Below are 139,817 nucleotides of genomic sequence, written 5' to 3' on the forward strand. Positions count from 1 at the left end.
TTTGGTTAAAAAACAAAACAAACAAAAAAAGGTCTCGGGGAACCGGTCCGGGGGAGGAAACGGTCCCACCCCCCAGTGCAGGACGAGGGCGTCTGCCTCTCGCCCCGGGGCACCCCTGCTTTGGACATCCGGCCACCCCCCGCCCCCGCCAAGAGGTTGGCGAGGGCCGGCGGACTCCGGGGGGCCCTGCTGGGCGACACCGAGCGAGCGGAAAGAGGTCGCGTGGCGTTGCCCATCTCCCCCGGCCGGGGACAGTCCTCTCTGCACAATTAAAACCCTGAGAACGACGACACGATGGTTAGTCCGAACGAGCTGAACGAGGCGGGCCCGCGCGACGGGTCGACCTCTCTCCCTCCTCGCGGTGCTGCTTTCCAGAGTGACCGCCAGCCCCCCGTTCCCGCCAGTGGCTCGGCTAGTTGGGGGGCGGGGGGCGAGACGGGATACGAGGCATCTCGCTAGCCAAATCCAGTGGCCCGTGCCCGTCTCGGCTACGGACCGGCCCCTAGCTCTTTGTGGCTAGAGCGTGGAGGGAAAGTTCATTCTGGGGCAGAGATGCAGCTTATCTGACTGAGGTATCTATTTTGCATTCACACATTTTTTCTTCCTTTCTTGGGTTGGACAGAAACAGTGTTGGGGGGGGGGGAGGGTGCGGGTGGGGAGGGGATGGGCGGCCATCCCAGGCCAGCGGGTCTTGGCCCTGGCAGACCCGTGGAGGGTCCGGTCTTGGTTTTCTTAGTGGAGTTCAGCCTTCTGTGCGACAAATGGCTTTTCCCCACCACCCCCCACCCCGGCGCCCGAGGGAGGAGGTGGGGCGGAAGAAGACCCCCCTCCACCCCCCGCCATCGCCCTGAGCTCCGCTCCCCGCCTCGGCGGCATCGTGTCCGATTCTTCCGGCCAAAGCCGGCCAGTGTTTCGCTCAACCCTGTCCGAGTCGGCGGGACATGGTAGCTTTGGGAGAGGAGGCGTGTTGGGGGACTTCCCGCTGTGGCGGGGAACCGGTGCGAGACCCCGCTCCCGCGGGATTTTGCGGGGGGGCGGGGGGCGGGCTCCTGACCCCCGCCTCCCCCCAATCTCCTCCCCCATCCCTGAGTTGTCTCCTCCTCCTCCTGCCTTCTCTGCCCCTCCTTGGTACCCGTGCTGTGGTCCTGGGGAGGGCCACTGTGGACGGGGCAGTAAAGCCACACGCTCCATTCGCTCGGCTAGCGGGGTTGGTGCTTTTTTTTTTGTAGTTTTTTTTGTCTTTGGTGCTACGATAATATAATAATTAAAAAAAAAAATCAAAAAACAGGTCAGCAAAACACATATAAAAAGATTTCGGAGATGCAAATACTTCCTGAAGAATCAAACATCAACAATTACAAATCTGAGGTATTTCATCTGCTCAAAGAATCCCAGAAGGGCATGGGGATGGGTGTGAGGGGGGAAGAGGACCATCTCGGGTTGGGGGGGGGGGTCTGGGTGGAAAGGTGGGAGTGGGGGAAGGGGGCCTGAAGCCCCTGGGTCTGCGGGGAGTGCCGGGGGAGCGGCTCTACAGGAGGGGAAGGGTTTGAGGCCGCCCACGGACTGCTCTTCCCCTGCCCCGGGAACTCGCCGTCTTGCCTCCTATCCGCCAGCTGTCCATTTGGAGGCTTGAGGCCGGCTGGGAGGGGAGTTCCTCGCTCGGTTTCTTGGGCCCTCCGGGAATGGGGCTGAAGGGGCCGGGGTCTGGGTTCTAAGGGGGTGGCTGACCCCGGAGGTCTTGCTGGTCACGGGGGATTCGTGGACGGGGGGGGGGCGGGGGGGGGCGGTGTGGAAACCGTGGGAGCGGCTGCATGTGGCCGGGGCGAGCCGGTGACCCCGGCACCACGGGGGAAGGAGGGGGCCGGGGGGAATGAGAGGAGAAATAAATTAAAGGGGAGGGGCCTGCGGAGGGGAGCCAACCCCCTGACTCTCGGATTGTCAATACACTGTGCCCTGGGTTAGGAGGCTGCCCACGGGAGCCTGGAGGAGACCCTCCCCCGCCACCGCCCTCCTGGGCCGCCGCGTACTCCCACCCGTCCCGACGGCCCGTTGATCCCTTCCAGACCCATTCCCGCCACCACCTGGGATGATCCCTGATTGGACAACGCTGCCCGCCCACCGGCCCGGGGAGGGTGGCCGCATGGAAGACGGGAGGGTGCCGGGGGGGGGGGGGGGGGGGGGGGAGGAGGAGAGGGGGGAGCGGGTTCTGGGACAGGGAGGGCGGGTTCTGTGAGATGAGGTAATAATTCTGTGCGACCCCTCCCGCGGCAGGCCCTCCCGGCCCGAGAGGTGGGCGGCGGGGGGTGGAGGGGAGGGACGGGCCCCCAGGGGCCCCCGCGGCGGTCCGTCAGAGGGACCAGCTGGTGGAGGGCTCTGCACCGGGGGTGCCGCGGGACGAGGTAGGGCTGGGCGAGCAGTGGGAACTGCTGCTGCTGCTGCTCCCGCTGCCGGCGCTCTGCGGGCCGGAGCCGGCCATCAGGTGGACCGCGGGCTTCTGGGCAAACAGCACACCTAGAGGGAAGGGAGACCAGTGGGGGCGGGGTGAGCGGCTGGAGCGGGGGGTGGGGGAACGGAGGCAGGAAGGAAGTGAGCTACTTCGGCCCCAAAGCACACAGCTGACCCATTTTCTCCTCTGGGTTAGCCCGGGGAGGGCTGGGCGGGGAGGAGTGCCACGGGGCGGCGGGAGGACTAGCCCAGAGTTAGATTGCTAGCCAGGCCGTGCCCTCCACTCGCCAGCCGATCCTTGCGCGGGACGCATTTCTGCCGCCGGCTTGAGGTGAGCGTCTCCCTGTCGCCTACCCCAGGGTGTAAACATCCCGGGTTCAGCCACACAGAGCAGCAGAGGTTTTCTGCTTGTTGTGGGCAAGGAAAGTGTCTGCCAACTCTCTCCCACGCGCTCAGTTCAGTGTTCTGCACAGAGTAAGGGCCCAATAAATACCATCGACTCATTGAGAGGGGAGGACGAAGGCGTCCACCAGCCCTGGAAATCCATGCTGAAAGAACACCTTCTCCTCCGGCCCTTCCCTTTGCCAGCCCCGACTCATATTTAGAGAGGCATAATGGTGAAGCTGCACGGCTCATTGGAAAGAGCCCGGGCTTGGGAGTCAGAGCTCGTGGGCTCTACTCCCGGCTCCGCCGCTTGTCAGCTGGGTGACTTTTCTGTGCCTCAGCTGCCTCCTCTGTAAAATGGGGATTAAGACCAGGAGCCCCATGTGGGACAACCTGGTTTCCTTGTATCTCCCCCTGCGCTTTGAACAGTGCTTGGCACACAGTAAACGATTACTAAATACCATCATCATTATTACTATTACAAACCCCAAGGGGATCTGACAGAGGAAGCCCGTTTCGCTGCAGTTCCCGGAAGGCCCGCTCGCTGCTCGCCTTCCTTGCTGCTGACCTGGGTAGGGGTCGGTCCGACCAACCGGGTTCTGTCGGCCGCCGCAGCTGCGCCCAGGGCGGTGGCTTTGGGTTCTCGATTTGGGCCGTGGGAGGACTTGGGGAGGGAGGTGGAACCGGCAAAGGAGGGAAGGGGCTCCGGGGCCCCCGGGCTCCTCACCTGCATAGATGGTGCCATTGATCTCCATGGACATGTTAATGCTTCCGATCCCATTGGTGGACAAGTTTAGTGCCGCCGCCGCTGCCGCCTCCGATTTATCTTCTGCTGGGGGGTCGGGGGAAGGGGGGAGGGGACACATGGAAAAATCGGGGCTCTGTGACGCTGGAATCCTCTCCCTCCGCAAGTGCCTCCCCTTGACATTTTCTTCCATTCACGTCCGTCCTCCCCTCTGGACTGTAAGCTCACTGTGGGCGGGGAACGTATCGACCCACTCTGCCGCATTCTCCCTAGCGCTCAGGAGAGCGTTCCACGTACAGTGAGCGCTCGATAAACACTGCTGACTGATTGACTCAGCCCCCCAGGTAGGGGCCGAAAACGATAATCGTGGTATTTGTTGACGCTATTTATAACGTGCCGAGCAGAGGTAATAATAATGGTATCTGTTAAGCGCTTACTCTGTGCCAAGCACTGTTCTAAGCCCTGGGGTAGGTACAAGGTCATCAGATTGTCCCACGTGAGGCTCACAGTCTTCCCCATTTTGCAGATGAGCTACCTGAGGCCCAGAGAAGTGAAGTGACTTGCCCGAGGTCATGCAGCAGATGAGCGGCGGGGATGAGAAGCCACGGCCTCTGACTCCCAAGCCCGGGCTCTTGCCACTGAGCCATGCTGCTTCTGGGATCATCTGATAATGGGTAGATCTGAGGTGATCATGACAGCCACCGTTCCCTGTCCCATGTGACAACAGCGAGGCCTAGTGAAGAGAGCATGGGGCCGGGCAGCCGGACGCCTGGGTTCTGAGTCCAGCTGGGTCGCTTGCTTGCTATGTGCGTGGTTTGGGTTTTTTTTTCCTCTCCCCACCCTCCTACCTTTTATTAAAAGTGGGCAGGATTGGGTTCAACCTGATTATCTTGCATCCCCTCACTGGCACCTCCTCAAACACTTAAACAGCGCGCACTGATTAAGTATGGTGGAAACGGAAGCTGTCACTTCTTTGCCGCGTGACCTCAGCCGAGTCACTTCATTGCGCCTAAGTTATCTCATCCGATAAATGGAAATCAAATACTTCTCCAGACTGTACGCCCTCCGTGGGAGGGGACGTGTCTACCGGCTCGGGTGTACTGTATCCTCCCTCCTGTTTAAGATCGTGAGCCCCAAGATGGGGTCGGCGGCCGACCTGGTTAGCTTGCGGTCACCTCGGCACTTTGCGCGGTGCCCGGCACATAGTAAGTGCTTGACGAGTACCAAGAAAAAAATGCCCCAGAAAGATGGAATAAGAAAAAAGGCAAATCCCTGAATCTTTGGACGGAGCTCATGAGGGTGGGTACGGTCCCAATGAGAGCCAGCAGGGGGAACCACTCCCTGATTGGGAGGCAAGAACAGACCGGTGTTTGTTTCCCGGGATTCGTTAGGCACCCACTTTGTGTCGAACACTATTCTCAGGGCCGGGGTGGGTACCGGAGAATTACATCAGACCTGGTCCCTGTCCCGCATGGGGCTCACAGTGTGAGTAGGAGGAAGAACAGGAATTAACCCCCGTTTTTACACTTTGAGGGAGCTGAGGCCCAGAGAAGTGATGTGACTCGCCCAAGGTCATACAGGAAGTGATGGGCAGAGGTGGGAAGAGAACCCAGGTCCTCCGACTCCCATGCCCATGCTCTTTCCATTAGGCCTCGCTGCTTCTCTGATGATCCCCAAGTCTGGGAGTGGTCGGGGAATCTGCTATCCGCTATTCACCTGCCCCCCCTGGGCTCCGGGACTGCCGGTGGTTCTCCGTCCTGAATGGGCCGAGGGAGCTCCGTCAGCCTCCCGGAGCCAGAACGGGTCTCAAAATGAGCTCCACCAGATAGGGTCCCTTCAGAGATTGCCTCTCAAGGGCCCACGAGTCAGAAGACCTGGGTTCTAAGGCTGCCACCACCACTTTTCTGCTCTGCGACCTTGAGCAAGTCACTTCACATCTCTATGCTTTGGTTACCTCAACTGGAAAATGGGGATTACGACTGTTAGCCCCATTTGGGACATGGACTGTGTCCAACATGATCGCCTTGTCTCTACCCCAGCTCTTAGAACAGTACCCTGCACATAATAAGTGCTTAACAAATACAATTCAAAACAAAAAACAAACAAAAAAACCTGATTACCTTATATCTACCTCAGCGCTTAGTACAGAGCCTGGCACATAGTAAGCGCTTAAAGAAATACACTTTTTTTTTTTTTTTACAAAAAAGAGGAGTCCATCAATTAATAGTATTTACTGAGTGCTACTGTGTGCAGAGCACTGTATTCATTGGGGGAGGGGAAGACTTCAGCCTTCAAGAAGCTTGCCGTCAAGGGAGGGAGGCAGACACTAAAAGGGACAGCTGATCTTGTGGCAAACATCCTCACCTGCTCTAACTCTGCCCCCTCCTGCTGCCCGGTGGTTTCTCTGGTGACCTCCCACCTCCTCTCAAAATCTAGCCCCTCTACCCGCACCTCTGACCCCAACCCTCTGCACCTTATTGAAAGACTCGCCCTTTCCTTCCTGACCATCATCTTCAACGGCCTACTCTCCGACGGCTCCGTCTCCTCTGTTTTCGCACATGTCCTATCATGAAGACCACTCACCTAGCCCTATCTCCCTTCTCATCAGTGGTATTTATTGAACGCTTAGGGTTTGCAGGGCGCTGGACTGGGTCTTGGGAGAACTACAACAGAACTGGTCAACATGTTCCCTGCTCACAATAAGCTTACAGTCTAGAGGAGGAGACAGACTTTAGTATAAATTCCTAATACATAATTTACAGATATGCATGTAGGTGCCATGGGGCCGAGGAGGGGACGGATATCAGATGTCCAAGGGCCTAGAGGACTCAGAAGAGAGAGAGAGAGCTGGGGAGGGGTGGGCTCAATGGGGGAGGGCCTCTTGGAGAGAATGTGACCTTAATAAGGCTTTAAAGGGGAGAGGGGTGGTCTGGCCTATATGGAAGGGGAGGGACTTTCAGGCTAGAGGGAAGACCCGGGAAAGGGGTGAGCGGCAAGGTGGATGAGATCGGGACACAGTGAATAAACTGGCGCTGGAGGAGGAGGGTGAGAGAGTTGAGGTAGCAGGGGCCAGGGTGATTGAGTGCTTTAAAGCTGATGGTAAGGAGTTTCTGTTCGATGTGGAGGGAGGCAGATGCGGCAGTGGAGGAGGGACTTTTCTACCACTCCTCTCCAAACTCAAGTGAATTGTCTCCACTTTCTTCCCTTGCAATTCCTCTTTAATCATCCCCTCCAATCTGGCTTCCACCCCTTCGCTCCATGGAAACAGCCCCCTCAGAGGTCACCGACAATCTCCATCTCGACAGTTTCCATGGCCTTTACTTTACTCCATCTAATCCTCCTCGACCCCTCAGCTGCCTTCGGCACTGTGGACCAGCCCTTTCTCCTGGAGACACTAGTTAACCTGGATTTCAGCGCCGCAGTCCTTTCCTGGTTCCCCTCCCCTTTTCTGGCCACTCATCCTCAGTTTCTTTCACAGGCTTCTCCTCTGCTTCCTGTCTCCTAAGTGAGGGAGACCCTCGAGGTTCACTTCTGGGTCCCCTTCTACTCTCCATCTACATCCACTCCCTTCAGAGTGCTCGTTTGCTCCCACGACTTCAACTGCCATTTCTTCATGGACGATTCCCACTGCTTCCTCTCCGGCTCTGACCTCTCTCGGCAGTCCTGCGTTTCTGCCGGACCTTCAGGACATCCCTACTTGGATGTCTCGCCGACTCCACAAACTTAACATATCTAAAACATGTCTTCCCGCAGTACTTCTTCCCATCGTTGTGGAAGACACTACCATCCCCCACCTTGCAAGCCCATAACTCTGGCATTATCCTCTTCTCATCTCTCTCGTTCAACCAGTACGATCAGTCCGTCACCCAAACCAATTGGTGCTCCCTTGGCTTCTTTGGAATCTGCCCCCTCCACTAATTATAATAATGATGATGGTATTTGTTAAGCGCTTACTATGTGCAGAGCACTGTTCTAAGCGCTGGGGAAGATACAGGGTAATCAGGTTGTCCCACGTGAGGCTCACAGTTAATCCCCATTTTACAGATGAGGTAACAGGCACAGAGAAGTTAAGTGACTTGCCCACAGTCACACAGCTGACAAGTGGCAGATTCGAACCCATGACCTCTGACTCCCAAGCCCAGGCTGTTTCCACTGAGCCACGCTGCTTCTCAATAATAACAGCGATAATGATAACTGCGCTGTCAAGCGCTTACTATGTGCCGGGCACTGTTCTAAGCGCTGGGGTAGATACAAGATAATCAGGTTGCATATAGTCCCTGTCCCACACAGGGCTCAGAGTCTTAATTCCCATTTTACAGATGAGGGAACCGAGGCACAGAGAAGTGAAGTGACTTGGTCCCGGTCACCCAGCGGACAAGCGGCCGAGCCGGGATTAGAACCCAAGTCTTTCTCCCAGGTCCGTTCTTCATCCACTATCCATGCTGCTTCTCCTCTCCATCCAGGTTGCTAGTTTGCTGAGCCAAGCAGTAATGTCTCACCTCGACTACTGCATGGGCCTTGTCGCTGACCTCCCTGCCTCTTGCCTCTCCTCTCTCCAGCCCATACTTCACCCTGCTGCCTGGATCGTTTTTCTCAAAAAACATTCAGTCCGCAACTCCCCAAGCCTCAGAAACTTCCAATGGCTGCCCATCCACCTCTGCCTCCAAAACCAACTCCTTACCATCGGCCCTAAAGGCCGTCGATCGGTTCTCCCCCTCCTGCCTATCCTGGCTCCTCTCCTGCCACAACCCAGCCCACGCACTTCACTCCTCTCACACTGACCCGCCCACTGGGCCTCGATCTCGTCTCCCTAGCCATCGACCCCTCGCTCACCTTCCCACTCCTGCCTGGAACTCCTTTCCCCCTCACAGCCACAGAAGCAGAGTGGCCTACTGGCTAGAGCAGGGGCCCGGGAGTCACAAGGACCTGGGTTATAAACCCAGCTCTGCCTTTTGTCTGCTGCTATGGGACCCTGGGCAAATCAGTTAGCTTCTGCCTCAGTTATTTCATCTGCAAAATGGGGATTAAGACTGCGATCTCCACGTGGAACATGGGCTGGGCCCAACCTGATCAGCTTGTATCTTCCCCTGCGCTTAACAGATACTTTAAACAAAGAAAAGACCACCACTCGCCCCATTTTCAAAGCCCTCTTGAAACCATCTCCCCTCCAAGAATTCTTCCATGATTAACCTCTCTTCTCCCCAGCCCGTTCTCCCTCCCTTCTGCAACATCTACACACTTGAACCTGTAGCCTTTAAGCACTTGCTATTCATCCCGCCCTCAGCCCCACAGCACGCACCTAAATATTCACTATTTATTTGTTTAAGTATGCATGTATTTATATTAAGGTTTGTCTCCCCGCTCTGGATTGGAAGCTTCTCATGGCATGGAACACGTCTACCAGACTCTGTTGTACTGTACTCGCCCAACTACTTGGGACGGTGTTCTCTGCATACAGCGAATGCTCAATTAATTCCATTTACTGACTGGGTCTAGCCACCTGTCAAACAGGTTGGACGCCGTCTCTGTCCCACACAGAGCTCCCAGTCTTAATCCCCATTTTACAGATGAGGTAACTGAGGCTCGGGGAAGTGAAGTGACTTCCCCAGGGTCACAGGGCAGACAAGTGGCGGAGCTGGGATCAGAACTCAGGTCTGGCTTGTGAAGCAACGTGGCCTAGTGGAAACAGCATGAGCCTGGGAGGTAGAAGGACGTGGACTCTAAACCTGGCTGTCTGCTGCTGTGTGACCTTGGGCAAGTCACTTCACTTCTCTCTGCCTCAGTTACTTCATCTGTAAAATGGGGTTTAAGACTGTGAGCCCCACGCGGGACAGGGACTATGTCCAACCTCCTTAACTTGTACCTCAGCTGGTGCTTAGTACAGTTCCTGGCACAGAGTAAGTGCTTAACAAATACTATTATAAAAACCACCCAAAAACCCCAAGGTTCTCCGACTCCCAGGCCCATGCCTTTTCCACTAGGCCATGTTGCTTCCTAAACTGTAATTTATTTTCATGTCTGCCTTCTCCAGTTGCTAAACTCTCTGAGGGAGGGGATCATATCTACAGTACTGTACTCTCCCAAGCGTTCAGTCCAGTGCTCTGCACACAGTGAGCACTCGATAAACTCCACTGACTGAGAACAGATTTTAGAAAAGCGATCCAAGTAATGGAGTCAAGCGTGGACGGGCGTGGGGAGAGGCTGGATGGAGGGAGTCAGCGAGGAGGCTGATGGAGTTGTCCAAGTGTGATGCTACAAGTGGCTGGAGTGATGCCATGGCCCTTTGGATGGAGAGGAAGGGGTGGATTCTGGAAATGTTGTGGAGGGGGAACCGACAGGATTTGGAGGCTAAGGACTGGAAAAGGGGGCGGATTGGGGATTAATGCCAAGGCCACCTGGTCAGACTCCAGTACCTGGGGCCGGGTGGGGCCAAGGGAAGAGAATGGGCAAGCAGCCTCAGCACGCTGGAAGGAAGGGAGCAAAGGACATTTGGGACGGGGGGGCGGGGAGACAATGAGGGAGGCTGAGAAAGAAACGGGGGCAGGGAAAAGCGGCCCATTATGCCACCAAACATGCCGCTCCTTTTTCTTGGTCACCCCGGAGGCCTCGTGACCTTCACAGAGGTCAGAGGATCCTCCACGCCACCCTTCCCCTATCCTGGCAGGGCTCCGATCGGGGCGGCTGCCTCGTCCTCCGACCTGCAACCGGCCCCCTCCCCGGCCTGGCCTACATCTGGAGGCGAGAGCGGCTGAAGGCAGAGCTCTCTCACTTAAGTGGCTGGAAAGGATTGGTGCAGGGGGGAGAGGAGAAAACAGCCTTGCCCCTGAAGACCCCTTTCCACGGTTCCTACAAAGAGGGGGCGGGCAAGAGCCAGTCTGAGGGGGGTTCTCTCTGTGGAACCTGTAAAGGAGGAGAGGGCCTCCCCTTGCCCTGCCCCCGGCAGGACCCCCACTCTGGGCACCGCCAGGCGGCCCAGGGACTCACCCCTGCCGTTGATCTTGATCTTCATGGGGAGCTGCCGGGCCACGCTGAAGAGATTGCGCTGGAAGGCCTGCTGCACCAGCCGCTGCTCCTCCTCCGACATGCGCCCCGCCGCCTTCTTCTCCGGCGGCTCCCCGCCCTCCAGCCGCTCCCGCAGCTGTTCCAGGGTGGCCGTCCGGGCGCCCGCCTGCTGGCTCGCCAAGGGCCCGGGCACGGCCAGGCGGTTGGGCACGGACACCGTCAGGGGGACCCCGTCGCCTTGGAAAGGAAGCGAGCTGTGCCGGCGCGCACGCTTCCCTTCCCAGACCCACCCGGGGCCGATCCCGGGGCCAGGGACCGGGGTGTCTCATGCCCGCCTTGACCAGGGCCTTCCTCGAGCCTCCTTGGGCCACGCCACTGAGATTTCACCCAGGTTGGGGACCTCCCGCAGGGGCCACCGTGGGGCCCCCCAATGAGCCCAGAAGCCCCCCGGGGTGCCAGGCAACCGAGCTGACCAGAGACCGACGCCCAGGGGGCCGGCCCAGACCCTCCGCTTGGCCACCCTGCGAGTGGCCGGGACCGACCGGGAAGGAGAAGTGAGTCGCCGGCTGGATCCAGGGGCCCTGAAGGTTTGACCGAGTCCCCGGCCCCCGCCTCGCCCCCCGGGGAAACCCGAGCCTCGCTGACCTTTCCTGAGGGTGGCCGCCGAAGATGCGGCCCGGGGGCTGCTGGTGCCGCTCGAGGCGAGGCCCAAGATGGGGAAGCGGATCTTGGGCGGGGAGAGGAGAGAAGGGGGCCCGCTGGGGGCGGTGGGCGAGTAGCTGAAGAGTGACGAGCTGTAGCTGGGTCGCCGGCCCTCCCGCCGGTTGCCGTCGATGGCGGCCTGGAGCTCGGCCGGCGAGCTCAGGGCCTTCTTCTCGCACTCGTAGGCGTACAGGTACTTCATGTACCTGGGGGGGGGGGAGGCGGACGAGGAGGGGGAAAGATGCTCAGAAGAGGGGGCTGCACGCAGACCCCGAGGGAACCGGACCCTCTTTGGGCTGGTGGTGATGGGTGACACCTCCCCCGCCACCCCCCCAGCCCGAGGCTGCCAGGAAGAGGAGGCTGTGGATCCCAAGAGCTGGTCATCTCGGTCCCGCCTGGGCCGGTGCCCTCTGCTGCCGGAGGCCTTGGGAAACCGCCTTCCCCCTTCGGGCCACTGGGTCTCCCAGGACCTGCTTTTGACTCCCGAACCCAACTCCAGGGCCGACAGTCCCTGACTTGCAAACGAAACTCTAAACTCCCCGGGGACGGGGAAATCAGAGGAGCAGTGGATAGAACCTAGGCCTGGCAGTCGGGAAGACCTGGCTTCCAATACCGGCTACATCACTTGTCCGCTGGGAGACCTCGGGCAAGTCGCTTCTCTGGAAAATGGGGATGAAAACTGTGACCCCCTCCATATGGGACAGGGACTTTGTCCAACCCGATTTGCTTGTATCCACCCCGGCGCCTAGTGTACACCGCCCGGCACACAGTAAGCGTTTAACAAATAGCACAATTATAATTATTATTATCCTGGCTCCTGATTCTGACCCTGGGAGGGTCAGTGGGAGGACAGACTGGGGGAAAAGGGAGTTTGGGAACGGCAGAAACCCACCTCTGCACCGTAATCTCTCCCTCCCCTCCTGCCCGGTCTTGGCGTGAATGACTTTCCCGCCTCCTCTGTGAACCAAGACTGCAGTTGGGGATGGCCCCAAGCCCCCGTCCCGCTTTCCCAGGGGACTCACTGGGTCCGTAGGGTGAATGCGGCGCTGGTGATGGATGTGGGCAGGTGGAGGCCTTTGGTGATCTCCCGCCAGATTTTCTTGTTGATGATCTCCACCAGGCCCCCTTTCTCCGTCACCAGCTTGTACAGCATGTACAGGTCCAGGATCTGCTTGGCCATGATGGGGATCCGGTTGATGGGGGTACCTGCCAAAAAATCCCATGGGGAGGAGAGGGAGAGAAGGTGAGGGGGGACGAGAGAGGGGTTTTGCCGGGGGGAGATGGGGACTTCAACCACTGGGAAAAGAGGACATTTCGAGGGGGCAGGAGGGGCCTTTTGGTCTTTCCCTCTTCCGGGGCTAGGTTCGGGTGCCCAGGGATCGGCCCACTGGCTGGTTGGACCAAAATCAAGGTCCCAGCCTGAAGGGATGGGCAGGAAGCTCTCTCCAGGCACCAGTCCAGACAACCCAGGCCGGACGCCCTGGCAAACACTCATCCTGTCTCAAGCGAGACTGGGAAGACGTCTTACAGGGGCTGAGCGGCCTAGTGAAAAGAGCTCGGGCCTGGGAGTTCGAGGACCTGGGTTCTAACCCCAGCTCTGCTGTTTACCCGCTGTGTGACCTTGAACAACTCACTTGACTTTTCCAGGCCTCGGGTTCCTCGTCCGTAAAATGAGGATCCAATCCCTGTTCTCCTTCCTACTTAAACAGTGAGTCTCATGTGGGACAGAGACCTCATCCGCCATGATCACCTTGTACCAGTGCTTAGAAGAGGGCTTGATACGTAGTAAGCGTTTAGAGAAATACCATTATTATTGCTACTATTATTATTTATAGGGTGTTCAGAGGCTGGGCTGCAACCGGGACTCCCGATGTCCAGACCAGATCTGATGGGAACCGACAAGAAAGGGGAAGTGTAAGGGCCCTACGCCATCTGCTGGTGATCTGGTATTAAAGAACTCCCTGGGAATCGGGAGACCTGGGTTCGAGTCCTGGCTCGGCCTGGCCTCCTGGTGCTGAGCCACCAGAGCTGAAGGTGTCTGCCTGAAGACCCGTCTCGGGTGTCCTGGCCGGTGGGCAGGCCCAGAGGGAAGCCTGAAAGATCGATGGCTGAAGCCTTAGTGGCCGTCAACACAACCATCTCCTGGAACGCGGCACTGCGGCCCGGCACTGGCATGTGCGCCCCTTCCCCAACTTTTAAAGGTATTTGTTAAGCGCTTACTATGGGCCAGGCACTGTTCTCTAAGCGCTGGGGAGGATACAAGCTAACAGGTGGGACGCAGTCCCCATCCCACATGAGATTCACAGTCATCTTCATTCTACAAATTAGGTAACTGAGGCCCAGAAAAGTCAAGCGACTTGCCCGGGGTCACACCAGAGACATGTGGCAAAACCGGGATTAGAACCCAGGTCCTTCTGACTCCCAGGTCCATGCTCTAACCATTAGACCACGCTGCTTCTCAGGTCCACCCATTCTGGCCATGGTGGGCATGTGCTGCGCACCTGCCCGATGACTTGCTCGTGGTGCTCCAGCGCCTGGTGCGACGCGGACAACCAGCACTGTGTGCAGTTCCTTGCCCAGCTTCTCGATCCCAGAGCCTAGGGGCGTCCCGGCTCGTCCTCCGTTCCTGAGAGGAAACCCCACCATCACCACCCAAGAGCTGGAATGGGGCCGGAGGACGCCCTGACTTAGAACACTAGCTCCGGAGCGAAGCCTAGTTGAGGCTCTTGGTCCACCCCGCAGCCTATTAAATAATGAATAATGATTTCAGACAATAAGTTACCCATTAAATAAGAACCATAGATGGGGCAGCTGATAAACCAACCAAGCTCTGCCCATTCCAGGGACCCCATGGGGGTCTCTGAGGCCATGAGGTAAGGCACGAAACCAGCGTTTGGAAATCATAATCACCCCTGGGCTTCCCCAAACTGGTTCTGCAGCAGGTCTATTCCCCGTACGCTGTGGTATTTCTGCCGTTAGCGCTTCGCCGGGTCAGGGAGTCGCTGGACGAACGGGTCTCGATGGGACTGGAAGGCAGCAAGCTCTGCGGGATCCCCGCCCCCTCCCCCCGGGAGCTGGTCTTCTGAAAGGGAGGTGTGGGGGGGCCAAGACCGCTTCCGCCAAGTGGTCCTGATGGGAAGAGCCGAGAGCCGGGGACTTTATTAGGAAACCGGGCACCGGGCAGGAAGAGCTGCTAACGAGCATCGGGGGACGGGGCTGGGGAGGGGGTTGGGGCCCGGTCCGACCCTTTCACAGCCGCTTGTCAGGGGCCGTGATGGATTACTGTCATTTGGCAGCTTCGGGATTAATGATCCGGAGGTCAGAGGGGAGAATTCCAGAGGGAGGGGTCAGCGGCCGGGGGCAGGGTACGAGACTTGTTGCCTTTTGATGGCAAACTCGTTTGACTGTACGTTCCCCCGCTTCCCCCCCCCCACCCCCCATGCCCCCTGGCTTGAGGAGATCTCTTATTCAGCTGCCGTGTGGACTGAAGGCCTCAGTCCGATCAGATACGGGTGGTTTGTCTCCTCTCCACACGTTTCCCCTCATCTGGCTCTTTTAAAGAAGGGAACGATCTTTTCCTGCCCAGCTTCCCAATCGCAGCCCACCACCCAGGGCTGCCCCCGTGACAGGATAATCAAACTCAGACGGAGCCCCCTCCCAAGGCCCCTCCGTAGATGGCATAATGGGGTGTATGTCTGTAGAGGGGGACAGGACGGGTATTTGGCTGATGTCCTGGGAAGCGACGGGTCCCGCTCAGCACGTCGGGGAGCGCCCCCCCGGGCCCCCCAAACACACATCTGTCATCTCCTGAAGGTCACGGCCAAAGGAGAGGCTGAGCCGCTTTGATTTGGAAACTCTCTAGCATGTTGGCCCGTCCATTCGGGACCTATGGGGAATAGGTTCCCATTCTAGTTGTCAAGCCACATCATCGAGTGGTTCTTCTCTCCTTAAATTTTCCCAAGAGGGTGAAACACTGGAGAAAATGACAATGCCCCTTTTCCAGAAGAGAAAGACCAACGTCCCGCTCCCCACCGCCTGTCCCCGGCTTCGGAGACAGCTCACTTAGGACGCCTGGGGACGGCGGAGGCGAGTCCTGAATCCGAGCACGGTCCCACTGCCCAGGTTTCTAAGGCATCATCACCATTTCTCAAAAGGGGAAAAGGAGGCATGGGATGTGGCCTACAGCCAACAAAAGAGCCTGTGGTGGGTCACCAAACCGAACCGGGCCTCCTGCCTTCTACTTCCTGATGCCCCATAAGCCCCTGGAACGGGCATAGGCTGCCAGCCTAGCCCAGGAGTGCCTACTCCTTTGGGCTACTCAATCGACTGAATCGACTTTTCTCTTGTCTTTTTGGGAGACTCCCACTCCCCTCCTTCAAACTCTGGGAGGTGGGGGCCGCGGAGCGCTGCAACAGGAGGAGCACGCTTAGGCGGGTGCCTGGACGATTCACGCCCAAGCAGGTACTTGGCAAATCGTAGCCGTGTACACTTATGGGTGGGGAGCGCGGCCAATACTGAGCGGTGGAAATGCAAACGAAGCAGAGGCGATGCAGGGTGGAAGTTGGTTAAGAGCGTTTTCATTTTTTTCCCAGAGGATCTGGCCATTCCATCTCCTCACTGGCTTCATTCAAGCGTCCGGCCTGCGTATTCTTGTGAACACGACAGGGGAGTTCCACTTAGGTCTAGCGGGTCCTATCGAGGTAACCGGGGGAGAACGGGGGGTTCCAGATTGAGAAATCGAGGCCTCGACGCTATTGACTCCGGGTTGCTTGTCCTTGACCCCCTGCCACCCCCGGCTTCGGGGTCTGCGCCGCTATTTGACTGACCGTGCCGGGGCAAAGACGAGCAGAGGGGAAGTGGGGTGAAGGCTGGCCGATGGGAGGTGGGAGGTGAGGCTCTGAGACACAGAGTCACGGGGAGGAAGCAGGGGCTTAAATAGAAAAGGGTGGCAAAGCAGAGAATGCTGTAAGAGGTTGGTGGGACGAGTTGGGGGACAACTTAGAGCTGGTGCAGATTTCAAAAGGGGAGTTAGTCTTAATAAACGTTTTAAGTGCTTATCTTTAAATTATACGTTATAAATGACTTATTTATTTATTTATTCACATCAATGTCTGTCTCCTCCTCTAGACTGCGAGCTCGTTATGGGCAGGAAAGGCATCCGCTAATTCTTCTACACGGTCCTCCACCGTACAACACACAGTAAGCGTAGTAAGCGCTCGATAAATACCACTTGATCGATGGATGTTGATTGACTGATTCATTCAATAATACTTTTGAGCGCTTACTGTGTGCAGAGCACTGTACTACGCACTGGACTGGGAACCCATGGCTTGGAACGTTCCCTGCCAGGTGACTGCCCCAAACCAGAGCAGAAGAAATGCTTCTTCCAATCAGACACTGCTCCAAAGGTGGAGGTTTCCGGGGAATCAGAAGGGTGAGAGGCCACCCAAAACCCCCACCATGGGGTGAGGATTACTGAAACAGTTTCAAAGGGGCGTTTCAGACGGGGAAGCCCCGAGACTTTAGGGTTGAGATATCCGGTCATTCAGTTTGGGATTGCACTTCCTCTCCGAAACACCTTTAGGCTCGGGATCTAGAAACTTGGACTGCTCTGTTGGGGGGGGGGGGGAGCCCCCAGGCCCACGAAACCAGGTGCCCTAGCTCTCGGGCTAGGGGAGGGGCCTCTCTCCCAGAAGCCCTCATGTCACCTTGCCTCGAGCCCTCTGGGTCTCAGGCAGACGGTCCACCCGAGACCTGAGAGCACTGGCAGAAGAATCCCCACCCCACTGCCCCCGGGCACTATCTGCACCCCCAGGGGGGTTACAGGCGGGGGGGGGCACGGGGGGAAAGGCCCTGATGGGTAAGCCTGTGGACCTTCAGTCACTGCTATCTATCGAAGCGGAAGCTGGGATTGAAGGCGATTAATCATGCTCTCTGACAGCAGTCCTGAGTCTTATCTGCGCCCCGAGAAATGCCACTGGGCTCGGGTTCCCTTCTCAATAAAGGAGACTGACAGTTCCAACAAAGAGACTCCTTATCAGATGGCCAAGCGGTGCCCAGAGGCGACCAGAGGGGCAGCCGGCAAAAAGCTGTGTAGGGGAGCCGGGACTCCCGGGGCTTTAACCCTTGAAGGTGGGAGGCTGCCGGGCCCTGGCATTGACTGGGGACAGCAGAGGTGACCTGACCACCAGCTAGACAGGAGTGATCACCCGAGACCAGGGAGTGTCTCTACCAACTCTATGGTACTCTCCCGAGTGCTCAGCACTCTGCGAAAGGTGAATACTCAATAGATTCCGCTGACTGACCGACTGATTGTGCCGTTCTTTCGATCGGAGATAAGTCCTGAGCCCAAACGGGATGCTCGGCCAGATCCAGGAAGAGGGGAGGGAGGGGAAGGTCCTTTCGATCCCCACCCCTACCTTGCCCGGGGAAATTCAGTTCCAGCGGGAGGCGGTGTTGAATATGGGCCAGGTCGGTTTAGCTTGGCACGGCATCCAGGAAGTCCTTGATGTGAGAAGCTTCCAGACAAGCTCCTTGGCACTTAGGATAGTTCTGTACTGGCACTAGGTTTCGGACTTACAAGGCGCCGGTTTCAATTTTACAACACTCGCCTCCTCAATGGCACTGGCACCGGCATCGGGGGTAGGCGGGAAACGGGGAACTCATTTTACAAGCAGCGAAGGGGTGAGAAAAGGGAGAGGAAAGTTTCAAGGTGGGGTGGGCTGAGAGGCAGAGGGGAGAGAGGTCGAGAGAGGCGGGGCAGGTTGGTTAATGGCGGACAGAGGGGCCAGGGAGGGTCAACCTGTTCATTTTACTTCTGATGAACAAAAAGTCAAATCACCCTAGCCCAGAGACTCTCTGACTCACTCGTGCTTCTATGTCACTAGTTTGCCAGGTCCCCCATTCTGCTGAATTTTGATCCAGACGAGTTATCTGACTTTGGGTGAGACACCACCCCGCCCTGTTTGCAAGATTGTTCCTTACGCTGCGGTTGAAGATGCAGCTTTTGGGAACCAACTGTGACATAAGTCCAAGGACTTCCCGTACTGCTTCGCCCCCCGCCCTCGACACATGTTTTTTCAATTTTTTTTCTTTAAGCCACCTCCGTCTAGTGACGAAAGCTACGAGGGAGTGTGGGGGCTGCCTGGGTCCCGGCTGAACCTGGAGTGGAGATCTCGGGGAGCTGAAGAGAGCTTTCTCTAAACTCTAAGCTCACTGTAGGCAGGGAACGTATCTGTTTATTGTTGCACGTTCTCTCCCAAGCACTTAGTACAGTGGTTTGCACACAGTAAGTGCTTAATAAATACGGCTGAATGAATGAACGAATGCATAAAGACCAGAGACGTAGGCAAGGAGGAGACCCTAGGCTGTACACTCTTGAGACATCTCTCCTATTTGCCCTCCCCCCTACCCTGCCTAGGCATTTAGATCCGTGCCCCTTGATCACTTGAAACTCACTCTGCCCCCAGCCCCGGAGCATTTAAGCATACATCCTTATACTCTTCCGTTTTTTTAACACCCGTCTCCCCCTCTAGACTCGGCACTCCCTGTGAATTGACAGTGCTATTTACTGAGTATACTGTGTGCACAGCACAGAACTAAGTCCTTGGGAGAGGACGACAGTGGAGTTGGTAGGCCCGGGCAGCCGGAGGCCGACATCCTGGGTCCGCCCTCCCTTCCGGGGGAATGTGGCCCGCTATTCCAAGGCCGGGCCCAGGCCCATCTGGGGCTTCCAGAGGGCAGAGTGCGGTGGGGTGTGTGTGAGCCGGGCCAGCGAGAAGCTGTATAATAATTACGGTATTTGTTAGCTCCAACTCCAACTCCCTGGACTCTAACATGTCTGTTTGTGTCTCTTTGGAGGCGGGGCCTTCATCATTTTGGCAGAGAGGACTGTCAAATCAGTTGGGGCGCTGAGGGGAATCCAGAGCCACACTTTGGCACGCTAACACTTCACCAGCCCTCTCCAGGACTGGGGAGGGAAACGACTGTGAATTCCTCCAAGGCTGTTTAGGCGGGAGATACCTTCCAGGAGGAAAGGGGAGCAGGCCTGGCTTTTGCAGAACAGACAGATGGCCATCTGGCCGCTCCCCAAGACCGAGCAGAGGAAAAAGGAGGAAGCAGAACCCAACGAGCACCCTGGAGCTGTCGACACGCCTTGGGTGAATCAGCCCCTGAGCAAACGGGTGTGCTCCCCCTCCCCCAACCTCTGCAGCCTTCCTACACCAGGCCACAGGCTACCACTGCTCCGTCATGACTAGGGGCAGGTGGCTCGTTGACCCCAACAAAAAGCAGCGGGAGCAGTGGCACCTGGGATGTGGGCAAGCCACCTTGGTGTTTTCACAGCGCTCAAGTGCACATCCCTAACTAATTTCCATTTAACGATTGCCCTGCCCGCGCCCCCTTCCCCCCCTCCGCACACAGTAAGCTCTTGGTGGGCAGTGAACATGTCTACCAGTTCTGTTGTACTTTCCCAAGTGGTTAGTACAGTGCTCTGCACACAGCAAGTGCTCTATAAAAACCACTGATAAAGCTGACTGATTGATTTCAGGGCAGCCAGGGAGGGACACTGGTCAGGATAATGATAAGGATGGGGAATGGGGCATGACTGGGGCTTAAGGAAAAATGCACCCCAAAGGTCTAGTAGGAAGTCAGAGCAGAGAGAGAGAATGCCAAACTCCCAATTGGAAGAGTGTCCAAAATGTTCAAAACTGAACTCCGTATCTTCCCTCCCCAGCCCTGTCCTCCCCGCCTTTCCCATTTCTGTAGACAACACCACCATCCTCTCTTCAAGAGTCTCTGACCTTGGCGTTGTCCTCGACTCATCTCTCTCATTCCATCCACATACTTCATCTGTGTCCAAATCCCATCAGTTCTATCTTCTCATCATCACTAAAATCTGCCCTTTCCTCACCATTCAAACTGCTACCACGTCGAACCAATCGCTTAACCCCTTCTTGCCTCAATGACCGCACCTGCCTCCTCGCTGACTGCCAGGCCTCGGTCTCTCCCCACTCCAGTCCACACTTCATTCTGTTGCATGGATCGTTTTTCAAAAGAAACTTTCGGTCCGTGTCTCCCCACTCCTCGAGAACTCCCAAAGGCTGCCCATCCACCTCCGGGTTGGACGGAAACTCCTTTATCATCAGTTTTAAAGCAATCAGCTCACCCCATCCTACCTCACCTATCTGATCTACTACAGCTCAGCCCGTACACTCCGCTCCTCTAGCAGCAGCACTGTGACCCAATCTCGTCCATCTCGCCGCTGACCCCTTTCCCAGCCTGGAACTCCCTCCCCCTTCTATATACTCCAGACCATCACTCTCTCTACCTTCAAAGCTTCACGAAGGGCACATCTCCTCCAAGAGATGATTAAGCCCTCTTTTCCCCAGCCCACTCCCCCTTCTGCGTCATCTGTACACTTTGGACATGCGATTTAAATTATATAATTACTTATTTATACTAATATGTCTTCCCTGTTACGGACAGGGATCGTGTCCGCTATTTCTGTTGCACTCTACTCCCGAGCGCTTGCAGAGCAAGTGCTCAATAAAATACCATTGATTGGTCGAGTCCTCGAATTTTAAGATGAACTTTAAGCTTTCCGGCGAGGAACATTTTCCCTTCCCAGTGACAATACACTGCAGCCTCTCCAGGAAGGGTGTCTGGAAGTCCGGGACTTTTATGGCAGGATGAAAAGAATACACTAGAAAGTGCTTTACCAGCAGCAGGCCAAGCAATATACATATGTCACGAGGGTTTCCTCGCCTGAGATGTACAGATAAGCACACAACAGAAGGAAAAACACTCCAATTGCACTTTGGGGCTACCCGAGCTCCTTTCCCACAGGCAACTCTTTGTATATCCACATCGAAAACAGAGCCAACAATCCACCTGGGAAAACCAAGGTCAGCTCTCAACCTTGAGGGGAAATAGGAAGACCGTCCAATCAGGGTGGTCTAATGAGGTGGCCACGAAGCCAGCATTTAAAAGTCGACAAAACGGCTTCCTAGCTTATCACGTCAGCATACTTTAATTGGGGGGAGGGGAGGGAAGAAGACTGTTGGCGATGGGGAGAGAGAAATGTTAGAGAACGGGAGTTCTACTGGCCATTTAAGTGGGCAGTCGAGACCGCTCCACTTGACTTCATCTTTCTGTGCCTTTGAAGTTTCCTTCCAGGTCTTTAAGCAGAAGAGGAGCCTCTTCTGCAAAAGCATCACATCAACCCACCACCTCCGGCACAAGGCCCTTTACAAGGGGCCGCTGTTGTCTAGCCACTCACCTCGAGGTGACCCGTGGTGGGGGGAGGCCTGTCATCAGCAGGACCATCGTGGCAGCAAGAGGAAAATGAGGGGTTTTTGCCTGCCCCTTATGGGGAGAAACTGCCCGGGCTGGGACTTCCAGATGCTTCTCTTTCAGGAGATGATAAAGTGCGGAGAACCTCTGTGGCCCGGACCTCTAAAAAGGACCACCGGAGGTGGGAAAATTAGACAATTCGTTTGAGACTCTTGCCTGGAGAAGAGATTTTTGAAGCCCAGTGAGTCATTTGAGGAAGAAGCAGCTTAGCATAGTGGACAGAGCACAGGCCTGGGTGTCAGAAGGCTGTTTTCCAACCCTCTAGACTATGAGCTCATTGTGGGCAGGGAATGTCTCTATTGCTGTACTGTACTTTCCTAAGTGCTTAGTACAGTCCACTGCACACAGTAAGTCCTCAATAAATACGATCGAATGCATGGATGAACTGTAATCAAGCCACTTCTCTGCCGTGTGACCTTGGGCCAGTCACTTCGTTTTTCTGGGCCTCAGATATCTCATTTGTAAAATGGAGATTAAGACTGGGACCTCCATTTGGTTGTATCCAACCAGATTAGCTTGTATCTACTCCAGCACTTAGAACAGTGCCTGGCACAAAATAAATGCTTAACAAATACCATGTACAAAAAAAGAGAAAAGGAGAGGAGAGGAGAGAAAAGGGAAAAGGAAAGGGAAAAGGAAAAGAAAGTGTTTGCCAAACAGATGGAGAAGAAGGCAGGGCAATTTCATTAACCGAGAAGAGAGCCGGATCAAACACATTTTGGAAAGATTTGAAACTCCCAACAATTTCGCTTCTAGAGTGGCCCCTTGGCTGAACCCTTCCTCCCCACCCAGAAAACTAGCACGCGGCTCGGGAACGGTTTCTTTGACTCCTACAAGACTGTCAGTAAGAGCAGAGAGGGTGTGTGGGTCATTAGGGATACTGGGAAGGTAATCTCTAAATAATAATGATAACGAATAATGATGGCATTTGTTAAGCACTTACTAACGTGCCAAGGACGGTACTTAGGCGCTGGGGGAGATGGGATAATCAGGTCCGGCATAATCCCTATCCAAAGTAGGGCTTCATGGTTTACATGTGAGGGAGAACTGGTATTAAGCAGCGTGACCTGGTGGAAAGAGAAAAGGCCTGAGAGTCAGAGGATCTGGGTTCCAATCCCTGTCCTGCCAATTCCTTGCTGTGTGACCATGGGCAAATCACTTCACTTCTCTGGGCCTCAGTTTCCTCAACTGTAAAATGGGGAGTAAGTCCTACTCCCTCCTACTTAGATTGTGAGTCCCATGTGGGACTCAACCTGATAAACTTGTATCGACCTCAGGGCTTGGAACAGCACTGGACACTTAGTAAGCACTTAACAGATACCATTAAAAAAAAAAGTCCCCATCTTCCAGCTGAGGACCTGAGGCAGAGAGAAGTCGAGTGACTTGCCGAAGGTCACACAGCAGACAAATGGCAGAGCTGGTCCTCTTTGTCAGGTCCTCTGGCTCCAAGGCCCGGGCTCTTTCCAACTAAGCCACAATGTTTTTCCAAAGAAAGATTCTTTCAGAAAAATGGGATCTGGTTGCAGCACGGCCTCTTTTCTCCACCTTGGGCTTCAAAAGCGGGGTGGCAACTGACATGAGGGAAATTTGCCTCATCGGTGCCTGGAATTGGAGGAAAAATGTTTTCCTGCCGAGATTATAAGGAGAGGCTGTAACGAGGTGTGGCTGAGTGGAAAGAGCCTGGGGTTGTGAGTCAGAGGTCATGTGTTCTAATTCCAGCACCGCAGTTTATCAGCTGTGACTTTGGGCAAGTCACTTCACTTCTCTGGGCCTCAATTACCTCATCTGTAAAATGGGGATTATGACTGAACCCCACATGGGACAACCTGATCACCTTGTATCCCTCCCACCTCCACCCCTGGTGCTTAGAACAGTGCTTTGCACATAGTAATCACTTAACAAATACCGTCATTGTTATTATTATTATCATCAGTACTCAGGGGTTCTTGGGACCTGAACAGAGATGAAGAATGGTCAGATGCCTGGAGGCCCAGCTGCACCAAACAAACCTTTGAATGCCAGAGGCTGAGGGCAACCAATGACAATTACCATTAGTGCCGAGGTGCCCTTAGTTAGGCCTCTGCTCTCCGAGCGAGCGGTGACTTTGCCTACTGGGGCTTAGGCTGACCTTGAGGGTGGGGAGAGATGGAGGAGCGGGATGGAGGGCGGGAGACATTAAGGGAGGGAGCCAATACACACTGCTGAACAAAAAAGGGGGAACAAGTCGGTCCTGGAAAGCAAAGGTGCCGGCCGGCTGGAGCGCCCATCTGTCCAATTGTGGATAGATCAATTCAGCCAAACACGGAGGGTGGGGAAGAGAAGGAACGTGGCCTGGTTAATAGAGCGTGGGCCTGGGAGTCTGAAGGAGCTGGGTTCTAATCCTGGATCTGCAACATGTCTCCTCTGTGATTTCGGGCAAGTTGTTTCACTTTTCTGGGCCTCAGTTCCCTCATCTGTAAAATGGGGATGCAGACTGTGAGCCCCATGTGGGACAGGGACCGTGTTCAACCTAACTTGTATCTACCCCACTGTTTAGTACAGTGCCTGGCACATAGTAAGCGCTTAGCAAATACCATAAAAAAAGAGGGCAGTAAAGGAGAGGGGTCCACATAAATGTAGAGTCACAGCCTGCCCCCTCCTCTGCCTTGCTCCACCTGACAGTTGCTGAAAGGCCATGTCATCCCATGCAGCTGTGGGTGGCCGATGGCTGGGGCCGGGCTCCTTCCTGCACGCTGTCTCTGGAGAGCCCGGCGCCTTAGTCCAGCAGCCAGCCCGTTTCCCAGCTCTCGGCCGGCCCGCCTTTCTCGGGAGCATTCCCAGTGGCAGGCAGGACCGAGGGCTATGGCCTCGTCAGCTCAGGGTTGTTTTGGGGAGCCCCGGTGAAATCTGCGTCTTTTACCTTTTGCACCAACCCCGGAAGGCCTTCTCCCAGCCTCCGGCCTAGGGGACCAACCACCACCTCTGACCGGTCCTGAGGAGCCGGACCAGCCGGCTGGCCGGCAGGCTGCTGGACGCAGGGTCCGGCAGCTTCCGCTCTCACCCGTGTGAAACGCCAAGAGGATGGGGCTTTGCACGCCAAAAAACATAACCATGGGTGAAAGTCTAAAGAAAAAAACAAACTTTAACCTGGGGGTGACAAGGGAGAGTGGGCTGTGTGTGCACACGTGCACGGAAGAGGGAGGGGAGGGAAGGTCCAGGTTCAACCCCACACCAGGGCGGACCCGGTTGTCCCCACAAGTTCCTGGGCCGGGGGGCCACGACCCGTGAGCAGAGAGCAAGAAGGGGAGCCGCCACCTGACTGCCCCTCCTGACTGCAAGAAGATGCAGAATACACCCCAGGGCCTTGGGGATAAGCACGAATCAAGTGGCGGCGGGGATGGGGGAGAAGCCGCGGCTGCTGGCTACCAAGAGAGGCAGGGCCAGGCCCCACAGCCCCTCACTGGCCCGGCCCTCCTTTTCCCCTCCTGCAGCCGAGGCCCGGCCCGTTCCAGGTTCCTCTCGGCTCCGTTTTGAAGCCAGTTCCCAAAGAACCTCCGGCTTCGGGGTGTTATCAGAATGCCATGGGGCCTAGGGGAGAGGGAGGAGAGTTCTGGACAAAGTCCGGCCTTCCGGCTTTATTCTCGATCAGCGATAATGGGCTTTCCGGTGGGACGGGGGCAATCCTCGCGGCCATCTCCGGCCCTAGGAGGGCTAGGGGAGAAGGTGAGCCATTCCGGGCGGCTCGGGAGAAAAATTATCTTTCAGCCCAGGGGCATTCCATTTCAATTCGCGTGGCAAAAAGTGCTTCAGGGAAGAGAAGAGAGGAGGTCGAAAGCGGAAGAGACGCCGGGCTAGAATGAGAAGCATCCCCTAAAGAGAAATATTTCAACTGGGGCCAGGGCCAGACCGGATACTCCCCACCCTCGGTGATCCGAGACAGGGATGGCCTGAATAAGTGAAATCCACGGATAACCTAACATTCCATTCAGACACCGGTTTCGACCTCTTCTCCCATAAAGTCGGATGGCCATGAGAAGAGACAAGAAGCAAAATGGGCTCCTGGGCGCTTCACGTCTTCTCCTTTCCCCTGCCCACTGTCGGGCCCAGACACTAGCCAGGAGGGAAGTCCCCAAAAGGTGGGCAGTTGAAGAGGAAAGGAGGAGAAAGATGCCAAGTGACCAGGATCGGTCATCACCTGATTGACTGAGAGCGGGCTGGACCGAAAAACTCTCGCCAACCGTTCCTCTGGGGCAAGATGGCGCTGATAGAAGAGCAGAATGGGGAGACCCTCTTGCTGCGTGGCACCCCGTCTCCCCGCCCCACGTCCCTCCCAACCCCCCCTGGACAGCGATGGGCTTCCCTGGCAGGAGCATGGGATGGTACCCCCCCCGCCCAACGGGGCTCTATTTGGAAAATCTCTCCACCCTCCCACCTGGGACAACGGCAAGTCCCAGAGGCTGTATTAAGCACCTGGTTTTTCGGCCTTCTTATTTTCATTTTTTCTCTCCCCCTGCTGGTTAACCTTTCAGAGGATTTGTCTCCCCCGCCCACGTCCACGAACAAGTTAGTTTCCCCCAAGATGGTGATGTGTCTTAGCTCTCTCCCCCTCCTTAAGGCCCAACAGAGAGCTCACCTCCTCCAGACCACCTTCCCAGACTGAGCTCCCCTTTTCCTCTGCTCCTCCTCCCCTCCCCGTCGCCCCCGCTCCCTCCCTCTGCTCTACCCCCTTCCCCTCCCCACAGCACTTGTGTATATTTGTACATACTTACTATTCTATTATGATGCGTATACATCTATAATTCTATTTATCTGTTTTGATGCAATTGATGCCTGTCTACTTGTTTTGTTTTGTTGTCTTTCTCCCCCTTCAAGACTGTGAGCCCTTCGGTGGGTAGGGACTGTCTCTATCTGTTGCCAAATTGTACTTTCCAAGTGTTTAGTACAGTGCTCTGCACCCAGTAAGCGCTCAATAAATATGATCAAATGAACGAACCAATTGGGCCTGGGGCCCCATCCAGAGCCAGTGCTTAGTAAACACTGGCGGACGAGGGCGATGAGACGGCATCATGAGACGGTGGCTACGGAGCGGCTGGAAATCTGGACCGATCCAGCCGCTTCCTGACTTTTGACCAAGGGCTAGGGGAGTCAGAAGTAGGAGAATCGCCTGATGGTCCCGTGACCTTCGGTTCAACTTTTCGGCGGCCCGGGGAGCCTAAGCGGGCCAGACGGAAACACCACTGTTTCATTTCCACGGGATTGTTGGGGCTCTTCCATTTCCCTTGAAAAATCCTTCAGGGAAACGAGCACGGCAATAAAGTGGAAAATAAACCGGTGGAAATACACCACTGATTAAAATCTATATTGCTATGGCAGCCCCTCTGAGACGGGATCGGCTCCTCCACTGCACCAGCTGGGCCTGTGGAGCTTGTAAATAATTAAAAGGTAATTGGAAGGAGAGACCAAAGTATTAAGTGGATTTTTCCCTCTCAGGGCAACCGGGAGGTTTTCATTGCTGCCAATCACATCCTCTTTCGGGACTATATTCTCGTTTCTTTGCTCACGCTGTCGTGAGGAGCCACGGATAACAGTTATACGTGTAAACTAATTAGGCCTGCTTGGGCCCTGTCCACCGAGAAGCTGAATGCTTGGGTTGGGGTGGGGACGCGAGGGTGGGTTGGGGGACTCGGACCTTTCAGCTGCCCCCGTAGGGAGCAAAGCTTGAATTACCGACCCTCCGGCAAGTCTTGGCTAGGGGCCTCTAAGGACTGGCCCAGTGGAGGAAAGGACCTGAGGTGGCCGGTGGGAGACGGACATTAACCGGTGAGCCTCGGGGGAACCAGGAGAGCTATAACCTCAAGAAGTCCCCCGCTCCACAGATCTTCCTGCCTGGATCAGCCTGCCAGGAGGACCGGGAGACCAACCCAGTGATGGAATTCAAGTACTCGGCAGCGAGGAGGCCAAAGGGCACTCCTCTCCCCTCCCGCCCGCCACGGCTCTCCATTGCCGAGGGCGGTGGGAACCGGAGTGGAGGGACCTGCTGGGGACCTTGGGGAAGGGAGCTGGGGATTCCTTCCTGGGCTTCCTGAGAGGTGACCTGGCTAGTGACCCGGTTCCTACAACAGGATGTCAGGCAGGAAGGTGGCTTTCTGAGTCCTGAGGGCTCAGGCACGCCACGGCCCCGAGGGGTGGGGAGGGCAGGCAGGGGTGGAGGGCTGTGCGGTAGGAAGCAGAAGCTAACAGTGCCGCTAACGCCCAGGGACTAACTGGGGCGATGTCTCACCCGAGACAATAAAAATCAAGATCAAGGAGTCAATCGAGAACAAAGAAGAGTCAGCCCCGCCTCCCGGAAGATTATTTCAGATTACTCCCGACGAATCACAAGGAGCCCTCTTCTTCCGTTTCCCTTTCTCGCTCTCCTGCTCTCCAAGAAGGGAGAGTGACCCCGCTGGGGGCCCAAGTACTGGTTGGGGGCCCAAGGCAGGGAGGCTAGAAGGCAGAAAATGGCCGTGGAGCTAAAATGGAGGCAGGGGTCCCTGCTTTTGGTAGCCCATTAAATGCAGGGAGAAGGGCAAAAACGGCATAGCAAGGGCTGACTCTCCATTTTAGACAGCGTCCCCGCTCCCCCGGCCCCCAACCTAGGTCTTCTCCGTTTAGACGGGATGCCAGTCTCCAGCTCACTCCTGCCATGACCGGTGACCTTCCCTTCCGGTCGTTCTAAGTCGGCGCTCTGGGGCGGGTTGGCCGGAGAGAGAGCAAAGCATATACACTCACCCCTCTTCTGCATGAAGATGAAGAGGTCGTCCAAGAATTCCTTGCGCTCGGGGTCCCCATCCAGTTCGTACAGCTGCAAGAGGCCGCAGAACGATGACGACATCACAATCCCATCCTCCAACCCGGCCCACGCCGCTGATACTAAGAGGTGACGTAATGGGGCTGGGGGGCAGGGGGAGCGGGGAAGGGGTTGGTTCTAGTGCTCATAACCCTCTCTGCTTGCCCTCTGAATAAACTCTCCCCAGTTACTCTCCTCCTCGTACCCTGCAGTAACCTTCACAAACCTTGGCAAAATCTCGAGAGATCTCTCTTCCTCGGCCTCCGTCGGCATCATCGCTCCAGGTCAGACCGCCGTTCTACGAGAGACACAAAATGACAGGGGGGGGGGGGTTACCTGGAAAAGAGAAGAGGAAGCGTAGAAAGAGAATTGGCTAATACACTGAACCTCTGATCTAACACCACCATTGACTGCAGCAGAGCCGAAACGGTAGGATTTCCCCATTTCGGAGGGAGGCATATCGGCTGCCTCGGTGTCCCTCGGGTTTCTCGTGGCATTAGCGGGGCGGCCTTCCTGGTCCAGAAGGTCAACAGCCTCCCTCTGCTACGGTCCTGGGCTGGAGGCGGCGGGGCCTAGTGGGAAGAGCTCAGGCGTGGGAGTCAAAGGACTCAGCTTCTTGTCCCGGTTCTGCCGGGAGCTTGCTGCGTGACTGGGAAACGTTTCCACTGAATCTGTTCTATTAGACTCTCCCAAGCTCTTAGTACAGTGCTCTGCAAACCTCCCGTGGTTGCCTATCAACCTACGCACAAAACAAAAACTTCTCACTCTAGGCTTCAAGGCTCTCCATCACCTTGCCCCTTCCTACCTCTCCTCCCTCTCTCTTTCTACTGCCTACCCCGCATGCTCCACTCCTCTGCCGCCCACCTCCTCATCGTCCCCCGTTCTCGCCTATCCCGCTGTCGACCCCTGGGCCACGTCCTCCCAAGGTCCTGGAACGCCCTCCCTCACCTCTGCCAAACTCTCTTCCCCTCTTCAAAACCCTACCTAAAGCTCACCTCCTCCAAGAGGCCTTCCCAGACTGAGCTCCCCCTTTTCCCTCTGCTCCCTCTACCCCCCTTCCCCTCTCCGCAGCTAAACCCTCTTCTCCTCCCCCTCTCCCATCCCATCCCCTCAGCACTGTACTCATCAGCTCAACTGTATATATCTTCATTACCCTATTTATTTTATTAATGAGATGTACATCACCCTAATTCTATTTATTTGCTATTGTTTTAATGAGACGCTCTTCCCCTCGATTCCATTTATTGCCATTGTTCTTGTCTGTCTGTCTCCCCCAATTAGACTGTAAGCCCTTCAAAGGGCAGGGACTGTCTCTATCTGTTACCAATTTGTACGTTACAAGGGCTTAGTACAGTGCTCTGCACATAGTAAGCGCTCAATAAATACTATTGAATGAGTAAGCACTCAATAAGTACCTTTAACCGGGGCCAATTACATACTTCTCTGTATCTCAGTTTCCTCATCTGCAAGACAGGGGTTTTCTCTCCTGCTTAGACTGCGGGCCCCGCGTGGGACAGGGACTCTGTCCGACCGGACGATCTCGGATCTACCCCAGCGTTTAGTGCAGCGCTTAGCCCATGGTAAGCACTTAACATAAGGCCACTGTTATTACTCTCATCGTTATTAACCACCTACAGCTTGGTGTCTGCATTGCAGGGTCTCCCCCGCCCCCACCAGGTCTCTGCCGGTCAATCGCACCCTGGTGTCAGAAGTGGCTTTCAGACGGCCCTGTCCACCTGAGAAAAGTTTCCCCTACTTCACAGAACATCACTACGGGAAAGATTGAGCCTCTGGACCCCACTCTAAGACCAGAAACTGAAGCCAGGCTTTCCTAGTTACCCTGCAGAAAACCCTGAGCTCCAGGTAGCGCCCCCTCTCCTTTTCTTTCTTTTGCGTTTTGTTAAGCACTGCGCTAAGTGCTGGAGTAGATGCAAGCTAATCGGGTTGGATTCGGTCCACGTCCCACATGAAGCTCACAGTGTCAATCCCCATTTTACAGATGAGGTAAATGAGGCCCTGAGAATTCATTCATTCAATAGTATTTATTGAGCACTTCCTGTATGTAAGCACTGTATTAAGCACTTCGGAGAGTACAGGGGACATTCCCTGCCCACAGTGAGCTTATGGGGGGGGTGGGAGTTGGGGGTAGAGAATGTCATCAGTACCAATAAATAAAATGACAGATATGTACGTAAGTACTGTGGAGCCAAGAGGGGGAAAGGGCAAAGGGAGCAGGATGGGATGACACAGAAGGGAGTGGGAAATGAGGAAAAGTGGGGCTTAGCCTGGTAAGGCCTCTTGGAGGAGATGTGTCTTCAATAAGGCTTTGAAAGGGGCGAGAGTAACTGTCTGTCCGATCCGAGGAGGAAGGGTGTTCTGGGCCAGAGCGGGGACACAGGCTAGGGGTCGACAGCGAGAAAGGTGAGATCGAGGCCCAGTGGAAAGGTTAGCACTAGAGGAGTGGAATGTGTGGGCTGGGTTGGAGAAGGAGAGAAGCGAGGTGAAGTGGGAAGGGACAGACAAATTGGTGGACTGCTTTAAAGCCAATGGCGAGGAGTGACGTGACTCTCCCCAGGTCACACACACAAGAAGTGAGGGAGCCGGAATGAGAATCCCGGTCTCTCCCTTCAGCTCAGATCCTGGACTTCCGGATTCTGTCTCAAGATCTGCAGTTGGGGAGCAGGAGCAGGCCCGGGATGGCTTGGGTGGTCCTCTCACGGCACGGTTCCCTTTCTCATTCCATGATACGAGGTGGTGAGAGACGTCCCTCCACCCCAACACACACATCTCACTTTACTGGGGAGGACGCTGTCAATTAGGGTGAGGATAAAAAAGGCCTTTGAGCTGACTGCCACGGTGAAATCTTTCAGTCACACAATTCTACGTTTCGGCATCTTCACCGGCCAAGAAAATCCAAGGAGGCGGGGGCGGAGCACAGTTTCCCACTTGGACAGTTAAAACACGGTCACTTCTGGGCTTCGGAGACCCCACGGACCAAGGCCAGAAGGGCCCGGACTCTGGATCCGAGAAGACCCACTCGCTCCGCCGTGTCAGTCCCGTTACCCCTCCGCCTCCCTCAGTCAGAGCTGCGTTCCTTGACTGCAGGCCCCAACTCGAGGGATGGATAGAAGGACACTACCCTGGGAAGCAGTGTGGCCTAAGAACCTGGGCCTGGATGTCAGAGGACCTGGCTTCTAAGCCCAGCTGTGCCAACTGCCCTACGTGTTCAGTATACAGCGCTCTGCATACAGTAAACGCTCAAGAAATACGATCCATCAACTGACAGACCATCACTTCCCCGCCTTCAAAGTTTTATTAAACTGTTTGCCACGTGACCTCGGACACGACCTGCAACTTCTCTTCACTTCAATGTCCTCATCAGCAAAATGGGGATGAAATTCCTGTTCTCCTTCCCACTTAGCCTGTGAGCCCCAGGTAGGATAGGGATTATTCTGTAACCATCCCAGTGCTTAATACAGTGCCTGGCACGTAGGCAGCACCTAACACATACCCGGATTATCATTAGTCAGGCCGTTGCCTAGCTAACCCAGCAACCAGAAGCCCCCGCCTGGGAATGGGAAGTGCCAGGGAATCTGGATCTTGCCCAAGGGAATGGTGAGCCACTGTTCCACAGAGGTGAAAAGTTCATTTTCATTAGGGGAACTAAAATACCCGAGTCAATTTAGCTAAGCAAATGACTGCACAACAGATGAAACGGCACAGTCTGGAGGACGACTGAAGGCCCAAGGGGGAAAGAGTAGAAAGTCACTGACTTCAGATTTCATTGAAGCAGCAGAGTGGCCTAGAAAAAAGGGCACAGGGCTGGGAGTCAGGGGACCTGGGTTCTCATGCCGGCTCCGCCACGTACTCGCTGTGTGACTGGTCAACTCACTTCACTTCTCTGGGTCTCAGTTCCCCCTCCTGCAAGGTGGGCATTCAAAACCTGTTCTCCCTCCTACTAATACCATGAGTTCCACGTGGGACCCGATGATCTTGAATCTATCTCGGTGCTTAGTAGAGTGCCTACCACATAGTAAGGGCTTAACAAATGCCAGTTATTATTAACATGCTCTGGATGTCTGGGGTGACCAAGGGACTGTGAAGAACACACAAGAGGCTGGGTCTCCGGTCTTCCGCGACAGACGGGTGGACGACACGGGGTCCGCCACGGAAACCCGGGGGCGGTCACTCAGCCCAACCCGGAGCTGTTAGCCACTGCCCACCGGTTCGGATTTACCCGGGAGGAAGTGGTAAGCTTTGGAGACATGTCCTAATTCTTCTGGCAGCGGCAGGTTAGCTGGCCGACGGGTCGGTGGCAGGTAGAAGGCAAGGAAAATGGCCCAGTTGGGGGCACAAACCGTGCCCCGGTGGCTCCTTGACTTGCTCACGGGGAGGCCAGCGGAACGTGTCCACCGACTCCATTGTGGTGTGCCCTCCCAAATGCTTAGTCCTTGCACGCAGTAAGTGTTCAATCAATACCACTGGCTGATTGATCCACCGGGCCTGCTCATTTGGCCCCGGACCCCCACCTCAGGAGAGTTAACGACCCAATGGGGGAGGAGGGAGAGGGGGAGAAGAGGAGCATCGACACCAACCGCATCTTAGGTAGAATCGCTTTCAGATCCAGAACCCCGGAGTCACCTGGTTGTAGCCAACCCACTGAATTATAAAGATAAATAGCGCCCGTCAGCAAAACCAGGTGGCGTTTCATCCTCCCTTTCAAATAGAGCCGCGGGCCGACCTAATGCCCGGTGATTTCGTTTCGGCCAGTAATTCCTGCTGGAAAGTCAATTTCCCAGGGAGCCCCCATCAGCGGAAAGACGTCTAATGGGGGATTATCGCCGCTTCTGTTATGTCAGCTGTTTATTGCGGCAGGTCGATTCCCGACTCTCCCAAGCCAGAGAGCTGAACCCGGGGTTTTGTTCGTGGGGGGATTCATCTGTGGATTCCTCCCTGAGAGAGAGATTAAAAGGCCGCTTTTGGCTAATTACAGTAACCTCCAGCTGCTCCAGGAAGTTCAATCTGAAGCCAGTTAACACTCAGCTGGGTTTGACAGAGCAGGATACATACGCTGAACTCTTCCAGCAGAAGGCAAGGGGGGAGAGAGGCACAACAGAGTGTGTGGTGTGTGAGCTGGAAGTAAACAACAAACATGCACGTGTGAGAACGGTGAGCATGCATGTGAAAAGCAGCATGTATGTGTGAACGCTCAGCCAGGAAGGGTCAAAAAGAGCAGCAGGAAACAGATGAAACCACCCGGGGTGGCTTCATCTGGGACTGAAGGTTCAGAGGCTCTTCCCCACCTCCGCCTCATGTCCCCCACCCAAGGTAGGTCCGGCCTGGAGAGCCCCAGAGTGCAAACTTCTTAGGGAGCTTAGATAGGATTTTAACTTGCAATGCCATTAGCCAGCTTCCTAATCACAGTGACTATCAAGCCCCGGGAGATCAGCAGGAACTAAATGGAACCTTTAAATGATCCCATTGTTTAACCCATCTCCCTAGACAAGTCAGAACATTCCCTGCTTGTCTATGGCAGGAGGAGTAAATGCTTTCCTCAGGGCTAAAACACAGTTGGGGGGGGGGGGTCGGGGGTTGGGGGGGAGAGAGAGAGAAGAAAGAGCGGGGTGAAGGAGTAGTAACCGTATTTATTAAGCCATACTAAGGGCAGGTTTGTTATATTTGTTAGGCGCTTACTATACGTTGAGCACTGTTCTAAGCACCGTGGTGGATGCAACTTTTCCAGGTTGAACACACAGTTCCCGTCCCACATGGAGTTCACAATGTAAGAGGGAGGGAGGAGGATTTAATCCCCATTTTCCGGGAGATAACCGCAACCGGGAGAAGGGAGTGATTTGTCCAAGGACATACAGCAGGCAAATGGCAGAGCTGGGACGAAAACCCAGGTTCTCAGCCTCCCAGGCCCATGCGCTAGCCACTAGACCCTGCTGCTTCACGGTTCTCCTCCGGGACCTTAACCGAGCTCCTCGTCGGGACCTCACGCCTGACCTGGCTCTCCTCTTGGGCCAGTGGGCCTACTGATCGCAGCACCCAGATCACCGCGTGCCAGGTACTCTACTAAGTCCCAGTCTACGTGAGCCGAGGAGGCACCGCTCGGGAACTCGGGAGAGGGACTCGGGGGGCCAGGGACCCCACTCTTGGCTGCTCTCCGGGGATACAGTGTGGACATCGAGAGGAGGGTCTGGCTCACTTGGCCCTCAGACAAAGCACAACCTCGGGAATGTGGGAGGCACCGGCTTCGATGCCTTGCTGTTGGGAGCAGGAGATGTGTCTGTATTGTACCCTCCCAAGCGCTTAGTACAGTGCTCTGCACACGGTAAGCCCTCAATACGACTGAAAGGAGGACCGGACACCCCTGAGAGGGTAGGAGGAGGCGGCCGGTGACAGCCCAACCCCCAAAAGGTCCCTCGGGGCTAGTTTCGCTTCCTGTGGGCTTTCTGCTCTCCTAGCCCTCTTCATAAATCTTGGACCTCACCGGGAGGCCCCTGACACAAACACTCTCCGAATCCTAAGCGGTAGCCGACTGCTTGTAGCTACTGTGGCTCCCTGGGCCCCTGCCCCCACTCAGGAGAATGTTTTGATTAGCTAAAAATCCCCCAGATAATGGTACTCGAGGTGAAGAAAGGAGCCGGGAGGTAAAGGCCGCCGTCTGCTCAGAACCGGTCCGTTCTCCAGTTCTCCACGAGTGGCGTTTTTTTGGGGAAGGTCACATCGTAGTGATCGACGTTTCCCTGGGGATCGACGGGTTGGGGCAGGGGGTGCTGGGCAATCTAACACGCCTGCCGGGTTGCCTTCCAGGTTTCTAGTCAGGAAGCCATAGCCAGTTTGGATCAACGGTGCTCCCAAATCCGCCTCTCGTTCCCGCTTGGCGACACGTCAGTTCTGACTGATCGGCGGCGGCATTAACATTGGAGGGTGGGTGGGTGCATGGGGGGCTGCGGGGAAATGGAGAGACTGTTTTGAAATTGGCGGGGTGTGTGTGGGGCGGGGAGGAGGGGGGAGATAAAAGGGGGAAGTTTAAAGAGCGTATGGGGGGGGGAGGCGCTGACAGCTGGAGGGAGGGAGGGAGTCACTGGGGAGAGGAGATCCATCCATTTTAGGAGTTGGCTACCTCTCATTCTGAATCACTCTGACTGGAGAGCAACAGGCTAATGTAACTACATGGCTCCGCTAGAACTGATCTGAGAACCCAATTCTGGGTCATTTGGGTCTAGATGGGGAACCGGTCCCTCCTTCAAAATACTGTTTCCATGGGGAAGTTGACCGCAACATCCATTGAGGCTTTGGGTGCCATTTTTCAGGAGCCAGTCATGTTATAAGTCTGAGGGGTGCCTGGACTCTTACGTCCTCCACAACCAGAATGCTTTATCTCCTTGTCGTGCCATATTTACTTTAGTAATATCTGTGGTGTCTGTTAAGCATTTACTCTGTTTCAGGCACTATATTAAGCACTGGGGCAGACACAGTCCCTGTCCCACATGGGACTCACTATCTTAATCCCTGATTTACAGATGAAGGAACTGAGGCCCAGAGAAGTGAAGTTAGTCGCCCAAGGTCACACAGCAGACAAATGGCGGGGCCGGGACTGGCCCTTCTGACGTCCAGGCCCACTCTGTTTCCACTAGGCCACCCTGCCTCTCGGTATTACCGCACTATATTTAGAGCACTGTAAATCCTGGGGACTTGCAGAAAGAGTCACCATCATCGGACATCAGTGGTATTTACTTACTGGGTGCGGAGCACTGTAGTAAGCCTGGGCCCACGAACCGAACGGCCCAGGAAGGCTGGGGCCGAGCCCGGGAACCTCAGCGGCCTATCAGGGCCTCGGCTGACGCCGGGTCCCGATGTGCAACTGGCTCTTCCGCCCCCGGACTGGAGCCAACTCGTGGACTGTAAACGGAACAGACTGGAGCTGGCGGAGGATAGTTTCCTAATCCTTCCACCGGGTCCCTAGACCGTCAGCTCTTTGAGGGCCGGGACCGTATCGACCCACTCGATCGTATAATCTTCTCCCAAGGGCTCAGTCCAGCGCTCTGCACATGGTAAGCGCTAGAAAAATACTATGGAATGACTCCAGTGGTTGCCCAACCACTTCTGTATCAAACAAAAACTCCTCACCGTTGGCTTTAAAGTACTCGATCCCCTTGCCCCCTCCTACCTCACCTCGCTTCTCTCCTGCTACAACCCAGCCGGCATACTTGGCTACTTTGGTGCTAAACTTCTCACTGGGCCTCGCTCTCACCTGTGTCACCGCAGACCCCTGGTCCGCACCCTGCCTTTGGCCTGGAACACCCTCCCCCCTCTCAAATCCAACAGACAATGACTCTCCCCCCGACTTTCAAAGCCTTACTGAAGGCACATCTCCTCCAAGAGGCCTTCCCAGACTAAGCCCCACTTTTCCTCATCTCCCGCTCTCTTCTGCATCACCCTGACTTGCTCCCTTTGCTCTTCCCCGGTCCCAGCCCCACAACACTTATGTATAGATCTGTCTTTTTGTGTATTTGTATTGATGTCTTGTCTCCGCACATATTAAGCGCTCAATAAGTGTGACTGAATGAATGAATGTCCAAATTGTGTGATGGCAACCCGTGTCATAGCGGGACCGTCCACGGAATGCCCCCTCCACCTAGGGAGCCTGGAGGTTATGAATGGAAGGAAGCCACTTTCTAGCCTCAGTCCAGAAGATCCAGTTTCTAGTTTCCCAGGCCTCTCCGGCTCCAGACCCGGAGGGCTCGCTCATTCATTCTGCAAGCTACCCGACAACCACCAGGTCTCTGCTCAAGTGATATCACCACCATCATCGGCGGCATTTATTGAGCATTTACCTCGCATGGGAGGGTATGATACGGAGTCTATAGACACATTTCCTGTCCACGACGAGCTTACAGACTAGAGGGGGAGACAGACACGGTACCGGAGGAAGATCTCATTCCTCCCCTCCCTCGTCTTCCTGCTACGGGCCAGGACCCTCCGGCCTGGAACCAGTGAAATAATAACACGGGCCTCTTGATTTTATAAATGACCTGACCTGGAGGTCAAAGGGGCCAGCGCCCCTCCAAACTCTCCTTTGCAGGGGAGAAAGACCAATTGCCCCAAGCACGGCAGCTGGGAGAAGCTCGCACTTGCATTAGCAGCAAGGCTTGGAGAAATCAATACCTTTCCCACCGGGCAATGGGATTGCTGGTAGAGGAAATAGCACCGAGCCCCGGCGAAAGCTCTCTGAATAAGGAATGCTTTGGAAAACAGTTAGTCTCATTAGTGCTTTACCCTAAAATAAGCATCTCAAAGAAATCACCGGGCCTCTCTCTTTATCATTTAAGTGCTCTTTTTTGGGTGTGGTGGGGGGGAAGGGCAGTAAATTCAGTGATTATTTATTCCTCAAGACATCCCAACATTGAGGATTTCCCCCATTTTCCAGATGGGGAAACTGAGGCTGAAAGAGTCTACAGTTCCCAATTCTAAAGCCCCCAATGAGTAACTGGGATAGCTGAAAACAGAACTCCTGGACTTCCAGGCCACAACCTTTTTTTTATATGGCATCTATTAAGCGCTTATTAAGTGCCAGGTACTGTACTAAGCCCTAGGATAGACACAAGCCAATCAGGTTGGACAGAGTCCATGTCTCACGTGGGACTCACAGTCTTCTAGAGGAGGTACCTGAAGCCCATAGAATTGAAGTGACTTGCTCGAGGTCACATGGCAGACAAGAGGCAGATCCAGGATTAGAACCCAGGTCCCTGTGCCGCCCAGACCAGTGCTCTATCCACTAGGCTGTGTGTCTTCGTGGTGGGGGAGCCCCACCAGAGGGGTGACCTCAAATGTTTGCTGGGAAAAAGGCAGCAGGAGAAGAAGTCAGAGGCTGGGGTCGGCTTGCCATTGGTGTGAAGGAGCCGGAAATCTGAGGGCTCTGTCAATAGCTCCCCATTCAAGGAAGAAATCTGGGTGGGGGTTGGGGGTGTGTGTGTGTGTTCAGTGCCTGCCTCTTATTGTGTTAGAAAAACAAACCTAACACACACACACAAACCCCCCCCAACGCCTCATACCCCAACTTCCAAAGGCCCCGGTAGCCAGGGCGAAGTTCCTTAGGGCTGCCCCTCCCCGGAGGCCAGAAGCCTGACTTTAAAAGCAATTAAGGGTCCAGGCTATTTTAGGATTACTCCCTGACCACCTGGAATATCTTATTAAAGCACAGATCAGATGTCCAGAGCAATTTCAGTCTCTCATTCTCCACTCCTCCCCCCAAACCATTAACCCTTTCCTTCAAGGTCTACGGTATAAGAAGATTCGATGTCATTCACTAAAGCCACTTGCTTCAGTGCTCCCCCTGTTAATCTCTAGAAGTCTCTCAACTTCTGGGCAAATGTAGCCCGATTTGCCTGCCTCATCTACCCCAGGGCTTAGAACGGTGCCTGGCACACAGCAAGTGCTTATCGATCAATCGACAGTATTTACTGAGTCGCTTATGCTTGGGAGAGGACACTGTAACAGACACATTCCCTGCTCACAACGAGCTTACAGTCAAGTACCACTATTATCTTTTTCTTATGGAGGCAAATTCCTGCTGATTCCTTTAGTCTCTGGACGTGGGGAGTTGGGGGAGGAGAGATATTCAAGCTGGTTTTCTTCCTACTGTCTAAAATTTAACAGCCTCCAAACTCCAAGGTCCATGACTTTGGGACCTGGTTCTAACAGCTGACCATGCTACCTCTCCCAGAGCATTTAACACACAGAGGAACAACACTGTGGCTTACACGTGGTGGAAGGGCTCGGCTTTAATAATAGTTGTAATAATGGCACGTAAGCACACGCCAGACGCTGTACTAAGCGACAGGGTGGATACAAGCAAATCGGGTTGGACCCCCTCCCTGTCCCACATGGGGCTCCCAGCCTTCATCCCCGTTTAATAGATGACAGAACTGTGAAGCACAGAGAAGTGAAGTGACTTGCCCAAAGTCACACAGCAGACAAGTGGCAGATCCGGGTTTAGAACCCAGGTCCTTCTGACTCCCAGGCCCGTGCTCTAGCCGCCAGGCCACACTGCTTCTCTTCAACAGAGCTCAGTTGTCACTACGTTCTGAAAGCAGTTTGGGACTCCTGGGGGCTCGATCAATTGGATGGCTTTTACGTCGGCCTGTGGTGTTTCAGGTTGTGCCACAGTCCGCCCCAGGTTTTGCATTTTGAGGTTTAAAAAAAAAAACAAACCCGAAACAAAATCCAACGGATAAAACCCCCACTCTCAATGTAGTCATGCCGTCCGATGTCTGTTGACCAGATCTTTGGCCGCGAAGCCCCTCCTGGCCCCCACCGGCTTTAACCACCGCCCAGAGTTAATGAGACATGCACAGGGCGATGGCAGGATTAGAGGGGAATCAGCAGAAATTCCTCCTGTGGGTGGAGAGGAGCCTCGCGAAGTGAAACAGATGCTGTTATAAGGCACTGTTGTACTACAAAACCCTCCCGATAAGATCGGGATTACCGCTCTGTGCTGCAGGCCCTCAAACACCAGGAGGACTAGAGTTATAATTACCAGATCCACACCTTCCGCTGTCTGTAACCTCAGGAGGGACCAATGAAAACCCCAGGCCGCTTCTTATGAGGGCAAGAGAGATCGATTCCAAGTCCCGGGCTTGGAAAAATACCTGGAGACACACCTCTAAGTGGCGGGAAATGGGGAGGAGGGGGAGAGTCAGGCAGCCAGGGTGCCTCGTATTTTGATTTCATCCATGGTCCCCTTCCCCAAACATCTTTAGAACTCCCTGGCCAGGCAAGAAAATGGCTGCCATCACTCCAAAGGTTCTGCGGACAGAGGTGGCTCCTGGCAGAAGACTGAAGGGAGATTTCGATCCCGTCTCAGTGTCGGGAGCATCGAAACCGTTGGGGGGGGACTGTTGTGAACGGGGGCATGAGGACGTATGGGAAAAACGCTTATTCCCCAGGGTGACCCGTCTGGGAGGCACCTGATGCCCGCGTGGCTCGTACGGGGCCTTGGCCCTCACCGGGCCCGCCGCGTTTCCACTGGCACAGGGCTCTGCTGAAAGGGAAGTGGTCCGGCCCGTTCCTCGCTGAGCACCCCAGCCCCGTGGTGGCAGCTGAGAGCACTCTCCGCACGCCTCTTCGGGGAGGGAGCCGGCCCGCGCTTTACCCCGGCCAGAGAATGAACCGGGGGCCCAACTGGAAATGGACTCTCTCTCTCAGTTTCTCCTGGACCCAGGTTCTCGGCAGGAGGAGCCCGGAGCCCCGAAGGGCGACAGACAGAAGGAAAAGAGGGGGCTGGAGGGGAACCTCAAATGAGTCTCCTTCCCAGAACTGATTCTACTGACACGGCCCCGCAGGACCTACTAGCTGTGGGTCTTTGGAAACCATAAGGAGAGTGCAGAGACCTTCCCCCTCCACCCCTGGCTCCAGGAGGGGAGGTCTTGTAACCTAATAGCTGGGTGAAGGGGGTATTTGTTAAGCACTTACTATGTGTCAAACACTGGTCTAAGCATTGGGGTAGGTACAAGGTAATTAGGTCAGACCCAATCTCTGTCCCTCATGGGGCTCACGGTGTAAGTAGGAGGAAGAACAGGAGTCAACCCCCATCTTTACAGTTTTAGGGAACTGAGGCCCAGAGAAGTGACGTGACTTGCCTAAGGTCACCCAGCACCTTTTCTTCTCCTGGTCTCGGAACACCTGCTTTCACTTAAGGCCGCGGGCCAGGCACGGCAGTCCAGCCTTCCCATTCCGCTCCATGGGCTGGCCGGGAAATCGGGCCTCTGGCGACCTGCTGCTCCCCCAGATGGATTTCTGTCCAACTCAGAAAAACCCAAAGGGACCGAGCTCCAAGACCACCTTGCAGAGAGATCCATGACAGGGAAGCGTGGGTCCCATCAGGCTTCCAAGAGGGTCTCTGGGTGATGGGTGCCAGGGACCAGAGAGCCCGAGCCACCCGCTGCCCCGGGGGTCACCCGCTCCCCGCTCGGGGTGACCGCTCGGCCCGACACGGCCCAGCCCGGCCACCGCCTCACACGCTTTCAAAATCCCGTTCTCGCTGGATCCCATTGACCTACCTCTGGTTCACCTTCCCCCAAAATTAGGGAAGTGGAACTCTTTTGGTTTTGGGGGTTGTTTTCTTCTTTTAAATGGTACCGGCTAAGCGTTTACTATGTGCCAGACACTCAACTAAGCACTGTGGTAGATTCGAGATAATCAGCCCGGACCAGTCCATGTCCCACATGGGGCGCACAGTCTTCATCCCCATTTTCCAGATGAGGTCCCTGGGGTGCGGAGAAATCAATTGACTTGCCCATAGTCACAGAGCAGAGAAGAGCGGAGCTAGGATGGGAAACCAGGTCTTTCTGACTCCCAAGCCAGGGATCGTTCCACTAGGTCCCGCTGACTCTAAGTTTGAGCCCCTGCTCAATCTGGTCCCCGGGGCTCCATGCAGGCGCCCGATAACTCATCTTCCTCCTCTCTTCTCTGCTCCCCCATCCTCCCGGCTCACCCCCAACAAGCGGTCAACGCTGCTCATTTGCTTTGTGTTGACAGGACTCTCCTACCACCCCGGTGTCAAGAGGAGATCAGCTTTTTGGCCCATTCCCTTGATCTACCGTTTTTATTTACTTGGCCGACGGAGAGTGACGGGCCTCAGAAAGCAGAACTCTACAGTCATCTGGCTTCCCACCACCCTGGCGTTAGAACCTCCGCTACGGTGTAGGGAAGCAAATATTTTCCCAGAGCATCTTCGCAGGAAGCGTGAGAAGTCTAGGGTCCCTCGCGGTGCTCTGGGAAGCCCCAGGGTCCCAGCAGGTGTCTTGGTCTTCCAATTTTAAAACGCCACTTTTCTGGGGCTGTTCTGGGGGTGACCAAAAAGAGCAGCGTGACCTCGTAGGGAGAGCCCGGGCCTGGGAGTCAGAAGGACCTGGTTTCTAATCCCGGCATCGCTGCTTGTCTGCTGAGTGACCTGGGGCAAGTCACTTCACTTCTCTGAGCCTCAGTTACCTCATCCTTAAAATGGGGGTTAGGACTGTGAGTCCCATGTGGGACATGGACTGTGTCCAACCTGATTACCTTCTATCTACCCCAATGCTTAGTACAGTGCCTGGCACCTAATAAGGGTTTAACAACAACAACAACAAAACAAATAAAAGAACAAAAAAAAAGAAAAGAAAGCTCTTAAGATCCAGACACAAGGCACAATCAATTCACTGCATCTGGGTCTACGAGAACCTCGTGATTCACACTTACAAAAGCACCTCTGGAGACTTAAATAGTTATTTCAGGAAGTGTGGCTTTTGCGGGAGGGGCTGAACTATTTAGATCACAGAGCGAAAGTGTCTTCGGAGCTCAGCATTTTCTGGTTTTCATTGAAATTTGAGTTTTAAATGCAGCCTCCCACCTAAAACAAAGTTTAGCCTGCCTTCTGCTGAGTCAGAAAACCTTTTAAAAACAAACGCCTTTTCCAAATTCATCTCGGATTAGTGGTTTTCTAAATCAAGCAGCTATCTACCAAAATGCAATCCAACCGAGATCCCCTGTTCAACTGTGGAGCACCACTTGTAAAAAACAAAAAACAAAACAAACCAAGACCAACAACAAAAAATGGCTGTTACATTGGCTACTGTTTTGAACTCTGTGGCCATTGTTCGCAAGGAACACCTCTCCATTTCCACCCACAATTTACTTCCTCCTAAAAACAGCAGCATTCAAACCCAGGGGCCCAGCGCCCGACATGGCCTCAAAGCCGATGAGTGAGTAGATCATTTGTGCTCCTGCTTGAGCAAGGAGGAGCAGGGCCTATTGGAAAGAGCACGGGCCTGGGACTCAGAAGGACCTGGTTTCTAATTCCGGCTCCTCCACTTGTCTGCCGGGTGTCTCTGGGCAAGTCACTTCATCTCTCTGGGCCTCAGTGCCCTCGTCTGTAAAATGGGGATTAAGAATGTGGGACTTGGACTGTGTCCAACTTGGTAAGCTTGAAATCTACATGGGCATAGAGAACGGTGCCTGGTTCAGGGTAAGTGCTAGCAAATAAAAGGAAAAAAAAAAAGGAGCAACACAAAACAGGAAGAGGAGGGGCGTGAGCTCGACCTGCCAAGATGGGACTTGTCCCCCAGAGGAGAATCTATTTGGAGATAGAGTCGGGGAGGCTCCTGTGGGTAGAGAAGCAGGGTCGGGGACCTTTTCACAACAAGGAGTTCAAAACCAAATGCAGCCAGTTAAGTTTCCTTAGACCAAGGCCGTCTACTACGGCCTCTCGGTCGGTCCAGATCCCGGGGAGGGGAAAGATGCAGGTTCGGGGCGAGCAGCCCTCTAGGCAAAGAAAGGGGCAGGTGGAATGAGACCTCAAGCTTATGGGCCGCACTAGCTTGGCAACCGGCCAGCAAAGAGGAACGCAAAGCAACTGGGCCAACGGTACCCTTGGGCACCAGAGCGCTCCAAATGGGAGAGGTGGGTCTCGTGGGTCCCGCTGAGTGACTTCTGAAGCTACTTCTCTCTCTCCCAGCGTCTCTCCCGCTCCCAGCCCCTCAGTGTGTCTCCCTCCCTCTCTCGGCCAATTCTGAAGGGGCCCTTCCCCACGCACCCGAGGCCTGACCCGACCAGCTGCCTCATTTCCTGAAGAAAGGCTCCGGGGCTCGCTCGGCGGGCCGCTCGCCCGCGGCTGCTCTTTCGAGGAACGGCCGTGTGCGAGAGGAGCCTGGCCGGCTGCCAAGCCCCCAGCCGGCCCTGCCGGCCGCCTCCCACCAGCGCTTCCCTTGCGATGTCAGGAAGCTGCTCCGGAGCGCCGGCCCGGAGCGCCCACCGGACCACCGGGCAGAGCCGCTGCCCCTTCGCCGGAGGGACCGGGGAGCCGAGCGATCGGCCGGGGCCGTACCTAGCCCGGTGGCCAAGGGGCGCCCCCGGCCTCAGGGATCAGGACTCCCGACTCCGGCCCTGCCGCTGGTTTCTGGGGTTGATTTCATTCCCTGAGGGGAGGACAGGAGGGAGGGATGGATTCGAATCGTGTCTCTCCCCCCACCCAGATGATAAGAGGCAGGGATGCTTCCCATTCTACCCACTCAGAGAGTTGCCACGCCGGTGAAGTCGACGAAGACAGTGCCACGAGAGGGGGGACCAGGTGGTGAAGTCAGGTCTTCGACGTTTGCCCCAAATACCGGGAGCCGAAGAATCTCCTCTCAGGAGGTCTCAACTCAGAGGGCTCGGATTTTTAAGATACGGAAAGGTCTGGCTTGTGGCCCCGTGACCTGCCCCCGTCCGCCTCATCCGCTCCCCGACCGTAATCCCCGCCTCGCCCCAGCCAAAGTATGGCGGAGTCCCGAGCCGGGGAGGGCAACGCTACCCCGGGGGAAACCCGGACACTCAGCCCATCTGCCTCGCTTGACCTCAGATGGGTCCCGTCTCTAGCAGCTGGCGAAGAGCCCCGTCTTCCCGGAACAGAGAGCTCGGATACCTCGCCCATGCTCGTCCGGGGAGCCGCTGTCAGCTCCCGGGAGAGGACCCCGGATGTGCGGATTTCCCGGCCTAATCCCCAGAGGGGCAGAGGGAGGGATGACGAACCGGCCCGGCTCTGGCCTGGGCTCTCCGGGCCCGGCGGGCCGAGGGCGGACGACCGGTAGCCGCGGAATCGGTCTAACACCTCTCCGCTCGGCCGAGATGGCGGCGCGACCACTGACCTGCCTGAGCTGCTCGTCCAGATTCCAACTGGGCCGTCCTGGCGGAGAGCCCGGAGGCGCTGCTCTGGGGGCGTCTTTGCTCTGGTCTTCCTTCCCGTGGGGTCCCCGCGGCGGCCCTGGGGCCGGAGCGGGGTTGGAGGCCGGAGCCGCCCTGGAGTCGAGGTGGGCAACCTTCTGGGCGGGGAAGTACTTCAGGGCCACCTGGCCGTCTTTCTCCATCACCTCTGGGTCCTCGCCCTCCCCCTCCTCCTCTTCTAAGCCCCCTTCCTCCTCATCGTCGTCGGGCTCCGAGGTGACGCTGCTCTGGTCGAAGGCCCGGGGGGCTCCCGTGGCCGGCGGGCCTCTGGCCAACGGCCCCGGGGCTGGGCCGCCGGAAGCCCGGCCGGATGTGGTGGTCAGAATTGCCTGCTGGGCCGCCAGCTGCTGAGCGTAGAGGAGCTGGGCTTCTCTCAGCTGACGTTCCTGCCTCTCTCGGGACTCCATCTGCAGAGGGGCCGGGGGCTGCTGCTTCTGCAGCTGCTCCATCGTTCCCTCGGGCTTCATCCACCGGTGGGCATGGCTGGGAGACCGGGCACCGTCCCAAACCTCTGCAAAGAAATCATCGGATCCCTGGGTGAGACACAGGCGGAGGGGAGCCTTCCTATCAGAGCCCGGGCCTAGGAGGCGGAAGGGCCTGGGTTCTAATCCAGGCTCCGCCACTTTCCTCCTGTGCGACTTCTCTTCTCTGGTACCTCATCTGAAAACCAGGGATTGAGACTGAGAGCCCCATGTGGGACAAGGACGCATGCCCAACCTGATTTGCTTGTACCCACCCCAGTGCCCAGTACGGTGCCTGGCACACAGTAAGCGCCTAACAAATGCCACAATTACTTTTATTATTATTTTTCTCCAGCAGAAGGTTCTCAGGAACGGCAGCTGTACGGAGCAACTAACTGAAAATACCTCCTCGCGATTTCCGACACAAAGATACCAGGCAGTGTTGGTGACGGTTTCGGGATTTCTTTTCTTTCAAAGGGGGAATCGTCAGTTTGGCCGAGGATAAAGCCGAAAAAGCCCTACTCTGCCTCAGTGTTCCTAAATATTCTGACTCTATCGGGGGGCAGGGTGGGGGGATGGCACTGTACAAGGTTCAGGGCTATTTGGATAGAAGAGTTAGAGATAGCTGGGAAAACACCAAAGTCACAGGGCTCGGCCCATTTCCGGTCTTACACTGGACCACCATGTTGGCCAGAGCTGCCCGTGCACTTGGCCACAGAGGGCAGACGATCGCTCTCCTCCCAGCAGAAAGCAGAAAGTTTACTCGAGTTGCTCGCGACATTTTGTGTTAACCACTGATTTTTGTTGTTTTAGAAGACCTGGCTTGACTGGTCCCCAAAGCGTTCAGCGGAGCTCAGATCCTCAACAGGGCTTCGGATTTCAAAAGCGTGAAGGGGAGAAATCCGTGAGGAAGCCGAAATCTCAGATTGCCATCGTCATTAAGGGAGGAAATTCCTCTGGAGATTTTAAGGTTAATCAATTGAAAGCCAATATCGATACCCGTCTGCGGGTTAGCAGTTAATTTCCTTTTTTAGGAAAAAACCCTTCCAGGTAAACGCTACCAGATTCACTTTCTTTCGATTCATTTCCGCCATAATTCCACATGACTCATGCTAAAAAGAAAGGCTTTTCTGGGTGTGATTCATTCTAGAGCAGGTTTATCAGCATTCTTTATGAGCCATTCTCCCAACACTCACCCCCTTCTCATTCACCCCCCCGCCCCCCACCCACCCCGAGTGACACGTTGTTAGACACGCTACACAAAAGGGTGTGCGGTGAAAAGCGTGTCAGACCTTCACGCTTCCTCGGAACGGGCCTGCGGGTAAACCATCGTCCGCACGGACATTTCGGGGAACGCGACTCGGCCGACACGGCCAACGCTTCTGCCTCAGTCGCGTACATTGGGAGCAACGACTGTCGGCGGGCCGCGGCTTGAGATGTTCATTACCACACTGTCTCACTACAGCCGGGGAAGAGGAGAGCCCGGATATCTTTAGCACCCCCAGAAATTCATGGGAGATAAGGCAACCGCATCTCTGGCAATGAGTCTGCTTGGACATCGGACATTCTTCACGGATTAGAGCCAGAAAAGGGAATGTTTAAAACCAAGCAAAAGATTAGAGGTAGATTAAGAATCATCAGCCTCTAGGTTTGTTTATTTTACAAGCCCTGGCTTTCCGTTCCGTTTTGAGGAAGATTTAAATTCCAATTTGCCTCCCTCCGTGGCATTCATCCGACTCGGGCCGTAGAGAAGAAATCCGTGGGCTCGGGGTTTGGACTACTTGGGCTCTTTTTATTGCTACAATAAAAAATTCCAGGAAAAGATTTCTCTTCCCGTAAAAACACGAGAGGGCGAACTTAACCAAATTCTTACGAAATGTGGAAAGCCAAATAAACCAATTTGGTCAGAGTTCAATAAGACGAGAAAAAAAAAAGCGGTGATAACGACGGCCGAGTTTCCTTCCACAGGATTTCCAGGGGGGGATGGCCCAAGTCGCTAACCACAATCCCTTCCCCACCTTTCCTTCTAACCAAACTTCCACCCCCACCACTGCCAGCAGTGAGCAAGAGCCTGCTACTTTTTGGTTGGGCCCTGCCCTGAGGGGCCTGATCTTTAGATAATTTAATAACAACAACAATCATGATAATAATATCCGTGATAGTTGTTAAGCACTACTATGTGCCAGGTACTGTACTACGCGCTGGGTTACAATACCCAATACAAGCTAATGGGGTTGGACACAGTCCCTGTCCCTCTTAATCCCTGTTTTTAAGAGGAGGTAACTGAGGAACAGAGAATAATGATGGCATTTGTTAAGCGCCTACTACGGGCCAGGCACTGTTCTAAGCGCTTGTGTGGATACAAGCTAATTCATTCAATCGTATTTATTGAGCGCTTACTGCACGCAAAGCACTGTACTAAGCGCTTGGAAAGTACAATTCGGCAACAGAGAGAGACCATCCCTACCCTAGAAGGGCACTGGGTGGGACACAGTCCCTGTCCCACAACGGAGCTCACAGTCTTAACTGTAACTGAAGCCCAGATAACCCTAATAATAATGATGGTATTTCTTAAGCGCTTACTATGCACCAGGCACTGGTCTAAGCGCTGAGGTAGATACAAGGTAATCAGGTTGTCCCACGCGGGGTTCACCGTCTTCATCCCCATTTTACAGATGATGATGTTGTTGGTATTTGTTAAGCGCTTACTATGTGCAGAGCACTGTTCTAAGCGCTGGGGTAGATTCAGGGTCATCAGGTTGTCCCACGTGAGGCTCACAGTCTTCAGCCCCATTTTACAGATGAGGGAACTGAGGCGCAGAGAAGTGAAGTGACTTGCCCACGGCCACCCAGCTGACAAGTGGCAGAGCCGGGATTCGAACCCATGACCTCTGACTCCCCAGCCCGGGCTCTTTCCACTGAGCCACGCTGCTTCCTCTTATGAGGGAACTGAAGCACAGAGAATAACAATAACGACGGTACTTGTTTAGTGCTTACTAGGTGCCAGGCACTGGTCTAAGCGCTGGGGCGGATACAAGCTAATCGGGTGGCCCCACGTGGGGCTCACAGTCTTCATCCCCATTTTACAGATGAGGCCACTGAGACACAGAGAAGAATAATGTTAATAATAACGACGGTACTTGTTTAGTGCTTACTAGGTGCCAGGCACTGGTCTAAGCGCTGGGGCGGATACAAGGGAATCGCATTGGACACAGTCCCCACCCACATGGGGCTCGCACTCTTCACTCCCATTTTCCGGATGAGGTCACTGAGGCCCGGGGAGGCGAAAGGACTGGCCCAAGGTCACCCAGCGGACAAGTGGCAGCGCCGGGATTGGAACCCAGGACCTGGGGCCTCCCGGGACGCGCCCGACCCGCCACCAGGTTGTCCCTTTTTCTTCCTTCTGTGGCCCCGCTCGTCTCCCCGGCGGGGGCTCCAGGGGAGGCTGCGGCGTCGCGGGCCGTGGGTTCTAATCCCGCCGCCGCCACTTCTCAGCCGTGCGACCTCGGGCAAGTCCCTTCCCTGGGCCTCCGTCCCCTCCTCTGGGTGAAGGCCGGGAGCCCCACGTGGGACGACCCGATGACCTTGCTTCCTCCCCGGCGCTCGGAAGAGCGCTTGGCGCAGGGTGAGCGCGGCAGGCGAGCCGTCCCGTTTGGGCTCCCAGCGCTCAGTCCAGGGCTCTGCACCCCGGGGGAGCTCAATCCCTCGATGCATCCCAGCGCTTAGGGCAGTGCGTGGCACCACGGTGACCGCTCCCCCTCCCCCCCCCCCGGCCTTTCTGCCTTCCTCCTCCTCCAGGCCGCCCTCGGGACTTCCCCCCCCCACAACCCGACCGTCGGGAGCGGCCGGGCGTCCCTCACCTGCGCCGAGGGCTGGGCTGCGCTGCGGGCTCCGCGTCCCGGCCTCCGTCTCCGGGCGGTCGGGCCCCCGTGTGCGGCGGCGGCGGCGGCGGCGCCCGCCTCTCCCCTCCGCCCTCTTCCCTCCGCCTCCTCGGGCCTGGCTGAGGCGGGGCCCGCACCGGAAGCGGGGGCGGGGGCCGCACCGGAAGCGCTCCTCGGGACCGGCCGAGGCCGGGCGGGCGGGAGGGCGGCCGCGCGCTCACCGGAAGTAGCGCGCGGGCCGGGCGGGGGCAGCAACGGCCGGGCGGGGGCCGCCCCGGAAGTGGCCCCGGTGACTCAGCCCAGGCTGAGGACGGGGGGGGGGGAGGGGAGCGCGCGCTCACCGGAAGTAGCGCGCGGGCCGGGCGGGGGCAGCGGCGGCACCGGAAGTGGCCCCGGTGACTCAGCCCAGGCTGAGGGGAGGGGAGGGGGGGGGCGCGCGCTCACCGGAAGTGGCGCGCGGGGCGGGCGGGGGCAGCAGCCGAGGGCGAGGGCCGCACCGGAAGTGGCCCCGGTGGCTCGGGCCAGGCTGAGGGGCGGGGCGCGCGCTCACCGGAAGTAGCGCGCGGGGCGGGCGCGCGGGCCGGGGGGGGGGGGAGGGGAGGCGAGGCCTCGCCGGAAGTGGGGCGGGCGAGAGGGCGCGGGCCGCCTGGCAACGAGGTCACCGCGGGTAAGTCACTTCCCTCCCCTGGGCCTCGCTTCCCTCATCTGTCAAATGGGCGGGGAGGGGGGCGGCCCCGGACCTTGGATCTCCCCCCCCCCCCGCGCTTACAGCAGCGCTCGGCACGTAGTAATAATAATACTGTTGGTATTTGTTAAGCGCTTCCTATGTGCAGAACACTATACTAAGCGCTGGGGTATTCATTCATTCAATAGTATTTACTGAGCGCTTACTATGTGCAGAGCACTGGACTAAGCGCTTGGCATGAACAAGTCGGCAACAGATAGAGACGGTCCCTGCCGTTTGACGGGCTTACGGTCTAATCGGGGGAGACGGACGGACGAGAACGATGGCGATAAATAGAGTCGAGGGGAAGAACGTGTCGTAAAAGATTACCCTGCAGGTAATCAGCTGGTCCCACGTGAGGCTCACGGTCTTCATCCCCATTTTCCAGATGAGGTCACTGAGGCACCGAGAAGTGAAGTGACTTGCCCATAGTCACACAGCTGACAAATGGCAGAGCCAGGATTCGAACCCATGACCTCCGACTCCCCAGCCCGGGCTCTTTCCTCTGAGCCCCACGAACAGTGTCGGTGTTCGTGAAGCGCTCACTATGGAAGGAGCGTGGCTCAGTGGAAAGAGCCCGGGCTGGGCAGTCGGAGGTCATGGGTTCGAATCCCGGCCCCGCCCCTTGGCAGCCGTGGGACCGGGGGCGAGTCGCTTCCCTTCTCCGGGCCTCAGTTCCCTCATCTGGAAAATGGGGATTAACTGGGAGCCTCACGTGGGGCCACCTGATGCCCCTGTGTCTCCCCCAGCACTTAGAACAGCGCTCTGCACAGAGGAAGCGCTTAGCAAATACCAACATTATTATTATTATTTTCTTTTGTGGTCCCTCTCCCCCTTTGAGACCGTCAGCCCGTTCTGGGGCGGGGATTCTCTGTCTGTTGCCCCATTGTATATTCAGTCATTCAGTCGTATTTATTGGGCGCCTACTGTGTGCAGAGCACTGCGCTAAGCGCTCGGAATGGACAATGGGGCAGCAGATCTAGAGACCAGCCCTGCCCCACCACGGGTATTCATTTCGTAGCATTTATTGAGCGTGTCTATACGTATTTATTGAGCGCCTACTGCGTGCAGAGCACTGCGCTAAGCGCCTGGAATGGACAGTGGGGCAGCAGAGAGAGACCAGCCCTGCCCCACCACGGGCATTTATTTAGTAGCGTTTATTGAGCGTGTCTATACGTATTTATTGAGCGCCTACTGCGTGCAGAGCACTGCGCTAAGCGCCTGGAATGGACAATGGGGCAGCAGAGAGAGACCAGCCCTGCCCCACCACGGCCATTCATTTAGTAGGATTTAATGAGCTTTTTTATACGTTTTTATTGAGCGTATTTATGTGCAGAGCACTGGACTGAGCGCTCGGAATGGACAGTGTGGGGCAACAGATAGAGACCAGCCCTGCCCAACAATGGGCATTCATTCAGTCGTATTTACTGAGCATATTTATGCGTATTTATTGAGCGCTTACTGTGTGCAGAGCACCTGGAACCGACACTTGGGCAGCAGATAGAGACAATCCCTTCCCAATAACGGGCATTCGTTTTTACGTATTTATTGAGCGTATTTATGTGCAGGGCACTGCACTAAGCGCTGGGAATGGACAATGGGGCAGCAGAGACCAACTCTGCCCAACAACGGGCATTCATTTAGTAGCATTTATTGAGCGTATTTGTGTGCAGAGCACTGCGCTAAGCGCTCGGAATGGACGACGGGGCAACAGAGACCAGCCCTGCCCAACAACGGGCATTCATTTAGTCGTATTACTGAACATATACGTATTTATTGAGCGCTTACTGTGTGCAGAGCACTGCGCTAAGCACCTGGAATGGACAATGGGGCAGCAGAGAGAGACCAGCCCTGCCCCACCACGGCCATTCATTTAGTAGCATTTATTGAGCGTGTCTATCCGTATTTATTGAGCGCCTACTGTGTGCAGAGCACTGCGCTAAGCGCTCGGAATGGACAGTGGGACAACAGAGACCATCCCTGCCCAACAATGGGCTCACGGTCCAGAACGGGGAGACAGAAAAAATAAAACAAGTAGTCAGGCGTCAATAGCATCAAGAGAAATAGAATCATAGATACAGAAGAACTCACCTCCTCCAGGAGGCCTTCCCAGACTGAACCGTCCTTTCCCTCCCTCCCCCTTCCCCTCCCCGCAGCACCTGTGTATATTTGTACGTATTATTCTATTTATTTTATTTATTAATGATGTGCACGTAGCTGTAGTTCTGTTTATGTTGATGCTATCGCGGCCTACTTGTTTCGTTTTGCTGTCTGTCTCCCCCCTTCTAGGCTGCGAGCCCGTGGTTGTCACTGTTTGTCGCCGAATTGTACAGTCCAGGCGCTTAGTACAGTGCTCTGCGCTCAATACGGGCGACTGAATGAATGAAATAGAGTCATAAATGATATAGAGAAATATAGAGAAGTGATGTGGGGAGGGGAAGGGGGTGGAGAGAAGCAGGGGATGGGGAGGGGAGGAAGCGCTTAGTCCAGCCCACCCTAAGGGCTCAATAAATAGGGAATGAAAATAAAATGAGGCAAAAACGAAATGAAAAACGAACGAAGGAATGAATGAGAAGCAGCAGGGCTCAGTGGCAAGAGTCCTGGGTCATGGGTTCGAATCCCCGCTCCACCACTTGTCAGCTGTTTGACTGTGGGCAAGTCGCTTCATTTCTCTGGGCCTCAGTTTCCTCATCTGTACAGTGGGGATGAAGACTGGGAGCCCCACGGGGGACAACCTGATCACCTTGTATCCTCCCCAGCGCTTGGCACAAAGTAAGCGCTTAAATACCATTATTATTATTATTATTATTAATCCCGGCTCCACCACTTGTCAGCTGTTTGTGGGCAAGTCGCTTCACTTCTCCGGGCCTCAGTTTCCTTATCTGTCAAATGGGGATGAAGACTGTGAGCCCCACAGGGGACAACCTGATCACCTTGTATCTCCCCCCAGCGCTTGGCACAAAGTAAGCGCTTAACAAATACCGTTATTTAGTAGTAGTATTATTATCGTTAATCCCGGCTCCGCCATTTATCAGCTGTATGACTGTGGGCAAGTCGCTTCAGGTCTCTGGGCCTCAGTTTCCTCATCTGTCAAATGGGGATGAAGACTTGGAGCCCCATGGGGGACAACCTGATCACCTTGTATCCTCCCCAGCGCTTGGCACAAAGTAAGCGCTTAAATACCGATATTATTATTATTATTATTATTAATCCCGGCTCCGTCGCTTGTCAGATGGGTGACCTTGGGCAAGTCGCTTCACTTCTCTGGGCCTCAGTTTCCTCATCTGTCAAATGGGGATGAAGCCTGTGAGCCCCACGGGGGACCACCTGATCACCTTGTATCTCCCCTAGCACTTGGCACAAAGTGCTTAACAAATACCGTTATTTATTATCATCATTATTATCATTAATCCCGGCTCCGTCGCTTGTCAGCTGGGTGACCTTGGGCAAGTCACCTCGCTTCTCTGGGCCTCAGTTTCCTCATCTGTCAAATGGGGATGGGGACAGTGAGCCCCACGGGGGACAGCCTGATCACCTTGTACCCCCCCCCCCAGCGCTTGGCACAAAGTAATCGCTTAACAAGTAAGTAAGCGGTATTTATTGCTATTATTATTCTCATTAATCCCGGCTCCGTCGCCTGTCAGCTGGGTGACCTTGGGCAAGTCGCGTCACTTCTCCGGGCCTCGGTTCCCTCATCTGTCAAATGGGGAGGGGGCAACCGGTGACCCCGTATCTCCCCCCCAGCGCAGAGAGCAGCGCTTGGCACAGAGTAAGCGCTTCAGCCGTGTGACTGGGGGCGAGGCGCTTCCCTTCTCTGGGCCTCAGTGACCTCATCTGGAAAATGGGGATTCACCCTGAGCCTCACATAGGACAAGCTGATGAGCCTGTATCTCCCCCAGCGCTTAGAACAGTGCTCTGCACCTGGCAAGCGCTTAACAAATACCAACATTTATTATTATTATTATTATTAATAATAGATACCGTCATCATGATGATGATGAGGATAAAAACGATTGAATGAAGGGAGGTGGGGGGGGCGGGGGGTGGGGCGCCCGCCGGAAGTGACTCTGCCTCTCCCCCTCCCCGGGCGCGGGGGGGCGGGGCCGAGGGGGGAGCGCGCGCTCGGGCGGGCCGGAAGCCGATCTGGCCAATGGGGAGGGCGGGCGGGCGCGCGGGCGGCGGCTTCCGGGGGGGGGGGGGGGGGCGCGCGCGCGGGCCGTTGGAAAGCGCGCGGGGGGGGGGGGGAGGGGCGGCGCGCGCTGGAGGGAGGAGGGCGCGTGCGCGAGGACGATGACAGAGCGATCGGCGGCGGCGGCGGCGGCGGCGGGAAGAGGACGAGGACCAGGCCGCAGGTAGCGGGGCGACAGACACACCGACTGACTGACCGACAGACCGACCGACAGACTGACCGACAGACTGACCGACAGACAGACCGAGTGACTGACTGACATTGTTTTAATGAGATGTTCTTCCCCCTTGACTCTGTTTATTGCCATTGTTCTTGTCCGTCCGTCTCCCCTGATCAGACTGTAAGCCGGTCAATGGGCAGGGACTGTCTCTATCTGTTACCGATTTGTCCATTCCAAGCGCGTAGTACAGTGCTCTGCACATAGTAAGCGCTCAATAAATACTAAATACCGCTACTACTACAGACAGACTGACTGACAGATGGACTGACTGACTGGCTGACAGACCGACAGACTGACCGACAGATCGACTGACTGACTGACAGACCAACAGACTGACCGACCGACTGAGTGACTGACAGACTGACTGACTGACTGACCAACAGACAGACTGACCGCCCGCCAAGCCCTCGGAGGGCACCGGGGGACCTGCTACCCTCCTCCCCCCACCTACCCCCCCCCGCCTCTCTGCATCTGCTTGACTTAGACCCCACCTACCGCATCATAATGACTCTAATGATGATGACGGGATTTGTTAGGCGCTTACTATGTGCCCAGCACTGCTCAAAGCGCTTAGGAGGTGCAACGCCCTGCCCTGGGCGCTTAAGAGGTGGCGGGCCCTGCCCTAAACGCTTAGGAGGTGGCAGGCTCTGTCTTAGGCGCTTAGGAGGTGGCAGGCTCTTTCTTAGGCACTTAGGAGGTGCCAGGACCTGCCCTAAGCGCTTAGGAGGTGCCAGACACTGCCCTAGGTGCTTAGGAGGTGGCAGGCCCTGCCCTTGGCACTTAGGAGGTGGCAGGCTCTGCCCTAAGCGCTTAGGAGGTGCCAGACTTTTCCCTAGGCGCTTAGGTGCTAGGCCCTGCCGTAGGTGCTTAGAAGGTGCCAGGCCCTGCCCTAAGCGCTTAGGAGGTGCCAGGCTCTTCCTTAGGCACTTAGAAGGTGCCAGGCCCTGCCCTAAGCGCTTAGGAGGTGCCAGGCTCTGCCATAGGTGCTTAGAAGATTCCCGGCCCTGCCCTAGGCACTTAGGAGGTGGCAGGCTCTGCCCTAAGCGCTTAGGAGGTGGCAGGTTCTTCCTTAGGCGCTTCAGAGGTGCGAGACTCTGCCCTAAGCGCTTAGGAGGTGCCAGGCTCTGCCATAGGCGCTTAGAAGATTCCCGGCCCTGCCTTAGTTGCTTAGGAGGTGGCAGGCCCTGCCCTAGGGGCTTAGGAGGAGCCAAGCCCTGCCCTAGGCGCTTAGGAGGTGCCAGGTCCTGCCCTAGGCACTTAGGAGGTGCCAGGTCCTGCCCTAGGCACTTAGGAGGTAGCAGGCCCCGCCCTAGGCATTTAGGAGGTGCCAGGCCCTGCTCTGAACTCTGGGGACGGGGACTCCCAGCACGTCGGGTGTCGTCTGCCTCCCCCCCCCCAGGCTGCGGGCCCGTTGCCGGGCAGGGATCATCTCTCTCTGTTGCCGAATTGGCCTTTCCAAGCACTTAGTACAGGGCTTTGCACAGAGTGAGCGCTCAGTAAAGACGACTGACAAAACGAATGGATTTCCCCTATTTTGGGGATGAGGGAAGTGAGGCCCCCAGAGGCGCAGGGGCTCGCCCAAGGTCACCAGGCAGACGAGCGGCGGAGTCGGGGTCGTCCTTCCGAGCCCCGGAGCCGCTAGGCTGTGCGGCCGGGCCGGGGGCACTCAGCACGGGGCTCCGCGTGGCGCAAACCCTCGATGAACTAGGACGGAGCGCAGGGGCGGGTGGGTGGTCGCGTCCCGTTAAAGAGATGTCACCCTCCCTGTCGCCGTCTAGGTGCGCGTCTGTATCATCCTCTCAGCGGAGCTGATTGAAAATGGCCGATGAAGAAATCGCCGCCCTCGTGGTGGACAACGGCTCGGGGATGTGCAAGGCCGGGTTTGCCGGGGACGACGCCCCGCGGGCGGTGTTCCCCTCCATCGTCGGCCGCCCCCGGCACCAGGGCGTCATGGTCGGCATGGGGCAGAAGGACAGCTACGTGGGGGACGAGGCCCAGAGCAAGAGGGGCATCCTGACCCTCAAGTACCCCATCGAGCACGGCATCGTCACCAACTGGGACGACATGGAGAAGATCTGGCACCACACCTTCTACAACGAGCTGCGCGTGGCCCCCGAAGAGCACCCGGTCCTGCTGACGGAAGCGCCCCTGAATCCCAAGGCCAACCGGGAGAAGATGACCCAGATCATGTTCGAGACCTTCAACACGCCGGCCATGTACGTGGCCATCCAGGCGGTGCTGTCCCTGTACGCCTCCGGCCGGACCACCGGCATCGTGATGGACTCCGGGGACGGGGTGACCCACACGGTGCCCATCTACGAGGGGTACGCGCTGCCCCACGCCATCCTGCGCCTCGACCTGGCCGGCCGGGACCTCACCGACTACCTCATGAAGATCCTGACCGAGCGAGGCTACAGCTTCACCACCACGGCCGAGAGGGAGATCGTGCGGGACGTCAAGGAGAAGCTGTGCTACGTCGCCCTGGACTTCGAGCAGGAGATGGCCACCGCGGCCTCCTCCTCCTCGCTGGAGAAGAGCTACGAGCTGCCCGACGGCCAGGTGATCACCATCGGCAACGAGAGGTTCCGCTGCCCCGAATCCATCTTCCAGCCCTCTTTCCTGGGGATGGAGTCCTGCGGGATTCACGAGACCACCTACAACTCCATCATGAAATGCGACGTGGACATCCGCAAGGACCTGTACGCCAACACGGTGCTGTCCGGCGGCACCACGATGTACCCGGGCATCGCCGACCGGATGCAGAAGGAAATCACCGCCCTGGCGCCCAGCACCATGAAAATCAAGATCATCGCCCCCCCGGAGCGCAAGTACTCCGTCTGGATCGGGGGCTCCATCCTGGCTTCTCTCTCCACCTTCCAGCAGATGTGGATCAGCAAGCAGGAGTACGACGAGTCCGGCCCGTCCATCGTCCATCGGAAATGCTTTTAGCGGGACTGACGGCTTGGGGGGGGAGGTTAGGGGGAGCCTGGTTCTCGTCAGCGTTTACTCTTTTAGCTGCGCCGGGGGCGGGGGGCGTCTACGCATTCCAGGAACGGACCAAGCCGACCGAAATACCCTGTTGTCTTTAAACTTATTGAAGGATGATTTATTTATTGTTCACGCCGCTTAGCCGACGCCTTCCTTTCTGATGTAACCGGTACTCGTTGGCAGAGGTGGCTTAGTTAGACTTATTGCTCGTCTCACGAACCGTGTTTGATCGTTGTAGTAAAGTGTCCGTGATCTCATCTACTCTGACTGGCTGAGGCTTCTGGAAAACTCAGACTTGAATAAATAGCCAAGGCTTCCCTTGAACCGAAAAACCCGCAGTTCGTGTTTCTGTTCAGAATAAAGATCTGCAATCACGCTGAGCTACTTGTCACATTTTTTAGAAAACATCCTGGAATTTATTTGGTTTTTGCGGGGAGGGCGAGTGAGGTGGGGCTTGTTTTTTCCAATTTAAAGATGGCTCTGGTAAGTCAACTCACCCCCTTACTAGGTCTTGACCAGGCGACTGGTGGGTAAAATCCTTCCGTTCCTACAGATCTGCGATCTCGCTGTCCCCAAGCCCCATCATTTGTCCTGCAGGTTTTCAAGTCCTAGCACAGCAAACTTTTTTAGAGCAAACTCAGGCCAGGCTGTTCGTGTTCCAAGACCGCATTTGCGTGGTGTAGCCGAAGACTGCTGGTCAGAAAGCCCAAGGACCTGGGTTTGAGTCCCCCCACTTGGGTGACCGTGGCCAAGTTACTTAGCTGCAATTATAATAATGGATTCTGGAAAACACCCATGGGCTGAGCAATCTATTAAGCTCCTGGGGAGGTATGGGACGAATTTCCCCTTTTAGAGATGAGGGAGCCGGCACGGAAGTGAAGTGACTTGTCCAAGGTCACCCTGCCGGCAAGTGGCGGGGCCAGTATTGGAAACTAGGTCCCCCGATGGGGCTGTGCCGTACCTCCGTTCCCTTACCTACAAAGGAGGGATCATACACGCCTCTCTTCCCATCTCACAGGCCTGTGATGAGATAAATAACGTGAGGGCCGGAGTCGAAGACGGAGGTTTTACTTAGTAAACCGTGGCCATTGATAGAAGGAAACTCAGCTCATTTTGGGCAGGGAATGTTGTCCTCTCCCAAGCGCTTAGTACAGGGCTCGCCAAGCAATGTGGCCTAGTGGCTAGAGCCCGGGTATGGGAGTCAGAAGGACCTGGGTTCTCACCCCGGCTCCGCCATTTGTCTGCTGGGTGACCTTGGGTCAGTCGCTTCTTGGTGCCTCACTTACCTCATCTGTAAAATGGGGATGAAGACTGTGAACCTCATGCGGGCAAGGACTTTGTCCAACCTGATTAGCTTGTATCTACCCCAGTGTTTAGAACAGTGCTTGGTACATCATATGCACTTCAATACCACAATTATTATAGTAAAGGCTCAATAAACACCACTGATTGCTGAATAGAGTAGTATTCCTTTACGTTGTAATGCATGGGTAGGGAACGTGTCTTCCAACTCTCAATCAACTAATTGTATTTAATAATAATAATAATATTAAGCACTTATTACTTGCCAAGCACTGTTCTAAGCACTGGGGTAGATACACTTAACTTCTCTGTGCCTCAGTTCCCTCATCTGTAAAATGGGGATTAAGACTGTGAGCCCCATGTGGGACAACCTGATTCCCCTATGTCTACCCCAGCGCTTAGAACAGTGCTCGGCACATAGTAAGCGCTTAACAAATACCAACATTATTATTACAAGGTCGTCCCACGTGGGGCTCACAGCTTACATCCCTATTTTACAGATGAGGTAACCGAGGGACAGAGAAGTGAAGTGACTTGCCCAGAGTCACTCAGCTGATAAGTGGCGGAGCTGGGATTAGAACCCACGCCCTCTGACTCCCAAGCCCGGGCTCTTTCCACTGAGCCACACTGCTTCTCTTATTGTGTGCTTACTCTGGGCAGAGCACTGCACTAAATGCTCAGGAGAGTAAATTATCGCAGCTGGTAGGCGTGGTCCCTACCAACAAATCTGTACTCTCCCAAGAGTTTATGCAGTTTCCGCCCACCGTTATTGCTCAACAGATACCATTTATAGGGATTGCAGGGCATGCCTGATAGGCTGATTCCAATATCCTAAAAAGGTTGGCTCCAATATCCTAAGTGAGTTTCCGTAAATGTAAACATTCTTAAAACGCCTCGAACTCTCCAAATGGAGACTTGTGAAACTCCTTCGTGACCATATTAGGAAGCGTTGAGATGACTAGCCATTTTACGGCTTCATGACCACAGCTGAGGGGTGAGGAATTTTCCTGGGGGGAAGATAATGAGGTCATCGGGCTGGCTAGAGGTGACAAAACAGCTTCCAACTCCCTTTCCTGGGCATATCCACGCCTGTCCTAAAGACCACAGGAAAAATTGGAAGTCCGGATTCCACCTTGGACTCGATGCCAACCGTTCCAAGTCTCTGCATTTAAAAATGACACCGTTGTCTCGGTGAACTGAACGAAGGGATCAAAATTGGACCGCTTGGAAGCTAAGTCTCGGCCTCATCTTGGTGAATTTGGGCAAGTGGCAATCGGTGCGCTGTGGCTTTCCTGATCTGTGGGTTGAGCCCGGGACGCAAAGTTGCGTATCCTAGCCCATTATGGGCCGGAGCAAAACAACACACTTAAAGGGTACACGTTCTTTGAAGAGGGTGATGCTTCCTGTTCTTAATGCCCAAATAGCTTCATTTCGGGACATAAATAAATGATAAAAATAAGTGCATCGAACAATAAACGGCTGTCGGTAAAGAGAAGCTGCTCTTTGAGGACCGAGGTCAGCTACCCTTCTGCTAGGAACAAGGAATGACTCATCCTAAAATTTCCAAAGCCTCACAAAAGACATTTTTCCAGATCGAACTTTTCCCATAATTGGGCAGGTTGAAGAATTGACTCATAGGATTTATAGGTGAGAGAATGTTGATTCAAAGCCAGGGCTGACGTTACCTTTATTCACCAGAATTGCAGGCGGCATTAGGTGAATACTCCTGATTTACCATCTTATTTAAATTGTGAAATTATTCCATTAACTGCATGAGCGCAAGAAAAGATAATGCGACTGAACAGTCCGTCTTGTGTACGCTTAACCATCATCCGGTAGTTTAAAATATCGTATTTACAAAAATTGGGAATAGACAAAACCAGTCTGACATTCATACCAAATCAATATCAGAAAAATGGAATCTGAACAGAGATTTTACCATCTCTTGCTTCACAGCCAGTAATTAGAATATCTGGTGTTTTCAGGCTGGCTTTCAGCTCCTTGAGTGGGAAAAGCAGTGTGGCTCAGTGGAAAGAACCTGGGCTTGGGAGTCAGAGGTCATGGGTTCTAATTCCAGCTCTGCCACTTGTCAGCTGTGTGACTGTGGGCAAGTCACTTCACTTCTCTGTGCCTCAGTTACCTCATCTGGAAAATGGGGATTAACTATGAGCCTCACGTGGGACAACCTGATTACCCTGTATCTACCCCAGCGGTTAGAACAGTGCTCTGCATATAGTAAGCGCTCAATAAATGCTATTGAATGAATGAACCAATAGCAACATTATTATTATTATTGTATTTATTTTTATTGTGTACCAAATATCCTCTCCCAAGTGCTTCCTTAAGACAGTGCTCTGCACACAATAAGCACTCAATAAACGAATGAATAATTAAATACCATGCCTTGTTTTTTTCTCTCCTCACCAGTGATCCCTTCCTTGTGCTCTCTCCTCGGCCTATTTTTTTTAAATGGTATTTGTTAAGTGCTTACTATGTGATGGGCACTGTACTAAGCACTGATGTAATAATAATGGTATTTGTTAAATGCTTACTATGTGCCAAGCACCGTTCTAAGCCCTGGGGGGAGATACAAAGTATTCAGGTTGCCCCACGTGGGGCTCACAGTCTTAATCCCCATTTTACAGATGAGGTAACTGAGGTACAGAGAAGTGAAGTGACTTACCCAAGGTCACCCAGCAGGCCAGTGGCAGAGCTGAGATTAGAACTCAGGTCCTCTGACTCCCCGGCCTGTGCTCTTTCTATTAGGACAGGTTGCTTCCAAAACCTCCTGTAGCCCTTCTGTCCATGTCCATTTACCTCATTTACTATTTAAGCACTTTAAAATAATTGCAAACTATGGTATTTGTTATGTGTTTACTATGTGCCAAGCACTGTACTCAACATTGGGGACAATCCCCCGCTCATCTGGGACTCCCGGTCCTCCTATCTGTAAATTATTTTGGGTCAATCTTCCACTGTTAAATTGTAAACTTCCCCAGGGCAGAGATCTTGGCCTCTTTTGTACTCTCCCAAGTGCTTAGTTGAGGGGGATGGGAGATCAATCAATCAATCATATTTATTGAGCGCTTTCTATACGCGGAGCACTGCACTAAGCACCGGGGTAAGTAAAATAGCTGATTGAGTATCTTAAAGCCCCGGGTGAGCAATTTCTGCCTAAGGGCCTGTGGGTGGGGATAGTGTCTGTCTACCTCTCTGCTGTATCGTACTCTCCCAAGAGTTTAGGACAGTGCTCCACATACCACAAGCTCTCCATAAACGGCACCCACTGAGCGAGGCAGAGACGGACGGGCCCAGGAGCCGGAAGGTGTTCTCCTCCCGGTCCCACCATCTGTCTGCTGTGCGACCTTGGGCGAGTCACCTCCTCGTGGCTTCGAATCCCGGCTCCGCCACTTGTCAGCCGTGGGACTCTAAGTCACTTCACTTCTCTGTGCCTCAGTGACCTCATCTGTAAAATGGGGACTAAGACTGGGAGCCCCACGTGGGACAACCTGATGACCTTGTATCTACCCCAGCGCCTAGAACAGTGCTTGGCACAGAGTAAGCACTTAACAAATACCATTATTATTATTATTATTATTAATTTCCCTGGGCCCTCAGTTGCCTCATTTGTAAAATGGGGATGAAGACTGTGAGCCCCATGTGGGACAGGGACCGTGTCCTACCCAATTAGCTTGTATCTACCCCAGTGCTTGGTGGGGTAGATACAATAATACAACACCGATAATAACTTGATGTTATTAGCACCACTGAGCTAAGCGGCCAGCCCTACATATCTGTCATTTATTTATTTGTTCATTCATTCAGTCGTATTTATTGAGCACTTACTGTGTATCAGGGGAAGCAGCGTGGCTCAGTGGAAAGAGCCTGGGCTTTGGAGTCAGAGGTCATGGGTTTGACTCCCGGCTCTGCCACTTGGCAACTGTGTGACAGTGGGCAAGTCACTTCACTTCTCTGTGCCTCAGTTACCTCATCTGTAAAATGGGGATTAACTGTGAGCCTCAGGTGGGAAAACCTGATTCCCCTGTGTCTACCCCGGCGCTTAGAACAGTGCTCTGCACATATAGTGACTGTGGGCAAGTCACTTCACTTCTCTGTGCCTCAGTTACCTCATCTGTAAAATGGGGATTAAGACTGTGAGCCCCACATGGGACAACCTGATTCTCCTGTGTCTACCCCAGCGCTTAGAACAGTGCTCTGCACATAGTAAGTGCTTAACAAATACCAACATTATTATAGTAAGCACTTAACAAATACCAACATTATTATTATTATTATTCTCTGTGCCTCAGTTACCTCATCTGTAAAATGGGGATTAACTGTGAGCCTCACATGGAACATCCTGATTCCCCTATATCTGCCCCAGCGCTTAGAACAGTGCTCTGCGCATAGTAAGCGCTTAACAAATAGCAACATTAGTATTAATGTCTCCCCCGTTCTAGACTCTAAGCTCGCTCTAGGCAGGGGATGTGTCTGTTTCTTGTTGTGTTGAGCTCTCCCAAGCGTTTAGTACAGTGCTATGCACACAGTAAAGTGTTCAATAAATACGATTAAATGAACGAATAAAGGAATTTAGTGAGGGGATCGGGCCTGAAGCAAGCGCGCCCTCTGCTGGAACATTTAGGTGCAACTGAAAGATATGGCCTTACCCTGATCAATCAAACCATAGTATTTATAATAATAATAATAATAATAATAGCAATAATGTTGGTACTTGTTAAGCGCTTACTATGCGCCGAGCACTGTTCTAAGCGCTGGGGTAGATACAAGGTAATGAGGTTGTCCCAGGTGGGGCTCACAGTCTTCATCCCCATTTTACCGTTGAGGTAACTGAGTCACAGAGAATAATAATAATATTAATAATGTTGGTATTTGTTAAGCGCTTACTATGTGCAGAGCACTGTTCTAAGCGCTGGGGGAGATACAAGATAATCAGGTTGTCCCACGTGAGGCTCACAGTCTTCATCCCCATTTTACGGACGAGATACCTGAGGCACAGAGAAGTGAAGTGACTTGCCCACAGTCACACAGCTGACGAGTGGCAGAGCTAGGATTCGAACCCGTGCCCTCTGACTCCCAAGCCCGGGCTCTTTCCACTGAGCCACGCTGCTTCTCTAAGTTAAGTGGCGTGCCCAAGGACATACAGCAGTCACATGATGGAGCTGGAATTAGAACCCACGACTTCTGACTCCCAGGTCCCTGCTCTTTCCACTGAGCCACGCTGATGATGGCCTTTGATAAGCGCTTACTATGTGCCAAGCACTGTTCTAAGCGCTGGGGGGTTACAAAGTGATCAGGTTGTCCCACTTGGGGCTCACAGTCTTCATGCCTATTTTTACAGATGGGGTCACTGAGGCCCAGAGAAGTGAAGTGACTTGCCCAAAGTCACACAGCTGGAAGGCGGCGGAGCAGGGATTAGAACCCATGACCTCTGACTCCCAAGTCCGGACTCTTTCCACAGAGCCACACTGCCTTTAATGAACGTTTACTGGTGCAGAGCCTTGTACTAAGCGCTTGGGAGGCTACAATAGAGCAATACACCAGAGTTGGTAGACCTGTCCCTGGCTCACAACGACCTTATTGATCCATCGATCAATTGTTCGTCTTTGACGAGCGCTTACCATGTGCAGAGCACTGGTCTAAATCCATTCATTCATTCGATCATATTTATTGAGTGCTTCCTGTGTGCAGACCCCTGGGCTAAGCGCTTAGATTGGACAATTCGGCAGCAGATAGAGACAATCTCTGCCCAACAACGGGCTCACGTTCTGTAGCTCGGGGGTTAGAGTAATTGTCAGGTAAACCGGGAGTCGTGAGTTCGAATTTCACCACGACCCACATCGATCTAGATACTTTATTTTAGAGAAGCAGCGTGGCTCAGTGGAAGGAGCACGGGCTTAGGAGTCAGCGGTCATGGGTTCTAATCCCGACTCCACCTCCTGTCAGCTGTGTGATTTTGGGCAAGTCACTCATGCCTCAGTTCCCTCATCTGTAAAATGGGGATGAAGACTGTGAGCCTCACGTGGGACAACCCAATTACCCCGTATCTCCCCCAGTGCTTAGAATAGTGCTCAGCACATAGTAAGCGCTTAACAAGTACCCACGTTATTATAATTATTATTAAAAGGGGGAGACGTGCTTGGCAGAGTTCAACGTAATCAGCTTGGTAGGCACGATTCCTGCCTCCAAGGAGCAGTGTGGCCTAGGGGGTAGAGTATGGGGTCTGGGAGTCAGAAGGATCTCTGTTCCAATCTCTTGTTTGTCTGCGTGACACTCTGCTTCTCTGTGCCTCAGTTTCCTCATCTGTCAAATGGGGATTAAGACTGGGAGCCCCCTGAGGGATTGGGACTGTGTCCAACCTGATTACTTTCCCAGCACTTAGAACAGTGCCTGACGCGAGTAAGCGCTTAACAGGTACCATTAAAAAAAAGGGGTTACAGGCTGGGGGGAGACAGACATCGAAAAGGAGATGGGCAAGGGGTTGTTAGGAAGGCAGATGAGATCGAGGTACAGTAGGGAAGCAGCCGGGCCTGGGAGTCAGAAAAGGTCATGGGTTCTAATTCCGGCTCGGCCACTTGTCTGCTATATGACCCTGGGCGAGTCATTCCACTTCTCGGGGCCTCGGCTACCTCATCTGTAAAATGGGGTCTAAGACTGGGAGCCCATGTGGGTCAGGGACTGTGTCCGATCTGATTAGAAGCAGCGTGGCTTAGTGGAAAGAGCCCGGGCTTGGGAGTCAGAGGTCATGGGTTCTAATCTCAGCTCTGCCGCCTGTCAGCTGTGTGACCTTGGGCAAGTCGCTTCACTTCTCTGGGCCTCCGTTCCCTCATCTGGAAAATGGGGATGAAGACTGTGAGCCCCACGGGGAACAACCTGATCACCTTGTATCCCCCCCCAGCACTTAGAACAGAGCTTGGCACATAGTAAGCGCTTAACAAATACTAACATTATTATTATTATTACCTTCTATCTACCCCAGTACCTGGCACATCGTGAGCGCTTAACAGATACCGACATTATTATTACAGGAAGTAGGTTGGCACTGGAGGAGTGTAGGGGGTGGGCTACGTCATAGTAGGAATGTAGTGAGGTAAGATGGGAGGGGGGAGAGCCCACCAACTCGCTCAGAGCCGTTGGTAAAGAATTTCTGTTTGATGTGGAGGTGGATGGGCAACCGCTGGTGGTTCTTGAGATGGGGAGATGTAGACTGAACGTTTTATTAAGAAAAAGGATCCATGCAGCAGAGCGAAGCCCGGACTGGAGTGGGGAGAGACAGGAGGCAGAGAGGTCAGCCAATTACGGCCTATATTTAACCACATTTAGTCTCCTATATTTAACATCATTACCCACCCGAACCTGGAAACTCTTTGACTCGTTACCAGCAGAGAAAGTCTATTCATCGGGTCCGACTTGCACCTAATGATAAATTGTACATCCCAAGTGCTTAGTACAGTGCTCTGCACATAGTAAGCGCTCAATTAATACTATTGAATGAATGAATGAATAATAATGATAGTGATAATAACGACGATAATCATAATATCATTTGTTAAGAGCTTTTTGTGTTCCAAGCACTGTTCTAAGCACTGGGGTAGATACAAGATCTCAGATCAGACACAGTCTAAGAGGGAGGGAGACTCCCCATTTTATAGATGTAGAAACTGAGGGCCAGAGAAGTGAAGTGACCTGCCCAAGTAGCACAGTGGGTGCCCACTGATTAGGCAAGTGGTCTCGTGGGTCAAGCGCAGGCCTGGGAGTCAGAAGGACCTGGGTTCTATCCAAGGCTCTGCCACTTGTCTGCGTGGGGACCTGGGGCAAGTCACTTCACTTCTCTGGGCCTCAATTCCCTCATCTGTAAAATCTGTGAGCCCTATGTGGGACGTGGACTGTGTCCAACTTGATTTAACTTGTATCTCAGTGCTTAGTGCCTGGCACATAATAAGTGCTTAATAAAAGCCATAATTATCATTATTATTAATATTACCCCAGCACTTAGTACTGTGCCTGGAACGTAGTAAGCGCTTAATAAATGCATTAATAATAATTATGATTACCCCAGCACTTAGTACCATGCCTGGGACATAGTAAGCGCTTAATAAATACCATAATTAATATTATTATTACCTCAGTGCTTAGTACCATACCTGGTACATAGTAAGCACTTAATAAATACCATTTAAAAAAAGTGCAGCTGTGTAGGTCTCTCTCTGCCTACTTCTCTGTAAGAGTTTGTCTTCCAGACGTGCAGAGATTTGGACTTGACTCCATCGAGTAGCCGTGTTGATGCTGTAAATTCACCTGGCACCAGGGGAGGGTTACGCTGCTTTCACCAGACTCTTCTTTGCTTTCCCCATCCGGTCTCGATTTTTGGCTAGAGTTAAAAAAAAAAAGTGGAGATGCCAGGGATCGAACCCGGGGCCTTGTACATGCAAAGCACACGCTCTACCACTGAGCTACATCCCCCTTCGATGGGCAAATTCTTTAGCTGATAGGTTGGTGGGTCCTATAATGTCCTAATTTGGAAGCATAAGACTCATTAAATGCATCCCCAGCTTAGCTGAATTTTTATAATAGTAATAATAATAATAATGATAATTGGGGCATTTGTTAAGCACTTACTATGTGCCAGGAACTGTATTAAGCACTGGTGTGGATACAAGCTGATCGGGCTGGACACAGTCCCTGTCCCCCATGGGGCTCACAGTCTTAATCCTCATTTTACAGTTAAGGGAACTGAGGCCCAGAGAAGTGCAGTGAACTGCTTGAGTTCCCTTGGCAGACAAGAGGTGGAGCCGGGATTAGAACCTAGATCCTTCTGATCCCAGGCCTGTGCTCTAGCCGCTAGGCTGCAGTGCTTCTGAAGATTATCAAATGATAAAAATCTGCTTCTCTTTGTTGCTCCTCCCAGGGCTTAGGGGATGTTGTGTTGATGTGACTGCTGGGTGACCTCAGAAAAGCTGCTGTTTTTGTTAAATGCTTAGTCAAGCCCTCAGTACAGTGATCTGTGCTAAGTAAGCACTCAATAAATACAATTATTGATCGATTGATCTGTGTGCTGGGAAGCTGTGTGGCCTAAAAGAGAAAGCACAGGGCTGGGAGTCAGAAGAACCTGGATTCTAAACCTGGCTCCTCCATTTTTCTCCCGCGTGACCTTGGGCAAGTCATTCATTCATTCATTCAATAGTATTTATTGAGCGCTTACTATGTGCAGAGCACTGTACTAAGCGCTTGGAATGTACAAATCGGCAACAGATAGAGACAGTCCCTGCCCATTGACGGGCTTACAGTCTAACTGGGGGAGACAGACAGACAAATACAATAGCAATAAATAGAATCAAGGGGATGAGCATATCATTGAAACAATAGCAATAAATAGAATCAAGGTGTTGTCATCACTTCCCTTCTCTGGGTCTCATTTGCCCCCTCTGTAAAATGGGCATACGAATCACTCGTACCCACCTAAGCGATAATACGGTGCCTGGTGCATGGAAAGCGCTTTACAAAGACTATTTTTCGTCTCTTCTTGAAGTAGATACAATTCAGTCAGACACAGTCCCGGTCCCTCAGGAGGCTCACAGTCTAAGAGGGAGGAAGGACAGGTATTTAATCCCCATTGTACAGAGGAGGAAACAGAAGCCCAGTGAAGCGAATTACCCAGAGTCCCACGGCAATCAGTCGATCAGTCATATTTATTGAGCGCTTACCGTGTATAGAGCAATCATCCAGTCTATTGTATTTATTTATTCATTCGTTCAGTCGTATTTACTGAGCGCTTACTGTGCGCAGAGTACTGCCCTAAGTGCTTGGGAGAGTACCATGCAGCAATTAACAGACACATTCCCTGCCCACGAGCTCACAGTCTAGAGCGGGGGAGACAGACGTTAATGTAAATAAATAATTACAGAAACAGACTGTGAGACTGTTGTAGGCAGGGATTGTCTCTGTTGCCGAATTGTGCTTTCCAAGTGCTTAGTACAGTGCTCTGCACTCAGCAAGTGCTCAATAAATACGATTGAATGAATTCCCTGCCCTCAACGAGCTTACAATCTAGAGGTGAGCTTACAGTCTAGAGCACTGTACTCAGCCTTTGGGAGAGCACAAAATAACAGAATCGGTAGACACATCTCCTACCTACAACAGTAGCAGGCAGCCAGCGGAGCCGGCATTTGAACCCAGGTCTCTGGACTCCCGGTTCTTGGCTGCCCCCACTAAGCCAAGTTGCCTCTGTTGCGCCGCAGCTACTTTGTCTACCCAGCTGCTGAAAGGATCTCTTTTGCCTCGCCGAGTCCCATTCTGCTCTTCCTCTCCTCTGCCTCAGAAAAGCCCGGAAACATTTGTTTAATGGGACAGCTTTCTTCACCTACGGCACCAGATCCATCCATGGATCATTCGTATTTAGGGAACGTTTACTGTGGGCAGAGCACTGGACTAAACGCTGGGGAGAGGACCCTAGAACAGAGTTGATGGTCATGTTCACTGCCCATGAGGGGCCTCCGGGCTAGAGGGAAAGCTCGGCGTGGGCTGGCAGTGTGTCTGTTGATCGTTATATTGTACTCGCCCGAGAGTATAGTACAGTGCTCTGCTCACAATAAGCGCTCAATAGATAAATGCCATCAAATGATAATAATAATGTTGGTATTTAAGCGCTTACTATGTGCCCAGTGCCGTTCAAAGCGCTGGGGTAGATACGGGATGATCAGGTTGTCCCACGAGGGGCTCACAGTGATAAGCCCCATTTTCCAGAGGAGGGAACTGAGGCACCGAGAAGTGAAGTGAAGTGGTTTGCCCAAAGTCCCACAGCTGACAGGCGGCAGAACCCATGAACCCATGACCTCCGACTCCTAAACCCGGGCTCTCTCCACTGAGCCACGCTGAGCATTCATATAAATAAATTCCGGATAGATAGATAGATAGATAGATAGATAGATAGATAGATAGATAGATAGATAGATGCGAGTGGGGGTGTTGAAGGTAGGAAGTCCTTCAAGGGTATGGACCCAAGGGCACAGGAACTCAGAAGGGAGAGGGAGTAGGAGAGAGGAGGGCTTAGTTTTGGGTTGTTTTGGTATTTGTTAAGTGCTTACTATGTGCCGAGCACTGTTTTAAGCACTTACTATGTGCCAAGCACTGTTTTAAGTGCTGGGGTAGACACAGGGGAATCAGGTTGTCCCATGTGGGGCTCACAGTCTTAATCCCCATTTTACATTTGAGGTAACTGAGGCACCGAGAAGTTAAGTGATTTGCCCAAAGTCACACAGCTGGCAAGTAGCCGAGCCGGGATTCGAACCCATGACCTCTGACTCCAAAGCCCGTGCTCTTTCCACTGAGCCAGCTGGGGAAGGCTGGGGAAGGCCTCCTGGAGGAGGGGTGATTTCAGGAAGGTTTTAAAGGTGGTCTGCCGGACGTGAAGGGGGAGGGAATTCCGGGCCAGAGGGAGGAAGGAAGACCCAAGCCAGTCCCCGAGGCACGGGAAGCAGCTCAGATTTCCCATCCTCGAGCAGATGGGCCTCTCTCTCCTCCTCTTCCTTTTTCTGCTGGCATTTGCGGGTGCTTCGTATGGATGCAGATCTTTCCCGTTCTAAAAACAGCAAAACCTCCCACCCTCGGGCCGCACTATTTAAACAGCGCAACAGCCTGCTCCTTAGGCAGCCAGCTAGGCCGTTTGAGATCTGTCATCTCCACCTACTTCAAGGGCTCCACTTAGGAACCGAAACAGAAACAGAGAGGGTAGCGGGTCCTCCCGGCAGTTCCCCCGCAAACAAGGGAGACTGGCTGAATCTCTCCAAAGGGTGGGATTTGGATTTTCCAGGGAAAAGCTGGGCTCGGGAACTACAGCTCCCAGCTCAGGAGGGAAGCAGTGAGGCCTGGTGGAAAGAGCCTGGGCCTGGCAGTCAGAAGACCTGGGTTCTAGGCAGCGTGGCTTAGTGGAACGAGCCCGCCCTTGGGAGTCAGGGGTCGTGGGTTCTAATCCCGGCTCCGCCACCTGTCAGCTGTGTGACTTTGGGCAAATCACTTCACTTCTCTGGGCCTCAGTTACCTCATCTGGAAAAAAGGGATTCAGACTGTGAGCCCCATGTGGGACAACTTGATGACCTTGTATATACCCCTATGCTTAGAACAGTGCTTGGCACATAGTAAGCACCTAACAAATATCATTATTATTATTATTATTATTATTCTAATTCCAGCCCGGCCACTTGCCTCCTGCGTGACCTTGGGCAAGTCGCTTAACTTCTCTGGGCCTCGGTTTTCTCACCCGTTAAATGGGGGTCCAGCACCTGTCATCCTCCTTAGTCTGTGAGCCCCATGAGGGTCAGGGACTGTATCCTATGTGATTAATTGGATCTACCCTGGCGCTTAAAACAGAGCTTGACACATCGTGAACACTAAGCTTAACTAAAACTGTCGTTATAATTATTATTATCACCATCATTATTCTCGCTGTTAAAAATAGAAAAGCAGCGTGGCCTAGTGGAAAGAGCACAGGCCTGGGAGTCAGAGGATCTGGGTTCTAATCTCTGCTCTGCCATTATCCTACTGTGTGACCTTGGACACGTCTTATCCCTTCTCTAGAGAAACAGTGTGATTTAGTGGAAAGAGCCTGGGTTTGGGATTCAGAGGACATGGGTTCTACCCTGGCTTGGCCAGTTGTCTGCTCTGTGACCTTGGGCAAGCCACTTAACTTCTCTGTGCCTCAGGTGCCTCATCTGTAAAATGGCGATTAAGACTGTGAGTCCCAGGAGGGACAACCTGATTATTTTGTATCTACCAGCGAGGCTCAGTGGAAAGAGCCCGGGCTTTGGAGTCAGAGGTCATGGGTTCAAATCCCGGCTCTGCCACTTGGCAACTGTGTGACTGTGGGCAAGTCACTTAACTTCTCGGTGCCTCAGTGACCTCATCTGTAAAATGGGGATGAAGACTGTGAGCCTCACGTGGGACAACCTGATTACCCTGTATCTACCCCAGTGCTTAGAATAGTGCTCTGCACATAGTAAGCGCTTAACAAAAACCAACATTATTATTATTATTACCCAGCGCTTAGAACAGTGCTCGGCACATAGTAAGCACTTAATGTACACCATAATAATAATAGTAATAGTAGTTCTTATCATTATTATTCTGTGGGGCTCAGTTTCCTCATCTGTAAAATGGGGATTCAATACCTGACCTCCCTCCTACTTAGACTGTGAGCTCCAGGTGGGACAGACACTGCAACCAAGATGATTATTTTACAGCTATTCCAGCTCAGGGTACAGTGCTCGGTACATGGTAAGCACTTATTAAGTACTATTATTATTATCATATCATAGATACATTAGAAATTAAGTCAGCAATTCCTTAATCGAATGTGCATTGTTCTGATGAGTTCCAGGTCACCTTCTACTCTCCATCTCCACCCACTCCCTTGGAGAACTCCTTCGCTCGTTCACCCTCAGCCCCACAGCACTTTATGTAAATATGATTGATTTATTGAGTGATTGATTACAGAGTGTAAATCATTTGTTTATATTGATGTCTGTCTCTCCTGATAGACTGAAAGGTCTCCGCGGGCAGGGAACTCGTCTACCACCTCTAGGGTACTGGGACGGACGGATCACTGGTCTGAGAGAGGAATGGCAGGTTGTCAGCCGGTCGGTCAATAGCATTCATCAAGCGAAGCAACATTCATTCATTCAATAGTATTTATTGAGCGCTTACTATGTACAGAGCACTGTACTAAGCGCTTGGAATGTACAAATCAGTAACAGATAGAGACAGTCCCTGCCTTTTGACGGGCTTACAGTCTAATCGGGGGAGATGGACAGACAAGAACATGACCTTGTGGAAATAGCACCAGCCTGGGAGTCAGAGGGCCTGGGTTCTAATCTCGGCTCTGCCACTCGTCAGCTGCGTGACTTTGGCAGAGTCACTTCACTTCTCGGTGCCTCAGTTACCTCATCTGGAAAATGGGAATTAAGACTGTGAGCTCCAAGTGGTTCAACCTGTTTACTTTGTATCTCGCCCAGCGCTTAGAACAGAGCTTGGCACAGAGTAAGCACTTAACAAATACCAACATTATTATTATTATTATTCTAATCCTGGCTCTGCCACTGGTCTGCTCTGAGACCTTGGCCAAGTTACTTCACTTCTCTGTATCTCAGTTCCCTCATCTGCCTGAAGGGGAGCGTGGCTCAGTGGAAAGAGCCTGGGCTTGGGAGTCAGAGGTCATGGGTTTGAATTCCGGCTCTGCCACTTGTCAACTGTGTGATTGTGGGCAAGTCACTTAACTTCTCTGTGCCTCAGTTACCCCATCTGTAAAATGAGGATTAAGACTGTGAGCCTCACGTGGGACAACCTGATTACCCTTTATCTACCCCAGTGCTTAGAATAGTGCTCTGCACATAGTAAGTGCCTAACAAATACCAACATTATTATTATTATTATTATTATTGATACTTGTTCTCCCTCCTACAAAGAAAGACTGCGAGCCCCATGTGGGACCTGATTATCTTGTAGCTACATCAGTGCTCAGTACAGTGCTTGGCACATAGTAAGCGCTAAATACATACCATAATTATTATTAAGGGTTTTTCATGTTTTTCACATGGGAAGGGCTGTGGACTATAAGATCCTTGTGGACAGGCGACGTGCCTATCAACTTTCTTGCACTGTACTCTCCCCATCGCTCAGTACAGTGCTCTGCCCAGAGTAAGCACTCGGTAAATACCATTGATTGAGTGGTTGATTGGAAAAACTCTACCAAGTGCTGAGAAGATTGTGCAGACATTGGGAGCCCCCTGAACCACAAGGGCGCTCCCAATCTCAAAAGGGAATTGGGGGAAGGGAAGACAGATACGGATAGGAAAATGTCAACAATTAAGATGAATCCACACGACCAGAGAACAGGTGAAATTCAATAATTAACCCATATCGGTGGTGAACAACTGGGCGATGCCCAATCAGTGCATAGAGCATGGACCTAGTTGGAAGGAACTGGGTTCTAATCCTCCTCTGGCACTTGCCTGCAGTGTGACCTTGGGTAAACCGCTTCACTTTTCTGGATCTCAGTCATCTGTCAAATGGTAGAGAAGCAGCGTGGCTCAGTGGAAAGAGCATGGGCTTTGGAGTCAGAGGTCATGAGTTCGAATCCCAGCTCTGCCACTTGTCAGCTGTGTGACTGTGGGCAAGTCACTTCACTTCTCTGGGCCTCAGTTACCTCATCTGTAAAATGGGGATCAAGACTGTGAGCCCCACGTGGGACAACCTGATTCCCCTGTGTCTACCCCAGCGCTTAGAACAGTGCTCGGCACATAGTAAGCGCTTAAATACCAATACCAACATTAAATGGGCATTAAGACCCATGTGAGGCAGAGACTAGGTCCAACCTGATTAATTTATATCTACCGCATCATTTAATATAATGCCTGGCACATAGTAAGCGCTTAACAAATACCATTTGTTTGTTTGAGAACTTACTATGTGTGGAGTTAAATGCTTGGGAGAGTACAATACGACAGAATTAGCAGAGACATCAGTCAGTCAGTGGTATTTATTGAGCGCTTACTGTGTGCAGAGCACTGGAGTAAGCACTTGGGAGAGTCCAGTATAACAATAAACTGCTACATTCCCTGCCCACATGGAGCTTACAGTCTAGAGGGACCTTAACAGCTTCGAGTGTCTTGGACCAATCCAGGTAAACAGTCTCTGATAGGAAACTGCCACCACTCCACCAGTTGACGCGGCGGACAACGGAAGGGGATTGGATCTGAGCAGTTGTCCCCGCCAGCGAATGTAGGCCGACCCGGCCCAGGGTCACTGTCAGTGTCGGTGGCCGGAATTTCTTCCTCCTTCATTTTAATTTGCAACTAGAGGAGAAAAGGGAGAAATGCTTAGTGGATAAAAAGTTAGGAATGGAAGCATCCAACTGTTTCGGTGAGTCTGGACACTTAGTTCTCATTCTCCGCTCAAGAACGGAGAGAGGAATGGTTGTTTTGAGATCTGTGGTCAGTGTATTCATTCGAATATCGAGAAAAGTCGAGATCTGTTTGTATTTTTTGGTCTGTGAGATCAAGACCCTGGAATTCTGAGAAGTCAGTAACTGCCAGAAACCGGCTGCCAGGAGGAGAAGTTATTTCATCATTACAGATACCCGCTACTGGCAACAACGATATTCAGACCCACTGTATGTGCCCCTGGGAAAGTACCACAGAATCATGAGACAGTTTCTTTACCCTCGGGGAGTTTACGGTCTTAGATAGCGGCAAGAGCCCGGGCCTGGGAGTCAGATGGTCGACCATGAGTTCTAATCCCGGCTCCTCCACTTGTCTGCTGTGTGACCTTGGGCAAGTCACTTCATTTCTCTGGGACTCATTCATTTCATCTGTAAAATGGGGCTTGAGACTGTGAACCCCATATGGGCCAGGGACTGTGTCCAACCCGATTTGCTTCTCTCCACCCCAGCGCTTACTGCAATGCCTGGCATATAGCAAGTGCTTTACAAATACCATGTTGATAATAATTATCATTATTAATAATAATAAAACTAAATGTCCAACTTAATTAACTGGTACTTAGTGCTTGGAACGGTGTTTGATACGTAGAAAGTGCTTAACAAATACCATAAAAAGAAAAAAGAAAAAGGGGAAACAGACATGAAACTATTTCCCACAGATGAATCAGAATAAATAAATCAAGTGTTCGATCAAATGCAATAAACACAGCTTTACAAGTGTTAAGAAAGGATTGAAATAAATACATAAGTGCTGGAATAGTAGAAATAATATTTATTGAGCATTGACTGTGGGCAGAGCACTGTACTAAGCACTGGGAAAAATACACAGGTGGGAATTAGACATGGTCCTTTGGGGCTCATAGTCTAACTCTTAATATTAATTATTCTGGTACTTGTTTAGCTCTCACTCTGTGCCAAGCAGTCTTCTAAACTCTGGGATAAATTCAAGCAAATCATCTTGGACACAGACCCTGTCCGAAGCAGCGTGGCTCAGTGGAAAGGGCACGGGCTTTGGAGTCAGAGATCATGGGTTCGAATCCCGGATCCGCCACTTGTCAGCTGTGTGGCTGTGGGCAAGTCACTTAACTTCTCTGTGCCTCAGTTACCTCATCTGTAAAATGGGGATGAAGACTGTGAGCCCCACGTGGGACAACCTGATTCCCCTGTGTCTACCCCAGCGCTTAGAACAGTGCTCTGCACATAGTAAGCGCTTAACAAATACCAACATTATTATTATTAGATGGGGCTCACAGTCCAAATAGGATCCCTGTTTTATTATTATCAAGTACCATTGAGTCGCTTCCGATTCATAGCGACTCTATGGATATACTCTCTCCAGAACGTCCCGTCCTCTGCCATAATCGGCCACCTTTCTAACCGTTCTCCCGTTATCGTGGTTGTGGTCTCTATCCATTTAGCTGCCCGACTGCCTCTTCGACTTTTTCCCTGGCCTTTTCCTAGCATCAGTGTCTTCTCCAGAGAATCAATCCTCTTGATTGTGTCCAAAATATGCTAATCTAAGTTGAGTCATTTGGCCTTCCAAAGGCCACTTTAGCTTAATTTGCTCCAAAATCAATTTGTTTGTCTTTCGGGTGGTCCATGGTACTGGCAAAAGTCTTCTCCACACCACATTTTCAAAAGAATCGATCTTCTTTCTATCCCGTGTTTTCACCGTCCAGCTTTCGGATCCATACGTGGTCACGGGAAACACTATAGAACTGACAAATTGTATTTTTATGGCAATTGTTACGTCAGGACATTTCACGACTTTCCCAGGCTCTTCAAAGCAAGTCTTCCTAACATTAAATCTTCAGCACATTTCTTGACTATTAGTTTCTTTATTATTGATTATCGGTCCCAGGGGAGAAAAATTGTCAACTATTTCAATCTTTTCTCCATCCACTAAAAATGTGTTCAAACTTCCAGTTGTCACAGTCTTTGTTTTCTTGAAATTCAAATGTAGGCCTATCTTTGAGGGCTTCAAATATAGGCCTATGTTGGCTTAGCATATAATAATAATGATTATTATTAAGATATTTGTTAAGCGCTTACTATGAGCCAAGCACTGTTCTAAGCACTGGGGTAGATACAAGGTAATCAGATTGTCCCACATGGGGCTCACAATCTTAATCCCCCTATTACAGATGAGGTAACTGAGGCACATAGGAAAGTTAAGAGGTTTTCCCAAGGTCACACAGCAGACAAGTGTGTGGCTCAGTGGAAAGAGCCCGGGCTTGGGAGTCAGAGGTCATGGGTTCGAATTCCAGCTCTGCCACTTGTCAGCTTTGTGACTTTTGGCAAGTCACTTCACTTCTCTCATCTGTAAAATGGGGATTAGCTGTGAGCCTCACGTGAGACAACCTGATGACCCTGTATCTACCCCAGCCCTTAGAACAGTGCTCTGCACATAGTAAGCGCTTAACAAATACCAGCGTTATTATTATTAAGTGGCAGAACATATAGCAAGCGCTTAACAAATGCCAGAAAACCCACCCGCCAAAACTCAGTCATGATACTTCCATCTCATCCATCTTTCTGCTGACCCCTTGCCCATGTCCTCCCTCCGGCCTGGAACTCATTCCCCTCTAACAAAAGCACTGTTATTATTATGATGATTTTTATTATTACAAATAGCACAGTTTAAGAAAGTACGGTACAGTACCAATCTACCAGTTGGTATACACCATCCAAGGCCCCCAAGCAACTTACAGTCTTTATAGGGAGATGGACCTAAAAATAGATAACGGATAGGGGAAATAGTGGAATATAAGGATGTTTACATAAATCCTGTGGGGCTAGGGTGAGTGTCGAAGTGTTTAAGGGCAGGCAGGTGCAAAATCGACCCAGAGGGGAGATTAAGATTAAACGGATACCAACAGAAGGCTTGTTCTTGTGAAGGCCGGGGAGGGAAATCAATTAAACATATTTCTTGAGTGCTTACTATGTGGAGAACACAGTACTAAGCACTTGGGAGAGTGCAATATAACAGTGTTGGTGGACACGTTCCCTGAAAATGCTGGGTTTCCTGTAACTGGGACTCTTTGTTCACCTTGCACATAATAATAATAATTATGGTATTTGTTAAGCGCTTACTCTGTGTTGGGCACTGTTCTAAGCGCTGGGGTTAACCAGGTTGTCTGCAGTCCCTGTCCCACAGGGGGCTTACAATCTAAGGGGGAGGGAGAACAGGTATCGGATCCCTGTTTTACAGATGAGAAAACTGAGGCCCAGAGAAGCTGAGTGACTTGCGCAAGGTCATGCAGCAGACACGTGGCAGAGTCATGATTAGAACCCAGGTCCTCTTAAGGCCCAAGCCCACACTTTCCACTAGGCCAGGCTGCTTCTCTATGTAAAGAAGATAGTTATAAGAGTTGATGCTGAGGTAATGGGGTCCGTAGGACGCGTACCCTCAAATAATAATAATAATAATAATAATAATAATAATGTGTCATTTGTTAAGTGCTTACTATGTGCCAGGCACTACACTAAGCGCTGGGGTGGATACGAGGAAATCGTGTTGGGACCGCGACTGCATGGGGCTCCCAGTCTCAATCCCCATTTTACAGATGAGGAGACTGTGGCACAGAGAAGTGAAGTGGCTTACCCAAGGCCACACAGCAGATGAGTGGTGGAGCCGGAATTAGAACCCATAACCTTTTGATTCCCAGGCGGGTGCTCTATCCACTACGCCATGCTGCTTCTAACGAGCAGAGGCTCTGGGGGAGTCCAGCCTGCTGCCCGCTGGCCCCATCTCTCCTCTGTGGGCATGGCGGGCACCGCCTGTCTGTCCATCCATCAGTCTGTCTGCAGCCACCTGGCTGGCCTGGGCCCGCAGCCAGTAGATATCAATTCCCGTCAGGCCCGGCCACCTCCACCCATTTTATATTCGGAGAAACCGAGGCAAAGAAGCAGCGTGGCCTAGCCGAAAGAGTCTGGTCCTGGGAGTCAGAGGACTTGGATTCTAATCCCTTTCCTCCAAACTGCTACCTTGCTGGTGCAATCTCTCATCATATCCCAACTGGATTACTGCATCAGCCTCCTCTTGGATCTCCCATCCTCCTGTCTCTCCCCGCTTCTTCACTCCACTGCCCGGATGATCTTTGTGCAGGATCGCTCCGGGCCTGTCACTCCCCTCCTCAAAACCCTCCAGTGGTTGCCTTTCAGCCTTCGCATGAAGCAAAAACTCCTCACTCTTGTCTTCAAAGCTGTCCATCCCCTTGCCCCCTCCTACCTCACCTCCCTTTTCTCTTTCTCCAGCCCAGCCCGGATGCTCCGCTCCTCTGCCGCCCACCTCCTCACCATCCTCCATTCTCGCCTATAATAATGTTGGCATTTGTTAAGCGCTTACTATGTGCAGAGCACTGTTCTAAGCTCTGGGGTAGATGCAGGGTATTCAGGTTGTCCCACGTGAGGCTCACAGTTAATCCCGCTGTCGACCCCTGGCCCACGTCCTCCCGCTGTCCTGGAACGCCCTCCCTCCTCACCTCCGCCCAACTAACTCTCTTCCCCCTTTCAAAGCCCTCCTGAGAGCTCACCTCCGCCAGGAGGCCTTCCCAGACTGAGCCTCCCTTTCCCTCTGCTCCTTCTCCCCATCGCCCCGACTCCCTCTGCTCTACTCCCTTCCCCTCCCCCCAGCACTTGTGTATATTTGTACCTATTTATTCCATTTATTTTATTAATGATGTGTATATATCTATGATTCTATTGATCTATTTTGATGGTATCGATGCCAGGCTATTTGTTTTGTTTTGTTGTCTTTCTCCCCCTTCTAGACCGTGAGCCCGTCGTTGGGCAGGGATGGTCTCTGTCGCCCAGTTGCGCTTTCCAAGCAGCGTGGCTCAGTGGAAAGAGCCCGGGCTTGAGAGTCAGAGGTCATGGGTTTGAATTCCGGCTCTGCCACTTGTCAACTGTGTGATTGTGGGCAAGTCACTTCACTTCTCTGTGCCTCAGTTACCTCGTCTGTAAAATGGGGATGAAGACTGTGAGCCCCACGTGGGACAACCTGATTCCCCTGTGTCTACCCCAGCGCTTAGAACAGTGCTCTGCACATATAGTAAGCACTTAAATACCAACATTATTATTATTATTCTCTGTGCCTCTGTGAGCCTCACATGGGACGACCTGATGACCCTGTATCTTCCCCAGCGCTCAGAACAGTGCTCTGCACATAGTAAGCGCTTAACAAATACCAACATTATTATTATTATTAGCCCAGTGCTCCGCTCGCAGTAACTGCTCAATAAATACGATCGCTTGAATAATAATAATAATAATAACGTTGGTATTTGTTAAGCGCTTACTATGTGCAGAGCACTGTTCTGAGCGCTGGGGTAGACACAGGGGAATCAGGTTGTCCCACGTGGGGCTCACAGTCTTCATCCCCATTTTCCAGATGAGGGAACTGAGGCACAGAGAATAATAATAATGTTGGTATTTGTGAACTGCTTACTATGTGCAGAGCACTGTTCTAAGCGCTGGGGGAGGCACAGGGGAATCAGGTTGTCCCACGTGGGGCTCACAGTCTTCATCTCCATTTTACAGATGAGGGAACTGAGGCACAGAGAATAATAATAATAATAATGTTGGTATTTGTTCAGAGCTTTCTATGTGCAGAGCACTGTTCTAAGCGCTGGGGGAGACACAGGGTCATCAGGTTGTCCCACGTGGGGCTCACAGTCTTCATCCCCATTTTCCAGATGAGGGAACTGAGGCACAGAGAATAATAATAATAATAATAATGATGTTGGTATTTGTTAAGCGCTTACTCTGTGCAGAGCACTGTTCTGAGCGCTGGGGGAGACACAGGGTCATCAGGTTGTCCCCCGTGGGGCTCACAGTCGTCATCCCCATTTTCCAGATGAGGTCACTGAGGCCCAGAGAAGTGAAGTGACTGGCCCCCAGTCACACAGCTGACAAGGGGCAGACCTGGGATTCGAACCCATGGCCTCTGACTCCCAAGCCCGTGCTCTTTCCACTGAGCCCCGCTGCTGCTCTAATGCAGGAGTGACTAATGCCTGCTCTGCCAGTTCCTTGCTGTGTGAGCTTGGGCAAGCCCCTTCCCTGGGCCTCAGTTTCCTCAGCTGTCAGATGGGCCTTGGAGACCTGTTCTCCCTCCCACTTAGACGTGGGGTCCCAGGCGGGGAGAGGGACCGGGCGCGGCCTAACTAGCGTGCATCCACCCAGCGCTTAGGGCAGTGTGTGACCCTCAGCAAGGGGTCGAAGAGACGCCATTAAAAAGAAAAAAAAAATCTCCTCAGGACTGTCAGGGCGCGGGGGGGGGGGGCTCCCCCTCCCTCAGCCGCCATGGCGGCTCGCGCCCCAATCCCAGGCCGCTCATTGGTCGAGACGCGGCCCCGCCCCTCTCCGGATTGGACGAGCGGCGCGGCGGGGGAGGCGAGAACTACAATCCCCAGCATGCAGCGCGGCGGGCCCGGCTTCCGGTCGGGAGGACGGAGGGCCGGCGGGACCAGGCGGCGGCGGCCGGCGAGGCTTCGCGCGGGACGGGTGAGGGAGCCCCGCTCAGCCCCCTCCACCCAAACCGCGCTCTACCCCGGGGTCCCCCACCCCTCGGCCTTCGCCCATCTTCAGGATGATGATGCCCTCTGTTAAGCGCTTACTCTGCGCTAAGCGCTGGGGGAGAACGAGGTCATCAGGCTGTCCCCCTTGGGGCTCCCAGTCCCCATTTTCCAGATGAGGTCACTGAGGCCCGAGAAGGGACTTGCCCGAGGTCGCCCAGCTGACAAGGGATGGAGCCGCGATTAATAATAATAATAGAGTGATAATATTGGTATTTGTGAAGCGCTTACTCTGTGCCAAGCGCTGGGGGGGGGAGATACGAGGTCATCAGGTTGTCGCACTTGGGGCTCCCAGTCCCCATTTTCCAGATGAGGTCACTGAGGCCTGAGAAGGGACATGCCCGAGGTCACCCAGCTGACAAGGGATGAAGCCGCAATTAATAATAATAATAATAATAGTAGAATGATAATATTGGTATTTGTGAAGCGCTTACTCTGTGCCAAGCGCTGGGGGGGAGATACGAGGTCATCAGGTTGTCGCACCTGGGGCTCCCAGTCCCCATTTTCCAGATGAGGTCACTGAGGCCTGAGAAGGGACTTGCCCGAGGTCACCCAGCTGACAAGGGATGGAGCTGCAATTAATAATAATAATAATAATAGAATGATAATATTGGTATTTGTTAAGCGCTTACTCTGTGCCAAGCACTGTACTAAGCTCTGGGTAGGATACAAGGTCATCAGATTGTCCCACTTGGGGCTCCCAGTCCCCATCCCCATTTTCCAGATGAGGTCACTGAGGCCTGAGAAGGGACATGCCCGAGGTCGCCCAGCTGACAAGGGATGGAGCCGCGATTAATAATAATATAATAATAATATTGGTATTTGTTAAGCGCTTACTCGGTGCCAAGCACTGGGGAAGATATAAGGTCATCAGGTTGTCCCACTTGGGGCTCACAGTCCCCAACCCCATTTTCCAGATGAGGTCACTGAGGCCTGAGAAGGGACATGCCCGAGGTCACCCAGCTGACAAGGGATGGAGCTGCGATTAATAATAATAGAATAATAATATTGGTATTTGTTAAGCACTTACACTGTGCCAAGCACTGTTCCAACGCTGGGGTAGATACAGGGTCATCAGGTTGTCCCACTTGGGACTCACAGTCTCCATCCCCATTTTCCAGATGAGGGAACTGAGGCCTAGAGAAGTGACTTGCCCAAGATCACCCAGCTGACAAGTGACGGAGCCGAGATTAATAATAATAATAATAATAATAATGATGTTGACTTTTGTTAAGTGCTTATTCAGTGCCAAGCAGTGTTCTAAGCGCTGGGGGGAATACAAGGTGATCAGGTTGTCCCACGTGGGGCTCACAGTCTTAATCCCCATTTTACAGATGAGGGAACTGAAGCTCAGAGAAGTTAAATGACTTGCCCAGAGTCACGCAGCTGACAAGTGGCGAAGCCAGGATTAGAACCCAGGCCCTCTGACTCCCAGGCTGGTGCTCTTTCAAGTGCTTAGTATAGTGCTCTACACCCAGTAGGCACACAATAAATGCTGTTGGTGATAATAGAGAAGCAGCATGGTCTGGGGGGATTAGTGTGGGCTCGGGCGTCAGGAGGACCTAGGTTCTAATCCTGCTCCGCCACGTGTCTGCTATGAGACCTTAGGCAAGTCACTTCACTTCCTCTGTGCCTCAGTTCCCTCATTTGTAAAAGCTGGGGGTGAAGACCGTGAGCCCAACGTGGGACAAGGACTGTGTCCAATTTGATTTTCTTGTGTCCACCCCAGCGTTTAGTACAGTGCCTGAAACACAGCGCTCAACAAAGACCACAGTTGTAATTAAGACTGAACGCCATGAGACAGGAATCGAGTCCAACCTGATTATCTCATATCTACCCCGGCGCTTGCAGCACGGGCTTAACAAATACGATAAAGCCAAAACAAACCTTCTCCCACACCCTGGGCGGGGAATGTTGATGGTCTGTGCTCCACTGATGCTTCTCTTTAGACGTCTAAATGGGGGTCTTTTTTCCAGGGAAAAAGAGAGAGCGCGAAAGAGAGAGGATGTCTCTCTCGGACTGGCACCTGGCCGTGAAGCTGGCCGACCAGCCGCTGGCCCCCAAGTCCGTCCTGCGGCTGCCCGAGGCGGAGCAGGGCGACAGCTCTCTGGGGAGCTACAGCATCTCCTGTCTGAAGCAGCTCATCGCCGGCTCGCTGCAGGAGTCGGTGCCGGACCCGGAGCTGATCGGTGAGTCTCTGGGGACGCCGGGATGGAGCCCGGCTGGGGAGACGGTTGATCTCTCTGCCATTTATTGAGCGCTCACTTTGAGCGGAGCACTAAACCAAGCCGATTGGGAGAGTATGATACAAGAGTTAGCAGACACGGTCCCTGCCCGCAAGAAGCTTAAGGACGGGGGAGAGCAGCGGGGCCTAGGGGACTGAAACCGGGCCTGGGAGTCAGTCGGGTTGATCGAGCGCTTACTGGGTGCCGGGCACTGTACTAAACACTTGGGAGAGTGCGGTACAACAGAGTCGGGTAGACAAGTTCCCTATCCACAGCGAGCTCACGGCATAGAGGGGGAGACAGACGTTAATATAAATAAGTAAATAATGGGTACGTATAGGAGAGCTGTGGGGTTTAGGGATGGTGAATAAAGGGAGCAAATGATGGCGACGCAGAAGGCAGCGGGAGAAGGGGAAATGAGGGCTTAGTCAGGGAAGGCCTCTTGGAGGAGATGTGTCTTCAGTGAGGCTTTGAAGGTGGGGAGAGAGATCGTCTGTTGGATGTGAAGAGGGAGGGCGTTCCATGCCAGAGGCAGGATGTGGGCGAGAAGGATCTGGTTTCTAATCCTGACCCTGACACTTGTCTGCTGTGGCAAGTCATTTCGCTTCTCTGTGCCTCAGTTCCATCATCTGCAAAATGGGGGTGAGGGCTGCAAGCCCCATGTGGGACAGGGACCGAGTCCAACCTGGTGATCTTGTATCTACCCTTGTGCTTACCTTCGCACTCTACCTCGTTCTCATCTATCTCGTCGCCAACCTCTCGCCCACATCCTGCCTCTGGCCCGAAACACCCTCCCTCCTCAAATCCGACAGAAAATTCCCACCCCCTTTCAAAGCCTTATTGAAGGCACATCTCTTCCAGGGGACCCTCCCTGCCTAAGCCCCCCTTTTCTCTTCTCCCGCTCCCTTCTGCCTCGCCTTGACTTGCTCCCTTTGTTCCTCCTCCTTCCCAGCCCCGCAGCAGGTGTGTGCAGATCTGTAATTTATGTATTTCTATTAATGTCTGCCTCTCCCCTGTAAGCTCGCTGTGGGCAGGGAATGTCTGTTAATTGTTGTATTGTACTCTCCCAAGTGCTCAGAGAAGCAGCTTGGCATAGTGGATAGAGGGCAGACCTGGGAGGCAGAAGGTCATGGGTTCTAATCCCGGCACTGCCACTTGTCTACTGTGTGACCTTGGGGAAGTCACTTTACTTCTCAGGGCCTCAGTTCCCTCATCTGTAAAAAAAAACTGGGGGGGTCATGATTGTGAGCCCCACATAGGACAGGGACTGTGACCAGCCTGATTTGCATGTATCCACTCCAGTGCTTAGTGCAGTGCCTGGCACATAGTAAGCGCTGAACAAATGCTACAGTTGTTATTAGTAGTAGTAGTAATACATTGTTCTGCCTACAGGAAGCGCTCAATAAATGTGATTGAGTGAATGAATGCTTAGTACAGTGCCAGGTATTCATTCATTCCTTCAATCATATTTATTGATAATAATAATGATGGCATTTGTTAAGCACTTACATTGTGCTGAGCACTGTTCTAAATGCTGGGGTAGATAGAAGGTAATCAGGTTGTCCCACGTGGGGCTCATATCCCCATTTGACAGATGAGGTAACTGAGGCACAGAGAAATCAAGTGACTTGCCCAAAGTCACATAACTGACAAGTAGCGGAGCCGGGATTAGAACCCATGACCACTGACTCCCAACCCCGGGCTCTTTCCACTGAGCCACGCTGCTTCTCTTATCGAGTGCTTACTCTGTGCAGAGCACTGTACTAAGTGCTTGGGAAGTACAATTCAGCAACAAATAGAGACATAGTAATAGGTATAGAGTAAGCACTTAAAAGCCATTTAAAAAAGAAAGAGAGCTGAGGCTGGACCTTGGGATAATCAGGAGGTCAACGAGCAGACCTGTAGTCCGGCATGCAGTTAGTCAGGTTCCATCTCTGGCCCGTCCCAACGGGGTGGCCAAGCCCCATGGGCCACTCAAAATGACCCTGTGACTCTCTTCCCTGTTCCTAGCTGGACACACAAAATGCTGGAATGCAGGGAAGGGGCAGTGTGGAAGCAATGTGGTGTAGTGGTTAGACCACGGGCCTGGGAGTCAGCAGGACCTGGGTTCTAGTCCTGGCTCCACCCATTTTCTCTCTGGTGACCTTGGACAAGTCACTTCACTTCTCCGAGCTTGTTTCCTTCATCTGTAAAATGGGAATGAAGACTGTGAGCCCCATGTGGGACAGGAACTGTGTCCAACCCAATTAACTTGTGTCTGCCTCAGTGCTTAATACAGTGCCTGATACACATAGATACCAAATACCATAAAAAGAGGGGGAGCAGGGTCAGGGTCAGGGAAGCCTATCCTAGTGGAGCTTTTTTTTTCCCCATTCCCTCACCGCCGCCTCACTGGAGTAGTCTGTTTGGCTTGAAGTTCGTACAAGGGAAGAACCATCCCTGTGGGTCCGTCGAATCCCTCCGGTTTCCCCACTCCTTTCCTGCACCCCCCAGTTCCAAGGACCTTGAAGTTCCCAGGCCGGAGTCTTCCCAGTGGCCGGATGCCTGGATCCTACCCTTGCCGTCTTGCCCCATAGAGGGAACAAGTCTATCAGCTTGTCGCCTCCCAGGTGCTGAGCACAGTGCTGTGCACCCAGTAAGCGCTCGGTATCTGCCTAACGATTGCCTGGTGGGGAACTGGCTGGGTTTAGTCCCTGCCTCTTCTGCCTCGGACCATCCTCTGCTCTGTTCTGATGGTTCACCCCCCACCCCTTTGCCCCCCCAGCCCCACTTGGTCCCCGGCAAACGGAAGCCACCGACTCCGCCTGCGGAGGGTTGGGGGGGTGGGTCCTTCCTTTCTCCGGTTGGTTTGATTTCCAGGACCACGGAGTCTGAACGCAGTGGGAATAAAACCAGCCAGGGCCCGGGTGGTCCGCCATCTGCAGCCGGCTACAGGACCGGTTTTCCATCCCACCCCCAAGCTTCGGTCTCCGAATGGGAAGGGAGGAACTGACTACCGTGTGCACTCACGGTCCAGGCCGGAGAGTCATTCTAGGGAGCCCGGATTCCTAGGGAAGCAGCACAGCTTGGTGGACAGAGGGCTGGGCCTGGGAGCCAGAGGACCTGGGTTCCCATTCCGGCTCTGCCACTTTCCTGCTGCGCGGTCTTGAGTGAATCACTTCACTTCTCTGAACCTCAGTTTCCTCATCTTCCAGATGGGGGATTAATTCTTACTCCCTCCGTCTTAAGCTGTGAACCCCGTGTGGGACGGGCTGTGTCCAACCCGATGATGTCATGTCCACCCCAGTGCTCAGTCCAGTGCTTGGGACATAATAAGTGCGGCGAGTTCAGGGTGCAGGAGGAGGGAAGAAAACTGCCAAGAATTGGGAGGAGGGGGAAGGGAACGGGGTGAGGAGAGGAGGAGGTGACCGGGAAGTGATCGGCTTACTTGCTGTGGTTGGATGTAGCCTTGGGGCTGGGACTCCCAGACTCGGGGGTGCCTAGCAAGTAGGACTAGGACGCGACCGCAGGGTGGCTAGAAGGAGGGGTACCCCTGGCTTCCCGGGTACAGAGTCAGTGATCTTTTCCCGTGGCCCAAGGAAGGGGCTCCTACCGAAGGAGGAAGAGTGCCGGGGGAAGGGAAATACTTTGCCCGCCATTCGTTTAACCGGCTTAATTTGAGACTGCTGGCCTGGCAGGGCCTCTCTTCAGCGAGCCGGAACCCAGCTGCCCCGTGGGTGGGTGGAACTTTCATTTTAGATCTGATCTATTGTGGCCGCAAACTGAAGGATGACCAGACGCTCGACTTCTACGGCATCCAGCCCGGGTCCACCATCCACGTCCTGCGCAAGTCATGGCCCGAGCCCGATCAGAAAGCCGGTGAGAGAGAGCGCGAGGCGGCCCCAGTCGGGGAAGGGAAAGGGGTCCGGGGGCTGTAGTCCCGTGGCGTCCGACGGTGGGGAGGGAGGACGGGGAAGCCAGGATGATCCCGCGTGGAGATTGTGGCCGGCCCGGTTTCCTCGCTGGCCGATGGTGAGGGTGGGACCACGGGCCCCATGACCTCTTCGACCCCTGACCCGTTGCCGGTCACCAAGGATGAGGTGCCTTTGGGTCCCGAGCCTTTATAGTCAGTAAGGGGGGCTGTCCAGACTCGGGGGGAGCAGGACCAACATCCAGCAGTGTCGGAATTAGCCACTCTAGAGCCCGCCCACTCCCTCGGCCGTCAGCACATGGCTCAGGTGGTCGGCGGGAGCTGGGGTGTAAAGAGCGGGCCTGTTTGCCACTCCAGGTGTTTAGCTCCTTCATCGCCCCTTTTGCCAGGGGATGTTTTTTTTGGGGGCCGCCTCCCCGGAGGAGGGGCCGCCCTTGGAGGTGACCTGCCCTTTGGGAATCTTTGTCCCCAGAACCTGTGGACAAGGTGGCTGCGGTGAGGGAGTTCCGGGTGTTGCACACGGCCCTGCACAGCAGCCCGGCCTACAGAGATGCTGTGAGTAGGGTGACCTCAACGGACCCAGCCTTTTGGGGCTTCGCTTCCTAGGAATCCCTTGGTTAGCTGCGGTGGCTGGCTAGCGGGGCCGGTGGGGCGGCTGGTGGCCGCTCGGTTGAAAGAGGTGAACATTTCCCGGTGGTTCTGGTGACTGTGTGTGTCAGTGAGGAGCTTGCTGTCCCTGTGGATTGGCTTTAAAGCACTCAATCACCTCGCCCCCTCTTAACCTCACCTCACTGCTCGCTCGCTCTCAGTCGACGGATGATATTTATTGAACATTTACTCTGAGCAGAGCATTGTATTAAGTGCTTTGGAGAATACAACAGAATTAGCAGACGAGTTCCCTGCCCATTACGAGGCAGCCCACGCACTTTGTTCCTCCGATGCCAGCCGACTCACTGTACCTCTGGCTCGTCTGTCTCACCGCCTGCCTCTCGCCCACGTCCTGCCTCTGGCCTAGAATGCCCTCCCTCTTCATATCTGACGAACTATCCTTATTATCCAAAGCCTTATTGAAGGCCCAGCTTCTCCAAGAAGCCCTCCTTGACTAAGCCCTCCTTTCCTCTTCTCCCACTCCCTTCAGCATCCCCCTGACTTGCTGCCTTTAGGCATCCCCCTTCCCTGGCCCCCCAGCACTTATATGTAGATCCATAATTTATTTATATTAATGTCTGTCTCTTCCTCTAGACTGTGAGCTTGTTGTGGGTAGGGAATGTGTCTACCAATTCTGTTGTACTCTCCCAAGTGCTTAGTACAGAGCACACGGTAAGTGCTCAATACATAGGATCGATCGATTGATTTGTTCTGGGTTTCGACCCCGTTGATCCCAGGCAAACAAACCCAGTCTCAGAAGAGAACAAGGATTAGGGGTAGGAGCTTTCTTATCTGTGCCTGAAACTCCCTGCCCCTTCCTATCCAACCCCAATCCACCACTCTTCCCACCCCAAACCCTCCTGAAATCCCATCTCCTCCAACAGGCCTTCCCAGTCTAAGCCCTTTATTTCCCCTCTCCACCCTCCCCTCTGTGTCGACTCGGCACTTGGCTGTGCACGTAGCCCTGAAAAACTCTGATGCTCACGCCGGCCCCACAGCATTATACACGGAGCCCTATACTCTACTTTTTCCCTTATTGCTAATTTGTTTTAATTTCTGGTCAGGTATCTATCACATTGACCACTTTCGTTGTATTTTACTTTCCCCAGTTTTTAGTACAGTGCTATGCACACAGTGGATACCACTAATTTGATCTCTCCTCCAACTTGTTGGGTAAACTCCTTCCCTTCTCTGGGCCTTGCCTTCCCTCTCTTTTAACTGGGATGAATCCGGTCTCCCAGAGCACCTGATCAGATTGGAAAGGCAAAGAGGGGAAATCTGAAAAATGTGTCTTCCGGGAATAGAAACCCTTCCGTTAAGGAGGATGGGACTAGGGGGTGCCCCCTGTCTAGAGAGGGGATCGTGATCATGGGAGACAGACAGGCCAGTGGTCTTTTTGGTCTTGTCATTTGCTCAACTGGTGACTTCTCCCACGGAAACAAGGCGAGGGAGTCTGCAGTCCCCCAACCGGGTTAGCTTCGTGAGCCGTATCACACAGTTGGAACGTTTCACTGGTCCCAATTTCTCTGGCAGGTGTTTAAGATGCTGGGAAACAAAGAGTCGCTGGATCAGATCATCGTGGCCACTCCGGGCCTGAGCAGTGACCCCATTGCCTTGGGTGAGGTTTTATTTTGTTTTTAAATGGTATCTGTGAAGCGCTTACCCTGTGCCATGGTAAGCCCAGGGTAGATACTTGCTAATCAGATAGGACACAGCCCATGCCCCACATGGGGTACCCAGTCCTAAACCCCATTTTACAGATGAGGGAACTGAGGCCCAGAGAAGTGAAGTGACTTGCGCAAGGTCTCACAGCAGACAAGTGACAGAGGTGGGATGACTAGCCAATTCCTTGAATTCTGGTCTGAACTAGCCAAACAGCATGGCCTAGTGGATGGAACACAGGCCTTGGAGTCAGAAGACGTGGGTTCTAGTCCCGGCTCTCCCACTTGCCTGCTCTGTGACCTTGGGCAAGTCAGTTCGCTTCTCTGGGACTCAGTTTCCTCATTTGTAAAAAGGGGATTCAGTACCTCTTCTCCCTCTTACCAAGACTGTGAACCTGATGAGGGATAGGGACAGTGTCTGAACTTATTATCCTGTACTGACCTTAGTGCTTAGTACAGGGCTTAACACATAGCAAGCACTTAGCAAACATTATTATTATTATTATTATTGTTATATTGGTCAGGGAGAAGAGGGAATCAGAATGGGGCAGTTACAGGAAAGAAAAAGATTGATTATCATCAAAGCTGATGCTGGCGTTTTGTTCCTCTAAACTATAAGCTCCTTGTGGGCAGGGAGCACGTCTACCAACTCTTCCAAGCGTGTAGAACAGTGCTTTGCACACAGTAAGTGCTCAGCAAATACCACTGCTTGATTGACAGCAGGGATTTTTCCAGGCCAACTGGGCTACAAATGTAATGCCTGTAAATAAAGCTTCGGGGCTCTCCCTTTGGTGAGTGCTAAGGGTTGGGAGGCAGAACATCTCCGGCCAGTGGGTGATCCACTCCTCTCTATCCCTCCCCTTAAGAGGGCTCCTCGCTTTGGCATCACATCCTGTCTCTTCCCCGTTTAATAAGAGTGAAGCAGCGTGGCCTAGTGGTAGAGCATCAGCCTGGGAGTCAGGAGGATCTGGGTTCTAATCCCAACTCAGCCACTTGTCTTCCGGGTGACCTCGGGCAAATCACTTCATCTCTCTGGGCCTCAGCTCCCTCAAATCAAGACTGAGCCCTATATGGTACACCCACTGTGCCCAACCTGATTAGCTTGTAGCTAACCCAGTGCTTAGAACGGTGCCTGGCACCTAGTAAGAGCTCAACAAATACCATAAAAAGCCCAACAGTCCTGAGCGTTCTCTGCGACTCGGTTGGGGTGCTTTCCTTTCCCTGGGCTGCGGCCCATCTACTCAGAGAGACATCTGCTCTCAGAGACTCCCTTGTAGCTCCCCACTGCATTAGCCTGTAAGAAAAGTCCCTTTCCATGGGGGTTTGTCTAGGTGACTGACCCCTGTAGGGAAGTAGAGGCAGGGGAGGGCCTCTGGCCGGCGTTGTAAGATCCAGAGGGTTCTTGCCGGAGGTCACGATCCCATATCCTCTGCCCAGGTTGTTAGGCCTTCTTATTTCCTGATGGGTTTTCTGGGTCTCTTCCAGGAGTGCTACAGGATAAAGATCTCTTTTCAGTCTTTGCCGATCCCAACATGTTGGACACGTAAGCGATGCTCCGGCGAATTACCCACCCTCTCCTTTTCCGTCCCTTGTCCCAGTCCCGCCTCAGACTCCTGAGAATCTGTTTGAATTAGACTGGTGGCTTGAACTGGTACTTGGGTGGAGAGGTGGGAGAGCGGGGCAGAGCAGCCTCAGCTTTGGGCCTTGGGTTGGGTGCCAGCTGGGAACGATGTGAGGGAAGGAAATGGTGGGGGTGGGGAGGAGAGGGGGGATGAGGGTGTGGTGTGGTACGACGACAGCTCTCTCTGGGTTTGGCTTGGGAAGCCGTAACTGTTCCGGTCCTTCTGTCACCTGGGAAGTGGCTTCGGCCAATGGTGTTTACTGAGTGCGTACTCTGAGCAGAGCACCGGATTAAGCACCAGACTAAGAGGACAATGCAGCTGAGTCGGTAGACACGATCGCTGCCCACTTAGGGATTCCTCTCTCCGGCAACGCAGGTTGGTCCCCGCTCACCCTGCCCTCGTCAATGCCATCATCCTGGTTCTGCACTCAGTCGCAAGCAGCACCCCTCTGCCCGGGGCAGACGCCTCTGCCCGGGGTGTGCCGTCCAGCTCCTACAGGGACATGCCAGGTGAGCTGCTCCACGCTGCCCTCCCCCTCCAGCATCACCGGAGGGTTTTGGCGGGGGCAGATTTTGGGGGAATACTGGCTGTAATAATAATGTTATGCTGTTTATGTGCTTACCGTGGGTCAAGCACTGTTCTGATAACTGGGGTAGGTACAAGTTAATCGGGACAGATGCAGTCCCTGGCCCACATGGGGCTCACTGTCTAAGTAGGAGGGAGAGCAGGAATTGAATCCTCATTTTCCGGAGGAGGGAGCTGATGCACAGAGAAGTGAAGCCACTTGCCCAAGGTCACCCAGCAGGCAAGTGGCAGAGCCAGGGTTAGAACCCAGTTCCTGTGACTCCCAGGCCCGTGCTCTCTCCATGAGGCCACACTGCTTCCCTCTGGCGTCTGTAACCTCGTGAGCAGAGGGATCATGTCTGTTAACTCTATTGAATTCTACCCTCCCAAGTGCTTAGTACTTCAATCAGTCAGCTACTTGTGGGCAGGGAATGTCACTGTTTATTGTTGTATAGTAGTTTCCCAAGGGCTTACTACATTGCTCCACACACAGTAAGTGTTCAGTAAATACAATTGAATGAATGGAGTGTTTACCGTGTGTATAGTACCACTGACTGATTAAAGTTAGGAAAGTGCGGTTATCCGGGAATATTCCAAGGAGTGGAAGAAGCTAGGTTGTAAATTTGAGGAGGGGTTTGAACCCCACATGAACAAATTGGAGCGGTGGCTATTTCAGCCCACCCAACTGAAATCCCCACCCCCTTCTCTTCCGGCCAGGTGGCTTCCTGTTTGAAGGCCTTTCTGATGATGAAGAGGACTTCCACCCGGTAAGGTTGGCCCGGGAGCCTTGCTCGCTTAGCCGGGTGTGTGTTGGGGATCCTTGGTCAGGGCTTTGGGGATCCTGATGCTTGTTAGCTGGTTGTCGGCCGTTCTTCTACCGTCCCCGCCCCCCACCCCACTTCTTCCCCGAAGTCTTTCCGGAGGGAGCCACACATCCGCTCTCTGGTGGCTTAGCCCTTAGCCGAGCCCAGGGATCCCTGAGGTAGTCCTCGAAAGGCGGGGATGATGCTGTAAGATCCGAGGGTTGGCTGGCGGGAGCCTGGATGACTGAATGACCGATTCCTGCTTTCCTCCCACGGCGAGTCTGACGCTTGTCCTTTTTCCCGGCCAGAGCACCCGGTCCACCCCCTCCAGCAGCACGTCTGGGTCACGCCCGGCCTCTCTCGGCTACAGCGGGGCCGCCGGGCCCCGGCCCATCACCCAGAGCGAACTGGCCACGGCCTTGGCCCTGGCCAGTACGCCAGAGAGCAGTTCGCATACTCCTACCCCCGGCACCCAGGTAAGGAAAGCCCCGGGGAGACCGGGGCCACGGATTCCACTCTGGGGCGGGCCGGCTTGCCGATCCCACCCCACGCCAGCCACCGTTTTACAGCTCCAGTCAGCTTTCTCCCCTCCGAGGAGTTCCTGCCACAGGGCCGAGGGGACTGCATCCCCGGGGCCCGCCCCACGGGGCCTGGAAACAGATGCCAGGGGCCGTCCCAGAGTGTGGAAAGGAGCAGAAAGGGGAACGGGTATCCTCGGGGAGACTTCTGGCCACCCCGAGAGAGTCACAACAGAATCCCGCTGGCTCGACTTCCCGTTTAAGAGGTCCCAGAGCCATACTGGAGCGGGTGGGATTGGGAACTAAAGAGGTCCCGTTGGGTCTGGAAACAATTCCTCCAAGGGGAGAGGGTTGGCGATTGTGCGGTGGCTGAGGAGGGGGAGGAGTCGGGGTGCGGGGGGAGGGGACCCCGCGGTCCTGACTGTCTGCCTCTCTCTTTAGGGCCATTCTTCAGGCACCTCCCCAATGTCCACCAGCGTCCAGTCGGGGACGCCCATCACGAATGACCTCTTCAGTCAAGCCCTGCAGCACGCCCTGCAGGCCTCTGGCCAGCCTAATCTCCAGGTCAGGCACCCTGGTCCCGCAGTCACAAGGTCGAGGGCTTCCCACCTGGGAGTCCGTCTTCCAGGGCCCAGCTTGGGTATCAGTCAATCATTGGTATTTATTGACCCTTACTGGGTGCTGCGCACTGGGCCGAGCGCTTGGGAGAGACCAGTACAGTAGAGTTAGGAGGTACAATTCCTGCCCTCAAAGAGCTTCTGGTCTTGGCCTCTCCTACTTACAGGAGGTGCAGGGCAGTCCCGGGTGGGTGCGCGGGCAGTTGGCAGTCCCACAGGAAGAAGCCTCCTTGCTCTGGGGCGGCAGGAAAAGAGGGAGCTGGGTGGGGAAAATTATTATTATTGTTATTTTTATGGTATTTTTTAAGCACTTACACACTGTATAAGGACAGGTGTAAATACAACCTAATCAGGTTAGACGCAGTCCACATCCCCACATGGGGCTCAGTCTTAATCCCCATTTTACAGATGAGGCAACTGAGGGCCAGACAAGTGAAATGAATTGCCCAAGGTCACCCCGCATACAAGGGGTGGAGCTGGGATTGGAACCCAGGGTTCTTCTGACTCTCAGGCTTGCGGTCTCTCGATTAGGTTACGCCACGTACCTTTCCTTAGTCCTCTTGCAAATCTTTTTGTGGAGCTCAGGGGCTGCTCACCTTCCCTCTCCCCCAGCCGCCCCTGTCCTGCCCTTCACCTGGAGGGTGAGGGCAGTTGAGGCTGGGGTCTCTCCAACCCCCAATGAGTTTTGTAATCCTCTTAGTTCTCCAGCAGCCGTTGGTGGGAAAGAGCTCCTGCCTGAATTTTTTGTTTGTTTGAATGGTATCTGTTAAGCTATTACTCTGTGTCAAGTACCGTGCTAAGCTCTGGAGTAGATGCAAGTTAATTAGCTTGGACCCAGTCCCACTTGGTGCTCTCTGTGTAAGTAGGGTCCTCTCCTTTTCCCTCCGGCCAGGGCCAGTGGCAGCCTCAGCTGCAGCAGCTGCGAGACATGGGCATCCAAGACGACGAGCTGAGCCTCCGGGCGCTCCAGGCCACCGGCGGGGACATCCAGGCCGCGCTGGAGCTCATCTTTGCCGGAGGAGCCCCCTGAGCCCCGAGGTGACAGGCCGTGGTGCTCCCCGGCCCCCCTGGTCCCCCCCACCCCGTCCTCCCCAGTCCAGATGAGGTTGAACGGGTTTCTTGTGCTGGAGGGCCCTTCTTGGTCAGGCTCAGGTCTGGAGTTGGTGTCAGGGGGAGGGGGTGACCCACACACTGTCCTGCTAGGAGACTCTGGGGAGGCAAGTCAGTCCACCCTTTATGACCCCAATGGAGGAGATGAGTCCCCCCTCCCGGCTCAAGCGTTTCCTGGGGTCAACGCCTTACCCAAGCCTTGGGGCCCCTTTTTTCTCACTTGAGTGGGCGTGATCTCCTCTCGGTGGTCTCTGGGACCTTGGCCCAAGGGAGGTAGGTGGTCAGGGAATTCTTCTCTCCTTGGGGCTCTTCCCAGAGCTGGCCCGAGCCACCAGGGGAGCCCGGCTCCCATTCTTGTATCCAGGGCTCCCATGATGCCCCCGTAGACTGTTGGCACCCCCCGATATTTCCCGAAGCTCCGGATGACCATGGGCCCAAGTAGCAAGCCCAGCATGTCCCGTCCAAAGCCATCACCAGGCTCCACCCTTTTCCCTAGGTGAAGGAACAGCAAAGACAGCCAGCTGGTATCCTCTCTGCCTTTTTCTTTAGCCTACGCTTGCTGCCGAATCTTTAATTGGACAAAAACGCTTGTCAGGTTTGGGGCGTATTAAATGCATTTTCTCCCCCTGAGTCTGGTTTCGGTCCTTGTGCTTAGCCTCAATGGGAAGCGAGCTGGGGAGACCAGTGAGGAGAGATGGGCTTTAGTTCCCCCATGCCTCTCTGGGTCGGGAGAAGCCTGGAGTTTTTGCTCAACCGATTTTTCCCCTTGCTTGGGGAGGGGAGCGGGAAGGCTTTTGGTTTTTCCAACAGGGAGACAAGTTGCTTGGCAAAGGTAGGTACCCACGCTCATGGGGTCAGTCCTGCACAACCTCTCAGTGGCCAATTGATCAATAAATCAGCGGTCTGGTTCAGCTTAGTCCACCCACCGGCCTGCAAGCCTCTCGGGCCCCCAGGACTAGCCTTTGGTGACCTTCGACCCCTTCTTGTTGCTTGTGAGGGGGTTTCGCATTCCAGCTTCACCATCAACCGCTCCCGGGGACCCAGGCTGCTTTCATCTTCCCTTTCCTCTTCCAAGATGGCTCGGCAGGAGCACGCAGACCCTCCCTTTACCCTAAAGAGGCACAGAGGGAGTTCGGGGGGAGCCCCTAATCCTGTATCTTTTATCGCCCCGTTTGGTAACTGACCACACAGGAGCCTGGGGCGATGGTGGCCAGAGATCATTAAGGAGGAGCCCAGTCGAACTGTCAGTCAATGGTATTTATTGGGCGTTTACTGTGTGCAGAGCACTATATAAAACACATGGGAGAGTACAATATGAGAGAGTTGGTTGACATATTCCCTGCCCACAAGGAGCTTACAGTTTAGAGGTGAAAAAAGTGGAGGGCGGCAGGGGGGAAAGGAACTGAGGAAACATCTCTATTCATTCCCGACCCCGTTCCCCTCCTCCACTGCCCCTCTCCCCCAACCTCCCATCCCCAGAGAAGATTTACCTGGGAGGAAGGTTGTCCCCAGCTTCTGGGGCTGGCGGCCAAGTGACCCAGAAAAGGAACCAGGCCATGCCCGCGTAAGAGGTGAGAAGCGGAAGGTGCATCACTTCACCCCCTGTAACGCCAACTTCGGGCCTTCTTTGTTTCAGGACAAGCAACGGTACCTTGGACTAGCGAGCTTCCGCTTCCCCTCTTTTCTCCCCCTGTCTCTTTTCTCGCTGTGGTTCCCTCCCTGCTAGTGTCTTCCTCTCTTCCCTGTGTTTCTTCCTTCTTCTGGCACCCTCTCTTTCATGCTTTTTACCTCTCTGTCCCTGTCTGTATTCTTTCCCTCTAGTTCTCGCCAAACATCTCTCCCCTTTTCCCTTCTCTCTGGCCAGGGCTCTCTCAGCCAGGACGTGGGGTCAGGAACTCAGGGGCAGGGTTAGAGTTCCATGTGCTCTACCCTCATGGAGCTGGCCCAGATCCCTAAAGCCCGCGGGATGTTATGTCCACTCAGCGCGGGGAAATCTGTTCCGTCCCAGCCACCTCCTCCCCTTACACCCTTCCCATCTCGCTGTCCCCTCTTCTGAGCAGTCTTTAGGCTATCCTGCCAACACCCTCTCATTCATCCCGGTGTGTTCCAGTTCCCTGACATGTCTTCTCTCGCTGCATTAACGGCTTAGGTGGTGCCGCCCCTCAGGCCGGCCAACAGCCCCTCTTGGCCTTCCCGGACCCAGCCGTGGGGACGGAGCCACGGGCGGCCCGGGGCAGGATGTGGGCAAAGACGGCTGCCCTCCCCCTGCTGTTTCTCTTTCCCTTGCCAGCTGGAGCTGGGAGCCAGAACTAGCCACGATGGCAGCGACCGCCGTGGCTCAGAACAAAATTAAAAAACAAACATGTTAAAGCACTACAGGGTGGGGAGATAGGGAAGAAGTGGGGATGAGGGGATAACAAAGTTTATAAGACTGAGAAGAGTGGGAGGAAACAGGACAGGAGAGGAAGTGAGTTCGGTGGAGCCCGAGGTAGGAAGACCGCTGGGAACAGGTGGGGAAAAGGGCTCTGGTGACATTTTGCTTGTTGAGCCCGGGCCTGGTTCTGAAATGGAACCTAATGGTGCTTTCAAATGCATGGGAAAAGGTTCCCTGTGACACAGCCATTCCCAAGACAACTAGGTTTTGGAGGCGTCTTGGGGAACGCCTGCCTCGATTAAGGCCAAACTCTTGCTTGAAGACAGAAGAGGGAGCTCTCTGGCCTGTTCCTTGTCATCGCTCGGGCACTGTACTATCATCGTCAATGCTGCTATTTATTGAGCACATACTATGCACAGAGCACTGTACTAACGGCTTGGGAGAGTACGGTACTGCAGAGTTGGCAGACACATTCCCTGTCCACAACGAGCTTACAGTCTAGAGGGGGGAAGCTGACTAGCAGGGGGAGCTACACCTCCACTCCATCCTCTCTTCCCCTCACAGACTGGGTTTCAAACCGGAGGAAAGCGTGACGAACTGATCAGACATAACATGGAAAGAGTGAGGCCCGGGAACCAGGAGACCGGGATTCTAATCCCAGGTCCACCACTTGCCCACTGGGTAACCTTGGACAAGTTACTCCACTTCTCTGTGCTTCAGTTTCCTTAGCTGTAAAATCAATCAATCGTATTTGAGTGCTTACTAGGTGCAGAGCACCATACTGAGCACTTGGAAGAGAACAATGAGTCTCATTCCCTGGCCACAAGGAGCTTACAGTCTCAAGGGGACTTCGATGCCTTCCTTTACTCTTAGATTGGGAGCCCTGGGTGGGGCAGGTCATGTCCAATCTGCTTATGTTGCTGCTACCTCAGCACTTAGAACAGTGCTCTGCACAAAGTAAGTGCCTAGGAAATAGCACAGATAGATATCACTATTAGTATTTGTTAGACACAGAACTCTGAGGGCTGGGAAGAAATTTGACTCAATCCCTGGCCCATAAGGGGTTCCCAAATTAAAAACTGAGGAGGACTCTTTTGAGATGGGGAAAAAAAAAAAGTAGAGAACCAGGGAGGATGAGCTCATCACCACTAAAAGTAAAAGCAAGTTGACTTCTGATGGGGAGGGAGGGAGATTCCATAGTTACCGTGCCTGCCTGGACCGCTTAGCTGGCTGGTCAAGGCTGCCCTGGGGCCCCTGATTGTCTTCCTTCCACAGAGGGGAGGTGGGGATTTGTCCTGAGGTGGTGGGTGGGAGATGGGGAACTGCCCTGGGGTGCCCAGAATGAATCTAATTTATTGAGCACATCCTGTGTGTGGAGAACTGTACTAAACACTTGGGAGAGTACAGTATAACAGTGGGTAGATATATTCCCTGCCTACAAGGAGCTTACATTCTAAACGGGGGAACCCTTGTCCATAAGATTGTGTCTGCTTCCTCTATAGTACTCTCCGGAGCACTCAGAAAGTGATCCACACAGAGTTAGTGCTCAGTAAATACCACTGATTGATTGACAGACATGCGGCTTCTGCCAATCAATCATATTCATTCATTGAATCTTATTTATTGAGCCCTTACTGTGTGCAAAGCACTGTACTAAGAGCTTGGGAGACTATAATACAACAGAGTTGGTAGACATGTTTCGTGCCCACAATGATCTCATAGTCCAGAGGGGGAGACAGACATTGATATAAATAAATAAAGTTACGGGTATGTACCTAAGGACTGTGGGGTTGAGGGAGGGGAGAAGATAGGGAGCAAATCAGGGTGACACAGAAGGGGGTGGGAGAAGAGGAAGTGAGGGCTTCCTCAGGGAAGACCTCTTGGAGGAGATGTGCTTTCAGTAAAGCTTTGAAGGTAGCGAGAGTGTCGGATTTGAAGAGGGAAAGTTCCCCAGGCCAGAGGCGGATTGGGAAAGAGGTTGGTGGTGAGGTAGACGAGATGGAGGTACAGTGCCAACCCTCTTCCCAACTGAGCTGCTCTCTGCCCTTCATGTCGGAGAGGCCACAGCTTTTTTCGACTAGTCAGTGGGGATCCGTGTTTTCCACCCCCAAAACTTTGCCCTCTAGAGTATGCGTCATTCCTGGACCCCACCTGCCCTTAAGGGAATTCCAGGTCTAGGCAAAGTCAGGGAGGAGCATGTAGAATGCAGATCATTCCTGCCTGAAGGCTTGACTAGGCTGTTTCCATAATAAAGTCGGGGCTAAATTAATTCACAATAGATGGAAACTCAGGGCTGAAAGCCCGTATTTCTGAATATCAATCAATCCTATTTCCTGAGACTTACTGTGTACAGAACACTGGACTAAGCACTTGCGAGATTACAGTGCAACAATATAACAGACACGTTCCCTGCCCACAATGAGTTCACAGTCTAGAGGGGGAAGGTAAAGATCGAGGTGGTATGCGATAAATGGGTTTTTTTTAATGGCATTTGTTAAGCACTTACTATGTGCCAGGCACTGTACTATGTGCTGGGGCAGATACAAGAAGCAGCATGGCTCAGTGGAAAGAGCATGGGCTTTGGAGTCAGGGCTCATGAGTTCGAATCCCAGCTCTGCCACTAGTCGGCTGTGTGACTGTGGGCAAGTCACTTAACTTCTCTGTGCCTCAGTTCCTTCATCTGTAAAATGGGGATGAAGACTGTGAGCCCCACATGGGACAACCTGATTCCCTTATGTCTACCCCAGCGCTTAGAACAGTGCTCGGCACATAGTAAGCGCTTAACAAATACCAACTTTTTTTTTTTTTTTTTACAAGTCAATCAGGTTGAACACAGTTCCTGTAGCACATAGGGTTCACATTCTCAACTGTCATTTTACAGCTGAGGTAACTGAGACACAGAGAAGTGAAGTGATTTACCCAAGGTCACACAGCAGACAAACGGCAGAGCTGGGATTAGAACCCCCCTTACTATGAGCAGAGAACTCTACTAAGCACTTGGGAGAGTCCACTGCAATGAAATTGGAAGACACAGTTCCTTCCCATGAAGAGCTTAGTGCCTTGAGGATGTTGGAGATGGTGTGGCGGTCACACAGACTAGCCTCACATTCAGAGGAAAGGGGGAGGAAAAGAACAGAAGTTGCTGGAATCGATCAATCAATGACATTTATTGAGAGCTTACTATGTGCCAAGCACTGTACTAAGTACTGGGGAGATTACAATACACAAGAGTTCATAAAATCATATTCATTGTTTACTGTATGAAGAGCAGATGTTCCTAGCCCACAACAAGCTTACAGTCTAAAGGGGAAACTCCCCCCCTAAAGATCCCTTTCCTGAGGGAAGGTTAATTGGATTAAGATTGTTTAATTTATCAGGTGCCTTCACCTGGAAGCAGAAAATATCAAGGAAAGATTGGGCAAGAAACCCTGTTGGCCATTTTGGGTCAGAAGGGTTGAAACTTGGCCCTGGAGGGACCCAGGTTATTATCTTCAAGGAATTCCCCCAAACCATAAAGGCACATTTCCTTCACAGAACCATGAATACTGAAGAGCTTAAGGGATAAGGATTCTTGTGTGTAGTGACACGGTAAGGAGGTAAATAGGGGAGGGAGATGAGAGATTAGTCATTAGTCCTGGAGGTGGGATTTTATTCATTCATTCATTAAATCGAATTTATTGAGTGCTTACTGTGTGCAAAGCACTGTACTAAGCACTTGGGAGAGTGCAATATAACAATAAAGAGACATTCCCTGCCCACAGTGGATTTTAGTAGGGTTTTGAGGATGGGAGAGTGGTGGCCTGTCGGATATGTCGCCTCAATCTGTCACCAAATCCTGTCGGTTCTGCCTTCACAAACCTCTACAATCTACCTCTTCCTCTCCATCCAAACTGCTACCGCCCCGATCCAAGCCCTTATCATTTCCTGCCTTGACTATTCCATCAGCCTCCTCGCTGACCTCCCTTGCCTCCTGTCTCTCCTCCCTCCAGTCTACACGTCACTCCGCTGCCCTGATCATTTTTTTCTAAAAATAAATTCAGTCCACTTCTCCCCATACTCCTTAAGAACCTCCAGTGGTTGCCCATCCACCTCTGCATCTGACAGAAGGCCCTTACCGTCGGCTTTAAAGCACTCCATCATTTTTCCCCCTCCTTCCTCACCTTGCTGTTCTCCTATTACAACCCAGCCTGCACACTTTGCTAATCTAACATCGACCTACTCACTGCACCTCGATCTCATCTCTCTCACTGCCGACCCCTTGTCCACATCCTGCCTCTGACCTGGAACTCCCTCCCCATTCAATGTACAGCAGACCACCACTCTCTCAACCTTCAAAGACTTCTTAAAATCACATCTTTTTGAAGAAGCCATCCCTTACCGAGCACTTATTTCCCTTATTTTCTCTCCCTTCTGTATCACCCCTGCGTTAACTCTGTAGCCATTAAGCGCTTGATAGTCACCCCACCCTCAGCTCCACAGCACCCGTGTACATATCTGTAATTTCTTTTGTCTGTCTCCCTCTCTAGACTGTAAGTTTCTCGTGGGCAGGGAATGTATCTACCGACTCGGTTGTATTGTACTCTCCTGAGCTCTTAGTTCAGCAATTTGCCGTACAGAAGCACTCAATAAATGCCACTGATTGATTGATATGAGAGGGGAGGGAGTTCCAGGTAGGGCAGGAATGAGTAAGAGGTCAACAGTGAGAGGAGAGAGCAGAGCACATTCAGTGGGTCGGTTTGTGAGGCGCGAATGTACGTGGACTGGGGTGTAGTGGGAAAGGAGCGGGCAGGGAGCGGATGGAATAATAATTGTGGTATTTAAGCGCTTACTAAGTGCCCAGCACTGTACTAAACCCCAAGGTATGTACCAGATGGTCGGATACAGTCTTAAAAATGGGGATTAAGAATGTGCGCTCCTTGTAGGACTGTGTCCAACCTGTATCTTGTATCTACCCCAACGTTTAGTATAGTGCCTGGCACATAGAGAAGCAGCGTGGCTTAGTGGAAAGAGCACAGGCTTGGGAGTCAGAGGATGTGAGTTCTAATCCTGGCTCCCTCACTTGCCCACTGTGTGACCTCGGGCAAGCCACTTAACTTCTCACAGCCTCAATTTCCTCACCTGTAAAAGTGGGGATTAAGGCTGTGAGTCCCACATGGGACAACCTGATTACCTTGCATCTACCCCAGTGCTTAGAAAAGTGCTTGGCACATAGAAAATGCTTAACAAATACAATAATAATAATAATTATATAGTAAGCACTTAACAAATGCTGTAGAAAAAGATGAATGGATAAGGTGTGAAGGGATGGGTCCAGAAGCACCGGCTGCAGATTTCATAAGGAGGTGGGAGATCTCCTCTTGAGACAGTTGGGGAGGGTGAGAGAGTGGGTGGTGGGGGAGGGGGCAGTTTTGGGGAGTTCAGCCCTGATGATTTCATTTTTTTGGGATGTGGTCCTGGGCAGTAAGGACACACGAGATTCGGGATGTGACCCTGGAGGGCCAGGTTGTAGGAGAAAGGTTCTTCTTGTTGAGGTCCAGAAGGGTCAGATCCCAGAGCAGGAAGGCTCCCAGCTTGACTGGGGAAGAACCATCATTCATTCATCGTATTTATTGAGCGCTTACTATGTGCAGAGCACTGTACTAAACACTAGTAAAGTACAATTCGGCAACAGATAGAGATAATCCCTACCCAACTATGGGCTCACAGTCTGTGCATTGGCAGCAGAGCTGCCCAGGCAGCTGGAGAAGAAGATTCAGAGATTTGAAGATTTCCAAAAAAGTTCAGTGCTCTGATCTCACTGTCTGTCTGGGGTTTGGGCACGGGGACTCCCAGGGTGCTGAGGACTCTGGGGGTTGGGGAAGGAGTCTTCCCCCAGGCTTCCTGTGGCTTCCAGTTTTCCTCGGAAGTGAGTGGGTAATACCCAGTCCCCGAATGATCCCCTCGTCTTTGGGGAGACAAAGGACAAGGGATGGTGGCAACAGAGATTTGGGGTTTTCTAGGCAGGAGGGCCCCAATACTGCCCATCCCATGCAAGAAAGACCTGGACTCAGTGGATGTTATCGTGGGCCCACCCCCTCCCCCGCCTCCCAGTCGAATGACACCAAGTGCTCTTTAGACTTGAGGGTCGTTGTGGGCAGGGAATGTGTCTACCACCCCTGTTATATTAGTCTCCCAAGTGCTTAGTACAGTGCTCTGCATAGAGTAAGCACTTAATAAATGCAATTGATTGACTGATTGATTGTCCCTGACATGTCCCAATATTCACAGTAATACTCATGACAACTGATGTCCGACCTGTTTGCTTCAAAATAGAGATGTTTATTTCCCTAGTCTTTTTACCATCCATTTCTATTTAAGCTGGAGAGGTTTATATAATTTTGGCATTCAGCCCAGTGAGGTGAAGTAATTCCCCTAGGGAGGGTGGACTCAGTTTGGAGGTGGGAAATCCAGTCAGCCGCACCTCACATGTACAAAAGCGGATCTGGGCCCGAGGTATAGGAGAGACAGCTTGTGGTAGCTGTGGGAAGCTACAGATCAGATGACATCTCAAGTGGAGAATGTGGTGAAATTCGGAGAGCAGGAGAGAGAAGGAAGCCTAGAATGTCAAGAAAATTATACTACTTGATCCAAATGCCTTGGTCTCCAATAGCTGCCTACGCAGAAGATTTTCAGTGGACGATCGAAGGCCCAAACTCCTCATGATCCTTCTTGCTGATCCACGTCTTGGAAAGTGGAGAGAGGGGCCAGGATGGAACCTCCGACCCAGGCACCGTAGCCGCGGTTAGGTTGGGTCATGATTTTGCTCTTCACGGTGCTGGGGGCCAGCGCTGAGTCCTCTTCCCACAGTTGTTCAGCAATGCCAGGGAGCAGCGTGGCTCAGTGGAAAGAGCATGGGCTTTGGAGTCAGGGCTCATGAGTTCGAATCCCAGCTCTGCCACTTGTAGGCTGTGTGACTGTGGGCAAGTCACTTAACTTCTCTGTACCTCAGTTCCCTCATCTGTAAAATGGGGATTAAGACTGTGAGCCCCACATGGGACAACCTGATTCCCCTATGTCTACCCCAGCGCTTAGAACAGTGCTCGGCACATAGTAAGCGCTTAACAAATACCAACATTATTAAGGTGGTGCCACCCAACAGCACGATGTCAGCATAGAGATCTTTCCAGATGTTCAGATATCACTTGTCAGTGGAGCAGTGCACAAGCTCGTGAATCCCAGCGGACTGCATCTTCAGGAGGGACGGCTGGAAGAGCGATTCCGGGCAGCAGAACCTCTCCTCTTTGAGGGCGACCTTCTGGCCATCGGGCAGTTCGTATTCCTTCTTAAGGATGTTGGAAGAACCTGCGGTGACCAGCTCCTGCTGGAAACCCAGGGCAACGTAGCACAACTTCTCCTTGATGTCTCGCACCACCTCCTTCTCTGCCAGGTGGCAAAGCTGTAGCCTTGCTTGATCAGGAGCTTCAGGAGGTATTCAGAGAGCTCGTCCACCAGCCAAAGTTTCTCGCAGGATGCCTCGGGACAGGACTTAGCCCTCCAAGATGGCATTGTTGTGGGTGACTCCCTCCCCGGAGCCCAGCACCATACCCATCATCAGCCGGCTTTAGGCAGTAGGAGGACGGGACGGATGAAATGCCTATGTAGAGAGCTGAGGTCTTGAAGGTCTTGAACATGATCTCGCCATCTTCTCCTTGTGGCCTTTGGGTTTAGGGGACTCTCCGTGAGCAAGACGGGATGCTTCGCCGGGTCCGTGTGCAGCTCACTGTCGAAAGTGCGACCCCGAGATTTCTCCATGTCTTCCTAGTTGGTGATGATGCCGTGCCGATTGGGTTGTTGGGGTCCAGTCTTGCCCACGGCCAGAGCCCCGTCTACTTCCGGGCGGTCTTTCGTCTGCCTCCAGGTAGTCGACTGTGGAGGGGAACATAGCCTCCGGACCTTCGCTCCCGGTAAACCCAGCCTTGCTAATTCCTGAGCTGCTTGTTGAAGACGGTTGGCATTGTTTTCTTTCTCGTCATTTTGGATCCGTAGGGCTGGAGCGTAGCGAGAGGTAGAGATGCCCGATTCCTCTACTGGACATGTGGGGCTGCTTCCCTTGATATATATGGGCCTGCCAGAGGCCACAGACTTCGAAATGCAATGAGAGTGACCAAAGGCCACAACTCTTGATGAGGCAGGCACTCCCTGATTTTTTTTACCTACCTCCTCGCCTCTCATAATTGGCATGCTGCCTGTCCCCATTCAACAATCTTTTTTTTTAATGGTTTTTGTTAAGCCTTTACTATGTGCCAGACACTTTACTAAGCCTGGGTAGATACAAGCTAATCAATTTGGACACAGCCCATGCCCCTGTCCCACATGAAGATGAGGTCCCATGTGAGAGATGAGGTTACTGAGGCCTAGAGGGAAGTGAAGTGACTTGACCAAGGTCACACAGCAGACAAGTGGTGGAGCCAGGATTAAGAACCCAGGTCCTTCTGATCCCAGGCCCGTGTTCTCTCCACTAAAGCAGTGCTGCTTCCAGTGCTGCCGGATACACACTCTGACCCTCCAGCTTCTCTGGCATCCAAGTGTAGTTGGGTTGCCCTCCCTCCCCCCCACACCAGTCTAACTGCCCCATCACTCCTGTAGCTGACCAACTGACAACTCATGTGGACCCTCAGTGCAGATGATTTCCAAATTTACATCTTTGGTGGCCCTCACCTGCTCTCCAGTCTCCTAATCTTCTGCTTCTAGAACCTCTCAACCTGGATAACTCACCAAGCACTTTAAACTCAAAATGTCAAAAACTGAACTTCTCACCTTCCCGCCTTAAAACTTCTCCTCCTCCTAATTTTCCCATCACTGTCAACACCACCACCATCCTCCCTGTCACAGAACCCACAACCTTGGTGTCGTCTTTGACTCCTCTCGGTATTTTTACCTCCCACATTTGGTAGGTTTTAAATGCTGGCAGGTTTCTTCCTCTATAGAATTGCAGAGATCCACCGCATCCCCTGGTCCCAGACAACCAGCATTCTGGCCTGTCTCTCTCCTCCTTGCTTGTCTTCCCACTTGAAGCTTCTCTTCCTTCAGTCTATTCTTATAAAGCATCAGCGATTTAAAATGCCCATCGGCAGCCCATCACTTCCTTTCTAAAATATCCACAAGGCTCCAATTTTTATCTTGCATTAAGATTCTCCAACAGCTGTCTCTCTTACTGTCTGTTCTCGTCTCCTGCTACATCCAACCAGTCAATCGTCTTGTTTATTGAACGCTTAATCTGTAAAGAGCACTGTACTAAGCCTTGGGAGAGTACGACACAAGAATATAACAGATACATTCCCTTCCCACAATGAGCTTACAGTCTAGAGGAGGAGACAGGCATTGAATAAATAAATTACTGGTAGGTTCATAAGTACTGAGGAGCTCAGGGGGTGGTGGAGAAAAGCAAGTCAGGTGATGCAGAAGGGAGTGGGAAAAGAGGAAATGTGGGCTTAATCAGAGAAGGCCTCATGGAGAAGATGTGCCATGAATAAATCTTTGAAGGTGGGAAGAGTAATAGTTTGTCGGATAGGAAAAGGGAGGGCATTTCAGGCCAGAGCGCATGACATGGGTGAGAAGTTGTGACGAGATAAACGAGACTGTGGTACAGTGAGCAGGATTGGCATCAGAGGAGCTAAGTGAGCAGGCTGGGTTGTAGGAGGAGAGTAGCATGGTGAGGTAAGAGAGGAGCTAAGTGATTGAGCACTTGAAAGCCCATGGTAAGGAGTCTCCGTCTGATGCCGAGGTGGAATGGATGCTACTGGAGATTCTTGAGGAGGTGGGGAAACACGGGACTGAACATTTCTGTAGAAAAGTGATCCAGGCAGCAGAGTTAAGCTTGGATTGGAGTGGGGAGAGACCCGGAGTCAGGAAGGTCAGCAAGAGGCGGATACAGTTATCAAGGAAGGATATGAATAAGTGATTGGATTAAACATGGTAGCAGTTTGGATGAAGAGAAAGGAAGGATTTTTAGCAATGCTGTGAAGGTTCAACTGACAGGATTTACTGATAGATTGAATATGTGGGTTGAATAAGAGAGAGAAGTCAAGGATAACGTTAAAGTTTAGACTTGTGAAACAGGAAGGATGGTGGTGCTGTCTACAGTGATGGGGAAGACAGGGAGATGACAGGGTTTGGGTGGAGAAATAAAGAGTTCTCTTTTAGACCTGATAAATTTGAGGGTTCATTCAATCATCGATCATGTTTATTGAGCACTTACTTTGTGCAGAGCACTGTACTAACTGCTTTGGAGAGTAACAATACAATAAGCAGACACATTCCCTGCCCACAGTGAGTTTACAGACTTCAGATGTTGGTGGAACATCCAAATCTTGAAGGCAGGAGGAAATGGGAAACTGCAGAGAGGGAGAAAGATCAGGGAAAACAGATGTAGAGTTGAGAATCATCCGCACAGAGGTGGTAGATGAGAGCTGATTGGGAGCAAATGAGTTCTCCAAGTGAGTGGGTGAAGATGGAGAATAAAGGGGACTGAGAATTGAACTTGAGGACCCCCATAGTGGGGCAGAAGGCAGAGGAGGAGCTCGAGAAAGAGACAGAATAAGCGACCAGAGAGATACAAGATGGTGACAAGTGAAGCCGAGGTTCATGTGAGTCTCATGTGAGACAGGGACTGTGCCCGCACCTTATTAGCTTGTATCCTCCCCTTGTCCAAGTCACACAGCTGACAAGTAGTGGAGCTGGAATTATATTGTACTCTCCCCAGGTGCATAGTACAGTGCTCTGCACTACAATAAACATTCAACAAATACTATGATTGTTGATGGATGACGCGTCCAGCTTGACTGTATAGAGTCAATAAACTGGACAGGTCCACTATGCACCCCTCCTTTAACCATATGGTGGTGGGGGAACGGATCAGATAGGGCACCCTCTGCTCTGACCAACCTGGCCCCCGTCAGTTCTGAAGTAGTCTTAGAACTGGACCTCAGCTCTTATTACAGATGAGGGAGGATGAGACAGGACCAGAGTCTTCATAAACCTCCAGTCTCTCCCCACCTTCGTTCATTTAATTGTATTTATTGAGTGCTTTCTGCATGCTGAGCACTATACTTACTTCATGAGGATTTTCCTGACTCGCTTGCTGTATGGAGAAAGGGAGTGTTCCAACTGTGGATGATTTGGGATTACACAGAGCTGTGTGTGCTTTGGGAGGGTTGAACGTCCTAGAAGAGGTTGGTTTAGGGGCCAAAGAGAGCTGGGCCTTGATTATCTAATTGAACTTGACCCTGTGATAAAGTGGAGAAGAGTCTAGCAATGGCACTGTTGGAACAGAACTCCTGGGGGTTTTTTTGGTATGGTATTTGTTAAGCACTTCCTATGTGCCAGGCATCGTACTGAGTGCTGGGGGTGGATTCAAGTTAATTCAAGTTGGACACAGACTTTGTCCCACAAGGGACTCACAGTCTTAATCCCCATTTTACATACTAGGTGACTCAGGTACAGAGAAGTTAAGTGACTTGCCTGAGTTCACACAGCAGATAAATGGGGGAAGCTAGGATTAAGTACCCCAGGTCCTTTCTGAACTTCCAGGCCTGTGCTCTATCCACTAGGCCATTCTGCTCCTCTGTGCCTTAGTTACCTCAACAGTAGAAAGGGGATTAAGACTGTGAGCCCCATGTAGGAGACAGACTGGGTTCAATTTGTTGATTTCGTATTTACTCCAGCACATCGTACCAAGCCTGGCCCATATTAATTGCTTAACAAATGCCATCAAAAAAACAAAAATATGCCCCAGTCCTAGTGCCAGGGCAAAGCCCAGGATCCTCACAGCTAGCAGAAGAACTGCCCAGGGCTGGGGGGCAGTCCTGGGCAGCCAACTCAGGCCAGGCAGGTGGCCCTGTAATGAACATTTTATGGAAGATGAACTTCCTCCAGTCTGTGCCCTAACCTAATGAATCCCTACCAAACAAAAAGCAAAGCCCTACTAGCAGATGCCTTGAGCTGGCTCATGAGGTTATTAGAGCCTCTGATAACCACATGGTCTTTGCAGAATTTTTTTAAGTGGACATTACATGGCAGTTCCTCAAGGCAGCGCTTCCAAAGCCAGATGCTGGAGGCAGGAGTTTCCTCTCTGCTCCTTTGGTGAGCACAACAGCTTTGCACATCTTCACACGTTCTCACACCAAGTAATCTCGTGTCCGCCACTGCAGAAGCAGCAGCTCACTCATTTAAGATGTTTGTTAAACGCTTACTATTTGCCAGGCCCTGTACCAAGCGCCGGTGTAGATGTGAACTTATCCAGCTGGACACTGTCCGTGTCCCACATGGGGGCTCAGAGTCTTAATCCCCATTTTGCAGATGAGGTAAATGAGAGGTGAAGCGACTTGCTCGAGGCCACGCAGCAGAGAAAAGTGGTAGAGCCAGGATTAGAACCCAGATCCTTCCAACTCCTAGGGTCTATCCACTAGGCCATGCTGCATCTCACAGCTGGTCAGAGGATGAGGGGAACACCCCAGTAACATTTAAAGAATGAACCTGCTTAGATGGTGTCCGTGAACACTGTCCATGAAGGCAAGTTTGCTGTGGGAGAGAGAGAGAGAGAGAGAGAGAGAGAGTGTGTGTGACTGTCAGGGATGGCTCCACTTTGGCCTAAAGAGCAGCGAGGGGATCTGAGTACAGTGGCTGGGTAGCAGAAGCAGCAGGTGCTAGTGGAAAGTGCTAGTGGAAGGTGCTAGTGCAAGACTGAGCTCCTCATCTTCCCTCCCAAACCCGGTCCTCTCCCAGACTTCCCTATCACCATGGATGGCACGACCATCCTTCCTGTCTCTCAGGCCCGCGATCTCGGTGTCATCCTTGACTCGCCTCTCTCGTTCACCCCACACATCCTATCCGTTACCAAGACCTGCCGGTTTCACCTTTACAATATCGCCAAGATCCGCCCTTTCCTCTTCACCCAGACGGCTACCTTACAGCTACGGGCTCTCGTTATATCCCGGCTAGACTACCGTGTCAGCCTTCTCTCTGATCTCCCTTCCTCCTCTCTCGTCCCGCTCCGGTCTATTCTTCACTCCGCTGCTTGGCTCATCTTCCTGCAGAAACGATCTGGGCGTGTCACTTCCCTTCTTAAACAACTCCAGGGGTTGCCTATCGACCTCCGCTCCAAACAAAAACTCCTCACTCTAGGCTTCGAGGCTCTACATCACCTTGCCCCTTCCTACCTCTCCTCCCTTCTCTCTTTCTACCGCCCACCCCGCACGCTCCGCTCCTCCGCCGCCCACCTCCTCACCGTCCCTCGGTCTCGCCTATCCCGCCGTCGACCCCCGGGCCACGCCTCCCTCCGCGGTCTCGGAATGCCCTCCCTCCTCACCTCCGCCAAACTGATTCTTTTCCCCTCTTCAAAACCCTACTTAAAACTCACCTCCTCCAAGAGGCCTTCCCAGACCGAGCTCCTCTTCTCCCTCTACTCCCTCTACCACCCCCCTTCACCTCTCCGCAACTAAACTCTCTTTTCCCCCCTTTCCCTCTGCTCCTCCCCCTCTCCCTTCCCATCCCCTCAGCACCGTACTCGTCCGCTCAACTGTATATATTTTCATTACCCAATTTATTTTGTTAATGAAATGTACATCGCCTCGATTCTATTTAGTTGCCATTGTTTTTACGAGATGTTCTTCCCCTCGACTCTATTTATTGCCATTGTTCTTGTCTGTCCTTCTCCCCCAATTAGACCGTAAGCCCATCAAATGGCAGGGACCGTCTCTATCTGTTGCCGACTTGTTCATTCCAAGCGCTTAGTACAGTGCTCTGCACATAGTAAGCGCTCAATAAATACTATTGAATGAATGAAAGAACTTGGATGAGTCAGAGGTCCTGGGTTCTAATTCCTACTCTGCCATTGGCCCATTGGATGATCTTGGGCAAGTCACTTCATTTTTCTGGGTTTGTTTTCTCATCTGTAAAATGGGGATATAAGTTCTCCCTCTCCTTTAGTCCTCTCCCAAGCGCTTAGTACAATGCTTTGCATACAGTAAGCACTCAATAGGATTATCTTTATTAATAATAATCCTTCTCCCACAATGGGGGTCCCAGTTTCAGTCCAACCTGATTATTATGTACCTGCCTCAACCTTTAGTAGTATGCTTAATACATACTGCTTAAAACCACGATTATTTTTTTAAGGGCTATGTGGGTTGCCTAGTTATGAGGGCACAACTGCTCTGACCGTTTATCAAAAGTCCCCTTTCCATTCCCAAGGCACACAGGTGGAGTCTACAGGGCTGAAAAAGGTTTACTGAGAAGTTTCTGTGGGTATTTTAGCTATGCACCAATAAGATCAAGCCCTGTATGAGTCAGGTTCCTGCCCTAAAGTTTAGTGGCTATAGTGTAGACACTCCTGCTCTGTTAGCCTTTATATTACTCCCCTTAAAAGGCTAAAATCAGGTACTTTATCTTAGTTGCACACTACCACCTGAATTCATCCTCTGAAGTTCTCTGGCCTTGATGACTCTATCCAGGCTGTTCGAAAGGGGAGAGGCCTTGGCAAGTGCAAATTAAGTTGGCCTATCAGGGTCTCATTACTGAGAAAAGAAACAGCTAAATGAATGTATTAGGTAAAATGGAGCTCTGAAGAATTTCTGGGGGTTTGGAGGGAAGGGGATAGGGAGGAGATTAAAAAGCCAAAGGTGGAGTGTGTGTGTGGGGGGGGAAGAGATGAAGGAAGATCCCACCCCTTTAAAAGCTTTGGTCAATGGTTCATGAGGGTCAGCTGACAGTGATATTTGTTAAGTGCTATAATAAGCATTGAGGTTGTTACATCATAAGCAGGTTGGACAGCCCTTGTCTCAGTCTAAAGGAGAAGACCAGCATTTTATCCACATTTTACAGATGAGGTTCATGACACTAACCAAGGTCACAGCAGATGTCAGAGCTGAGATTAATAATTAAAAATAATAATTGTGATATGTATTAAGTGCTTACTATGTGCCAAGAACTGTACTAAACGCTAGGGTGGATATAAGCAAATCGAGTTGGACACACTGCCTGTCCCATGTGGGGCTCACAGTCTCAATCCCCATTTTACAGATGAAGTAACTGAGGCACAGAGAAGTAAAGCGACGTGCCCAAGTCCACACAGCTGACACGTGGCAGAGCAGGGATTAGAGCAGCTCACTCCCATCCAAACCTTCTATCCGTGCCACCCCCCGACTCTTCCTTAGCTAAGTAAGGCCTGGGAACCCCACTACGTCATGAGACAGCTTCCCTTCATCCTGGTTCTATTCCTGATCGAGTCACATTGCTCCTTCTTGCCATTATTGAAACCTGGCTTTCTCCAGTTGACCCTGGCTTCCTTTCTGCTTTCCCCCACAGTGATAGGGGATACATGCTCATCTCCTGCTCTGAGAATCAGTGGGGAAGGGGGAGAAGAGTGGGTGTCCTTGTTCCCCACCTCCCCCAGCTACTTTTGTACAACCCCTTCCTTTCCATCCCATTTTCTCTTCCTTTGGAGCCCACAGCCCCTGACTCTGTCACCCTCTCCCATTACTTATTGCTATTATTTACCACCTGCCTGATCTTTGAAACCATTTCATCCTCCACTTCCCTTACAGTGCTCTCTGGGGACTGCAATCCTATTTGCTTACTGTGTGTACAGCACTGTACTAAGCACTTGGGCAAGTATGTTACAAAGTTGGTAGACATGTTTCCTGCCCACAGTAGGCTTACAGTCTGGCGGGGGCTGGGGATAGATATATTTATATAAATAGTAGATGTGTATTTAAGTGTTTAAGGGCCAAACAGAGGATGGAAGTCATACTGCAAGGGTAATTCAGAAAAGAGTGGGAGAAGAGAAAGCAAGGGTTTCATTGGGGAAGGCCTTTTGGAGGTGTTTTTAATAGAGCTTTGAAGGTGGGGAGAGCGAAGGTCCATCAGATATAAAAGGAGTTTCAGGCCAGCGGCAGGATTTGGATTAAGGGCCAGTGAGGAGATAAAGGTACAGTGGCATTAGAGGAACAAAATGTGCAGGCTGGGTTATAAGTCAGGGAAGTAAGTTAGGAGGGGGCAAGGTGATTGCTTAAAAGCCTCTGGTTAGAGAGTTTGATGTGGAGGTGGATGGGCAACCACTGGACTGATGGTTCTGTAGAAAAACTGATTCAGGCAGCAGAGAAGTGGGGAGACAGAAGGCGTGGAGATCAGCAAAGAGACTGATGCCATGTTCAAGGCAGGAGAAGTGCTTGGATTAATATGGTAGCAGTTTGGATAGAGAAGAAAGAGTGGATTTTACCAGTGTTATGAAGGTAGAACTGAGAGGATTTGATGACAGATTGAATGAGACAGAGGAGTTGAGGATAATGCCAAGGTATGGGTTTTATGAGGCAGAGAAGCGTATCTACAGTGACAGGAAAGTCAGGGAAAGGACCGGGTTTTTGGTGGAAAGATGAGTTTCTGTTTTGGGACATGTTTAACTTGAGGTGGCAGTGGGGCATCCAAGTAGTGGTCCTGAAGTCAGGAGCATATACAAGACTGCAAGTGAAGGGAAAGAAACCAGAGCTGGAGATGGAGATGTGGGAATAACCTGCACAGAGGTGCTAGTTGAAGCCATGGGAGTGAATGAATTTAAGGGAGTGGGGTGTACATGCAGAATAGAAGGGGACCCAGAAGTGAGCCTTGAAGGCTCTCACAGTTAGGGTGTGGAGGCAGAGGAGCCCACAAAAGACCCAGAATGAGTGGTCAGAGAGATAGGAGGAGAACCAGGACAGGGTCAGTAAATCAATCAAATGAAGTGCTTCTGTGTGCAGAGCGTGGTACTGTTTGGGAAAGTACCATTTAACAGAGTTGGTAGACGTATTAGATGGTGAAGCTAAGGTTGGCTCAAGTTCCCAGGAGAAGGGGGTGGTCGAATGTCGAAAGGTTGAGGATGGAATAGAGTGCTGGATTTGATAAGGGAGATCATTGGTGACCCTTGAGAGGGTGCTTTTCTTTGGAGTGAAGGGGTCAAGGAGAGAATTGGAAGAGAGGGAGTAGAGACATCAGTTGTAGAAAACTCACTCAAGGATTTTGAGAAGGATAAGAGGGAGTAGGTGGGTCATAACTGGAGTGAGTCATGGGGTCAAGGAACTTTTTTAGGATGAGAGACAAGAGCATGTTTGAAAGTAGTGGGAAGAGAGACATTAGAGGATATACAGTTGAAGATAGCAGCCAGAAGGGACAAGCATATTGCTAAGGTGGGAAGGAATGGGGTGGATTAAGAGGAGGTGGGAGACTTCTTGAGATCTTTCTGGGAAAGATGGGAGAATTGAAGAAGGGGCAGAGGGAGGGAGGGACTGAGAGGAGCAGGGGAGATTTTAGGGAAACCACACCCTTTGCTTTCAGTTCCAGTAAAGTACATGGTAGTTAGTAGAGGGCAAAAGGGCTTGAGAAGGAAGGTAAGTGTCTGAAAACTGGTGAAGACAGTGGGCATGGTTGTCAGTAAGGATGGAGAAAGTGTAGCTGGCAGAGGTCAAGTGGATGTTCAGTCTTATTTACTAAGTGCTTACTGGATGCAAAGCACTATACTAAGCCCTTGGGAAAGAATAATCCAAAGTAAGCAGTGACAATCCAATGCCTGCAACGAAGCTCATAGTCCGGAGGGGAATCACCTTTCCCTACTCCATTCTCCTCACTCAGCACTCCCCCCACTTCACCCGACCAGCTTGGTCACATGCTTGATCTCATCTTGTACAGTCTAACCTCATTAATTCTGAAACTCCTTTCTGACTTGCATTCTCTCCTCACAAATCTATCCTGTTCCCGTCCTATAGACCTCTGGTCTTTTGGACCCCATCCAATTTCTACAGTTATAGATGGACGGTGTCCAGCCTGACAATCTATGTACTCCAGTGCTGGGTACAGTGTCTGGTATAGTAAGGCATTAATAGTTAAATACCCAACAGAAGTTTAGTCCATGTCTTCCTCCTCCCCAGGAGCCTTCAATGGTTGCCTGTCCATCTGTCATAGCACTCATTGTTGGCTGAAAAATGAGCCCTACATGGGACAGGGACTGTATCCAACTTAACATGTCTACCCTAATGCTTAGAACAGTGCTTGACATATAAGGACTCAACACATACTATAATTAAGAGATTGCATGCCCTTAAACCCACTATCTGCCTCATGTTGCTTATCTATAACCCACCATGCATACTCTGCTCCTAATGCCAGCCTACTCTGTACCTTGATCTCCTCTATGCTGCTATGTAGATGGAGAATAGAAGGATACCCTCAGTTAGGGGATGGGAGGCAGAGGAGGAGCCCATGAAGGAGACTGAGAATGACCAGAGAAACTAAAGGAGAACCAGGAGGACAGAGTCAGTGAAGACAAGGTTGGATGAAGTTTCCAGGAGAAGGGGTAGGGGTCCACTGTGTTGAAGTAAGCTGAGAGGTCAAGGAGGATTAGGATGAAGTAGAGGGTGTTGGATTTGGGAAGAAGATTGGTGATCTTTGAAAGGGTGGTTTCTGTGGAGTGAAGGGGATGGAAGCCAGATAGGATGGGGTCAAGGAGAGAAGTCTGAAACAGCAGGTGTAGATGACTCACTTGATTTGAGAAGATTGGTAGGAGAGAGATGGGATACCTGGAGGGAGCGTTGGGGGTGGGGGGTGGGGTCAAGGGAGGGTCTTTTTAGGATAGGGGAAGACATGGGGATGTTTGAAAACAATGAGGAAGCCATTGGAAAGCAGAGAGTTGAAGATGGCAGTTAAGGAGGAAAGGGATGGCGGGGGGGGGGGGGGGGGGGGGGGGGGGGGGGGGGGGGGGGGGGGGGGGGGGGGGGGGGGGGGGGGGGGGGGGGGGGGGGGGGAGGGGGGGGGGGGGGGGGGGGGTTGAATAAGGTGCAAAGGAATAGAGTTAGATGCACAGGTGAAGGGGTAGCTTTTGAGAGAAGGCAGATTCTAGAGATACTGCTGGGAAGGTGGAGAGTTGAAGGAGGCATGAATTGAGAAGGCAGGGGTGATTAGAGTGCTCACACCTGATAGTGTTAATTTTAATGTGTTTTCCCCTTTGTATTTGGAGCACCTTGTGGTCAGGAATTCCATCTACCAGCTGATGTACTTGATTTTCCTTGTGCCCAAAGCAATGAAGTATTCATTTAGTGAACCTAGATCCTGCCTCCCAGGCTTAGGTTCTTTCCATGAGGCCTTACTGCTACACAGGTGATTAGTACAAAGTGAGAGTATGAGTCCATTAGTTAATATGGAATGTTTGTTATGGTTTGGTGTGGTAACTGGTTCTTTGTGTTAAACTCTGGCTCTCCCACACCAAATAGATCAAGGTTGAAGCTTTTCCCCCACTCCTGAGTGAGATAGCTAAGGGGGAGGGAAACAGCCAAAAACAAAAAAATCCCCAAACCACTAACAGAAGTCCTGATAGTTGTGGATTTAAGTGTGTACTATGTGCCAAGAACTGTACTAAGTGGATATCAGCAAGTCAGAAGCTCTTTTGATTTGTTTCCAGTTAGGGAATTTGGCCTTTTTTTTTTTCAAAAAAAAAAGAGGATTTTCAACTCTTGAACTCTAAGTCAAAAGGATTAAGAGGGATAGGAAGATATATTGGAGGCCAGGGACTGAGTTTATCAATATTTCTGTTGGCACCCCAACCCGGAGGTCTGTAGACCCAGCTCTGCCAAGTTACTTATCCCATTTGATGTTAATAACCACTAAGCCTCAACATGTCTGTGACCTACTGTGTCAATGCTGTGAAGCTCTGGATAAAGTTAAAGATTTTTTACCCTTACTCAGCCAGATCTTTAGTACTGTTGAGTAGTTTGCTGTGGCTTCAGTGACTTAAGTCAGGGCCATATCTTTTCTGCTATAATAATGGTATTTAAGCCCTTACTATGGGCCAGACACTATTAAACACTGGGGTAGATACAAGATGAGGATGGCCACAGTCCCTGTCCCATATGAGCCTCAGTCATTCCCCATTTTACAGCTGAGGTAGCTGCCAGAGAAATTGACTTGCCCAAGGTCATACAGAAGTGAGCCAGAGTTTGAATACAGGTCCTTCCGACTCCCTTGCCTGTGTTCTATCCACTAGGCAACAACTGATGCCCTTACTTCTAGGTTGGAAGGAGCAAAGAATTGTCTTCAATAGAAGAGTTGGCTCCCACTCAAGTGGTGGGTGAGATACTACCTAGTGGAATAGACTGTGAGGCTCATGTTGGGGACCAGGATTGTGTCCACCCTGTTGAATTTGTAATTTATCCCAGGTTTAGAACAGTGCTAGACACAGTTTTGGATACTGTAGAGAAAAAGGATCTAAACCAATCCCAATTGTTAACTGTGGCAACAAAAACACCTGTGGCTCCAGGGAACTGGTTGCCAGTGGGAAGCCAGGACAGTTTCCCCCTTGCAAAGGGAGTTCCACCCACCCTCAAGCACTGAGGTGTCCAGCTAGAAGCTAAGCCAGATACTCCCAGAGAGAGAACTTACTTTGGAGTTAGTTCCCATTCCTGTCCAGCCTGTCCTCAACCCAGCGAAGGTCAGCAACTCACAAACAGAGCAGGATCTGCTCTATTCTTTATTGTGAAGGAAAGGCCAATCACAATGGGGAGCCATGCTTGTTTTTCTGAGGAGGAGGAAGATGATGAGGCATTAGGGCTGCAGCTCCAGCCACTGACAGCAGGACCAGGATCAGCTCCCAGGTGAATGACTGATGGGAAAGGGAGGAATGGTGTAGAACTATGTGGTGGGAGAGGGGTGATGAAGCATTATGGAGGATGCTGGCCCCTTACCTAGGGGTGATTCTGTGGCAGATTCCTTTGGCTGACCTGGAGAGCCTCCCCCGTTTGTACTCACGTCAGAGATGATCAGTGGTCCGAGTACCACATCAGCCTCAGTTTCCCTTTCTGTGGAGAGGCCTGCATAGAGCTAGGGGCAAGTCAGAGCAACTGCAGGCTTTTTTTTTTTTTTAAAAAAAAAAAAAAAACAAAACAAGGGGAAGGGGTAGGGCAGTGAGAAGAGGAAGAGGACCAACACTGAGGCTCTTACCAGGTGAAGCCACATGCCTCTGGTGCCTAACCCTCCTGCCTTCAGGGGCCAAGTCTCCTGGCCTGTGGAAGGATTTGCAAGTTCCCCATCTCACAGCAGCTGCAGATGGTGCTGGTCCTCCACTGGAAAACCCAGCTGGAACAGAGGAAGGGGTGTCAGTCACCCCCCAAGTGCAGCTCTCACCTCCCCTCCTCTCCCTGGGTCACCCAAGGCACTCACCCATCAGCTACTCGGTCATAGGAACAGGCCTTGTTCAGGGCATCAGGGGTCTGGTCCACAGCGGTCACTTTCAGGTGGCAGGTGATGAAGATCTAGAAGGGCAGAGAGTGATTTGAACAGCTAGGCCCACCAAGGCTGACCTAGACCGAGGAAGAAGACTCACCTGGTTCCCCAGCTCTCCGGCAAACCGGAACACGTCAACCGTGAAGCGCAGTGTGTCCTGTTGGGGTCTGGGGGAGAGGAATGCTGAGGAGACCTCATCCCATCTCCCATCCACCAGGCACCTGGAAACAGGGACCAGGGTCCAGGCCAGCTGGCTCCAGTTTACTCAACTCCTTCCCTGCCCTTCCAGGGGCCTGCAGCTCTTAACCCATTGAAGTCAATGATCCTGTACTGAGGGGTGGAAGTCTTGACTGGCCTTGGGGTGGCCACACAGTGGTCAATAAAGAGCCTGAGTGGCACATGGTGGCCAGTCTGGACATCAGCTTGGATGTGGAGGGTTTCACCCAGCTGGAAGGACAGGGAACTCCTCTCCATGCTCCAGTCATCTGGAATACACACTTCAATGATCAGCATGTGCCCTCTGACCTCCTCTCCCTCCCTCCACCCAGACCACCCACGTACCGGCCATGAGGCGCAGGGAGAAGCCCAGCCTCTCCTCCACCCACAGCGTGGAATGAAAGGGGATCCAGGTGGGCTGGATGGCTCTGCTGCTCACGTTGTCCTTCCTGGGGAGGGGGGGAAAAAGAGAAAAAAAAAAAAAAGAGGCAGGGGCTGAGCAGGATCCCAGAGCAGGGGGCAGGGTGGGCCAGGCCCTCTGGGCTTGGGGCAGTCACTCACCTGGGGTAACGGCACTCGATGGGGATGGACACCGGGTTTGTCCTCATTATAAGGGGGTTCCGGGCTGGGCTCGGGGTGTAGTAGAGGACAGTTCTGTAGATCAGCGAATCTGACGTCATCTGGAAGAGAGCAAGGAGAATGTCTTGACTCACGCTCAGGTGTGGGCTTCCGGCTAGGAGTTGGTGATATAAGCTCTCCCCCTCTACATTGTAAGCTTGTTGTGGCCAGAGAATGTCTACCAACTACTGTATTGTACTTTAAGTGCTTAGCATGAAGCTCTGCACACAGTAAGCACTAAATACATATGCCATTGTCTGGTTCTGCTCCTTACTCCAACACCGCCTAAGGGCTTTTTTTTCAGTAGGACTCCTCTCCTCCTGGCTGCCCCCTCCTCAACTTTCCAGTTTAGAGACTAAAGCTGACTGGTATTAACTGCTCAGGCCAGTATGGTAGTGGACAAGACCCAGGATGGGAATTCAACCAGTTCCCATGAGCCTGCAGGGTGAGTGGGAGGGACAAAGTTATCTTGGACATGGTCATTCCATCCTGGGGATGGGGAGGAGAGCTTGCTAGGGTTAGAGGGCAGCTCACACAACTGTAGATGCCAAGTTCGTTTTGTCCTGTGTTTGCAGGGGGGCAGGGAGGGGAGAAGAGGGGAATGGGAAGGAGAAGAACTATTGTTTCAGGCTTTTAGACTTGATTGGAAACTCAGGTCTGGAGCCCAGCTGAGGGGAAGTGGCCATGTAGTGAATGGGCCCTTTTGATCCCTTCCTTAAGAGCTTCAGCAGGTCTCGGTTAGATAAGGCAAGTCTTCAAGAGGCTTTTAGATGAATTTAACCCAGCTGCCCTAAAGCTGATGAGATTTTCCTCTTCCCATAAAAACAGTAAAGCTACCTGTTGTATAAGATGTAAGTAATTTCCCACAGCAGTCGGATGGTTGGATTAAGCCCCACATGAAGGATCTTCTCCCAGAAACCCAGCCAAATGCCCAGAACCCCAGCCAAATGCCCAGAACTTTGGAACAGAATACCTGGTTGCCGTTCCACCTCTGGAATCAAACTCTAGCCAAGTGTTCAGCCCTTTTGATCAGGACTGATCACACTAGTTCAACTCTAGGATCACTTTTAGGTCAAAAGACCTCACCCAACAAATCCATCATTCACTTTTCAGCAAGTGGGTCTACAGATTCTCTCCTGCCCAGAGCAACCAACGGCTACTGAGCCACCCCAAACCTTATCCAGGTAGGCCCTCAGCTCCTTTCCCCATTAAGGGAGATAAACAGGAGGAAGGAGGCATTGTCTCTCCAGCCAGCCCCCAGCCTCACCTGCAGCTCAGTCCCACACTCGTGGAGCCCAATCTCAAAGTTGACAGTGGTGTCCATGGGATCCGAGGCCACAGGGGGACAGGCAGCCAGGCCCAGCGTCACATCTTCAGCCCGGACCAGCCGCCCGGTCCCGAAGAGGTCTCTCTGCACGGTCACCGCCAGCAGAGCCTCCTCACAGCGCACAGCCACGGCCGGGGGTGGGGTCTGCCTCAAATCCCTCTGAGCCCAGGGGAAGGGGCTTGCGGGGAAGCCTCGGGGGTCAGCAAAGCACCCCTCCCATACCACCCAGAAGAGGAGAACGGCCTGCAGGCGACCCTGGAGCCCCATGTCGTGGTCTGTCTCGCCGCCACAGGCCAACCATCCTGACTGACCTCTCCCCTGGGGCCCTTTATACCCACCCAACCGACCACCCCCACGCCCCAAATCCCTGACCCATCACACCTGTTCCCTCTCAGCTTCCTGGCATTCCACGCTTCCCATTCCAGTTGGCAAGAGCCGAAAGAGGAAGCCCAGCGCCCACTATTACCACCTGCTGGTCAAAAGCGTCCATTACGACGAACACTCATTTTTCTGGAGGTCGGAGCACAGCCTCTTGACTCTTTTCCCCTTTTTTTAATCCCCTCTGGCATTTGTTCAGCGTTTACTCCGTTCCAGACACTGTGCTAAGCGCTGAGGTAGTTATAAGATAATCAGGCTGGACACAACCCTTATCCCACATGGGGGTCACAGTCCTTATCCCCATTTTGCAGATGAGGGAACTGAGGCCCTTGGAAGTGAAGTGATTTAATAATAATAATAATAATGTTGGTATTTGTTAAGCGTTTACTATGTGCAGAGCACTGTTCTAAGCACTGGGGTAGACACAGGGTACTCAGATTGTCCCACGTGAGGCTCACAGTCATAATCCCCATTTTACAGATGAGAGAACTGGGGCACAGAGAAGTGAAGCGACCTGCCCACAGTCACACAGCTGACAAGCGGCACACCCAGAATTCGAACCCATGACCTCTGACTCCCAAGCCTGGGCTCTTTTCACTGAGCCACGCTGGTATTTGCACACACACACAATAGTTTGCCCAAGGTCACGCAACGGACAAGTGGCAGAGCTGAGATTAGAACCCAGGTCCTTCTGATTCACAGGCCCATGATCTATCCACTAGGCCACACTGCTTCTCTTGGGCATAGAGTTTTCCTTCGGTTGTCAACTGTGAGCCTGCAATTGTGGTAATTGTGGGTGCCTTTGAGAAAGAATTCCTTGCACCCTGCATCCATGAAATCGCACATTCGCGGTGAAAAAAGAAGGGGTATGTTTGATTTATGGCAGGGCATCATCAATCGATCAGTTGTATTTAGTGGGTGCTTACTGTGTGCCGGGCACTGTACTAAATGCTTGGGAGAGTACAATACAACAGAGTTAATAGACATATTCCCTGCCCACACAAGCTTATAGTCTAGAGGGGGTGACAGGCAATCAGATAAATTATGGATATCTACCAAAGTGTTTTGGGGCCGAAGGATCCACCAAACCAGCTCTCTTCCCCTCTTCAAAGTCTTATTGAGAGCTCACCTCCTCCAGGAGGCCTTCCCAGACGGACCCCTCCCTTTCCCTCTGCCCCTCCTCCCCTCCCTCTGCTCTTCCCCCTTCCCCTCCCCACAGCACTTGTGCATATTTGTACATATTATTTATTACTCTATTTTATCAGCGATGTGTAAATATCTATGATTCTATTTATCTTGATGGTATTGATGCCTGACTACTTGTTTTGTTTTGTTGTCTGTCTCCCCCTTTTAGACTGCGAGCCCGTCGTTGGGCAGGGATTATCTCTATCTGTTGCCGAATTGTACATTCCAAGTGCTTAGTACAGTGCTCTGCACACAGTAAGCGCTCAATAAATACGATTGATTGAATGAATGAATGAATAAAGGGAGCAAATCCAAGTGCAAGAACAACATAGAAAGGATTGGGAGACAAGGTAATGAGGGCTTGGTCAGGGAAGGCCACTTGGAGGACATTTGTTTTTAATAAGGCTTTGAAGGTGGGGAGAGTGATCGTCTGAAGGATATGAATGGAGGGAGTGTTTTTATGGTATTTGTTAAACCCTTAATATATGCCAGACCCTGTACTAAACGCTGATACAGTCCATGTCCCCCACGGGGCGCTCAGCCTTAATCCCCATTTTACAGATGAGGTAACTGAGGCACAGAACAGTTAAGGACTTGCCCAAAGTCACACAGCAGAAGAGTGGTGGAGTCAGGATTAGAACCCAGGTCCTTCTGACTCCCAGGCCCATGTTCTAGCCATCAGACCACACTGCTTCTCTAGAACGCATTCCAAGCACTTATCCTCTCCCACCTTGACGACTGAATCTGCCTCCTGGCTGACCTCCCAGCCTCCTGTCTCTCCTTCCTATAAACCATGCTTCCCTCTGCTGCACGGATCATATAAGCCCATCAATGGGCAGGGATTGTCTCTATCTGTTGTTGAATTGTACATTCCAATCGCTTAATACAGTGCTCTGCACATAGTAAGCGCTCAATAAATACTATTGAATGAATGAATCAATATATCAAGAAAAATGTTCTGTCCGTTTTTTTCCACTCCTCAAGAACCTCCAGTGGCTGCCCATCCACTTCTGTCTCAAACAGAAATTCCTCACCATTGCCTTTAAAGCATTCAGTTAGCTTGCCCCATCCTACCTCAGCTCGCTATTCTCCTAATAGAGCCCAGCCTGCACACTCCGCCCATCTAACTCCAGTTTACTCACTGAGTCCCCATCTCTATCTCTCTATCTCACCACCAACCCCTTTCCCACGGCCTCCCGCTGGCCCGGACCCCCCTCCCCCTCCATAATTGCCGGGCCACCACCCTCCCCAACTTCAAAACCTTATTAAGGTCACATCTCCAAGAGGCTTTTCCCAATTAAGCCTTCTTTCTGGCTTGCACTTTTGTTTCAGTTTTGCACTTTGATCTGTGACTTTTGGACAGTTGGTATTCACCCACTCCCAACCCCACAGCCCCTATATACATATTTTTATGCATGGCCTAGTGGATAGAGCACAGGCCTGGGAGTCAGAAAGACCTGGGTTCGAATCCCAGCTTTGCCCCTTGTCTGCTGTGTGACCCTAGGAAGGTCCCCTCACTTCTCTGAACCTCAGTTACCTCATCTGTAAAATGGGGATTAAGATGAGAGTCCCATGTGGGTCAGAGACTCTGTATCCATCCCAGTGCTTAGTACAGTGCTTGGTACTTGGTAAGTGCTTAACAAATGCCACAACTATTATTATGATTATTATCACATACTATAAATTACTTATTCATATTAATGACTTTCTCCCCCTCCAATCTGTAAATTCGTTATGAGCAGGGAATGTGTCGGTTAATTCTGTTGTATTGTACTCTCCTAAGCACTTAGTACAGTACTCTACACATAGTAAGCGCTCATTAAATATGATTGACTGATTGATTCCAGTGGAGAGGGAGAACCCGACAGGAAGAGGGGGGAATCCTAAGAAAGCAAGAAGCTCCAAGGGGTGGTATGACTTGGTGTCCACCCCAGATCAGTCTAGTACATCAGGGGAGGCTGGGGAATCCCACCTTAGACCTGGGGGAAGGGACTCACATTCTAGGCCAGAGCAGCGACGTGAGCGGCTGGAGATGAGATCAAGCTACGGTGAGTAGACTGGCATTAGATGAGCGAAGTGTGCAGGTTGGGTTGCAGTTGATATGGGCAGGGAACATGCCTGCTAATTCTGTTGTATTAGAACCAATCAATGGTATTTATTGGCTTTAAAGCACTACGTCCCCTTGTCCCCTCCTACCTTTCCTCTCTGATTTCCCGCTATCAATCAGTGGTATTTAATGAACACTCACTATCTGCAAAGCACTCGACTAAGCACTTGGGAGAGCACAATACAACAGAATTAAAAGGCACATTCCCTGCCCATAACGATCTTACAAAGTAGAGGGGGAGACAGACATTAATATTGTACTCTCCCAAGTGCTTAATAGAGTGCTTTGCAGATAGTAAGCACTCATTACATGCCATTGATTGATTGATAGTAAGAAATCAGAGAGGTAAGGTAGGAGGGGACAAGGGGATGGAGTGCTTTAAAGCTAATGGTAATGAGACTGTGAGCTCATTTCTAGATTGCGAGCTTGGCTGGAACATAGTAAGTGCTTAACAAAATACCGTTGGAAAACCTGAGCAACCTGCATCTACCCCAGCGCTCAGTGCAGTGTCTGGCACACAGCGAGTGCTTAACAAATATTATGTTAAAAAAAATAACTTGCATGATCAGTGACTGACTTTCTCAAGGACTCAGTTTGCCCATTTGTGACATGGGGAGAAAAAATTACCGTCTTCCTCTCTGAGGAGTACAGAGGCGGCGGTGTGATGTGTGAGAGAGGTAATGACCCAGAAGTCATTCGGAGACTCTGTCGCCGTTGGACATGTGGGGGCAGTGAGAAGGGGCTTCTGCTTCGCTCAGAGATGCCTGCTGGTCTTCCAAGCTGGCTTTGAAAGAGGAGAGTAATGGATGTTATTATCAAGCCTCAGATTCTTGTCTACTAGTGAGAGCGTCTCTTAGTTTCTTCTCCCATTTACTGAGGGGGAAAGTGAGGCTGGTGGCAAGTGGGTGATTTTCCTAGTCATTCAAGTGAGGATCGAGGGATAGACGTCAGCTCTTTAAGGTCAGGGGTCATGGTCTCTACCCACTGTTGTATTGTGCTCTCCCAAGTGCTTACTACAGTGCTCCATACTTAGTTCTTGTCCTATGCCATCGAGGTGTCTCCGACCCATAGCAACATCAGGGACGCATCTCTTCCAGAAAGCCCCACCTCCATCTGTAATCGTTCCGGTAGCGGATCCATAGAGTTTTCTTGGTACAATTCTGTCAGTGGTTTACCATCAGCTCCTTCTGTGCAGTAAATCTGAGTCTCTGCGCTCCATTCTCTCCCATACCACTGCTGCCCAGCACAGGCGAGTTTTGACTTGTAGCAGATCGCCTGCCGCTTGCTAGTCACTGCCCAAGCTAGGAATGGACAGACCTCTGCTTGACCCTTCCTCCCATAGTCAAGACTGGTAGAGGACTGACTGGAAACTCTCCAGGTGCGACTCTGAGGGGGACCATACTTAGTTAAGCACTCAATAAAGACCATTGTTTTATTGATTTGTAATTGGGATAGGGAAGCAGGGTGGCCTAGCAGAAAGAGCACAGCCTGAGAGTCCTGTGTGACCTTGGGCGAGTCACTTAATTTCTTTCTGCCTCAGTTTCCTCATCTGCAAAATGGGGATTCAATCCCCGTTCTCCCTCCTTCTCAGATTATCAACCCCACGTGGGACTTTTCGATCGTCTATCTTAACTCAGTGCTTGGTAGTGTTGGGCACAAAGTAAGTGCTTAACAAATTGTATCATCATTATCATTCTTCTTCTTATCATTATTAATTGATTTTCCCCCAAGGGTCCAGGTCCTTTGTCCATGTGGAACTCTGGGGTTAGGAGAGGAAACAGTTACCCAACCTCTGTGAGTCCAGCAGTCGCCCAGGGGAGGGGATTCGAGGGAGAACAGACTGAGACGAGCTGAGCTTTCGAAGCAGTGGGGAGGAAGGGGATTTGTTGCAGTGGTTCCCCTAATCCTCTCTCCCAGCTCGACAAAGCAATCCCACCAAGCTCAGGGTATAATAATGATGGTATTTACCAATGCGTGCGGCATCCGCAGACGGGGACAGCCTTGCACGGCTGACACGTGATTTACAGGTGGGGAAAAGAGGGAATCCTTCCCTCGGATCCCCGAAAACCACGCCATCTGGGATTCCTCCCGGGGAGGGAATTCCGGGACAGATGACAGATCGTCCGACGAGTTCACACTTTCAACCAGCAGGTGGCGCTCCTGCGCCAGCTCTGCCCTATACCACATTGGAGAGGGGATGGAGAGGCTTGGAGGGGGTTGGGGGGGGGTCTTAATACTAATAATTACGGTATTTGTTAAGCGCTTACTACGTGCCAAGTCCTGTTCTAAGCGCTGGGGCCGCTAATAATAATGTTGGTATTTGTTAAGCGCTTACTATGTGCAGAGCACTGTTCTAAGCGCTGGGGGAGATACAGGGTCATCAGGTTGTCCCACGTAAGGCTCACGGTTAATCCCCATTTTACAGATGAAGTAAATGAGGCACAGAGAAGTGAAGTGACTTGCCCACAGTCACACAGCTGACAAGTGGCAGAGGCAGAATTCCAACCCATGGCCTCTGACTCCCAAGCCCAGGCTCTTTCCACTGAGCCACGCTGCTTCTCTACAAGGTCATCTGACAACCTGATAACCTTGTATCTACCCCAGCGCTTTAGAACAGGGCTTGGCACATAGTAAGCGCTTAACAAATACCAACGTCATTATTATTATCATCAGGTTGGCCCACGTGGGGCTCACAGCCTTAATCCCCATTTTGCAGGTGAGGTAACGGAGGCACAGAGAAGTTAATAATAATGTTGGTATTTGTTAAGCACTTACTATGTGCAGAGCACTGTTCTAAGTGCTGAGGTAGATAAAGGGTAATCAAGTTGTCCCACGTGAGGCTCACAGTTAATCCCCATTTTACAGATGAGGGAATTTAGGCCCAGAGAAGTGAAGTGACTTGCCCACAGTCACCCAGCTGACAAGTGGCAGATCCGGAATTCGAACCCATGACCTCAGACTCCCAAGCCCGGGTTCTTTCCGCTGAGCCATGCTGCGCTTAACAAATACCAACATTATTATTATTATTTTCATCAGGTTGTCCCACGTGGGGCTCACAGCCTTAATCCCCATTTTACAGATGAGGTGACAGAAGCATAGAGAAGTTAAGTGACTTGCCCAGGGTCACACAGCGGACAGGTGGCGGAACCCAGATTAGAACCCACGTCCTCAGGGCTGCATCCGAAAAGGTCATGCGCCCGGGGGGGCGGGGAGGAAGAGGGTCTTCGGTGCCAGGCCTCGGCCTGATTCCCCTGGCCTATGGCTTCCAAGCTGTGTGTTGGAGGGGCCCAAGAGGAATAAATAATAATTATATTGGTATTTGTTAAGCACGTACTATGTGCCCAGCACTGTTCTAAGCGCTGGAGTAAATACAAGGTAATTAGGTTGTCCCACCTGGGGCTCACAGTCCTAATCCCCATTTTGCAGATGAGGCAAGTGAGGCAGAGAGAAGTTAAGTGAAGCAGCGTGGCTCAGTGGAAAGAGCCCAGGCTTGGGAGTCAGAGGTCAAGGGTTCTAATCCCGGCTCCGCCGCCGCTTGCCAGCTGTGTGACTTTGGGAAAGTCACTTAACTTCTCTGTGCCTCAGTTACCTCATCTGTAAAACGGGGATTAAAACTGTGAGCCCCACGTGGGTTAACCTGATCACCTTGTTTCTCCCCAGCGCTTAGAACAGTGCTTTGTACATAGTAAGTACTTAACAAATACCGCCATTATTATTTATTATTATTAAGTGTCTTGCCGAAGGTCACGCAACAGATAAGTCGGAAATCCCCGTGGCAGGGAATCTGTGTTATTTTGTTGCATTCTACTCTCCCAAGCACTTATTACAGTGTCTGCACACAGTAAGAGCTCAGTCACTATGATTAGTTGATTGATTGTTGGGAAAGAGCTTGGGCCTGGGAGTCAGAAGGACTTGGGCTTTGGTCCCTGTTACACCACGTGTTTGCTGTGTGACCTTGGGCAAGTCACTTCGGGCAGTTCTCCGTGCCCCTCCGTACCTCATTGTAAAATGGGGATTTAGACTGCGACTGCATGTGGGACAGGGACTGTGTCCAACCCGATTTTCTTGGATCCCCCCCCCAGCACTTAGAACAGTACCTGGCACACAGTAGGTGTTTAACAAATGCTAAAATTATTATGAATAGTAGTAATGCTGCCCTTTTACCAGATGCGGGACCTTGGGTAAGTCACTTCACTTCTCTGGGCCTCAGTTTCCTCCTCTGTAAAACAGGGATTCAATGCCTCCCCTCCAGAGAGGGACCGTGTCCAAACCGATTATCTAGTATCTACCCACGCTTGGCACTTAGGAAGCGCTTAAGAAATACCACGATTATTACTAGCCTGTCTGGTTCCTGGGAGGCCAACTCCCCCAGGCTGATCTGCCTCTAGAATCCGTCCAGACCCGGGCTTCAAGGTCATCAGAGATAACCGATGCCAGGGAGGGGTAGGAATCCTCGCCTTCCCTGAGTTTGCAGTCCTCTAAGACTACTCCAGGGGAGTCGGGAGGGCTTTAGCAGAGATGTGTTGGCCTCTGAGGTCAGCAGTGAGTGCTCTCGTTCATTCATTCAATGTATTTATTGAGCGCTTACTGTGCGCAGAGCACTGTACAATTCGGCACAAATAAAGACAATCCCTACCCAACAATGGGATCACAGTCCAGAAGCGGGGAGACAGACAACAAAACAAGTAGATGGGCATCAATAGCATCAATATAAATACACATCATTAGTAAAATAGATAGAATAATAAATATGTGCATATATATACAAGTGCTGTGGGGAGGGGAGAGGGGTAGAGCAGAGGGAGGGAGATGGGGCGATGGGGAGGGGAGGAGGAGCAGAGGAAAAGGGGGGCTCAGTTTGGGAAGGCCTCTGAAGGAGGTGAGCTCTCTGTAGGGCCTTGAAGGGGGGAAGTGTGCTAGTTTGGCGGATGTGAGGTGGCAGGGCATTCCAGGCCAGAGGTTGGATGTGGGCCAGGGGTCGACTTTGGGACAGGCGAGAACGAGGGACCTTGAGGCGGTTAGCGATGGCAGAGGAGTGGAGTGTGCGGGCTGGGCTGGAGAAGGAGAGAAGGGAGGTGAGGTGAGAGGTGGCAAGGGGTGATGGAGAGCTTTGGAGCCAATAGTGAGGAGTTTTTGCTCTCCTGACTTGGGCCGAATGTTAGGGTCCAAGACAAGGACTAGGGTCCTTCCCCGATCCCTGCCTCTGCCGCGGGCTGAGCTGTGGGCGAAAGTGATGCTCAGTTGCCTGTTCTCCCACCATTTCCAGGGAGGTACAGGGCCCTGACTTCAGCTCAGGAGCCTGGGCGACAACTCCTCTCAGTTTTTCTGAGCTTTCACCAGGAAAAGTGCCAAAGAAATGGCAATGGGCACCTCTCCAGTTTCCGTTCCCATCTCTCCCTGTTCACCCGCTAATGCAGCGTGGCCTAATAATAAGGATAATTGTGATATTTGTTAAGTGCTTAATAGGTGCCAGGCACTGTATTAAGCGATGGGGTGGATACAAGCAAATTGGATTGGACACGGTCCCTCTCCCACATGCGGCTCACAGTCTTAATGATCTATTGGAAAGAGCTGGAGCCTGGGAGACAGGAGACCTGGTCTCCTTAATCCCAGCTCTACCACTTGCCTGCTGTGTGACCTTGGACAACTCAGCTCACTTCTCTGGGCCTCTGTTTCCTCATCTGTAAAATTGGGATTCACTATCAGTTCTCCCTCCTATTTAGACCGTGAGCCTTGTGTGGAACAGGGACTGTTTCCTACCTGATTATCTTGTATCAACCCCAGTGATTAAGACAGGGCTGGGAAGTGCTAACCAAATACCACCATTATTAATATCTGTGTCCTGGCCCTGTTTCCAGCTCCTCCCCAGTCTTTGCTCCCTTTTCCACTCAAACAGTCAGTCAATCAGTTAATTGTATTTATTGAGCACTTACAGTGTGCAGAGTATGGCCTTAAATATATGGGGGAGTTCAGAACAACAGAGTGGGTAGACCCATTCCCTGCACCCAAGAAGCTTACAGTCTAGAGAGAGAGGCAGACACTAAAATAAATTGCGAATAGGTGTATATCTGTAATTTATTTATTTATATTAATGTCCGTCTCCCCCTCTAGACGGTAAAGTCACTGTGGTCAGGTAAGGTGTCTGTTTATTGTTATATTGTACTCTCCCAAGTGTTTAGTACAGTGCTCTGCACACAGTAAGCACTCAATAAATACGGTGGACTGAGTGACTACGTAAGTTCTATGGGGCTGAAGGTAGGGTGAACAAGGGGTGCAGATCCAAATGCAAGGGAAAAGCAGAAGGGCTTAAACTTCGATGGAGTGGGGCTTGTAGTTCCACACATCCATCCATCCCTGAGTGCTCACTGTGTGCTGAGCACTGTACTCCTACTGAGTTGGTGCCCAGACCAGTCTAAAGCATTTTCTGGGGAGACCCCTGGGGTGACTTGAACTCAGGTTGGCTGGTTGACCCCATCATCATCTCCCTTCCCCGTGCTATTCCATATCTCTGACTGTCCAGGTCCACCCCGACCCCCTTACTCTCCCATTCCATTTCTAGCAGCTCCTAGAAATTCAGAGTTGGCAGAGACTCCGTTGAAGGTCACAGAGCAGAGGAATCTGGGCCGGTTTCCTCCTGTCCGGTGCATTTCCCACGTCTTGCGTGGTCTGATTCCCTCTGCCACACCCTCTGGCCCGGTCCACACCTTAGAGGAAGCTGGAGACCAGACGCCCATGCCCCACCTGACCCGAGTCCCTGCTTCCTCGTACCTTGTTTGTCTTTCCCGAGTTCCCTGATCCCCAGCTGCTGCGTCCCTTGACCTGTTTATCTCTGCGATTGGGACAGTCTCCAGATGGCTGACAGGTTTCTGGATTTCCTGGCGTCTCGCTGCACCAGCAGGGGCCAGGTTTGGACTCTGTGCCGTGCCAGGGTGGCACTGCCCTGAAAGATACGGCCCCTGGGTGGAGGAGGAGGAGGAGGAGGGGTGAGGGGGAGCAGTGCATGAGCCAACTAGCTGGGGTGAGAGTCGGGGGTGGCGAGGCGTCCGAGTCCCCCGCCTCATTCAGGCTACTGCTGCAGCGAGAGCCTGGCCAGGCGCCAAGCTGGTGGAAGTCAACTCGTTGCCCTTGCTTCAAATAGCTTAATGCATGCACAGACTCCTTTCTGCAGCAGTTTGGGCTGGGAGAGACCTGATTCCCCTCTCCTCCAAACCAGCACTCCTTCCTCCTAATCCAAACCAACACCCTCCCCTCCTTCAAAGACCTCCCCCTCCCCCATCTTGCCCGCAGAGGCAAACTCCTCTTCCCCTTCATCCATAGTATTTTAATGAGCACTTACTGTGTTCAGAGTGCCATACTAAGCGCTTGGGAGTGTACACTGCAACAGAGTTGTTAGACACATCCCCTGCCCACAAAGATGGCCTTCCCTGTTTAATCCTTTCTTTCCCATTCAGGTCATTCCCACCTGCCTCCACGAGCACTTGAGTGAATATGTTTTGTTTATTTAAATTCCACTTATTTATTCATTTGTTTGTTCCTTTTAGGATCCCTTTGCCGTTATCAATTATAACTATGTTTTCTCATTTGTTCCCTTTGGGTGGATGTAGTCTCTCTCTGTCTGGCTATCCCGTCAGATGGTAAGCTCTTTGAGGTAGAGAACAGAGCCTTCTGCTTTTTACTGCATGTCCTGCCTCGGCTACTTGTCTGCTGTGTGACCTTGGGCAAATCACTTAACTTCTCTGTGCCTTCATTACCTCATCTGTAAAATGGGGATTAAAACTGTGAGCCCCACGTGGGAACAACCTGATTACCCTGCATCTACCCCAGCGCTTAGAACGGTGCTTGGCACATAGCAAGCGCTTAACGAATACTATTATTATTATTATTCCCAAACACCCAGTATGGTGCTCTGAGTACAGAAGACGGTCCATAAATACTGATAAAAGCAAAACCCAGGTCAGGTGGGGATCCGAGAGCCAGAGTTTGATTGGAGTCCCGGGGGCTTCCCGGGAGCTGGCTGGAGGTTCTGGCATCGTGGAGGGCGGGGGGGGGGCGCACCCGTTCCCACTGCTTTGGATGTCAGGGGGCTGCTCTCTAGAGGTTCCAGGATTCTGGGGGTGTAAGAGGAGCTCTGCAGGCAGGTCCTCAGCAGGACGGCAACCTCGGAAATGTGCTGCAGTAGCAGCAGCAGCGGAACAGCTCCTCCTTCCCAGAGCGGAGCCCAAGAAAGGCACCAGGCAGCAAGCGGGAGTGGGGGAAGTGCCTGGCTGCTGATGCAACCGACAGGCGGTTCCAGCAGAAGATCATCCCAGGGCGAGAGGAGGGAGGGAGAGAGGGAGCCAGTAGCTTCATGTGTATGTGTATATTTGCATGCACTGGAGTGCGTGTTTTATGGGAGACGTGAGTGCATGTGAGGGTGTGGATAATGAGCATCTCTCCTCTCCTCGTGTCTTTCCTCTCTTTGTGCCCGTCTCTTCTGACTGTTTTCCTTCTGTGCGTCTGTCTCTTGTATGTAGCTCTCTTTTCGGCATGTCTCTTATCCAACTGTCTGCCTCTCGTGTCTGTGTTTTCCGTGTGTCTCCCGTGTTGCAGTCAGACATGTCCTTGCCTTCTCTTTCTCCTGTGCGTGTCGGCCTCTCTCTTCCTCCCCTGCTAATCTTCCCTGTGCCTTTCCACATCCTTCTCTGCCCCTTGCCCACCCCTCTGTCCCTCTTGGCAGCTGCTCAGCAGCAGCAGCAGCCATGACGAGTCTGGGGTCCAGGGCTCCAGGCCACCTGTAACCCGAGCTGTCTGCTCTGCCCCGGCCCCCCGCCTCTCCCAAACGACCCTGGCCCCCTTACACAACTTCTGTTCCCTTCACTCAGCTCTTATGACACCACTGATCTTCTTCATCCACTCTCTCCCAGGTCACCCTCTTCTCTCCTCTGAGGGTCTCCGCCCCTCTGTACTAGCTCTTGACCCCTAGCTCAGGCTGTTCACGGCCTGGAACTTCCTCCCCTCCAATATCCATCAGAACGTAGCTCTTCCCAATCTTTAAAAGTTCCTTTAAAAAACAATCCGCCCCCTTCACTTCCTTCAGGAAGCATCCTCTGATTAATTCATAAACACCCCAGCTGCGTGATCCTTGACTCCTCTCTCTCATTCAACTCACATATTCAATTCTTTACTAAATCCTGTCGCTTTGACCTTCGTGACATCAGTGGAATCCATCCTTTCCTCATCATCCAAGCAGCTACCACATTGGTCCAATCGTTTATCCTTTCCCACTTTGATTACTATATCAAGCCTTCTTGGTGATCTCCCTGTCTTCTTTCTCTCCCTACTCCATTCTACACTTCATTCTGCTGCCCAGATCATTCTTCTACAAAAATGTTCAAGCCATGTTTTCCCCACACCTCCAGAACCTCCAGCGGTTGCCCATCCACCTCCGCATCAAACAGAAACTCCTCACCATTGGCTTCAAAGCACTCAATCACCTTGCCAGTCTCCTACTACAACCCAGCTCTCACACTTTGCTCCTCTAATGCCAACCTTCTCACTGTACCGGGATCTCATCTACCTCACTGCCAACCTCTCGCCCACTTCCTGCCTCTGGCCTGGAGCACCCTCCCTCTTCATATTTGACAGATGATTACTATCCCCCTCTTCAAAGTCTTATTGAAGGCACATCTCTTTCAAGTCACCTTCCCTAAGCCCTCCTTTCCTCTTCTTCCACTCCCTTCTGCATCACCCTGATCTGCTCTCTTTTTTCATCCTCCTTCCCAGCCCCACAACACTTACGTACATATCAGTTATTTATTTATTTGCATTAATATCTGTCTCCCTCTCTAGACTGTAAGCTCGTTGTGGGCAGGGAATCTCTCTGTCTATTGTTATGTTGTAGTCTTCTAAGCACTTAGTACTTAGTGGGCATTATGATTATTTTAATGGTATTTGTTAAGCACTTACTATGTGCCAGGCACTGTACTAAGCGCAGGGGTAGATACAAGCTAATCAGGTTGGACACAGTCCGTGTCCATGTCCCACATGGGGCTCACAGTCTTAATCCCCTTTCTACAGATGAGATCACTGAGGCACAGAGAAGAGACACAAACTATTCCCCTCTGCTGCTCATTATTTGTATACTTATTTGTTTGTTCCATTATTTTTTGTGCTAGCATCGCTCCAGGTTTCTATCTGTACGTCTTCTGGTCTTTACTATCTGTAAATCCTTGAGTTTTTAAGTTGTTCTTGCTATCACTGTGTGCTCCCAAGTGTCTACTACAGTGCCTAGCATGACACAAGGAAACAAGACACTGGAGTCTTGGGAGCACCGGCAAGGCACGCTGAGTTTACATAGCATGACAGGGAGATCTGATGGCAAGCTTGCACTGCTTTGACCTAAGGAAAGAAAGAATGAGGACACAATACAATAAATAAAAAACAAGAAATCTTTAATTTCGTTGCGTTTCTGCTCCCTTTCAAGTTTTCCAGTTGGTCATCAGTCTCTAGATGGTAAGCTCGTTATGGACGAGGAACATGTCTGCTAAGTCTGTTGTTCCTTACTCTCCCAAGTGCTTAGTACAGGGCTCTGCACAGTCAGTGCTCAATAAATGCCATTGATTGATTGATCCATGACTTGTCTGCTCTGACTAGGTGGTGGGGGTGACCTTGGACAAATCCTCTCCTTTCCTCCATGTTTCATTTTCCTGATCATAAGATGGGAGTCAAAATCTAGGCCCCCTCTCCTGCTGCTCAGGGGAGGGTGCGAAGGACATTGCCAAAACACCTCTGAGCCCTGTGGAGCCAGAGCTCCAGTGGCCAGTCTATTCTCCCAGCAGCCACTGAGGCTTATAGGATCAGATTATAGCACTATAAGGCCACAGTTGAACTGTAGTCCTACGCTCTTCACTGGGAGCTAATTGACAGTGAAGAGTGAGGGACCACAGCCTGAGGGAGCTTAGAAAGTAGCCAAACATCATCCTCATGGACTTCATTGGCCTAGTGATTTTTACAGGAGCCTTCCCCTGGGATTTTCTCCTCAAGTTCCTCTTCATGATTGGCTCAAAGCTCGTTCATCTCATCCATGTACTTGCTGCATCACCGTGGACAAGTCACTGAACTTCTCTCGGCCTCAGTTCTCTTATTTGCGAAATGGAGATTCAATACATGCTCTCCCTCTTATTTGGACTGGGAATCCCATGTGAGACCCGATGAACTTGTATCTATCCCAGCGCTTAGTACAGTGCTTGGCAGAAAGTAAGGGCTTAACAAATATCACAGTTATTATTCAAGGCGCTGCGTGCCCGAGGACCTATCCGATATCCTCAGATGCTCATCTGGTTCAGCGAGAACTCTTTTGCTACTTGGCTATGTGATTTCCCTGCTTTGCCCCTTTTGCTTCAGGGTAACGGATACATTTTGCCCAGCATCCCTGTGCTGATGGAAACTTTGGTGGGAACAGAGGTTTTACCAACGAGTTAAGATTAGTTAGTAAATTGGAGAACCCCATCTTCTCCTTTATCGGTGTAGTCCCAGGTGCCCCATTTAGGCTTCTGCCCACCATCCAGAGGCGATAAATACCGATAATGATGATTAAGAGTTTCAGTGAGCAATACTCTCCCTCTTCCCCTGTATTGTTTGGACAGTGATGGATGATGACTACTGCATGAGAAATTCCGGCCAGCCAGTTGTTTACCTGTAATTGGTGGATTCCACATCAATGGAGGGGTGGGAGCCAATGGGCTGGGAGCCCTGTTGCCCAATTGGTTGCCCGATTGGACACCCTGTCCATTAAAGAATGAATAAGCAACAGCTGTTAGGATGAGCTCAGACTCCTGGGGTCGCCCTGCCACTGCCACTGAGAGGGTGAAACAAACCCACAACCCTTGGACTCTTGTGACCCCTTCAGGAGGAAGGAGCTAAAGTGACACCTTCTTAAAGGAACCTCCCACCATTTCTCAGAAAAGGCAGTTGGGGGGAGGGGTTGGGGGTGGAGAAAGCAGGTGGTGCTCTGGGCAGGTTTCAGTGGATTCTGTATAAATGAAAAGCTTGACTAAAACCAATTCACATGTACCTGCTCTTTTGCAGCCAAAACACATTTGGATGTGGGTCTCCCTCTTCCTCGTGCAATTTTTCATTCAGTCATTTTATTGAGCGCTTCCTGTGTGCAGAGCACTGTACTAAGCACTTGGAAAGTACAATTCAGTAACAGATAGAGACAGTCCCTACCCAACAACGGGCTCGCAGTCTAAAAGGGAGAGACAGACAACAAAACAAAACAAGTAGAAAGGCATCAATAGCCTCAAAATAGATAAATGGAATTATAAATATATACACATCATTAATAAAATAAATAGAATAATAAATACGTACAAATATACGCAAGTGCTGTAGGGCTGGGAAGGGAGTAGAGCAGAAGGAGGGAGATGGGGCGATGGAGAGCAGAGGAAAAGGGGACTCAGTCTGGGAAGGCCTCCTGGAGGAGGTGAGCTCTCAGTAGGGCTTTGAAGGGGGGAAGAGAGCTAGTTTGGCAGATGTGAGGAGGGAGGGCGTTCCAGGCCAGAGGTAGGACAGCGTGGCTCACTGGAAAGAGCACGGGCTTTGGAGTCAGAGGTCATGGGTTCGAACCCCGGCTCTGCCACTTGCCAGCTGTGTGACTTTGGGCAAGTCACTTAACTTCTCGGTGCCTCAGTTCCCTCATCTGTAAAATGGGGATTAAGACTGTGAGCCCCACGTGGGACAACCTGATTCCCCTGTGTCTACCCCAGCGCTTAGAACAGTGCTCGGCACATAGTAAGCGCTTAACAAATACCAACATTATTATTATTATTAGGACGTGGGCCAGGGGTTGACAGTGGGGCAGGCTTAAATGAGGCACAGTGAGGAGGTTAGCAGCAGAAGAGCAGAGTGTGTGGGCTGGGCTGGAGAAGGAGAGAAGGGAGGTGAAGTAGGAAGGGGCAAGGCGATGGAGAGTTCTGAAGCCAATTTTGAGGAGTTTTTGCTTCATGCGAAGCTTAATAGGCAATCACTGGAGATTTTTGAGGAGGGGAGTTGACATGCCCAGAGTGTTTCTGAAGAAAGGTAATCTGGGCAGCGGAGTGATGTTTAGACTGAAGCGGGGAGAGATGGGAGGATGGGAGATCAGAAAGGAGGCTGATGCGGTAATCCAGTCGGGATATGATGAGAGATTGTACCAGCAAGGTCGCAGTTTGGATGGAGAGCAAAGAGCAGATTTTGGCAATGTTGTGAAGGTGAGACCGGAAGGTTTTGGCGACGGATCGGATGCGTGGGGTGAATGAGAGAGTGGAGTCAAGGACGACACCGAGGTTGCGGGCCTGTGAGACGGGAAGGATGGTAGCGTCATCCACGGTGACGAGAAAGTCAGGGAGAGGGCGGGGTTCGGGAGGGAAGATAAGGAGCTCCGTCTTGGACACGTTGAGCTATTTCTGACCAGGGTTCCTCAGCCTCGCCTTCCTGCTTTTTTACCGGGTACAGAACCAGACACTTAGCCTCGAAGCCCGATGCTAAATCTGTCCCCGTGAGACATTGGCCCGAGTGCAGCCTCAGCATGCCTCTGACCTCGAACCGGTCCCCTGTCCGCTGTCTGTCTGTAATCCTACTGGAGCACCTGGATGTGAGGGGCAAAGATGGCAGAATGGGAAGTTGTCCAAGAACGTCCTTCTTCCCTCTTCTCTGGAGGGGGCTCTCAGTTCTCTTGTAAATACTTTTATTTTCATCTTCCCCGTTAGCGTGTAAACTCCTTGTGGTCAGGGACTGTGTCACTTCTGTATTCTGAATTTCCCAAGTGCCTAGTACAGCGCCCTACACCAAGTGGATACTCCCTCAATGCTCTGATACTACTTACTTCTACTACTACTACTCCTTTGACTCCTCCTCCTTCCTCTGCTTTTCCTCCTCCTTCCCCTTCTCCTCCTCCTTCTCTTTCTCCTCCTTTCCTTCTCTTCCTCCTCTTTCTCCTCCTCCTTCTCCTCTTCATTCTTCTCCCCCCCTTTTTCCTTCTCTTCCTCCACCTCCTTCTCTACCTCCTCCTCCTTCTCTTCTCCTTTTCTTTTTCCTCCTCCTCCTTCACTTCCTCCTCTGCCTCCTCCTCCTCCTTTCTCCTCCTCCTCCTCCTTCATTCTCCTCCTCCTCCTTCACTTCCTCCTTCACCTCCACCTCCTCTTCCTCCTCCTCCTCCTCTTCATTCTCTTCCTCTTCTTCCTCCTCCTCCCGTCTGCCTGCAGGTCCTCCCCGCACCGAGGGATAGCAGAGCATCCCTTCAGGCGGGAGCAAAGGAGGGACCACAAAAGGCTCTTTTTCCCCCTTCGTCCCTAGGAATGGTGTGTCCAGGGGCCGAATGGAGCTGATTGGCTGCCGTGCCCAGGTCCCTAACCGGGATGGAGCTGGGATCCAGGATCGCCGGGGCCGGTCCGAGCCTGGAACCGGGAGGACCACGTCAAGCTCCAATCCCTCTGAGTGGATTTCCTTGAGGTAAGCCTCCTGGGAGAATCCCTAGAGCCCTCGATATTTAGAGCGACGGTGTCATAGGCTCCTCCCCCCCGCCAGTGACTGCTAGTGGATGAATTTTCAACTGCTCTCTCTCTCTCTCTCACTTGCTTCTGGGCTGTCAGCTCTCACTCAGCACTTCTGTTTCATCGCTGCCTGGCAATGCGGTCCTTTCCCCAGCCCGCCTTCCTCACTGCCCTGCTCAGTTACTTGGCCCTGCTCGCCGCCGGTCACCAGAAGGCGATCCCCCGCATCACGGCCTCCTGGGCAGGTAGGATCCGAGCGCCCCGTCTTCTCCCTGTCTCCTCCCGCAAGGGCATCCGATCCGGCGCGGGTCTCTCGTGTGTCTGGCGTGCGTCGCACCCGGGGCCGCTCCATTGCAGCAAAGAGGTGGTGGGGCTGGGGGGTGGGTCTATGGGGGGAGAGGGTAGCTGAGGGCACCTTCGGGTCTCGGCCCCTGCAAGATTTCTCAGCCTGCTGGGGGGGAGGGGGGGCCCGGCTCCCAAGTTGCTGCAACTCCTCTGCAGGGGAGGGAGGGGGTTTCCTCCTGCAGACTTTCTTCCCGGTGGGAGGAATCCTCAGCCCCTCCTCCTCCCTCTGTGTGGCGTCCGGGCCCCCCAGATCTGGAGAGGGAGACGGGGGA

General features: G+C 52.4%; 5 protein-coding genes, 1 long non-coding RNA gene, 1 other non-coding gene and 1 pseudogene across 10 annotated transcripts in view; 3 read left to right on the forward strand and 5 right to left on the reverse strand.

Annotated features, from left to right (window-relative positions):
• Positions 1-2,189: 2,189 nt before the first annotated feature.
• ARID3B (AT-rich interaction domain 3B) lies at positions 2,190-49,671 on the reverse strand. Of its 2 annotated transcripts, none has more exons than XM_029066057.1 (9): positions 49,504-49,671; positions 45,107-45,693; positions 28,666-28,737; positions 28,382-28,454; positions 12,301-12,484; positions 11,222-11,484; positions 10,559-10,813; positions 3,557-3,661; positions 2,190-2,511 (listed from the first exon to the last, which is right to left on the reverse strand). In XM_029066057.1, exons 2-9 carry the CDS (start codon positions 45,647-45,649, stop codon positions 2,348-2,350), a joined length of 1,659 nt encoding a protein of 552 aa, XP_028921890.1. In that variant the 5' UTR covers positions 45,650-45,693; positions 49,504-49,671; the 3' UTR covers positions 2,190-2,347. The 2 variants fall into 2 exon arrangements, with proteins under 2 accessions (XP_028921890.1, XP_028921891.1); XM_029066058.2 differs by having other exon boundaries at positions 3,557-3,658; positions 49,504-49,652.
• Positions 49,672-50,116: 445 nt separating this feature from the next.
• Positions 50,117-58,025, forward strand: LOC100092493 (actin, cytoplasmic type 5). Of its 2 annotated transcripts, none has more exons than XM_029065708.1 (2): positions 50,117-50,191; positions 56,436-58,025. In XM_029065708.1, the coding sequence occupies exon 2, from the start codon at positions 56,476-56,478 to the stop codon at positions 57,604-57,606; it is 1,131 nt and encodes a 376-aa protein (XP_028921541.1). In that variant the 5' UTR covers positions 50,117-50,191; positions 56,436-56,475; the 3' UTR covers positions 57,607-58,025. The 2 variants fall into 2 exon arrangements, with proteins under 2 accessions (XP_028921541.1, XP_001515149.1); XM_001515099.5 differs by lacking the exon at positions 50,117-50,191 and adding an exon at positions 54,510-54,600.
• A 9,331-nt stretch (positions 58,026-67,356) lies between these two features.
• Positions 67,357-67,428, reverse strand: TRNAA-UGC. Its single transcript has one exon. It is a non-coding gene; the product is annotated as a tRNA-Ala (tRNA).
• A 7,284-nt stretch (positions 67,429-74,712) lies between these two features.
• On the forward strand, positions 74,713-95,839 carry UBL7 (ubiquitin like 7). 2 transcript variants are annotated; one of them, XM_029066484.2, is made up of 12 exons: positions 74,713-74,877; positions 83,508-83,720; positions 87,495-87,614; positions 88,139-88,221; positions 89,848-89,932; positions 91,461-91,518; positions 91,973-92,106; positions 92,879-92,928; positions 93,273-93,440; positions 93,924-94,046; positions 94,992-95,137; positions 95,706-95,839. In XM_029066484.2, exons 1-11 carry the CDS (start codon positions 74,856-74,858, stop codon positions 95,127-95,129), a joined length of 1,194 nt encoding a protein of 397 aa, XP_028922317.1. In that variant the 5' UTR covers positions 74,713-74,855; the 3' UTR covers positions 95,130-95,137; positions 95,706-95,839. The 2 variants fall into 2 exon arrangements, with proteins under 2 accessions (XP_028922317.1, XP_001521530.2); XM_001521480.4 differs by lacking the exon at positions 74,713-74,877 and adding an exon at positions 81,388-81,460.
• Positions 95,840-104,251: 8,412 nt separating this feature from the next.
• On the reverse strand, positions 104,252-105,803 carry LOC100093066 (annotated as a pseudogene).
• A 12,291-nt stretch (positions 105,804-118,094) lies between these two features.
• LOC103170023 lies at positions 118,095-118,699 on the reverse strand. Its single transcript, XR_003759671.1, has 3 exons — positions 118,578-118,699; positions 118,322-118,447; positions 118,095-118,239 (listed from the first exon to the last, which is right to left on the reverse strand). It is a non-coding gene; the product is annotated as an uncharacterized LOC103170023 (long non-coding RNA).
• Positions 118,700-118,792: 93 nt separating this feature from the next.
• Positions 118,793-121,318, reverse strand: LOC100076407 (zona pellucida sperm-binding protein 3-like). The gene is made up of 6 exons (XM_029066145.1): positions 120,961-121,318; positions 119,637-119,755; positions 119,421-119,524; positions 119,167-119,344; positions 118,960-119,080; positions 118,793-118,888 (listed from the first exon to the last, which is right to left on the reverse strand). Exons 1-6 carry the CDS (start codon positions 121,285-121,287, stop codon positions 118,793-118,795), a joined length of 945 nt encoding a protein of 314 aa, XP_028921978.1. The 5' UTR covers positions 121,288-121,318.
• Positions 121,319-138,215: 16,897 nt separating this feature from the next.
• Positions 138,216-139,817, forward strand: part of SEMA7A (semaphorin 7A (John Milton Hagen blood group)) — a 58,867-nt gene continuing 57,265 nt past the window's right edge. Inside the window, exons 1-3 of the mRNA XM_029065833.2 lie at positions 138,216-138,385; positions 139,004-139,159; positions 139,300-139,445. Of these exons, the coding sequence (XP_028921666.1) occupies positions 138,237-138,385; positions 139,004-139,159; positions 139,300-139,445 (451 nt within the window). The 5' untranslated portion in view covers positions 138,216-138,236. The remainder of the gene's footprint in view (positions 138,386-139,003; positions 139,160-139,299; positions 139,446-139,817) is intronic.

Source organism: Ornithorhynchus anatinus, chromosome 5 (assembly GCF_004115215.2).
Source record: "Ornithorhynchus anatinus isolate Pmale09 chromosome 5, mOrnAna1.pri.v4, whole genome shotgun sequence".
In the NCBI taxonomy this organism is placed as follows: Eukaryota; Metazoa; Chordata; class Mammalia; order Monotremata; family Ornithorhynchidae; genus Ornithorhynchus; species Ornithorhynchus anatinus.

Excerpts from the sequence above, each read along its gene's own strand:
- ARID3B (XM_029066057.1), bottom strand. The coding sequence starts at position 45,649 with ATGAAGCCCGAGGGAACGATGGAGCAGCTGCAGAAGCAGCAGCCCCCG. Across the intron at positions 28,738-45,106 it reads TGGACGAGCAGCTCAGGCAG|AACGGCGGTCTGACCTGGAG; the intron begins GTCAGTGGTCGC and ends TGTCTCTCGTAG. Across the intron at positions 3,662-10,558 it reads GATCAAGATCAACGGCAGGG|CAGAAGATAAATCGGAGGCG; the intron begins GTGAGTCCCTGG and ends CCGACCCCCCAG.
- LOC100092493 (XM_029065708.1), top strand. The coding sequence starts at position 56,476 with ATGGCCGATGAAGAAATCGCCGCCCTCGTGGTGGACAACGGCTCGGGG.
- UBL7 (XM_029066484.2), top strand. The coding sequence starts at position 74,856 with ATGGAAGCATCCAACTGTTTCG. Across the intron at positions 89,933-91,460 it reads CAGTGACCCCATTGCCTTGG|GAGTGCTACAGGATAAAGAT; the intron begins GTGAGGTTTTAT and ends GGTCTCTTCCAG. Across the intron at positions 91,519-91,972 it reads GATCCCAACATGTTGGACAC|GTTGGTCCCCGCTCACCCTG; the intron begins GTAAGCGATGCT and ends CCGGCAACGCAG.
- LOC100076407 (XM_029066145.1), bottom strand. The coding sequence starts at position 121,287 with ATGGGGCTCCAGGGTCGCCTGCAGGCCGTTCTCCTCTTCTGGGTGGTA. Across the intron at positions 119,756-120,960 it reads AGTGTGGGACTGAGCTGCAG|ATGACGTCAGATTCGCTGAT; the intron begins GTGAGGCTGGGG and ends GCTCTCTTCCAG. Across the intron at positions 119,525-119,636 it reads ATCGAGTGCCGTTACCCCAG|GAAGGACAACGTGAGCAGCA; the intron begins GTGAGTGACTGC and ends CCCCCTCCCCAG.